This window comes from Perognathus longimembris, chromosome 7, assembly GCF_023159225.1.
Source record: "Perognathus longimembris pacificus isolate PPM17 chromosome 7, ASM2315922v1, whole genome shotgun sequence".
NCBI lineage: Eukaryota > Metazoa > Chordata > Mammalia > Rodentia > Heteromyidae > Perognathus > Perognathus longimembris.
Window position 1 is genome coordinate 30,777,533 of NC_063167.1, and position 140,354 is coordinate 30,917,886.

Genomic DNA, 140,354 nt, shown 5'->3' on the forward strand with positions numbered 1-140,354 from the left:
GAAGGAGAGAGAAGAGGAGAAGAAAGAGAAGGAGAGAGAAGAAGAGAAGAGAAGAAATTCATTGGCTGAGTTCCCAGGAAGGCAGGGGTGGGGACTTTTGGCCTCTGTAAGGCTCTGGCTGAAAGCAGGAGGTTAACAGGGATCTGTTTCTATTCGGCATCTGGAGGCTTTGGGTCCCAGGCAGTGAAGTGGAAAGGACACAGGCAGACCTCAGGGCACTGTGTGGCCTCCCATTGTCTACCACCCTGTTCCTGGGTGTTGGCCTCCTGTGACTGGGCTCGCTCCCCGCCCCCCCCCCCCCCCAGATCTCTAGTGTGTAGTAATGGAGCAGACAGCAGCACAGGTGAACAGCCCACCCCATCCTGAAACTCTGCTGGCCTTGCCTGTCCAATATGGGCTCTGGCTTGCCTCTCGCTTGCTGCTGCACTGAGCGAGCAGAGAAGCCTTAATAGAGAATCCGCCTCTGTGCCTCCGCTCCCGCCCGCCCGCCCGTCCCTATTATCAGGACCATCAACAGCAGCAAATGACACTCTCGGAATCTTGACTCCAATCTGATGCCTGGTCCCTGGGGCCACAGGGAGGCGCAGGCCAGCCAGGCTTGGGGCGGGAGGGGGGGGTAGCATGGGGAAGGGGATGTGCAGTAATAAGATGTGGCCGTGGATGGTCTATTAGCAGCAGCAGCAAATGCTGATGAGTCCCCCCCCCCCCAATGCCCCTTGGCAGCCTTGTCCTCACTCAGCCAGGCACAGCAAGAGGACTAGGAGGGGGGCAGCCTTGGGGAAGGGAGAGCTAGTGTAGTGTAAGCCCACCTTTTAATTCAGACACTAGGCTCCCTTGGGGAGGGCAGGAGGGAAGATGGGGGGAAGAGGGTACTCAGACCCTGTGTTCTAACCGTGTATCTGGAAGGAGCAAGGGAGCAAGGGTTCTGTCTGAGGGGGGTGGTTTTCCTTGCTCCTACCTCAGAGCATCCTGGGGCTCCAGATCTGGACGGAACTTCAAAGAATACCCTGTCCACTCTTATGTTCCATCCAGCCTACTCCTTTCAGTATCTTGAAGCACAGGAAGGATTCTTTCCAGACCGCTTGTCTCATCACTATGCACTTCCTCTTCTAAAGTTCTGATTGGCCTTTCTTGGTACCAGTGTCCTGAGATCTCTTAAGATCACTTGCAACTAAGGCAGCCTCACAGTTTTGGAGACAGAAAGGAAGTCTTAAGTTGACTTTCTTGGGCTTTTGTTACTTCTGATAGCCACAGGTCTTTAGGCTTATTGTTAGGTGGACAGATATGTTCTAAGAGTCTGGGGGTAAATGGCTGGATCTTCCACAGGGTACTGAAGAGGGAGGGGAAAGGGCAGGCAGAGAGTTCAAAGCCAGCTTATCTGCTGGCTCAACAAGGTGAGCTACATACATACTGTTCATTGTAGCCTGCCTCTCCTTGTCCTGACACCTCACCAAAGGAGAAAAGTGGATGATAGAGCTCTCAGAGCACTGGACAGGTCAGTTCTTTGGGAAAGCATGCATTTGGGACTGGATCATCTATCATATGATCCAATTAATATTCCTTCCAGCAATGCAGACCCAGCACTAAGAAGATGGAGGAAAATGAAGCTAAGAGTGGAATGTGAGCTTGCACCTGACACCCTAAGGAAGGGGTGGAGGGAAGAGCTCAGCCTGGCAGGTTAGAAACCTACAATCTTGGGCCAGTTGGGCTCTCTCTTGGGCTTTGCAAAAGGAGAGAGGAGTTGAGCCTGTTTAAGTCAGGATCCCTGGATCCCTGGGTCAGACAAGAGTGGGAGGGAGAGGAGACAGTGCCTAGCTTACCCCTTCCCACAGGTCTGGGCCTCTAACTATGGTACTGAACTCAATCTGTTCTGCCTACTGCCTCTACCATGCCTCATAGTCCAGAGACCACAGACATTCGAGCTGTGTGCCTCTGCTGAGTGGCTGCCCTCAGTGTCCCCAGCAGGGGCCTGGCCATCAGTCACAGGGCTGGCAGTCCTCAGGGCTGGACATATAGCCTCTTGGGCAAGGCTAGATGTGGGTTAGCAGATGGCAGGCAGCAGGGGGAATCATTTGGTTGTCTGGTTTTCCCTCTGTATCTTCTCTGAACCCTTTTGCTGTCCTTAAGTTCATCTGTGTTCTTACCTGTACTCTCTGTCCTTTCCCCCATCACTTTTGTTTACCTTATGTGTCCCGTTCATCGTGCCCTCCTTCCCTGAGCACCTTTGATCAAACTCTTCTCCCTTCCTTCATCAGAGCCCTCTCCTCTGCTTCTTTTTCCCCAGTCTCTAGGTCATGTTGGCCTAGGCTCACTTTTACCTTCCATATTTTAGGGGCTGGAAAGTTCAGATTCAGTCGGTAAAACTCCGACTGTTTCTATTTCAACCTGGACGCCTGCTTTCCTGTCAGTTGCAATGGGAAATTGGATCTCTACATAGGACAGATTCATTGTCTTGTTTTTCAGTGCTGTAATGAACTCAGAGCCTCACACATGTGAAGGAAGCACTCTACCACTTGCCTTTGGTTTTTGTTTTGTTTTTGACATAGAGTCTTGCTAACTTGGCCTGGGCTGGCATGGAACTTATGATTCTCTGGCCTCTGCCTACAGAGTAGCTGGGATTGCAGGTATAACACCATAATGCTTGGCTCAGGAAAGCTGGGGGCGGGGTGTGCACATGCACATGCGCGCATTAGTCCTGGGGCTTAAACTCAGGGTCTGAGTGCTGTCCCTGAGCTTTTTGTTCAAGGCTGTCACTCTACCATTTGGGCCACAACCCCATATCCAGCTTTGGGTGGTTAATTGGAGATAGAATGTCATGAGTCAGGTGCCAGTGGCTCATGCCTGTAATCCTAGCTACTGAAGAGGCTGAGATCTGAGGATCAAAGCCAGCCCTGGCAGGAAAGTCCATGAGACTCTTATTTCCAATTAACCACCAGAAAACCAGAAGTGGTGCTGTGGCTCAAAGTGGTAGAGCACTGTCCTTGAGTGGAAAGAGCTCAGGGACAGCACCCAGACACTGAGTTCAAGCCCCACGGCCGACAAAAAAAGAATGTCATGGATTTTCCTGCCTGGGCTAGCTTTGAGTCACAATCCTCAGATCTCAGCTTCCTGAGTAGCTTAAAGGCATGAGACCAACTAAGAAAGCTTTTTTTGATCCAAGGGTCACTGTGGGTGAAAGGAGAAGAGCCTGGTTAGGGTACACTGGAGAGTGAAGTTCTGAAAGTCTAACAGCAGGGGGCGCCCAATCCTTGACGACGTCTGGTTCACCTCTGTTCACAGATTCCACAATTGAAATTATCCAAAAAGGTCAGTGTTGAGTGTGCTGTAGGAACCTAGAGAGTTTTTAACAGGAACGAACTTCCTCCCAGCCTGATGTTGCCCCTGTATTATCAGCTTAAAACAAACTTGTGTTTCCCAAAATAACCTTTTTTTTTTTTCAGGACTGGGGTTGAACTCAGGGTTTTGAACCTGCTAGGCAGATGCTCTACCACTTGAGTCATACTGGTTATTTTTGAGCGGTCTTGATTGTGGCCCAAGCTAGCTTCGCTATGATCCTATTTATGCTTCCCATGGTAGCTGGGATGATGAAAGATAAGTGAGCTGGGGGCTCTAGAATCTTGAGGGGAGAGAAAGAAGAAGAACTGGAGTTATTCAGAGAAGATCATCTCTACTGTCCTCAGCCTTCAGGGAGACTGGCCATTTTGGGGGAGATAAGGAGTGAAAATCTTTCCACCCTAAGTGGATAGAGCTTACCAGTTCCCTTGCAGGCAGTGTTCTCCACCCGGAGAAGTCTGACACCCATACTAGTTTAAGGAAGAAGCAAGCCCAAGATGAGCCACATCTATGGAAACCCCTGAAGATCTGCTGTCAAACTCTGAATGGCACAGGGGAGAGGACAAGAGCTGGGAGGGGTGAGTGTTCTCTGTGTAACAACATGACAGTGAGTGATTTGTAAGTAGCATGTGTGCCCATAGAGATACAAGTATGTGTATGGGAGGTATTACATTCCCAGTCAGGCTGGGCACCAGTTGCTCACACCTGTAATCCTAGCTACTCAGTGGGCTAAGATCTGAGGACTGTGGTTTGAAGCCAGCCTGGGCAGGATAGTCCACAAGACTTTTATCTCCAATTAATTACTAGAAAACCAGAAATGGCACTGTGGCTCAAAGTGGTAGAATGCTAGCCTTGAGCAAAAAAGAGCTCAGGGACAGTGCCCAGGCCCTGAGTTCAAGCAGCATGACTGACAAAAAGAAAAAAAAAAAAGAATAATTCCCAGTGGGTGCTACAGTGCCCTTCCCCCACTTCTGGAAGGGGCAGATACTGGGGTAAAGTCAAAGCAACCACGTATGAAGGAACTCCAATGAGGGGGAGACCTCAGGCCTCCTAACTCCTTTTGGTCCTCAGGAGATGAAGACTCACCATTACAGTTTTGGTCCTCAGGAAATAAGGCACTGCCCTAACGTTTAACTGTATCACCATTCTCATAGCTCTGTGATGAGACCACAGCATAGGGGCCTAATAAAGGACCACGAGAGGACTCAGAAATCTGGAGACCGAGAGTGGCAGGAAGACTTCCTGAAGAGGGCTATGTTGATGGGGAGGGGGTCTTCAGATAGCCTTATGACTTAGGGCAGGCAGGAGAGATGGCAGGAACAGCATGTCAACACCTTCCTAGGCCTCCCAGGATGCTGGGAACTGGAACTGAGATCCTCATCCCAATATGCCCCGGCCCCCCATCCCCCAGCCGCCCATGGGAGGTTGGTAAATATCGTAATCAGATTAGTGCAGTGGAGACCACAGAGGCGATGGTGGGAAAATGCTCTGTGCTGGCCTGGCCCCCACTCCTCTCTTGGGAATCCAACCTTCTTCCCCTGCCCAGTCCTTCCTCCGTGGACCTCAGAGCCACCCTGACTCCTCAGGAGCCTATGTGGGACTCTGCTGGTGGCCCAAGTGACCTTGCTACCTTGCCATTGTCTGGGTCTGGTAGAAATTTCTGCATCCTGGCTTTCCTCAGTTTAGGGGAGATGAGGCTACAGAAAGCCCAGCCCTGTTGACGCCCCTTTCCCAGAAAGCTAACCCTCTGGGCTGTTTTCCTTATACCACTTAGCCCTGTAGGAACCCCAGCCTCCTTCTCTGGCCATGGGACTGTCTACCTGGGAGACTGATAGTGGGGTGAGTATCTGGTGGAAGCCTGGGTTTACTCAGCACTGACTCAGTTTCCCTCCTCAGCTCTTTCCATGGCAGAGCAAATACAGAGGTAAGTACATGTGGCACAGGGAAGCCTGGTCAGATGGAATGGTGTGGGGCAGAGTGAGCCAGTCATGCTCATGCTCTATAGAACACACGGGGCCATCAGGCCAGCCCAGGAAAGGAAGAGCTAGAACAGGGCTGGCCTTCTGGAAGGTGGATGGGAGGGGGGGGCCGGGGCTGAGGCATTGAGGGACTGGGGGTGACCAATGAAGGTCAAATGATGGGAGGCTAAAGACTTTGGGTCTCAGGTACTGAGTACTGGGATGAAACTTGGTTGGGAGTGGGGGTGGGGAGAGGGTGCTGAAAATTTAGGATACTGGAAATTTAGGGGCTGAGAGTTCCGAACTAGAGTGATGAGGGACCAGAAGAGTTTGAGGTGTTGGGGGCTATGGGTCTAGGGGCCCAGGGAAGCCAAACAGGGAGACAAAAAGGGAGAAATGAAGTAGAAAAAGTCCTTCTGGACAGAAAGGGGTGTCCAGGAGTGGACAGAAGGGAATACAGGGCAGTCTCAGGCCAGGCCTCCCTCAACCCCTGTGTCCAAGCTGGGGCCATTGGGGGCAGCCAGCGAGCCCTCTCCTTGTGGGGCTGTCAGAGCCAGTTAGGCTCGGGGGAATTGGTTCTCTGGATCATCTCCTGGGAGCCAGCCCCTCCTGGCAGCTTTGTTTGGTGAAAGCGCTCAGGGATTAGCAGGGCTGCCCCCACACCACCTCCCCAGCCCGCCAGCTCCTGGCGCTTTCATCCCTGAAGGTCGTTAAAGCCTCAGTGCTTTGAGATTAGGCCCCACAAAGGGCCCCCTTGTGTTCCAGCCAAGCCTTGGGGGCAGGGAGGAGGGGGTCCCAAGAACTCACTGCAGGCCAAGCCCCTGAGACAAATCTTTCTCTCCCTCCCTGGCACATCCCTGAATGGTCCCCAGGCCAGGGGCAGAAGACCTCTCTCCTCCTGCTGTCCCTAGCTCCAAGGAGCATTCTAGGCCTACTCTCCCTCCCCAGAATATCAGCAGCCTCCTGTGGTCATCTCCTGTGGTCAGCCCAGGGCAGAGATAGATGGGGAGTAGGCACAAAGGACTGGGAGGGAGGGATGCCCAGGGTAGAGGTGGGAACAGGTCTAGATCACAGATGAAGAAAGAACATGGGTCCAGATACTCCTTGGTCTCTAGGGAGACTATCCAGGGCTTGGTAAGCGGAAGGGGTTTGTGGTCCTAGCAGAACTGAGGCAGGAATGTGGTGAACTTCCTTTCCATCAGGTGTCTGAGCCCAGGCTGGATGGAGGTCAGCAGGGGCTCGGGGCTTCCTGAATAGAAGAGAGTGGTTGGATTTCATAGACTAACGAAGAAATGTTTTAAATGTGGGCTCTGGCATGAAGCTGCTAGCTATTAATTTTTGCCATATAAGGGCATAAAGGGAGAACTACCAATTGCTGTCAGTATCGTTTCATGAAAGAAAGGATATTTGGGCATTAAAAAAGTAGGAAAGATAAAATTCCAGAATAGAGAGAGACGGTAGAACTCCAAGTTGAATAAACGTAGCTTTTCTTTTTTTTGGCCAGTCCTGGGGCTTGAACTCTGGGCCTGGGTACTGTCCCTGAGCTTTTGTGCTCAAGGCTAGCACTCTACCATTTGAGCCACAGCTCCACTTTGGGGTGTGTGTGTGTGTGTGTGTGTGTGTGTGTGTGTGTGTGTGTGTGTGTGTGATTAATTGAAGATACGAGCCTCCTGGACGATCCCCCTCCCTCCCTCCAGCTTCAAACTTAGATCCTCAGCTCTCAGCCTCCTGAGTAGCTAGGTTACAGGCTTGAGCCACCGGCTCCCAACTTTAGATGTAGCTTTATTTTTTAAAAAATTATATCAAAACCTTTCCTATTATTGGTGTTTGGGTGAAATGTCTTGGGATTCCTAGGCCAGGTAATCTTGAAGGAAGTGCCGTCCCCAAGGGAATAATTGATCCTAGGTCATGTAGGCTCAGGTCTCCTGGACCGAAGCTCTGTGCTACCCCTCCCTGCCGGGGGGTACATGATGGGAATAGTTATTTGAGATGTAGAACTAGAAAGGCTGGGAGAAGGGGTCTTGAGTCTGAGCTGCTGATCAGAGCTTTGCTCAGAGTGTGGTCTCCATTGCCAAAGAGATGGGAGAGGAGGGGGAGGGAACAGACCTGACCTCGGTCGGTCGATAGAGGGAAATTTCTTCCTGTCCTCTTGCTCATAAAATGTTTGTGGCCAACATATTGCACAACATTCCCAGAGAGACCACAAAAGAAAGAGCTGGGCTGGCGGGGTCAAATGGAGCTCATGGAGGCTGGCCCTCTAATCAGACCCCAGCTGGGTCACCCCTGGGGTAGGTAATAGGGAGAGGGCCAAGGTGGTTGAGATAGTGGTAGTAGATATATGGGATTAGCATGAACACCCAAGGTGCTTGGTAAATCCCTTGTGAGAAAGTGTGGACAGGAGAGGGGGCTAAGAATGAGAGGTAAAAACTGACAGTTAACTGATTTTTTTTTTTTTTTTTAATTTTAGTCCTGGGACTTGAACTCAGGGCCTGGGTGTTTTCCCTTAGATTTTTCACTCAAGGCTCGCACTCTACCACTTGAGCCATACTTCCACTTCCAGCATTTGGTTTGTTAATAAGATATAAGAGCCATAATCCTTAGATCACAGCCTTCTGAGCAGCTAGGATTTCAGGTCTGAGTCACCAGTGCTTTATGGCCCTTGAAGGCCTTGAACTTGCAATCTTCCTGCTTCAGCCTCTCAAGTGCTGGGATCACAGGTGTGTGCCACCACTCCTAGATCGAATTAGCTGGTTCTTCTGTGTCCTTTACTGTATACCAGACACTATGCTGAATTTTAACTCATTTAATTTTTATAAAAACCTGGATTTGAACCCAGGCAGCTGGCTCTAGTGCTCATATATTTACTTACCATGAAAATGATATTGCTATACTCTCACCATAAGCCAAGATTCTGGCTTCCCACTGCTATATGGCCATGCTCTCCCTATTGTAGGAGAGCTCCAGAGTTTACCTGGTCTCTGGAGCCATCAAGAGGTACTTAGGTGGCTCACATAATGTAATCATAGTTACTTAGGAGGCTGAGATATGAGAATTGTGGCTCAAAGGCAGACTGGCTAGAAAAATCCATTTCTGATTAACCAGCAGAAAAGCTGGACTGAAGGTGTGGCTCAAGTAATAGAACACCAGCTGTGAGTGAAAAAGCCCAGGGAGAGCACAAGGGCCTGAGTTCAAGCCCCCCATATTGGCAAAAATGAAAAATAAATAAATAAACAGGAACTTTATCATCTTGTTGACACTGGGTAGAATCGAAGTATGCCCTTGCCTAGGAAAAAATATGCCCATAAAGTCTCTAATGCATCTTATTTTGAGAGGTGAAGTTTAATTCTCTTCTTCCCAAGTAGGGGCTAGGCTTAGTGACTTGCTTATTTGGAATAGAATATGGGGAGAAAAATGAGATGTCACTTTTGGTTATAGGTTATAAAAGATCACAGCTTCTATAATCCCTTCTTTCTCTTTCTCTTTGGCTTTCTCCTCCCTTTCTTGCAGATCTCAGTCACTATCAAATCCAGGAGCCCAGTGCTGGTGGCTCACGCCTGTAATCTTTACTCAGGAGGCTAAGGTCTGAGAATCATGGCTCAGAGTCAACCCAAGAAGGAAAGTCCATGAGACTCTTATTTCCAATTAGCCAGCAAAAGGGCAGAAGTGGAGCTGTAGTTCAAGTGGTAGAGGGCTAGCCAGACTTGAGCACAAAAGCTCAGAGACAGCACTCAGGTCCTGAGTTCAAGCCCCAGGATACTCTCTCTTTCTCTCTCTCCCCCCTCCAGGTTATTATTTTTATTTATTTATTTTTGCCAGTCCTGGGGGCTTGGACTCAGGGCCTGAGCACTGTCCCTGGCTTCCTTTTTGCTCAAGGCTAGCACTCTACCACTTGAGCCACAGTTCCACTTCCGGCCTTTTTTGTTTATGTGGTGCTGAGGAATCAAACCCAGGGCTTCATGCGTGCAAGGCAAGCACTCTACCACTAAGCCATATTCCAGCCCAGTTATCTTGCTGAAGAGATCTCATGGAAGAGAACTGAGACAACTTAACTGAAAGTCAGTGACAGCAGTGACAGCAAGCCTCTCTGGAAAGGGGACTCTCCTGTTCCAATCAAGGTTTGAGATTATTTAGACTTGGGCAACAGCCTGGATGCAACTTCATGGGCTAGAACCATCCAACTAAGCTCCTTCTAGATTCCTGACCATCAGAAACTGGGATACAATGCATATTGTAGGCCTTTAATTTCTGCAGCAATGGATATCTGTTACCCTTAGCAAATCTAATTGTACAGTATCTCACCATTACAGTTTCACCCTATGGGTGGGATCAATCATTCTCCCCCACCCATGATTCTTCCCAACCTTGAGATGAATACCTATGGGTCTAATGCTGATTTGTTGGATCAGATATGGCTAGATGACTCCTCCTACCTGGTTAAGTGATCCTTTCTGAGAACGATGGGTTGCCACTTGGTCATTCTCAATCCACTCAGAGCAGGCCAAGGTTAATCACCAGGGGACAGTTTTGATAAAGTCACACTAGTTAGAACATCTCAGCATCTCTAAAGGGCTGCTTTACTTTTCTCTATTGTCCCCCCAAAATCTACTCTTTGCTTTTGTTGACAGCAGGGGTCAGGGCTTCATGGAAATGAGGGATGAAGGATTGAGGAGAGTGGGATTCTGGTTGAAGTAGGGCCCAGACCCCATGAAGCCTTATCTTTGGGTTCTAATATTCCCTTGCTTCATTCCAGTTCTATAATGGTCATGGGTGCATTTGTGGGATCCCTCAGAATCTTCCAAAGTCCTTTTCAGAGGCCTCTCTCTTGGCCAGCCACTGACTCAGGATCAAAAGTTGGCATAATGTGACTGTATACATGTCAGGGTGGAGGACAAGCCGGAGGCGGTCTGTGTGTCATGTGTTCTGGAAGTCTTCATGTAGCATGCATTTGATTTATGGGTTCTGGATGGGAAGGAGTATCTGCACAGTTCTATTTCTTCGGCACTGGCTGAGTGTATACATGTGTGTGAACATAGTTATCTGCATGATAGCTTTATTGGGGGGTGGGCATGTGTATGTAGTCCAGATGTCTGTTTGCTGCTTTTGGGATGTGTGTCTGTCTATGTGTTTGGGTTTCCCTGGGCAGGCACCAGCTTCAGAAATGTATGAGCTGTGGTTCTCAAAGGGTTAAGGGAAACCGGCACTGCCATAACTCTTAATCATAGCTTTGCAAGCTTAGCCAGTGCCCCTGTTGAAAAATGTTTCAAAAAGCAAAATAAATGATCTTTTAGTTACAGAAGTATTGATTTTGCCCACATCTAGTAATAAAGAGCAAGTCACCTGTAGCTAAAACTCTTGTAAAATATATTTTATACTCTAATAGTCTGCAGATAGAGTCACCCGCTGAGCACAGATGACAAATCTCCCCAGCGCGGCTGCGCCCCCCATATTTCACGTCAGGGACATGGTGGTGGCGCAGCCAGCGACAGAGCTGGGCCTCCCTGCGGGTAAAGATGTGGCCTGGTTGGTTGGCTGGAGGAAAAAAAAAAAAAGGAAAAAGAAAAATCTAGATTCATGGCACATGATCTGTCCCTTTGCCCCCACCCTGTGCCCTCACCACCAACCTGGATTCTAGTGGAGGCTTAAAAGCCGCCCACTCTGCAGACAGAACACCCCTCTTCCGCCCGGAGCCCTTGGAAGGCCATCCCCCAGGCTCTTTGAACAAGGTGACATTTCTCCCCACCACTTGGCTTCTGAGGAGAGATAGAACGGAAGAGTGAACAAGAAGGTCAGGGTCTCTTTCTAGGCTTGATGGCCATTATTCTAATGATGTTCACACATGCTTCCGTGGACTGGCCTCTCCCAGGCCTCTATGTGTACACTCAGGGCCTGATGCACACATACATGGGGTATGTACACATTCAGAAGGACAGGCTTGATACTGCTCCCTGGGGACTGTGCATACATGTACCATACTTGGCTTCATGCTTACCTTCAGACACACACGCATGAGATTACCTAGTGCATATTCAGTCCCTCCACACAGGTCAGACCAGATCCACTCTGCCCGGAGAATTTCCTAGAGACCTAGACTTCTATCTCAAATGGCATAGTCACTTTGGTTTGAGTTCTGGAATGTGTACCCCACTCTTCTCTCCTGATAGATCCAGCTGAACAAGCCCATCCTACATTTACCTCACCTACCTAGCCACCACTGCTGGAAGCAGTGAGTTGCTTAGTGAAAGTTCCCTGGCTTCTTGGCCTCCTTTAATTTCTTCATGGGTACGGTCAAAGATGAAGCCCACATACCTGGTGCCCATTTCTCCTTTGCCCTGACCTGATGTATGGACCAGAGTAAGTCCCTGGGGTTGGGGGTGGGGGTGGGGGTGGGGAGGCAGAAGACTAGGGAAGAGAAGGGAAGGACAGGAAAGGCAAGGCAAATCATCAAGTTCACCATGGCTCTGGCCAGGAAAGTCTTGGAGAAGCCAGAGTGTCCTATATTCTTCCTCTCTGTACCTTCCTTCGCCTGCCTTCCAGAAACTATTGAGAAGGGTCTCCTCCCCAGCCCCCAGCGCGCATTGGGTGAGTGCAATTGAAAGACACCCCACCCCTTCCCATAGCAAGGTGATTTGGGGGTAAAGTGGTCAGAAGAAACTTGGTTTGCTCAAAGGTATAACCAGAGGACCACCCCCCTCTCCCCAAGCTGGGAGCAAATAAAGGTTTCTAATCTATGGTGAGAGAAGGGATGGAGAAGAAAGGGTGAGAGTTGGAGTAGAACTAGGGAAAATGGCTGGGAGTAAGAACTTCCAGAGGAGGTGAGGAGACAGTATTGAGGGGAGGGTTGAAAAGTGGAGGGGTGTGTGTGGGGGGACTCAGGGAGAGTTGGGGTGTTTGTGGAAGAGGTAGCAGCTTAAACGGAGGTAGGAAGGAATGTGCCATCTAACCGGGTGTGTTGTGGCCTGGCTCTGGTGGGGGTTGGGGGGATGGAGTGTATTTTGGGGTGGTTCATGGAGTCAGATCTACCGGGTAGTCTACTGGAGGGAGGGGGAAGGCAGGTAGCCACCCTGCACTGGGATTGGGAGTGGGGGGCGAGGGGGCGGGGAGGGCTCTTTAAGCGGCGGCTGCGCTAATAACCTGTCCAGGAGATGGCTCGTGGCAAATTGCTTTGTTAGTCTTGTCAGCGCGGCCAGGGCCGCCGTCAGCGCGCGCCATGGATCAAGATGATGAATCGCCCTGGACGGCGCAGATGCGGGCGGCCTGAGGCCCGGCCCGGGGCTGGGGGTGGGCGGTGGAGGGGGCCGCAGGGGGCCTCGGCCACCGCTATTAACTCGAGAATTAGCTCTAAGCCGTCCACCACCCAGCCAAGGCTCTGTGGTGTGCTCAAGCTGGGGGTGGGGGGTGAGGGGGAGAAGACAGGGGCCCGATCTGAACCTAGCTAGACCCTGGCCCTGAAAATCTGAGCTCCTTTGCGCACGGAACACGGAGTCCCACCTGCAAAGGATGCAGGAAGGACATATGTACGGTCTCCCCCGCGCCGGAGAATACTGGCTGTTCGCCTGTGGTCAGCCTGGTGTTCTGGCTTTTTGAGGGCTCTTTGGTCATAAGGGCAAGTGAGAGGTGCAACCTGGAGGCACCCCATTCAGTTGGCTAACCCATGTCCCAATCCAGGCATAGGGAGGGAAAGCTGGAATTCTGAGTGTATACGTATGTGCCAAAGGGGTGAGTGGGTAGAGGGTTTGGGTTTGGTGCTGCTGCCCTAAAACTAAGGGAAGGGAGATGAGATGGCAGGGCTGGGGCTTCCCCGGGAGACTTTAGGTGGATTAAGACCCTCATTTTCCAGATCTTTCGGCAAAGACAGCTGGGACTCAACGTTCTTGGAGTTGCCAAGCCAAATGGAAACCTGTGAACATCTGGTTTCCCCAAGTTTCTAGATTAGCTAGCCCATCTTTGGTCACTCTTCCTTGGTCCAGTTTAGAGCCCCTCCCCCAATGCCCCCACACACATACATGCACACCTAGGAATTTATCAATGCAATCCACGTAAGCACAGTCAGCATTCACATATGTGCTTATTTACATGTGAGTCTACATCATAGTACACGCAAGTATAGGAGTATATGTGTATATATTCGCAAATATATGACATAGGATAATGATTTTCAGACAGAAGCACATTCAGAAGTATACCTCCCGCTGGGCTGGGATGATCTGCCCCCCAGTGGCCCGGGAGAGTCTATTTGGGGTGGGGTCCCAGTTCCTCTCCGGATACCCTTTTAAGGAATCCCTATAGCCTGGGGCAGGGGGGTGAGAAGCTTCTTGAAGCAGTTTTGGGAGGAAGATGCTGAACCATTTCCACTTCTTAGCCCTGTCTAGACAGCGGCAGTTTTGAAGTGTCTTTTTTTGGGGGGGGGGAGGGGTGCCCATCTTAGGGCTTGAACTCAGGGCCTGGACACTGTCCCTGAGCTTTTTTGCTCAGTACTAGTGCTCTGCCTCTCAAGACAGGCTACACGTCTGGCTTTTTGGTGGTTAATTGGAGTTAGGAGTCTTATGAACTTTCCTGACCAGGCTGGCTTCAAACTGTGATCCTTGGATCTCAGCCTTCTGAGTAGCTAGGATGACAAGCATGACAAGCCACTGGGGCCCAAAGTGGTTTTGTTAGCTTGTAAAACCTACCCACATTGTGGCATGCTAGGCTTCCTACCACTTTCCACGCATTCCTAAAGGACATGTTCCCTTTCCCTGTCCCCCTCTTTTCCTCCTCTACTTCCATTCCAGCAATTGAGTTTGTCAAGGATTTTGCGCTCCCTCCCACCCCAGGAATCCACAATCTACCCTGGGTGGCTGTCAGTGGAAGCCAGGGAGGTGGTAATGTGACTTAGTGACATCAGTTCCTGAGGTCTATGGTGTTCTCATATATAAAAACCTGTATGTCTCTTTGAAGGTAGGTAGTATGGGCTCCTCCAGGTGTTGGGAAATCTCTTAGGATGCCTCCACCTCTAGTCCTGGGTCAGCAGGTACTGATGGGGAACTTGGCAGCCTGGGATCAGAGGCAAACAAGGGGTTCCTAGCTGGACTCACTGTCTACATCACAGACATGTTTCTTTCATGAGCACGTGCCTGTTGGAATCTGTGCCCACTACCTACAGTCCTCCATAGTCCTTTGCCAGCCAACAGAACCTGTACTATCTTCAACTATCCGGGTGCCCAGTCTTTGAAGAACTAGTCCACTCAGGTCCAGGGGCTACCACCCTTTGGCCTGTCCAGCTGCCCTTGTCCTGCTTGAAATGGGGAACAAGGGAAGAATGAGTGGACTTGGGTCTCTTGGCAAAGAAAGATAATACTTGCTTCTACTGGAGGTGAAGCCCCAGTTGGAGCCCAATTCTTGTTGGGGGGCACATTTAGGCAAACCTTCCTGGTACTACCACAGTAGTAATAGCTAGAAGAAAGGAGAGACTTATAACTGTATTGCAAGAGAAAGGATTTTAGAGCTCCCCTTCCCTATTTGCATCTGTATCTAGATGAGACCTCTCTCACTGTGTACCGGGACCCTTGTCTCTGTGTGTAAATGAATGACTATATATGTGTTTACAGGGCTACAATTTTCTCCAGAAGAAATGGCCCGCTGGATGGAGGTGCAATGTCCTTCCCACCATTTCCTCTGCTTGTGTGGAGCTCCAGCATCAGTCTTGATTATCTAAGCCAAGGAGGCAGACTTCACTCCCCTCCCTCCTCTCCCCTCCTACACCAGGCCTGGATCCCTAAAGAGAAATTAAAAGGTTATTTAAAGCCCCCGCCTCCGCCTTTCTTGTCCCTTTAAATCGAGCCTAAACGGTTTTGCTTTGGCAGAAGAAATCTTTTCTGGAGTGTTGTGGTGGGGGTGGGGGATCCTGGTGGGAGAGAAGGGTCTAAGCAGCCTAATCCTCTTATGCCCCCCTCCTCCACCCACCCTCCTCTTCTTTCTGAGCCCCCCCCCAGGCTATTTCCCCTCCCCAGGTGTCCAGCCCCTAAATGACTGAAGATCCATCCACCTGCCCCTCAAATCTGCTTGCTGGTTGCTCCTTCTACCCTGCCAGGGCCAAATTTCCTGACCCCCTTGGCCCAGCCTGGGTCTGAAAAATCCACTGGCAGTATGGCCAGCCAACTCTCCTTTCTTCCCCATATTTTAGCCACCAGGAAACAGTGTAGTTCCTGTGAGCTAGACCCGGAGCTCCACTGATAGATCAGTGAATCGTCAGAACCAGGGGTCCAGAGTCTCTAGTCACAGGTGTATGACTTGGTGCCCAGTCTGTGTGGAGTCACCTGGATTACAATTATACTTGAGCCTGAAAGTGTGCCAGGATTCATCATCACAAACACACAAAGGAAACCCCACAATTACACACAGCCTGGCGATCACCAGAACACCACCAGTCACAAAGACACCCTCCACATTTTCTCAGTCACAGCCACTGAGGCCAAAGGCAGGATGCACCGTCTCAGACACACAGGGACCCCCAAACCTCCCCCATTTGGCAAGAGCCTCTCCCTACCACACCCACAGACCCTCCCAGTGCCTCCACATACTAAGTAGCCACCCCGCACCTGCCAGCAGTGTAGGGCTCACCTGCCCCCCACCCCCTTGGCACACACCTTTGGAAAGGCCAGGCCTCGCTTGCCCCAGAACGTCCTCTTCCTGGGAACCAGTTGCGCCTTAGCAGGACGCTGACAAGACGGGCCTCGGAAACCCCCAGCTCCGAATCTTCTCCACGTGAGCCAGCCCTGCCTCAGTCCCCTTTCTCCTTGCGACAGGTGTGTGGAAAGCCTCGAGTCCCCCGCCCTCGGCCTCCCAGCCTCTCTAAGGAGCATCCTGCTGCCAGACAGGTGAGCGGCTTGCTAGGAGCATCACCAAGCGTGGGCTGAGTGCGGATTGTGGGGTGTAGTGGTGCCAGAGGTGACAGTGCAGCTGTCCGGTCGAATGTGTGTTTGTGTGCTCGCGCAGCTCAGAGCCAACCTTGCAGTGGCACCGCCACAAAGCCCAGGGGTCAAGCTGTGGGGGAGGCATGGGAATGGGGTGTTTCTTAGCACCTTCCAACATCCTAGGAGTCTGCTTGTGTCTTCTGCGGGTCTCAGGAAACCAGAGATCCCGGGAACGGGAACTCGTAATGATGGACGGAAGTGCGGGACAGAGGTGCTGGGCGCAGGCTGGGCCCACAGCTCTACGGACTGACTGACCGTCGGATCCCTTTGGCCTAGGAGGAGAGCTGCGCAGTGGCTCTGGCGGGGCTAGGCGGGGGCGGGGGCGGAGGCGGGGGCGGCGGCGGCGCGTGATTGGCAGCCACAGGGGCCATTAGGGAGCGCGCGGGCCCGAGCCGGGCGCCCGGGAAACGAGGTTTAAAACTCCAGCCCCGGCTGCGGCGCGCGTAGATGGCAGCGGCGGCGGCGGCGCGGGCCCGGCAGACCAGGTGCGAGAGGGGCGGGGCTGGCGGAACGGAGCCGGGAGGGGCGCGGGGACCGCCGGGGCGGGGAGGACGTGCGGGCCCGGAGCTCCGGGGACCGCCTCCCCTCTCGCTGGCCGGTAGTCGGGCACCCACTGCGAAGATCGGAAAGTTTGCCGGGGAAGTGGGGTGGGGGGTGTGGGTGGGGGGTGTCGGGACGCAGAGACTTGGAGAGCGCGACAGACAGCGCCGGGGCCGAGGAAGCCGGGAAGATGTGGGGGGGACGGAGGGGGCGACCCCCGGGGCGAGAGACACCCGGCTAGACGGAAAGAGGCAGAACTGGAAACCCTGAGGCCGAGAGCGGAGAGCGAGTGGTGGGCAGAGCAGCGGCGAGGCGGAGACGGAAGCCTCGGCCCCGAGGAGACGCAGGCACCCGCAGAGAACGCTTCGGATCCGTCACGGTTTTGCCTCATTTGGAAGATATTACTTCGCCCTTGAAAAAAAAATAAATACAAAAAAGGTTTGGATATTAAGCGGAGACAAATCCTTCTCAGTTTGGAAGGGGGTGGTGGGTGCGGAGCGTGTGGGGGGGGGGAGGAGGTGGCCCGGGTAATGCAGAGCAGATGCCGCCCCAGGCGTCGTGGAGCCCGCGGCTGGGGCTGGGACTGGGACTGGGGCTGGGGCTGGGGCTGGGGAGGGGGCGCGGCCGGGGACCCCGGTCCTGGCTACCGGGGCAGCCCACGCCTCTCCCAGCTTCCCGGTCCTCCCGGACCCTGCGACGCCCGGGGCTTCGCTGGAAATCCAGCTGCGGTCTCGGTCGCACGGATCCCGTTCAAACTCTGCTACCACCGAGGGCGCCTGGTCTCTGGGGATGGCGATTGCACGAATTTTCCGGTCGTGGGGTGGTGGTGGGCCAGCCGTTCTTTAGCCTCTGCCCTCATACACGCAGCCTCGGGGTGGTGGTGGTGGGGGTGAGTAGGGTCCTCCAGGTAGGTGTTGGGGGGCGCCGCGGCCGTAGGCGCCTGGGATTTGTTTTCCCTCTCCCGACCTCAGCTGGCGTGGGTCGGGTGAACTCTGGCGGGGAACGAAGTCTGGGGCCAGCCCAAGAGCTGCGCCCGTGGAGGTTGGGGACAGGAAGCCACGGGTTGAGGGGCATTGCCGTGGTCGCCCCTCTCTGGGCCTCCCACCGCGTTGGCCCTAACCCAGTTCTGGAAGGCAACCGGCTAAGGGCCCTGGCGGGCCATTCGGGGTGCAGGGCAAGCGGACTGAATTTTGGAGTCTCAAGTTCCGAGACTACGCAGCCCACCCCCGCCCCCCGCAATGTTCCTGACAGTGCGTTTAGATGGCTTGCAGAAAACCTCCTTCCCTCCCCACCCCAAATTCTCACGGAATCTGGGGCCCCGTCTTTTTCTGCATTCCGACGGAACTCCCCTGGGATTTGTCGAAGAAGGGAATCCTGGATTAAGCGGATGATAACTAGGTCCGTGGCCTTTTTGCCGGTCCTGAGTTTGGAGTCCCTCAAAGCTGGGAATCCGTGGGGCCTCCCGCATAGCTTTAGTGGGGTTTACGAGGCGGTGGGGCGAGTGTGGAAGGTTTTTTGTTTTGTGTTTTTGTTTTTCGTTTTAGGAAAAACCCTTGGGGTCCTGGAGCAGGCTGGGATTGTAACTGGTTTTCTGATTACGGTTCGGGTTTGGGGTCGGAAGAGCGGAGGGCCTTACTGACTGGATGGGCCTTGGGGGAAAAGAGGCCGTTGGAACTGCTGAGGTTGTGGGAGCCACAACCGCGGAAATTGTGCAAGTTTCCAGTTCGCCCTGGTGAGAGTGGAGAAGGGGAGAGGAATGGCCTGTCCCTTCCCCCAAGCTTGCATGGCTCGCGCCTGTGCGCTGCAGGCGGGTTTGGCCCCGCCTGACATCCTATTTGCAAGTTGTGTGTGTGGCCTGGTCGTTTTAGGTGGCGTTGGAGCGAGGGTTTTCAGTTTTGCACGATTTGCGCTTCTCTCTTCACCCTCAGTTCTGAGAAGGGGAAAGACCCGAGGATGGGTGAATTTAGTTATACTTTTCTCCCCAAACCAACTGTGTGATGCGCATAAGCGGTGTGGGGAGGGATCGAATTTTTTGCCTAGTGAGTGCAAATTATCCGGATAATTGGCGCAAATTTCTCTCCTCAATGGCTGGGGTAGACATAGCCTTTGGATGAGACGTCATTACTCCGGGCTTGGGGGTGAATGCTTTACCCCACTGGCTCAGTTCTTAGGGGTGCTGGCTCTTGCACCGTCGCAGGAACCTGGTTGCGGTCTCAGAGACTCGGAATCCCACGCCAAACAGAAGGGCAAAGGTGCCGAGGCGAGGAAACCCGCCCCGGGCGAAGGCCACAGCGAAAGCCAGCAATCTCGGTCTCTTGATGGGCTCTTGCAGATGGCGGGCTCCAGGGTCAGCTTCAAGGGCCGTGGGTGAGTCTTTGGGGGAACCTTCCCCTCCTTAGCTCTACCTCATAGCAGGATCCCCTGTGGTCCGAAGTTGGAGCCATTTATCCGGTAGAAATAAATACATAACTTGCTTTAGCAACCTGGTCTGCAACCTCACCGCGGGCATACACAGATCTTGAGCTGGAAACGAAGTTTCCACCTTGCGGTTGGCCTGAAATGCTGGCTGGAACTCTGAGTGAGAATCCATCAGGACTCTTGCTGTCAGCTTTCTGGAGGACAGGGGTTGTAGTGAATAAGGGAGAAAGAAACAGACCTAGACCAGCCCGTGGGTTTTGGGTGCAAGGAAGGAGAACCAGACCCAGAGACACAGCACCAACTCTCCGAACTAGGGCAGGACTGCCTTCCTCTGTACCCAGGTTGACAGCTCCGCTCACAGTCTGCTTAGGCTCACCTGGGTAACACAACCAGACCCACTCAGATGAGAAGTCCGATCTCCTGGATACACACACAGAACCTCTTGGCTAGACGCCGTTACACACGATTTCAACACACACAGACACTTTGCTCACCACACGCAGATACGGCGTGCAAAGCTCGGAAGGTGAAGACGGACAGTCTAGCTTGGCGCATTTGCCCCAGGAAGCGCCAAGCCCAATGGCCAACTCTCTGGCCCAACCTCTGAGCACCCCATCCGCGCCTCTTTCTGGGGTCTCCCTTTCTGGGCCTCATCTCCCGTCCTCACCCGAGCACTCTACCTCCCCCGCGTTCCCTACCCCCCCATCCCCTTCCCCACGGTCCCGCTCGGCCGCCCCGCGGTGCCCATGTAAATGACAGCAATAAATATCTAATCAAGGCCTCGGGCGACGCCGCCACCGCCCGCCAAAGCCCATTACAAAGCGGGGCATGCCGGCGAGGAAGGGAGGGGGTGGTGCGGGGTGGTGAGCTTCGGGTGGGGCTCAGTTCGGTCCCGTACGTTCATCCTGCACCGCTCATCCCTGACCTTGAGCGGGTCTCAGTTTCCCCTTCTGTAAGAAGGGCACGGAACTGGGCGCTCCGATACCCTGTCGGGGCCTCCGCCGTCCAGCGGCCGCCCTTGGGGTTTGGCCGCCCGTTGGCTCTTCGGACAACGTGTCTGATTCAGCTTGAGGGGCTCACAGACAACCCCCCCTCGCCCTCCCAGCCCACATTTAGTAGTTCTGGCTCCGACTGTTGTTTGGACTTTAGCTCGGTTTCATCCAGCGAGGGGAGAGGTGTCCCCTGGATCCTGGATCACCAGACCTAAGCGCCTTTCCTGGACGCCGTCACTGCTTGCGGCCCATCTACCAACGCTGCGCCCCGCTTCAGTGCGCCCCAAGGTCACCGGGACCCGCCTGGTCCCGTGGCCCCTCTGGGGCCGCTCTGGGCTCGCGTGGGCCGGTCCATGCATCCTAGGTCTGTGCGTGCCATGCGGGGATGCGTGCTCGGAACCCGCGCCACAGCCCCTCTCTGGAGATGCTCTAGCTGCCCGGAGGCCCTGACTTGCACCGGACCTCCGTGTCCACAGAGGACTCCACAGTCCCTGTGTCCAGGGCGGACACCTTCCAGGTCTGGACGACCCCAGGGCAGCCCAGCTCTTCTCGGCAGGTCTCCGGCCAGGGTGAAGCGGCCGGGCGGCCGGATCCAACCTGTCCCTGGCTCCATCCGAGAGACTCCCAAGTCTCCACTCCCTCCGCCGGCAGCGCGTTCTAGCCGCCTCTGCCGCACAGGAAGCGGGGAATCAAGCCATCTCCCCAAATCTCAGGGTCTGTGGTCAGATCCCTCGGTCTCTCCCTGCCCCGCCTTGAGCCCACACACCAGAATCGAACGGCTTCGGGAAAGAACAAACAAAATCTGGGTTCGCTCATCTTCTTTTCCTCTTCATGCCACACTTCGCTGCTTTATTCTTATTATTTTTAAATTTCCTCCAGCCAGCCGCCTGGTTTCTCTGCAGCTCCAATAATTCCAGACCTCGGAAAACCGAGGACTGTAGGCGAAAGGACCTTCCTCAGTCTCGGCCCATTAGCCTGCAGGGGGCTAATTACCCCAATTAGCGGCTGATTTATAATTAATGGCTCGGACCGAGGGATAATTGGATGTTAATGGATAACAGTTTGTGTAGAGAACTAAGCGGGTGGGCCCCTGAAGGGGGCGGCAGGCTGGGGGGTCTGTCCTGAGATCCACCGGGGACCCTGGAGGGCTCCCTGCCGGTGGTGCCTTTCCCCTCTATCCCCAAGCAAAGACAGGAGGGCCCCTTGGAGGAATTTATGGCCGCTGGGTACCTGCTGAGCAGTCCGGGCATCTCAACTGACCTGACCCTGGTGAAGTCAGACTCTTCAAGCACACCTGCAGTGGTCCTTGCTTTTAACTCCAGGATCCCTTTGGAGGCTCTCACCCCAGTAGGCCATTGTCTCCCTGGTTGGGTTAGGCAGTGGGGAGGTAATAGTGGCAATGTGCCTACATCAGATGTGGACATTCATGCAATGAGTTAGCAGTGTTCATGACTCAGCATGAGGACCCCAGCATGTCCCCATGGATAGGATTCAGTGTGTGGGGAGATCGGGCTCACAGCGATGGCCAGAAGGTGGCTTAGCTTTTGTTACAGACCTAGGTTTTTCCCTGCTCAGGTAGGGCAAGGCAGGCAGGGTGGGCAGGAGACCAGCCTTTAACTTATTCCATCCTGGGCTTTGCTCCTAGGGCTGCTCTTTACCCACCCAGGGGATCTGACTATCTGTAATTTCCCTGTAGTCTGAGCCCCTAGAGCTGGAACTTATTACACAAGCCCAGAGCCCATTGTGTGTGATAAGCAGTGGCTCCATCTTTTTGGAATCAACATCAGAGGTTCCTTAGGATGGATATAGGGTGCTGAGTATGGGCTGGGGGTCTCTAGAGGGATCCCAGATTGTTGAAGTTAAGAGCTGTAGTGGACACTGAGTTCACACTTTGGAGTTAGACTTTGGATTCCATCCTAGCTAAGCTGCTTAACTGTGTGGTTTGGGATAAATGACTTTACTTTCTTTTGTGTCTTAGCTTCCTTATCAGTCAGTGGGACTTAGGATGTTGTGAGGATTAATGAGATAGTACTGCCTGTCAGGTCTCTTTGAGAATGACTGGGGAAAATGGTTATTGTTTTATCTCTGAAAGAGGCCAGGCAAATGGACAACTAGAAGTTAATGAGGTAGTGTTATAGCAGGAAATGAAAGAAATCACCAGTGCCAGCCAGGAGTATGGAGAAGCATTATGGAGAAGGGGGTGCCTGATCCTGGTGTGAGGAATCAGGAGCTGTCCAGGTGATGCTGACGGAGGGGGACAATATTCCCAGAGGATGAGCTATGCCCATTTGTATGTGAGAGGGTGATGATACAGTGAGTTGGAAAGGACCAGTAGAGGAAGTGATGAATTTGGATATACCTTTTCAGAACATTTTGGTATTGATGATATCAGAGCTAACTGAAAAGTAGTTTGTTTCAAATGGGGGTGGGGGTAAGAAAACGGTCAAACTGCACTGATAGGGGAATGGTAACAAAGGTTGGCAACCCCAACCTCTCAACTCAGAGGGATGGGGATCTATGACAAGTGGAGGTACCTCAAATCCTCTAGCTCTTATCCAGGGCAGATGATGTCACATTGCTGATCATTAGCTATTACATCTGTCTCTCCTTAGAATGTCTCCTTCGGCATTTTGTGTGGTCTTGGCTATATTGAATACTAAAGTGTTAATGCCCACCCCCAGTGAGGTGGCACAACTGTGGCTTGGGAGAATCTGGCCACTGGCAAGAGGAAAAGAGGCTGGTCCTTGGGCTTTCTGCATCGTTCATTGAATGTCTGATACAGACTAGAAATTTAGGGCACTTGGAAATTTCAGCAGTAACCCAAGAATGAATCTGGAACTCATTGGACCTCTATACAAGAGATGGCACCTGACAAGTAACAAGGGTGTCTTCATGAGAACTCTGTACCCAGATGATGTGCCTGAGGGTTTGTGGGCAGGGCAGGCAGGATGGACAGGCCAGGGGCTCCACATCTCCTGGCAGCATATATTCATTACTGACTCCTTGCAACTCAGAACTAAGGATAGATGTGGGAATGAGGTACTTACTGAGATCAGGCTCAGCTTTTCCAGTTTTCAAGCACTGCATTTAAATGGACTCGCCTTTACCAGATCTCAATTCTTCATTTGTAAAGTGGAAGACTGAAAGTGCTACCTTAGTTGCACCAGGGAAAGAGAGAAATGTGGTTCCTGAAGTAAATGGCACATTCCAGGTAGAGTGTCTTTGAAGCTACATTTCAGGGTGTGTGTGTGTGTGTGTGTGTGTGTGTGTGTGTGTGTGTGTGTGTGTGTGCGTGCATATATGAGCACACACATATGTGCATACTCCCCCATCCCCCAGGAATCCCTCTTTGGCCTTCTATGTGGCTAGTCAGTCCTGGGTTACACACACTTTTCATTTTTTCTCTTCTGATGATACAGCAATCGGAACTCAGGACCTTGCTCTTGCTAGACAGGTAGTCTGCCCCTCTTGCTTTAGTTATTTTTCAAATAGGATTCCACTTTTTGTATATACTGGCCAGGACTGTTCCTCCTATTTATACTTCCTGAATAGTAGATTGGCATGTACCATACACCTAGCTTTTTAATTTTTGAGCTAGGTCTTGAGAATGTTTTGCTTGGGTTGGACTTGAAATGAGATCCTCCTGCTCTCAGCCTCCTGAGTAGCTAGGATCACAGGTATAAGCCACTGTACTAGTTTGCTCTTTGAGTGAGACAGGATGTCAATATGTAGTTCAGGCTGGACCCAAGCTCAAAATCTTCCTGCCTCAAAATCCCAAGTGCTGAGATTATAGGTGTGTGCAACTATGCCCACTTAGCCACACACACACATTTTTCATGATGGAAGTTTCTTTCGTGGGCTGCCCAATGAGTCACTGTCATATCAGAAGAGCTCATGGAAGACAGGAGCCAAGCAAAGGTCATTGAGTGGCCTTAGAGTTGGGGCAGAAGACCTTCTCTGTCATTCCTGAGTTCATATATTTATCTTCTTTTATCTACCTGAGTAAAAGTTCTTTTGAAATCAAACTACTAGGTAGAAAGGACAGCTACAGAGCTTTCTCAAGAGGATCCCCCAAGTCACCTCCAGCAGTACAAGGGCAGCAGCATTTCTCATGGAAAGATATCTGTGACAACAGGCTACTTTCCATTGCTCTCTCTGCCACTGACACCTGGGACTAGGTATCATTGAGGCCTATCTCTTGGCCACACTCTGGATATGAATATCAGATAGATCTTCAGAGACCCAGGCTCTTGTCTTGCTTTTGCCCTGAACTTGGGCTGAGGACTATCTCCCTGAGTCTCAGTTTTCTCCCAGATGTAAATTAGGTAGAGAATATTATGTATCTAATAGGGTTGTTTTGGAGCTTAGTAGACAAGATGCCTAGGATGGGTAGAACAGGACTTGGCTCGTGGCAAATGTTCAGTGAAGGGTAACCCTCATTGTTCATGAGGTACAGTGTCGCACCAGGCTTGGAATGAGCCAATGAGAGATCTCAGAGGAGGTTGGATTCCTCCCTTGTTCATTTCTTTTCTTTAAACAAAGTTGTACTGTCTTGTTCCCCATTGTGTGGGGGAGAATGAGAAGATACCAAGGAACTTTGAAAGTTCTGAGATGAAGGACAAAGAGCCATGATGGGGTTGGCTTGTGGGGCTGGCTGAGTAGGGTGTGACCAAAGGAAGGTTCCACTTTCCTTTTAATCAAAGACGCCTTGCATGTGGTTTCCTTGCAGTACTGCTGTTAATTTATAAAAAATGCCCCCTAATAAAATTCTGCTTGATTCTTCGATTGGCTGGGCATTAGGCCGCAGCCAGCAGCGACGCAAGGACATAACGGATGCATTTGCAGATTTGGAAAATTAAAGCCATCTATATGGCGCCTGTGGCGGGAGATCCGCCGATCTGCTTGCTTAATGAAATATAAAGATTCTTTTAACCAATGTAAGCACAATTCGACAGCTTGTGAAACGCAGCCGTGCCATGATGGATGGCTCTCCTGGCTCGCCAGGAATTGCAGGGCGGCACCTTTTAAATATATAATTGATTCTGTTTGAAGTGTGCAGTGGGTTGAGCCTATGCCGGGTCTGCTCTGAGGCCGGGAGTGCAGGGCCCCCATTTAGAGATCCCCGCAGGCCCTGCAGGGCTCCTGTCTGGGCAGCCTTCTGTAGGGTCTAACAGCACCAAAGGCTCTGGATGTAGGTGGGTTCCCACTGCTGGGCCTACTGAAAACTCCAGGGAATAAATGCAGGCTGACCCTATTTCTAGGGAAGGACCCATTGGGCAAGGAACCTCACCCAGGCTTGAAGTCCCGAGGACAAAAGGAGGTGGTAAGGAGAGTCCTGTGGACTCTCCTAAGCTGTGGTGGCCATACCCTCCCTCACCATCTCTTGATTTGAAATTTTTTTCTCATGCATATAATATTTATTATTTACCAAGCATCGAATGTCTACCAACACTCCGCTAGGTGTTGCAGAAACAACAACAACAAAAAAGGGTATTTATTTTCTCTGAGTTGATCCTGGCTTAAAATTTTTTTTCTTCAAATTTCCCATTTCATCTTCTCTCTCATACTTTGTTCAGCAGTGGAAGAGCCACAATACATTGGTCCAGCTGCAGGAAATTTCTGTGATTTCCTAAGGTACTATTTATTGTATATCTCTTCTCTCTCTCTCTCTCTCTCTCTCTCTCTCTCTCTCTCTCCTCTCTCATACACACATTCACAGACATACTCACAAATGGAGACATATAAAGTAGCATAAACAACAGACAGTACTGTGGTCAATCCCAGTAGGGCTGTGTCTGCACATGGTCACATGTGGGCACCGGGATGAGTTGCAAATATGTGACTGTGTGGCATCCTATGTGTGCAATTCAGATGGGAATTAGCACTTCTAGGAAAGAATCCCTGTATGGACTGACAGGAGACCCAAGACTCCGATGTCCACTGCAGCAAGGAGGAGGATGTAAGGTTGCAGAGACTGGAGCTCAGCAGGGCAGACCTGGGTCCATGCACAGCTCCTCTCATGGCAGGCACAGGAGTGTATGTGTCAAGCAGAATGAGCTTTCCCTCTGATTAAGTGATAGAGATGGTAGAAATCAGGGGGAGGGAATATACTGGAGTGAGATCCTTCATGCTGGGGTTGGGGAACAATGGCTGGTGTGAAGAACTTCACCTGTGGAAACTGTGCCACCACTTCCTGATTTGAGGACTCCCAAATGAAGCATTCTTACTTCCCATTTCCATGTTTATCGGATGGGGGTAGTAGCAATCTCTACCTCCTATGTGTTGGAAGGATTGATGAGGATGTCTGATATATCAGAGGTGCTGAATAAATAGCTGTTATTATTAACTAGTTCATCAGATCCTCATCTCCTTAGGCTTGCCAGACTCCAAGGTCTGAGCTGGAAATGCATGAGGTATGGCTGTTATTAATTTTCTTTCTCTCTCAAAGAGCTCTCTAGTGGGCGAGCCAGAAGTATCTTCACAGTTCTTTGATCCAGGTCCCAGAATTTGGGAAATCCATGTGGGCTGAGGCTATGGCTCGATAGTAGAGGCCCTGGGTTCACTCCTGAGTAATCACACCCATCCCCTAACACAAACACACAGCGACGTGAATAAATCTATACAAGTTACTTAGTGTATTGTTTGGCAACAAAAGTATGTTCAATAGATCATAGCTATTGTTATCATTGCCATAATCATTTCTATGACCCAAGTGTACTTTTAGGCACCTGAGGAGGGGAGAGATGCTTTGTCAGAGGCTGTGGAGGCAGGCCCCTTTTCTGAGGAGGTGTCCTTGAGCTTGGCCTTTTGTAGAGGAGGGAGTTCCTCAGGTAGGAAGGGGTAGACTGTTTCAAGTAGATGGCCCAGCAGGGTGAGGCATGGAGATGACAAGAAGAAGTGGCAGAAGCCCAGTATTGCTGGGCGCTGTGTTGGACAGGGCATCAGGCTAGATGGAGAAATAGCAAGGAAATTAACTGGGAAGGTCTTAGAGACCTGTAGGGTCTATATGGAACGCAGTGAGGTATCTCTCTGGCTTCACTTATTTTGTGCATTAAAAACTGTGAGATCATCCAGGTATAGTGGCTCACACATGTAATCCTAGCTACTCAGGAGGCTGAGATCTGAGGATTGTGGTTGAAAGCCAGTTTGGGCAGGAAAGTCTGTGAGGCTCTTTTCACCAATTAACTACCAAAAAGCTGTAAATGGAGCTGTGGCTGAAAGTGATAGAGCATTAGCCTTGAGCATAAAAACTCAGGGACAGTGCTCAGGCCATGAGTTCAAACCCCAGGGCTGACAAGAGAGCATGCATGCACACACACACACACACACACACACACACACACACACACACCATCTAAGAAACTGTGAGCTCAGCCAAACACCACAGGCTCATGTCTGTAACCCTAATCTACTCAGGAGGCTAAGATCTGAGTATCACAGTTCAAAGCTAACCTGGGCAGAACAGTCTGTGCCACTCTGACCTCTAATTGACCAGCAAAAAGCCAGAAGTGGAGCTGTAACTCAAGTGGTAGAGCACTAGCCTTGAGTAAAAAAAAAATTCAAGTGAGAGTGTGAGGCCAAGTTCAAGCCCAGGACTAGCACAAAACAAATAAACTAAAAACCAACCAGCCAAATAACAACAAAAAAACCCCCAACATAATGATGATATCAGCAGTTATTAAGTGGACTAAATGAACAGCATTGTGCTTTAGAGCAAAACAACCTTGAGTTTGGTGTGTGTGGGGAGATTGCATCCACAGGGAAAAGGGAAGGGATGAAGGAAACAACTTCCATATTCTGTTTCCCCTTTCTCCCCTGGGACTTGTGACACCTTTAGGAGCCTGGCTCCATCCACTGACACATATGAGTAAACCTCCACTTGAATTTCTCTTCCCTGAAAAAAGAAAGAACCGGGTGCCCAGAGCTCACACCTGTAATCCTAGATAATCAGGAGGCTGAGATCTGAGGATGACCATTCAAAGCCAGTTCATGTAGAAAGTCCTTGAGATGTGCATGTCCAATTAACCACCAAAAAGTTAGAAGCGGAGCTGTGGCTCAAGTGGCAGAGCACTAGCCATGAGCAAAAGAAGCTCAGGGACAGTGTCTAGGCCCTGAGTTCAAGCCCCAGGACCAGCACCAAAAATAAAAACCTAAGAAAACAGAAATGTGCAAATCACCTATAATCCTGGCAGCTACCTCCCAGAGTAACCTCTGTTAACATTTCAGGATATAAACTGTCTAGACTTTTTTCCCTATGCATATTTATTCATACATTACAAAAATGGGATTGCATCATGCATACTGTTTTGTTACCTATTTCTTCCATTCCACGATATATTGTGCACATCAGCATATACAGACACACATCATTGTTTTAAATGGTGGCATTGTATTGTGTTGTGGGTACTCTGTCCCCTCATTTACTGAATTAATCCTCTTTCGATGGACAGTTAGGTTTCCAATTGTTTGCCATCATAAGCAGTGATGTGATGAATATTCCTCTTTGTAGCGCTCTGTATACTGGAGGGATACATTTCTACAAATGGAACTGTAAGTCAAAGATGACACACTTCGTAAAGGCTTTTGATGCAGGGCATAAAGAGCTCTTTCATCAGCAAGGTAGGAGAAAGGCCAATTCCCAATCCCCTGTTTAACCCTGAGTAATCATTGTTCTTCATATGGTGAGAGAGCTCACTGCTTCTATTTTCTTTCTTTGGTTATAAGCCAGGTTCATATTGGTTATTGGTACTTCTTCCTTAATGACCTGTCATTTCCTTAACTCATATTTTCTTAAGATGGCCATCTTTTAATTTTTGTGTTAGAAATCTTTACATATTAGAAACATTCTTTACATTTTTGTGCTACTTATTTTTTAAAGTCTTAGATATAGAGATCTGTGTGTGTGTGTGTGTGTGTGTGTGTGTGTGTGTGTGTGTGAGAGAGAGAAAGAGAGAGAGAGAGAGAGAGAGAGAATCAGTCCTAGGGCTTGAACTCAAGGCCTAGACACTGTCCCTGAGCTTTTGTGTGTAGAGCTAGCACTCTATCATTTAATTCCAGATTTTTGATGCTTAATCGGAGATAAGAATCTCATGGGCTTTTCTACCCAGGCTGACTTTGAACCATGATCCTCAGATCTCAGCCTCTTGAGTAACTAGGATTACAGGCGTGAGCCACCAGTGCCTGACTAGAAAATGCTTTTTTTTTTTTTTTGGCCAGTCCTGGGCCTTGGACTCAGGGCCTGAGCACTGTCCCTGGCTTCCTTTTTTGCTCAAGGCTAGCACTCTGCCACTTGAGCCACAGCGCCACTTCTGGCCGTTTTCTGTATATGTGGTGCTGGGGAATTGAACCCAGGGCCTCATGTATACGAGGCAAGCTCTCTCGCCACTAGGCCATATCCCCAGCCCCTAGAAAATGCTTTTTCAGCTTTGCTGTTTGTCTTTTATGCTTGTTTGTAGTATATCCTATTCGCCTACATTTGAATACCTTACACCTACAAATGTCTATCACACTTTTCTCTTAGATTTCTGTCCATGGTTCATGATTAGGGTGTGGAGAGGGCTTCTGTAAGGGAATGTTGGAGGTGTCAGTGCTGACTCAGAAATCTGAAAATCTGTCATACTCCATTGTCCTATATCCATCTCTCTCTCTCTCTGTGTGTATGTGTGTGTGTGTGCATGCGCTCACATATGCACCAGCACTGGGGCTTGAACTCAGGACTTAGTCTCTTAGCTTTTTTTGCTCAAGAAGATAAGATTCTCATGGAGTTTCCTGCCTGGGCTGGCTTTGAACCACTGTCTTTATATCTAAGCCCCCTGAGAGGCTAGGATTACAGGCATGAGATGCCAGTGTCTGATTCTGCAGAATGCATTAGTTTTCTTGCTGTCTTACATGTTGAATCTTTTGTTTTCTTGTTATAATTTACCAGGTTGATGTGTGAAGAGGATGGAGCGAAAATGTGTTTAATATTAAAGTGATAAGAACAGATACTAGTCAGGTACCAGTGGCTCACACCTGTAATCCTAGCTACTGAGGAGGCTGAGATATGAGGACTGAGGTTTGAAGCAAGCTAAGGCAAGAAAGTCTGTGAGACACTTACTTCCAATTAACCATCTAAAAGCCAGAAGTGGAGCTGTGGCTCAAGTGGCAGAACACTATGAGCCTTGAGCAGAAAAGCTCAGGGGCAGTGCCCAGACCCTGAGTTCAAGAGCCAGGGCCAGCACAGAAAACAACAATAGAACCAAAACAAACAACAACAACCCTTCCTCCCCCAGATACTACATTCCATTTTAGCCAAAAGGCAGAGAAGTAATTCCACACTCAATTATGTTTATGTTTTGGCCTTCCTTCTGCTGAATCTTTTCCCTCAGAGCCTCACCATGACTGGCTTCAAGTTTCTGTTCAAATATCAGAGCCACATGGTCTGAAATGAACATCCTTTTTCCTCTTGCCATTCTCCTCCCCTGCCATTTTTGCTTCAGAGCATTTATTATGTATATTTTTTATTATTGTTGTCACATCTTCCTTATCCCTTGGAATGTAACTTCCATGAAGTTAGAGACTTGTTGGTGAGTGGGTGCTTAATAAATATCTCTTGGATGAGTCTATGTGATATAGGAATGTGTGTGCTGTGTGTGGCTATATCTCTTGCATGGTAATGTCTATGTTGACCTATGGGATGATGGCATTGAACTGTGTAAGTAGGAGGTCTTCTGTGATTGCCTTGCCCACAATGTCTGAGCATGTGTGATTGAGCAGGAAATGTGCGTGTGCCTCTCTGTGGCAGTGTGGGTCTTTGTGCCTGCTGTGAATGTTTGTTTATGTATATCCGTGTCTATTTTAGTGAAGGCAGATTGTTGAGACACCTTTTATGCATGGGTCTTCCCCTTCTACTTCCCACACACTGAAAGTAGCAATACTTTTGAACCTTTGGGTGACTGCAGATGTGAGATCACATTTTAAGAGTGACACGGCTGATGTAGGGTGGATGCTCAGAGGAAAACTGCAAGGGGACTGGGGTGTGGGGATGCACAGCGAAGACACAGGGCCTCGGCCTCTTGATGGTCTGATACATCTCAGAAGGAGGAATTGTTCTTTGATGAGTGGTTGATTTTCTTAGAGCTATTAGTCATGATGAGGCTCCTGCAATGTATGGTGGGACAGGCCTTGACTGTCACTGTTCTTTCTGAAAGCCTCAGTAGATTCATTTTCAAATGGAGTGTGTTGTTCTTGGCTTGCTTGCTCTTTTTTTTTTTGGCCAGTCCTGGGGCTTGGATTCAGGGCCTGAGCACTGTCCCTGGCTTCTTTTTGCTCAAGGCTAGCACTCTGCCACTTGAGCCACAGCGCCACTTCTGGCCATTTTCTATGTATGTGGTGCTGGGGAATCAAACCCAGGGCTTCATGTATACAAGGCAAGCACTCTTGCCACTAGGCCATATCCTCAGCCCCATGCTTGCTTGCTCTTTGGAGATAGGTAATGACAGTGTAAAAGGTAATGGCAGTGAGCTTCCAACAAGTCTAGCAATCCCAGTCTTAATGATTATATAGCACATTGGGACTTAATCCAGTATTTTGTCAGAGTGAGTGCCTCAGTGGGGAGTCCAGCTCTGGACTTGACTCCAGGAGGCCTCAATGAATGTTGACTGAATAAATTTGAGTAAATCAAAGTTTGTACGTGTAAGCTCATGGCAGACTGAATGAAGAGATGGTTATGAAAGGATGGACCAGGCCATCATCAGAAGTAGTTTATTTTTGAGACAGGATCTTGGGTACACTTCAGACTGGTATTAGACTTGCAATCCTCCTTCTTCAACTTTCCCCAGTGCTGAGATTACAAGTGTGTATCACCACACCTAAATAACCTAAGTAACATTTTTGAACATGCAATATAACCAAGCCCTATTGAAAAAACTTTTACAATGCTTACAGCAATCCCAGGAGATTGGTAGCTTTATTTTTATTTTTATTTTTTTTGGTACCAGGGTTTGACCTCAGACTTTACCTTGCTCAGCTTATTTACTCACTTGTTTGACATTCTGTCACTTGAACCATATGTCCAGCCCAACTTCTTGCTGGATATTCTGAAGACAGAATCTCATGGATTTTTCTGCCTGGGCAGGCCTGACATGTTACACTTAAGATCTCAGCCTCCTCTTTTGCACCTAGAGAGACTGAGGGTCAGAGAAGTCAAGTGACTTGCCTAGAGCTATGCTCGTAAATGGCCTGTGGCCTTGTCACTCTTCTTTCTCTAAGCCTCAATAGCTCATCTGCAAGTAGAGCTGTTCTTGACCTGCATGTCTTTTGATTTACTGAGAATAAAAATTCACCAGGTGAGTAGGTGAAGGAAAGAGTAAGTTCAGGAACCCTCTGAAGGCAAAACTGGCCACTTTCTGATGGGAAGGCAGCAGTTTTTAGGGTCAAGGTGGCCATTTAGCCTCTGCACTGGGAGCAAAAGGTCTCCAAGGATAAACTGCAACAACCTTGCCTCATGCTCTACATCATACTCCTCTCTCTTTTCCCTGTCTGCAGGCGGATGCCGCCATGCAGCACTACGGGGTAAATGGCTACTCACTGCACGCCATGAACTCGCTCAGCGCCATGTATAACCTGCACCAGCAGGCAGCCCAGCAGGCCCAGCACGCCCCCGACTACCGGCCTTCCGTGCATGCGCTTACACTGGCTGAACGCCTGGCTGGTAAGAGCCCTGGGGACCAGACCACAGGGACAGGACTCTGGGGCCGGGGGAAAGAAGCGCTAGACAGACAGCAAAGAGAGGAGCATCTTAGAGAGCTCCGGGACACAGAACAACAGAGGGAACCACAATCCAAAAGTCTGTGCATTGCACTTGCTCTGGCCACACTTGTGCACAATATCTGTGGGAGCACATTTGAGGCATTTGCTGTGTCCTGACATTGCTCCATGCCTTCAACTTTCTACAACAATTCTTCAGGGGAAGCATCCATTAGTCCTATTTTACAAATGAAGAGACTGAAGCAGAAGGATGATGGACTAGCCCAGAGGATGTAGCTAGCTAGGAAGTAGCTGAAGAGAGCTGAAGAGCCTCCCAGGGAGCAAACGGAAGACACAGCACCCCAGAAGTAATAATGCTTCTTGTGGTGTGAATACTAGAGTGTGCCAGGCCCATATGAGACTCTCTCTCTCTCTCTCTCTCTCTCTCTCTCTCTCTCTCTCTCTCTCCCTCTCTGAACCAAGCCACTTAATCTTCATGAAGAGGTTATTATCTCCATTTTATAAACCTGTCCCAGGTCGCACCCATCTTGTCCCGTTTGGACCTGTGCTTGCTCCAGGTAGTCCTCAAGGACTTCAGAGAGGGGTTAGAGGTGTGGTTCAGGTCATAGAGCACCAGCCAATGAGAGAAAGCAAGCCTCAGATACCAAGTTCAAGTCCTGGTCTAGGAGAAAGGAAGAAGAAAAAGTACTGTAGGGGACTCTAAGGAAGACCAGGTGCCCATAGAGTTATGAGAAAGCTTGTCAGAAGAAGTATGGCCAGGGTCAGCGGTGGGGCAGCTTGGAGCAGCAGGATTGGCTTGGACAGTTAGGGACGGCTTTCAGCTCACCATGGGGACAGGATCTTGGCCTTTAAAAGTCCATTGAGGCAGAAGGGCTAACAGGAGGCAAGGCACTGAAATGGGATGATGTCTGAGGACCCTGTTGGTCATGGAGGATGTGCTGACTAGTCCCACTCTTTTTTTTTTTTTTTTTTTTTTTGCCAGTTCTTGGGCTTGAACTCAGGGCCTGAGCACTGTCCCTGGCTTCTGTTTTCTCGAGGCTAGCACTCTACCACTTGAGCCACAGTGCCACCTCCAGCCTTTTCTGTATATGTGGTGCTGAGGAATCGAACCTAGGGCTTCATGCATACTAGGCAAGCACTCTACCGCTAGGCCATATTCCCAGCCCCTAGTCCCACTCTTTTAGACCCTGTCAGATCTCTGAGCAGGACTTCAGTAGACTAAATTCCCTTTTAAGGAAGGAATGAGTCCCTGTTGGACATTTGCATGCAGGCTTCATCTTTCCTGGGAAGTTCTGCCCATGGCACAGAGCCTCGTCTCCTGTGACCACCCCGTCTTTTGTAGTCCTGGAGCCAGCAGGAAGATGCTGAGCTCTTGTTTCCCAACCTGAATGAAGCTGAGTAAATCATTCGCTGCTTGTTCCCTTGCCCTAGTGTAACACTCATGACTTTACTATGAGGATTAGGACTAGTTAGAAGAGTTTCAGAGCATCTCCTTCAAACTTAAGAAGAAGCATCCCAAAGTCTGGGGCTTTCTGTATGCTTACTTACCTCTTTCTTCCCATTTAGGGTGTTGTGGATGACTTCCCAACCCCTAAAGTACAAACAGAGGACTCTGTGGATTGTGCAGAGGCTGAGACAACTTGAGTTCCTTCAGAATGGACACAAGTTGATTCAATTTCTTGTGTGTGGTGGGAGGCAGGAAGAGGCAGGTGACAGTCCTGTTCCAGTCAGGCAGAAGAGTTGGATACCCAACACTAGCTCTAGGTATTATGTTACTAGGCATGCAGCAAGACTGGAATTGGTCCATCAGCCCTGTCCCTTTTCTAAGCTTTCAGTGTTGAGACCTGGTCTCTTTGTTCTTCTGTCCTTGGGGAGTCAGCCAGAAGGGTCAAGATTGGGTCCAACAGCCTTTGCCTGTGCTGAAGGCCTTGCCTGCACCAAGCTTTTTGCTTAGGAAACACGAAAGTGGTAGCGTCAGGTTCTACTATTAGAGATTTACTTATTCATTCATCATTCCTTGACAGGTGATCTAGCACTTGAGCCACACTCCTAGCCTGTTTGTTTTAGTTTTTAGAATAGAGTGTTTGTTTGTTTTGCCGGTCCTGGGGCTTGAACTCAGGGCCTGAGCACTGTCCCTGGCTTCTTTTTGCTCAAGGCTAACTCTACCACTTGAGCCATAGCACCACTTATGGCTTTTTCTGTTTATGTAGTACTGAGGAATGGAATCCAAGATGTCATGCATGCTAAGCAAGCACTCTACCACTAAGCCACATTCCCAGCCCCGAGTGTAGTGTTTTGTCTGGTCTGGCTTAGACTACAATCCTCCTGTTTACATTTCTTTTATAGTTGGGATGACAGGTGCATGCTACCATGCCCAATTTATTGGCTGAGTTAGGGTCTCACTTTTGCTCAGGCTGGCCTTGAATTATGATCCTCTTGTTCTCTGGGATTACAGGTATAGACCACCAGGCTCAGCTACAGAGGAATGAAATTTAATGCAGAGAACAGAAAATTAAATTAATTTCATCTGCCCAATCAGACCTCCCCTAATGAGGAGGCCTTGAGATAAGTGCCAGCCCACACCCTGGATTCTCATGGAGAGGAACTAGTGATCTGATGCTAAGAAAACCTTAAGTAGCTAGAATCTAAGGACATAGGGTAGTAGAACCATTGCAATGTGGATTTTCGGATTTAGCATCATGTAAGCTCAGAATATTATAATAGTGTCTTTTCTTTCTTCCTTTCTTAAGACAAGTCTCATTGTATAGCATGGGCTGGCCTGGGATTAACAATGTAGCCCAGGGTGGCCTCATAATCTTATATAGCTTGCTATATACGCTTGCTATATATACATACAAGTATGTTCCACCATGTCTGGCCCAGTATCTTCTCTTTGGTGGTATTGGGGATTGAACTCAGAGCCATACACTTGCTAGGCAAGGACTCTACCATTTGTATCCTATACCAGTCATTTTACTTTTTGTTTGTTTTTCCAATAGGGTCTTGTGCTTTTGCACTGGTGGGCCGTGAACCATTATTTTCTTACCTCAACTTCCCTAGTAGTTGGGGTTGTGGGCATGGACTATCATACCCAGCATGGTTTAGTAGTATGAGACTTAAGGAATTTAGAGCACTTGCCTACACCCAGTTTTCCTAAAACACGCACCTCCCCCTCATTCTCAAAGCCAAGTTAGCTCTCTGTGGTTCTGAGGATGGATAACATGGTGAAGAGATTATCAAAGTTGGGTGATTTCCAATGCCAGCGGGTCAGGGATCAGTTCTTGGGGAGCTGCCTCTGTGTCCAGAGTGGGCCAGAGCAGGTTAAGGTTCAAGACTCATTTCCCATAATTAAATGGGCCCCCTCTCCTTGCCTTCCAACGGCTGTACATTTCAAGACATCATCTTGGAGGCCCGCTATGGCTCTCAGCATCGCAAACAACGCCGAAGCCGCACAGCGTTCACAGCCCAGCAGCTCGAGGCCCTGGAAAAGACTTTCCAGAAGACTCACTATCCAGATGTGGTGATGCGTGAGAGGTTGGCCATGTGCACCAACCTGCCTGAGGCCCGGGTACAGGTAAGGCCCAACTTTCATAACTACACCCTGTAGGAGGTGCAGCTCCTCTTCCTCCCGCTGGGGAGGAGACAGCATTTGCCCAGTGCTGAGCTGCCCCCTACCTCCATCCTCCATGCCTCCATAGACAGGAGGGGCCATTTGGAAAGAATGGAAAGGATAGGTTTTCTAGAGGGCTGTGGGGCAGCATTATTATTTACACCCCCTCCCCCCCACCCCCAGAGTACCCTGCTCCACCACAAGCCCCTTTCTTCCCTCCCTATCTTGGACTGCACCTTTCTCTGGCTCCAGGTGTGGTTCAAGAACCGCAGGGCCAAGTTCCGGAAGAAGCAGCGTAGCCTGCAGAAAGAACAGCTCCAGAAGCAGAAGGAGGCCGAGGGCTCGCATGGGGAAGGCAAAACGGAGGCCCCAGCCCCAGACACCCAGCTGGAGATGGACCAGCCCCCCAATCTTACCAGCAGTGACCCCCCTGCTGAGCTTCACCTGAGCCTGTCAGAGCAGTCAGCCAGTGAATCCGCCCCTGAGGATCAGCCGGATCGTGATGAGGACCCCCGGGCTGGAGCTGAGGACCCCAAAGCTGAGAAGAGTCCTGGGGCTGACAGCAAGGGTCTGGGCTGTAAGAGGGGCAGCCCCAAGGCAGGTGAGCCTTGGGAGGGGCTGTGGGTGGTCTGGGGCCCCATCTCAGGGGGTGCAGGTGGTTCTAGCCTGACAGGAACCTGGGTATGTGATGTGGGCAGAATATGAACTAGTCAACAACTGGTTGACTCTTCCCAGGCATGATCAGTTAGAAAGGACTGGCCAAGTGGAGCCTGTGTCAGGTCTGTACCCTTTAGTTGCGGAGTTATGGGGAGATCTAGGAGGAGGGCTAGGAAGCAGAGAGGGGTACCCTGGAGTGCCCTCTTCCTCAGAGTCCCAGGCCTAGGTGAAACCCACACAGTCTGCATGGCTTGTTTAGACCTATGGAGGCCAAATGAGGAGGTGAGAGGACACCTAGGTCCCCTCCACCATTTATCAACTATTTAAAGTATTCCAATACTTTAATACCCCTTGTGGGCATACCAGTGCTGAGGGAATGCCATTACCATGTAGCAGGCTTCCAGGCATTCCTCCTCTTCCTCTCCTTAGGTCTTAGTTCTTTCCTTTTCTTTCTTTTTTTTTTTTTTTTTTAAGTTTTGGGGATTGAATTTAGGGCCTGAGCACTGTCCCTGAACTCTTTAGTTCAAGGCTAGTGCTCTACCACTTTGAGCCACAGTGCCATTTCTGGTTTTCTGGCGGTTGATTGGAGAAGAGAGTCTCACGGACTTTCCTGCCAAGGCTGGCTTCAAACTGTGATCCTCAGATCTCAGCCTCTTGAGTAGCTAGGATTGCAGGTATGAGCCACTGGCACCCAGCTCTTAGTTCTTTTTTTGACTCAGAGGTCTGGTTTCTTTTTTTTTTTTTGGCCAGTCCTGGGCCTTGGACTCAGGGCCTGAGCACTGTCCCTGGCTTCTTCCCACTCAAGGCTAGCACTCTGCCACTTGAGCCACAGCGCCGCTTCTGGCCGTTTTCTGTATATGTGGTGCTGGGGAATCGAACCTAGGGCCTCGTGTATCCGAGGCAGGCACTCTTGCCACTAGGCTATATCCCCAGCCCTCAGAGGTCTGGTTTCTTAGGAGCCCTTGTGGAAGGGGCACTTGCTAGGGCTTAGGAAATAGATCAGGACACCTCTCCATCTCTTTGCCACAGAGCTGCCCTGCACTGGAGCCCCAGACCCCTGGCTGTGTTCATGAAAGAACACAGCTCAGGCACGAGCTATATGTCAGACATAAATCCCAAATGCAGACATGGAGAAGATAGGGACGCTGAGCTGAGTGCTAGAATATCCTGGAAATGATCTAAGGATTTCCCAATGGCTGGGGATTCTAGAAACTTCCATATGTCCCCTTCCTCCTGGGATTCTGAGCCACACTTGAGATTATGACCTGACTGATATGAGCTGAAAGTAGGTTCAGCCAAGGCCTGTCTGCGGGGAAAGTCAGAGTGGATCAAATGGGAGTGAGAGGCTGAGGGAATCCCTCCTGGCAGGTCAGTACCCTGTCTTGAGCACTTGGTTCTTGTTCTCTGCTTGCAGATTCCCCAGGCAGCTTGGCCCTGACTCCTGCAGCCCCTGGGGGCAGCCTGCTGGGCCCTTCCCACTCGTACTCCTCATCCCCACTGAGCCTCTTCCGTCTGCAGGAGCAGTTTCGCCAGCACATGGCGGCCACTAATAACCTGGTGCACTATTCCTCCTTTGAAGTGGGGGGACCAGCCCCTGCTGCTGCCGCCGCTGCAGCTGCTGCTGTGCCCTACCTGGGTGTCAACATGGCCCCCCTGGGCTCACTGCACTGCCAGTCCTATTACCAGTCTCTGTCAGCAGCTGCTGCTGCCCACCAGGGTGTATGGGGGTCCCCACTGCTGCCTGCACCGCCCGCGGGCCTGGCACCATCCTCAGCGGCCCTGAACAGTAAAACCACAAGCATTGAGAACCTAAGGCTCCGGGCCAAGCAGCATGCAGCTTCCTTGGGACTTGATACACTGCCCAACTGACTGACAGGCCTCCAACCCAGCCAGGGGTCTTGGTTGCCCGCCCCCCCCCCCGCAAGTCCCCATGGTTGTTCCCCAGAAGGCTCCCAAGGAGATAAGTTTGAGAGCCCAGGGACCCTCAAGCCTGGAGTCCTCTCTTTGTCACCCTTCCTCAGAGCCCTAGCCCCGGGTGAAATCCCCCTACCCCACTGCATGGCCCTGCTTGGAACCCATGGAGGCCTCATGGGGAGGAGGCGAGAGGCCACCTATGTCCCTCTCCTCAGCCTCGCCTCCCCCCGCCCCCTTCTCAGCATCGCCTCCCCCTCCCCCTTCTGTCCCTTAGTCAGTTGAGTTGTGGAATGTGAGATATAAATATAAATATATAAAGCTATATTTTCAGGCACTGCCTGCCCCAGGCCCCAGGCCACTCACCCTGCTCCCATCTCTTCTCCACTACCACCATTACCTCCATCTCCACCTGTGGCTTCCAGAGCTTACTCTATCTAGACTCAGATACTCCCTTTCTCTTTCTCTGTTTCCTCTCTCTATCCTCCATTCCCTGCCTTTGTGCTGGTCCCTATCCTTTGTCTCTCTACCCTGATCTTTCTCCATGTCTCTGCTCCTAGCTTTTTCCTTTGTTGCTGGCTATATTGGTGTGTCATTGATTTCTCAGCTGTGTTTTGTTTGGGGTTGTGGTTTTAGTCATTTTGCTTTTTCCTACTTCTGTCCACTTTTCTTTCCTTCCTTCTTCCCTGTCTGCCTGTGTCCTCCCTCCCTCCATTTGCACCCTCTCTAGGCAGCTATTCCATTCTGGGTTCTCCCCCCCTCCCCCTGCCAAAGCAACTAGGTCCTAGGTAGGGACCCTAGAGTGGCAGGCAGGAGGCAGCTCTGGTCCCAGTACCCATCCTCACCCCCCAGGCCTAACATCTAGGAGGGGGTCACAAGTCACTTTCTTTTGTTCGTTCTTTCTTTCTTTTCCCCTCAGCTTAGAAGTTCCAGCTCTCCTGGTTGAGGAGAGGGAGCAGAGGCAGTAGTCAGGCTGGGTGAGCAGTAGAATGGCCAGGGTCCCTGTCTGAGGCCTAGTGTTAGCATTTACCCAGGACTGGCCAGAAGTCCAGATTACAGTGAGTGCAAACCACATGGCCACACAGGGTCTCAAGCTTCTGCTGGCTTCCTGTTCCAGAGCCAGCTGTGGGAGTAGGGGCTTCTGTCCAGCTAGTTATTGGCAGGGAGAGGTGTGTTCTTGTTATGGCCAGGCATTCCTGCTTAACGATGCCCTTGCATAATCTTGTGACCTTGGGCATGTCTGGAACTTCTCTAGGACTACTTGCCTATTTAAATTAGATGGTCTATAAGATCCCTTTTAGCTCCAACATTCTGTGTTCTGTGTCTACAACCTTGAAAGATAGACATTTTTTGTTAAGTTTAACAATAATAACTACAGCAGCAGCAACAACAACTAAAAGCTCCCAGAAGCCCAGTGTATGAATTAGACCATCACTATTGCCTTGTTGTGGAGCAATGAGGCTCATGTGCATAAGTCTTTCTGTGGACACTGCCTTAGTTTCTCAGTAAGTGTAAGAGTTTCCTTCTGGGTCAAGCTAGATTCAGTCCTCATTTTCTTGAATTCCAGTGCCAGCCTGGGGGTGGGCCACCCCATTTCCATGCCCATGGATAGAGAGAGGGGGATGGCTTAGACATATTCTTGCTCATGACTCCCTGTTCTTTGTGGCTTACCACTGAACCCTCCACCCCTGCTGAGAGAAGTTGAAAGCCAGAGCCAAGGTTCCTAAACTTTCCCATTGGGTGCTGTGCTAAAACTGGCCTGCATAGGGGTCAATGCCCGTCATCCTTGGGAAGTCATCTTGGACTGGGCAGACTGGCAAGGAAAACTGAGCAGAGGGCAGTTAGGACCAAGAAAATCATTACAGAAAGCAGAGGAGCTGGAACCCAGGCTAAGGACCCCACCCCCATGTAGCAAACACTGAGGCAGGCAGCTGAAAGGTTCTTGAGCAGGGGTTGGTGTCTTGCTGGGATGCATTTGGAAGGTGAGTGTAAGGTCATGGGAGCACCAGGAGAGGAGAGACTTGGCAGAGAAATGGCAAAGACTGTGAAAAACAGACAGGATGTTTGTTTGGTTGGGAGGAGTTTCTGTGGCCTATGACATATGGACTGTCCTCTGTGGTCAGCTACAGGAGCTTCTGTTCTCATCTGGACCAGGCATGGGGGCTGAAGCTTTTTGCCTGTCCCTGGATGCAAATGACCATCACTGGGCCTTAGAATCCCATGTGCCTAGAGTCACCAGCTCCTCCAGGAAGCCTCCAAAGCCTCCGAGGTCTGTCACGGCAGGAGCTAGGCCCTTAGGCTCATCCAGGCTCCCTCAGATCTTTATCAACACTTCTCCCATTTGGTTGGCCCAAACCCACAAGCCCAGAAAATTCAGGGAAGGAACATGTAGTCCCTGCCCTTTAGGGGATTTTGAGCTGGTTAGAGTACCAGCTGCAGGTTCTGAAAGCAGCAGGAGAGCGGACCTTCTGGGAGGTAACTATGAATATAACCTTGGAGAATTAGAGGACATGAGCTGGGGTGGCCCCATGCACTGACACTGACACTAACATTGACACTGGAGATTTCCCCACACCTGCTGGACAACCCTGAGGGCCAAGAGCCAGAGGCTTAAGCTATGACTGTCCCCTTCCAGGAAAGCCTTATGCCTCTCTGTACCCTCCTATTTGAGGTCTCCCTTTTCCTGCTTCCTCACCTCCCCAGAGCCTGGTCTAGGGGCCTGGGTCCACCTCCACTCTGGGGCTGGTGGGCCATATAGACTACTTTGCAAACCAGCTGTTTTGTGATCACTTGTGCTTAGAGGTCGTGCCAGCCCGTGGCAAAACACTGTGTACTGTATTTATTTATTCTGTTAGTTGAAGAAACAAGACTCAAACCACCTCCTTCCCCGTTCTCCTTGCCCCCTGCATAGTGCAGCATGACACTCTGTCCAGTGTGTATGTCTACCTGTCTGTTGGTCTTACTTCCTGTGATGTTGTGACCTGTTCTTTGTCCTACTTGGCTAATAAAAGAGAACATGGCAGCACAGCCTTTGGTCCACGTTCATTCCCAGGGATACCTGTTGAACAACAAAGTTGTCTCAAGGTCTATTCTATGTCCCTCCACCACCACTCAGGCCCGTGGAGTGTGAGGTCACCCTGCCTGTGACCCTCGGTCACTCCTAGGCTGACCTTGCAGTTCTTGCCAATGGCTTTCACCACTCTGTAGCTGGTGTGCCACTCCAGAGAGGTCAAGATAGCCTGGTGGGGTACTGGTGGCTCATGTCTGTAATCCTTGCTACTCAGGAGGCTGAGTGAGATCTTAGGATCATGGTTCAAAGCCAGCCCAGGCAGAGAAGTCCATGAGACTCTTCTCTCCAATGATCCACCAAAAAACTAGAAATGGATCTGTGGCTCAAAGTGATATATTGCTAGCCCTGAGCAAAAAACAAAACAAAACAAAACAGCTGAGGGACAGTGCCCAGGCCCAGAGTTCAAGCCCTATAACTGATTGAAAAAGAACAGCACAGATACCTGAGGATATTCAGGGTAGTCTACGGGATGGTTCTGCAGGGTGGAGAGAGTCAGCGAATTCTATGGGGACCACAAGCAAGCCATAGCCAAAGAGGAGTGATAGGAAGAAGGCACATTGGATTCAAAGCTAGAGCCATCCCCCAGTGCAAGGGCAGCCTGCTAAAGAGAGTGAGCTCTTGGTCTTAAGAGGTGAGCAAGCAGAGGTTGGAGAAGGAGTTGTTGCTGTGGTGAGGTGCATGTGTTGCTGAGAGCCCAAATACCTGCTAGTATGTGTGTATGTGTATGCTTGCTAAGTGAGCCGAAAAGAGTTGAAGACTGAGAAATCGTGTATACAGGCAATAATCACAGGAAAAAAAAAGTATCACTCAGAAATTCTTGTTATAAAACATTGGATCTTTCTATTGCATTTCAAGGAAAAGAGGACCAGAGACTTCCACTGGGCTCTCATCGTCCTGGCCACACCTCCTTCCCTGAGTCTCAGTGTCTACTCAGGGCCTCTTGCCAGAGGGGTGGTGCTGCCAGGGCTAGAGCTTGACAGCCCTCTCTGTCTGAGGACTTCCTGGTAGGAGAACCCCCGTGGCTCTGAATAGAATGCAGGGGGCTGTCTACTGGGCTCCCCAGGGGCAGGCCCTGACCTACCCACTTCCCAGGTGGCTGTGACCCCAGGAGCCACATTCTTCTCTCCAGTGGGGCTGAGATTAGGGTGGGGAGCATTCCCTTCTCTCTGTGGGCAGGGCTGAGAGATCAAATGTCCACCCCACATCTCCTGCTGTCCCCTCCCCCACCTCAGCCACCCAGTGCCTCCCACATACCTCAAGCATTGAGGGACACACCTTCCCTGGCATAAAGGCAACCCTGGGAAAGCTAGGATTCAACTCATTCATTCAACATTAACTGAGCACCTGCTGTATGCTTGGGCCTGCCGCTGGGCACTGGGCCCAAGGGTGCTCCCAGGTTTCTGGCTAGGCTAGAAGGTAAATGAGATTTTTATTCTACTTGGGCTGGGATAAATAAATCCCTTTCCATCTGCATCCACTGGCATCATCCCCACAGTTGTAGAACCTGCCCAGATAGAAGCCTTGCTCTGCTCTTCTAGGGCTCAGTGGGGCACCTTAGATGGGGTGTGTCTCTTCCAGGACACCACCCCACCTTCCCTCGTAGTGAATATGAGACCAAAAGGCCCCGGTATGGTCTCCTCAGACTGATCTAGAGACATTCTTCTGTGCTCCCACACTTCTTGTTAGGGAAATGCTTCTGAGGTCATGGCAAAGCTTGTTTGCTAAGTGTGAGGAGGCTCTGATTTATTCAAGAGATGTTTGGTCTGTCTCTGATACTGACATCTGTTTGACACCTGGCACAGTTCTCTGTGCTTGGCACCTTCTAAGTCATGTGATCCCCATGAAATTCTATGAGGTATATACTATTATCATCCTCAGATGGAGAAATTGAGGCACAGTGTGGTTGAAAAGCTTGCCCAGGATCACATGCTAATAATGGGCCCCACTAACCTTGCAATCCATGCTCTTAACCAAGGTGGATGTCAACAAGGAGATGGCAAAATCAGAGCCATGCCACTGAATGCGAAGCCAGAGAAGCCAGAGGTCCCAACCTCTAGGAAATGCTGCCTGTGAGGCCAAGAGGATCGTCCTGATAAAGTCAGGACAAGCCAAGTCCAACTTGCTGTTAACTGTGAGCCACATTCTAGTTCTCTTCCATTGAAGGCAACCATTATCCATGTCTAGCCTACTTCCTGGGAAGCTCAGATGAGAGAAAGAGAAGGCATGGGGGTGGGGAGGGGGAGCCAGAGAAGCTAAGGCAGTAGGTGCTCAGGTAGCCCCTGGGGTGAATTGAAAAAGGCAGAAGGGCTCCCCAAACTTCTCCCCGCATTCTTCCTTTTCTTAGGCTTGGCCCATGTGCTTTCAGCTCAGAGATCAGGGCTCATAGAGGTCCTTGTGGAAGGACACCTGCTCAGAGGGTCTGGGGATGGACCCCTTGGGGCTAGGCACCTCCTCCTCCCCATCTCTTTCCCACAGAGCTGCCCTGGGCTGGAGCCCCTCACCCCTAATCTCTCATTCTCCTTTTGCTTCTGGGAAAGCCGATTAGGAGGTGGCCTCCTGCCCGCCCCCCTGACAAGTTTGTCTGAACTTCCAACAAAGGCCCTCAGAGGGCTGCTGAGGGAGGGCTCTGGGCCCCGGGAACCTGACACCAGTGGCCCAGCCTCACCCCCACAGCCTAGGGGAGGCTGCTGTGTGGCTCTGCCCACCCTATGTCGGGCAGGAATGTGCCTCCAAAGAGACCTGGCTCCACAAAGGCCTGGGGGCTGGGCTGGGGCCCACTTAGGGCCCCTTTACCTGGGAGCCCCTTTCAAAAGGAAGGTGGCTGGGGGCCGGTGCCTCCGACAGCAGGTGGGAATGAACATATGTTCACACAAACATAACATACACAAACACACTCCAATCACACACACACACACACACACACACACACACACACACACACACCAACCACAGTATCTACTGACTTCTTCACTGGACCACAAATCCCAGGGTGTCTATCTCCCTGTCCGTCACAGTCTCGTACCAAACTGTCAGACATGCACCCGGCACCTGGGATGCGCCACATGAACCTGCTCACCCTAGAAATGAACTTTTGATGGCTCACGCACCCTCAGACCGCCTACACTCCTTTCTAGACTGTTCTAGAATCAGGCCAGCTTGGGTCTGCAGATACGCAGACACTGCTGTCCGTTGCTTGTGAAGACACTGCCCCAATGCCTCTGTGAGGGTCTAACATTGGCCTTGCTCCCGGTTGAACACCACAGCCACTACCACAAAACCATCCCAATGGGCTATCCTGAATCCACCGCTCACACACAGAACTTTCCCTCCCAGGGCCACTTTCACAGCCCCCCACGGACTCAACAGGCCCGCCAGTGTTCTGCTGTGGCCATCTTGGAAATTCTTCTATTGTAACCAGGGGCCTGGCATCTCCAGTCAGTGCTGCCTGCCCCCATCTCCCTCAGCCAATCATGAGCCATGCCCTCTGGGGCTTCCCAGAGCCTCCATTTCCTCTACTTCCACCCCTCACCAGACAGTTGAGTGTGATGGGGAAGGGAAGAGCCTACCATCCACCTGCCAGAGTCACCTTGGGGCCCAGTGTCCTCATCCGTGAAATGGGGCTCATGTTACTGCTTAGTAAGGGTTCATTAAGTGAATAACTTACACAAATGCTTAGCACAAGTTTGGCATTCAGCAAACTCTCAGTGAATGTTTCTTATTCCTATTATTGTACTCATAAGCACAAACAAACACAAATAGACTCAGCCCTGCATTTAGTCTAGGGAGTAAAATAGAATCATCAACCACCTGGACACAGATACAAAGTAGCAGGTGAATGCAAAACACAGATGCCTCTGCTGGCACAGGAGGCAACCTAAGGCTAGAATCTGAGATCCGTCTAGGGCAAGTCACAGCTACATTAGAAGTCAGAGAGAGTTGGGGTTGAGAATAATAAGGCCAGGAGAATACTCAGTTTGAAACAGGTCTGACATCTGTCATGCCATGCCATTTTTGTATCTAGCACTGACTTCCTCTGGGCCTTCTTTTTCCTTCCTTCCTTCCTTCCTTCCTTCCTTCCTTCCTTCCTTCCTTCCTTCCTTCCTTCTTTCCTTCCTTCCTCCCTCCTTCCCTCCCTCCCTCCCCCCCTCTCTCTCCCTTTCTTCCTTCCTTTCCTTCTTTCTTTTTGACAGTACAAGAGTTGAGCTTGCTTGCACTTGCTAGGCAGGCATTCTACCACTTTTTGTGTTGGCTATTTTCCAAGATTGAGTCTGCTTTATGCCCTGGATTGCCATCCTTCTGCTGGTGTTTCCCTGCATGGCTGCGATGACAGCCACCATGCCCAGCCACTGTGCCTCTCCTGTAGCTGAGATGACAGGCACGCCATCATGTGCATCTAGCAATTGTCTCCCTCTGTTCCACTCTGTAGCAGGGATGACAAGCATGAACCACTGTGCTCAGCCATTAGTTGAGATGGAATATTTATTTATTTATTTTTCCTGGACTGGCCTGTTGAGATCTCTGGATTTCTATCTCCCAGGTAACTAAGCTCATAGGCTTGAGCCACTTGGTTCACAGTGGATCATTAACTAAGCTGCCAGGTTTCTGTGACCTTCCATTCCATCATCTGTAAAATGGGGAGATCTGAACTGACCCCCTGGCTTGTGGGAATCTGAGAGTGCTAATAATGGAAAGGAAGGATTAAGTGGCAGCTGCTGCCTCTAATGACTCTAAGCCAGGCCCCCAGGGTTTCCTCCCCTTCCAAGCCCAGGAGCTATGCAGCTCTGGTCCTGAGCTCCAGTTTGGGGTGCGGGGGTGGGGGTGGGGGAGAAGAAGGGGAGGATTGCCACCTCAGTTGTGGATACTTTCCAGGAAGAGTCTGGAGATTTTGCAAAGCCCTTTGAAGAACAAAGGTTACAGGAGCAGTATTTCCTCCTGGAGGTTGACCGCCCAGTGCCTCCTTTATCTTGGCAAGTAGCTGGAAGAGCTGTTCTTGGAAAGAGCTCCTGTGGGGCGTGTGTGTGTGTGTGTGTGTGTGTGTGTGTGTGTGTGTGTGTACAAAGCTGCTCATTGTTTTGTTGTCCTACCTAAGCAGGCTGATAGACCTGTATACTTGGGTCCTTCACAGATCACCTCATCCATCCCGGGACCTCCACACAGAATGTGCTAAGCAGACAGGAGAGAGGAAAAGCATGTACTATTTCCATAAGGTTCTCCTGGAGGACAAACCTCTCGAACACAGGAGCCACAGTCCTTCAGGAAGAATCTAGGTCTGCTAAGGTGAATAGATGACAATGTGGAGAAGAGTAAGGGATTTCATTCTTTTAGAAGGGGCAGGCCAGGCCTCAGCCCTAAGTGCACAGGAAGGGCCTTTAGTCTGCCCTTGATAAAGCCATCTAGGGAGAGCCTAGAGAGCTAGGAAGCCCAGCCTGGCTCTTGGACTGTGGGCTTCTAGGAAAGTCCCTTTCTGGGCCTCATGCTTATCATGAGTCAGCTTCAGACTGACTTCAGTCCTGGAAGGGTTAGGTGGAGATATCCAGGTAGGGCCTCAGGTGGCTAGAACTTTACAGTAGCTTTTCTGCCTGCCACTTCACTTCTCTTCCCCGCCCTCCCAAATGCCCAGGGGAATGGACAAGGTGGGGCTAGGATTGCTATGGGCTAGGTCTGTTGACAGGCTGGGGATTCCTGTGTCAGGTTCTCAGAATAGACATCCCAGAGGATATCTATCCAGGGCAATTTAGCCTCAGTCCCCATCCATGGCACAAGTCACTGGCCCACCAAATCTGAAGGAGCAAGGAGCTGACTACCTGCCAGGGTGACCTGCTCCATGCCTCAATGTTGAGGGAATTCTTCCTCAAGAGCTGAAACCTGCCACTCTGGAGCCTCCTTAGCAGACCTGACCTGGCTTTGCCTGGGGACTACTCAAATCATGTCTGTGCACAGGGCTCTAGGCCATGTTAACCAGACTAACCTAGGAGTGACCTAGGAGTTAACTGTGCTCTTTCCCACCTGACTTGGCTCTTGCTTTGCCTTTCTGATGCAGAAAGCTTATTCATTCTTCAGACCCCGCCCCCCCCCCCCCCACATGCCATCTCCTCTAGGACACTTGATCTAGCTACCTGGGTGAGTAGGGAGGGAGTTTTCCTCAACTGTTCCACGCAGGACCTGTTCCCTGCTGGGTTCTCCATGAAGTGGGTACAAATTGGACTTAGAGGAACTCACATGAAAAAGTGAGGGATAACAGGGTGATACTCAAGGTGATTGAGCCTTTCTGTCCATGCAGACCTCTCCCTTTTTCTGGCCTGTCTCCCTCATGGCAGTCTTAAAAAGATGAGGCTGGGCCTCAGGCAGAGGGACCATACCACAGGCCTTGGTCTCTTTCTGAGGGCATGGCACTGTCCTGGCACAGGCTTCAGCTTTCATCTTTCAATCCTGAGCAGGAGGCCCAGAGTTTAGGCACCACACCGCAGTCTTTGTAAGATGGATGTGAGGTAGCTCAGTAAAGATGCAGCCCAGGCACTAAGAACCAGTGCTGGGTAGGATAAAGTCCCTGCTTCTAATGTTATATGTCAACAAGGAGACAGACAATAAATGGATAAGCATATACATACATACACACACATATATATACATATGTATATGTATATATATATATATGTATACTTTTGGGATGTTGATTAACATTTGAGAGGCTGAGGCAGGAGGATGGCAAGTTTAAAGATAGCTTGAGCTACATAGAGAGATCTCCATCTCAAAAGAAAAAAATAAAAAGGCTACAAAGAAACTGAAACAGAGCATGAGGTCAGGTCTCAGACAGACGGAATGACAAGACTGAGTAAAGCCTGAAATGACCAGACATACCCATCCAGGTAGACAGTGGATGAGGAAAGAGGCGGTCCCAGCCCGGAGGCTCAAGGGGGAGAAGGATGGGGTGGGGGTGGGGGGTCAGGATCTATTAAGCTGATGACTCCAGGCCCTAATCCCATGCCAGGCCCAGGCTGGTAGTGTATGTAGGGGGAGGGGAGCACCCCCTGCTGGGGTGTAATTTCACGCTGAAGGGCCTGATGGGGCATCCCAGGGACTGATCCTTTCTGGATCAGAAAACCCACTTCCCTTTGTCACAAGCAGGGCGATTAGTGTCTTAACCCTTTGTGGGCTGGCTCAGAGCCAGCCCCGCCCTTTCTCCCCCTCCTTCTCCCTGCCACCCCCAACTCCAGGGGACCTAGCCTAGGGCTGTTCAGTTTAGCCACTGACTGTGGGACCTGGACTTGTATGCAAGGAGGGAAAAATGGTGATTGTGAAAATCCAGGGGTGGGATTCTAAAACAGCTTCTGTCCATGTGTCTACTTCGTGGGACTCAGTTCCCCTGGCCTCTCTGTCCCCAGAAAAGTGAGCTGGCCACCTTCATCTGCAGACTCCTCAAGTTCAGTCTCTTTCAGGAAGCTTGCAGTCTGGTCTCACCCATGGCCTTCCTTAAAGTCTGCTGACTTCACATCACATTCTTCCCACATATCTTGCCATGGAGGGCTCATGATCTCCCCATGTAGTAAAGCCAGAATCCTCTCCTCCTACTGCACTCATGGGGACTGAAGACCGACCCTCCAGAGCCCAGTCCAAGAACACTCACAAGCCATAGCTTACAACATCACAGAGGCATTCCAGGACTGCACAGTTAGCTTCCCACATGGATGTCCCTCTTTTGCTCCTATCCTCCTTTCTGTGCATTGTCACTGTTCAAAGACCCACCAGGAAGTCAGCTCACCTTTGTCTCCACGTGTTCTAGCCTGCCCTTGGGAAGACGGTTGGGTTGTCCCCAGGTTAACTTCACTGCTTCTAGGGGCTGCTCCAGAAAGTTTCCCAGAGCTCCCCAAGGGTCCTTGAGAAGGGCCAAGACCAGGCTGGTCTTCCTCTAAGCTCCCTGGGTCTGTAAAACCCCAGCCCCATTAAAAGAAAGCCCCTAAATGTTATTTACACTTCGGAGTCTTAAAAACCATTAACAAAAGCCACTTAATTCAATTATCTTCCCGGCTGGCTTGGTTCTCAGCTCTGAGCACTGGCCTCCCCTTGCCAGCCCCTCCTTCTGCCCCCCCCCCCACTGTCATTGTGTCAGGCTAATGAGGTAAACTGAAGCGAGCCCTGTCCCCCCTGACAGGTTTATGAGAATTTAATAAAGCGTGGCCGGGACCAAATGAGTTGCCTCAGCCTCCGAGAGCTCATTGTCTTCAGCGTCAGCGTTTTTTGACTCTTGCCTTGTCCCCTCCCCCTGCCCCAGCTCCAGCCTGGCTCCCGCCCCCCCTCCCCCCGCCCCAGCACTTCCCTAGGTGAGCCCAGGAGCCCGGTGGACCCGGCAGAGGCCAGCGTGACTCCACGGGGCAGAGCACCCAGACTGACCCCTCAGGAGGTCAGAAATTGAATCAGCTAGTGTCATGAGGCACTGTGGACGGACCGCCATGCCTCACACAGCGGATCTCACCAACATACAGAGACCGTGGCTGTTTTCCCATGCTGCCTTGTGCTCAGGTGTCACAGCCCCTGACAACCTCAGGCTACTTTTGGGCAAGATTCACTTTTTCTTGACCAGCCAAAATGAGCTGTCCCTGTAAAGGGGCTTCCCTTCCTGTCAGGACACAGGGTGGGGCATGGAGCTTCTGTCATAGGCTGGTCTCACTCTTTACCTGGAGTGTCATTGCTCTTTACATTTCTCCTAAAAGGGGACCAGGGGTGGAACACAGCCCAGCCGGCAGAAGGGACTTCCTTGCCCAAATGTTCTGTTCCGGGGGAGTTGGGGTTCAGATGGAATCAGTTCCCAGGCAGAGTTCCCTAGCTGGCAGAGAGAAAGGCTTCACTGCTGGAGCTCCCGGAATACCCGGAGAAGCGAGGCTGCCCTAGGTCTGGCCTTTGCTGCCTCTCTGGCTTACAAAGTCCAGGAGTTTCTAGATCATTCTAAGACCTAGAAATCCTTCTGTTTCTTGCAAAAGTGTTTTTGAGGAGTCATTTTCTTTTGTGGCTGAAGTTTGACGTAACAGGAGACTTATCTAGGCCATGAAGTTGATGAGAGTGTTCCAAGTGACTATGTTAAAAGTTCAGTTTTTGTCAGGTGTCAGAATTCAGGCTCAGACTACATTCAGGGTACCATAGCAGGGTCAGGTTTGTGTTATTACAAAATCAAGACTCAGTGTATGGAAAAGGGTCAAGGATGTTTGTTCCCAGGGCCAGAGGTCACATTATGATGAGACTAGGAGCTATCATGTGTCCATGATCAAGACTCAGTCTAAGTCCAGGTCAGAGTTCCATACTTAGTCAAAAGCCAGGGTTATCCAATGGACAGAGACAGAATAGTCTAATAAAGAATAGGTTCAAAGTTAGGTGCCAGTGGCTCATGCCTGTAATTCTAGTTACTCACAAGGCTGAGATCTGAGGATGGTGGTTCAAAGCCAGCTTGTGCGGGAAAGTCTGAGAGACTTATCTCCAGTTAACTACCAGAAAACCAGAAGTAGAGATGTAGCTCAAAGTAGTAGAGCACTAGCCTTAAGTGAAAAAGCTCAGAAACAGGGCCCAGGCCCTGAGTTCAAGCCCCACACAACCAACAAAAAAACAGAACAGAACAAAACAAATAAACACCACAACAGGTTCAGTATATGCACTAGGTAGGATCAGGATTCAAGAGTGTGACCGGGATCAAATTCAATCTATTACTGAGGTCAGGACTCTATATGGGCAGATTAAGGAGGGATTAATCTAAGATCAGTGTCAAAGTTCAGTCAGCAAAGGTTTTCTCTGTGATGGCAGGTTCCAGGAGTGGTTGATTTACTTAGTAAATCAGAATGGCTTAGCACCACTACCTCCTCTTCATTCACCATTCTAGTTGTCCATCCCCTCCCATTCCTCAGAGCCTTGGGTCTCAGAAGAGAAAAATGCAAAGTTGTGTGGTTGGTTAGTGCTGGGCTGAGCCACCACTATCCCTTGTCATGTGCTCAGGGTGCCCTCTGGTGGAAATCCACAGTAGTGTCAAGTTCCTCAGGATTGGTTCACTTGCCTAGCCATCTCCTCCAACTTTGGGGCGCCTAGCCCTCAAGGTGGACTCACTCACTGATACCTATCTTTCATCACCCTGCCTCCCACATAGGGATTAGCATACTTCCTGCCTAGTCAGACATCTTTGTTGTTTCGAATGTGATTTCATATGTATTTTTATTTATTTATTTATTTTCTGGTACAGGGGCTTGAACTTGGGAACTCATGCTATTCAGCTTGCTTGTTCATGTCGGTGCTCTATCATCTGAGCTATGCCTCTAGTCTGGCTTTTTGGTGGTTGATGAGAGATGGAGTCTCCTGGAAATTTTTCTCCCCAGGCTTGCTTTGAACTGCAGTCCTTCAGATCTCAGCCTCCTGAGTAGCTAAGAATATAGGCATGAGCCACCCTGACCCAGGGTGACTCTCTGTAAGTCACTATTACCTAGGCCTTCAATCATGGGCTGAGATAGATACCTTATATTCACTCATCCATTCTACAGGTTTTACTGAGCACTACCCATCTGCCAGATAAGTATTGAAGGCATAGCCCCAACCTCTTGGAGCTCACATTCCACTTACCTCTCCCCAGTCTCCAACTCCCAATCCACACTTTTCCTTAGAAAGACACTGACATCAGTAGAAGATTAAGCAAGACTTGGAACTGGACAACTAGTGTCCTGGGGCCCCCACAGAAATTACACTGTCTTAGGTTAAGGATTCTCTTTTTTCATGTCTTCACTCAGCTCTTCTGGACTCATGGTTTAGCCACCACAAAATATGACTGAGGCTCCTAAGTCTGCATCCTAGAGCCCTCTTCTCTCTGTTTCCCCCCAAACCAAATCTGCTACCATACACCCAGGTGCTCAAGTCAAAATTCTCACCTTCTCCCAGATCCTTTTCTTTCCTGCCTCCAGGAAATCCAACAGGGTGACCTTGTTCCATTTGTCTCCGACACGGATGATGGTTCTGTCTGGCCCATGGTGACCGTTGCGGTTCCACGCCGCCCCCCCCCCCCCCCAGCGCAGCTCTTTGCAGCTCCCTCCTAACCCACCCCTTGCCCTGCAACACTCTATTTTCCACACAGCAGGCAGAGCCATCTTTACAATCATAAATCAGATCATGCCATTTCCTTGCTTAAAACCCTCCAGTGGCTCCCATTTTTACTGAAAATAAAATCCCAACTCTTTGCCCTGCTTACGAAGCTTGCGGTGAGTGGAGCTGTATCCTTCTCCCCACCTCTCCAATTTCATCCCCACCCTCATCTCTGTAGCCATTTATTTTTCTTGTTTTGACTCACAGAGACCAAGTTCGTGTTTCCTTGGGGGCATTTGTAGTGGTCATTTCCTGAGTTTGTAATGTCGTTTTTCTAGACTTTTGCAAGGCTGACTCTTGTCACTTGGAGCTTAGCTTAAGTGTCACCTCTTAGCAAAGATGTCTCCAACTATGTAACTCCCCCCACACCTTTTTGAGGTTCTTTTTGCACATTAACTAATGTCTTTTGGTCTTGTTCGCTTACTTTACTGTCTCCCTCAAGTAGAATTTGATGTTCACCACAGCTTGTTCATACTATATTCCCAGTGTCAGGCACATAGTAACAGCTGGTTTGAAGCAGCTGTCCTCATTTCCTCCAGTGAGAAGAGAAAGAAAGGACCCCAGGTCCTGAACCACTTAACCGACTCCCTTATCCACGCCAACAGCAGCTCCCTGTAGGAGGCAGGGCTCCCTGTACCACACCAGTGCTCTCTAGGCCCTGAAGGATACCTGTCCTTTCATAAGCTCTGAGTTCTCAGCTGAAGCCCTGGAACTCTGAAGACAGGTCTGGATACCCCTGTTCTCAGACTCCAATGATGGGGGGCAGGAGTGTAAGATTTAGCCTTCACCCAAGGGCTCCTGTAGCATCCTTGCAAGACTCATCAGGCTCTGCCTGAATTCCCAAGGCTAGGGAGCTTGCTGCCCCTGTGCTGTCAGAACAATGTCCTCACCTTCCAATGAAACAGCCTTTGCAGTGGTTCCCCTCGGGGGGGGGGGGGCTGCCATGCATGGGCTAGCAGGGTTGTGTGGGTAGAGGACATCCTTCAACTCCATTCTCCCCCACAGTGGGGTCAGACTTCCCTTAAAGAACTTGTCCCTTAGCTCTCATCTAGGGAAGCATCTCAAGGGGACCAGTCCTTGGTGTGTCAGACCTAGAGAGCTTGGAGTGGGGGGGAGCTCTCTGCTGGGGTTGAGTGCATGGTGAGAATCCTTCCTGATGTGCCTGAGGAGGAGGGGATGCAGAGGAAATAAATGATGATCATCAGCTGGAGCAGTCAGGAAGGGGCTCCAGAGAGCCACTGCCTCTGGCTTCCACCCTATTCTTGCCTCTGTCCTCCTCACAATGATGATCTCCGATCTATTGATTCAGTGGTTTATGGACTTCCTAGAATCCTTATGTGACATTTACTCTTCCCCAGCAGCTAGGTCCAGAGGAAGACCTGGAGATCTTGGGAGGAAGAATGAGGAAGGAGCCCCAAGAGTATAATTCTGAGAATCCAACAGTAGGTGGGAGTGGGTTTGGGCCTGGACTCAGTATGGAATCTGAGGTGTCTCTTCCGGAGATGGTGGGAGAGGGCAGTCCAGACCACATTGCAAGCAAGCAGCATCAGCAATGGCTTCTCTCACCTTTGATCAAGGCAACAGGTGGCATCTGGGGGCTACCAATGACCCAAAAGAGAGAGGATGAGCCTGGGAAGTGGCTCTACACACACATTTTCACACACACACACACACACACACATATTTTCACCTCTCACACACACACCTGGACCATGGCAGAAGAGCAGCAGATGCCTTCTTAGAAAGAGGAAGTGAGGCTGATGAAGTCATGTTGGGTGAATAGGGTGTCATGGCCCCCAAGGGTGGTGGGCCAATGTGTGCCACCATCACTGCTTGCTTGGATCCCTGCAGGGAGAGGAGGGGCTGACTCAGAGCAGCTGGATCTTCCTCCAGCCCCCATTCCTCAATCAGCATCCCTCATCCACCTGGGCAGATCACAGACTGAGATCACAGGCTGGGCCCACATTCTCAGAGTCCAGAAAGGTCTGAGTTTTACCCTGGCCCCAGAGCCCTTCTCCCCTTGCCATCCCTATGGGGCGGCCATGCCTCTAGACTTCCACCCCCTCCCACTCCCCCACACAAGTGTGATGTTGACAGTTACCCAAACACTGTCATCCTTCATCTCTCACAGAAGCCAAGCAATTGCACCCACAGTGGCACTCCTACGTGCATCCAGCCTCCCTCATCTGACACACCTGTTCCCGCTGACATTACCAGGCCTGTACCATCTCAGTCTTTTCTCCAGCCATGCACTCCACTCCCCGGGGAGTCCCTTTCTTTTCAAGGAGGGCTTGTGCTAGGATGCTGAAAGCCCTTGGCCACAGGCTGAGCCCAGCTGATCAGCCAGAGGCTCCACAGTCAGCTTCTCCTTTTGGCCTGCTCACCACAGAGGACGGAGTCTAAAGATGCTTTATTCAGGAGTGAGGCACAGCAGGAATGGCATGGCGTGGGCTGTGGGCGTTGTTGGCGGTGAAGATCACATAGCAGTCTCCATGGCTGAAGAAATCCCTCAACTACTCAGGTCCTAGTTTTAACTCCCCTGCCTCTAGTCAGGTAGGAAGGGGGGGGGGGTGTTCATTCAGCTCTATCCTAGGAGCCATCCTGGCTGGTCAGAATTCTTCCTCCCAAATGAATCCTAAAGGTCATTTTGGGGTAGAGACAAGGGAGAGAGGGTAGGGACAGAAGGAGGGTTAGAGGCCTTTTACATGGCATAAGGAACAACATAGGGCCTGACCTTCTCCCCCTCTCCTCTTCCTCCTGACTCCAGGGGCCTCCCTGAGTGTCAGCTCCTAACTCCACAGTTCCCGGATGTGAGGGAGGAGGGGCTGGGCACCAAGGTTCCAAGTTTCATTGAGGCAGGGCTGAGGGTGAGGTGTTGAATCCAGAGACCCTGCTTCAGAAGCCCAAGGCTGATCCCTACTTTGAGGTGTGAGGTGCCCACACTATCACCACATTCAGCCTCCAGAGTTCTGGAGATGGGGGCAGATGAGGCCTCCCGTGCCCACCCACCACTGGGTCTTCTCAAATTCTCTCTCCCCACCCTCATTCTCTCTCTCCCGGCCCTCTCTCTCTCTCCCATTTCTCTCTCCCTCCCTTGCTCTAATTTTTGCTTAGATGCCATTGGACAGAGAGAACCCAGAAAGGTGAGTCAGGCAAGAACCTGGCCTGCTAGGAGGCAGCCTGCTCCCGGGGTATGTTGAGCTGGTTCCCTTCTGGGCGTGGCACATAGACGGTTGCTGGGGCCGGTGCGTCCAGGGCGAAGAGGCTGGGGCCTGGGCTGGAGCGTCCGGAGGACGCGGCCGAGGCAGCGGGGCTGAGCTGCACGGCCGTGGTGTCCTGCGCTGTGCGCTCGCTGCTCTCCATCTCCAGTGCTACCGGCCCCGCGCGCCCGGCGCCTGGATCCCGGCCAGCAGTCGCCAAGGAGCGCGCGTGGGGTGCAGGGCCCCGGCTGCTGCACACACAGCAGGCCGTGAAGAAGCCCAGCGCTAGCACTAGCAGCGCCGGCCCCACGATCAGGGGCGCGTTGTGCCCTGGCAGGAAGGAGGCAAAAGCGCCCACCAGTGTCACGTTCACACCCGCCAGCAGCACGCATAGACCGCAGGCACAGCACAGTGCAGGCGACGGTAGGCCGGGTAGCCGGCCCTGGGCACGGCCCTTGGGCGCCTGGGCCCCCTGGATCTTCTTCTTTGAGGGCGGCATCGTCCTGCACAGGCAGGGTACACCTCAAGCTCCCACCCGTTGCTGGTCCGGAACAGCCCACATGTCAGGGATGAGATCACCGTGGTCCTGTGGGCACACAGCAAGAGGTGCAGCTCAGCCTCCCATCTGGGCTCAGTTCTGTGGGTACACTCAGGACTTCGTAGCATAGGGTCATCTTGGTGGCCCACTGCCTCTACCTCTGGGTTATAACCCACCCCGTGTTCTGTGAGTCTGCCTGTTATTTCCTCGCTTGGTCCCTCAGTGTCCCTAACCCTGAATCTCACCATCCACTAATCTTGTCCTTTGCCTTCCACCGCCTTCCTTCCCTTCAGGAGGGGAGAACCTTCCTGGGCTACTTATGAGAGCAAATAGCTGTAAAGTGCTCATCTGGGAGCATTCTCAGTAGTCCTCCAAGGCAGGTAGGTGATCTAAGAAGCTCTTGGGTTTTAGACAACTCCCCAAGTGGAAGAAGCCTGAGGATTATCTGGACTAGCTCCCCCTTGCTGAAATGGAGATACTGAAGCTCCAGAGAGGCCTAGCTTTTTATCCAAGATCCAGGACCAGGAACTATCAAATGTGGGGGATCTGGATATTTCTGATATCCAGAGAGAGGGGCCCATACTCACGTGAACTGGGCCTTGAGGCTCTTTCCAAATGGTATATTCTCTTATTTCCCAGCCTGCCGCTATCCCATCAACCCAGGATTCTACTGTTGGACCTGGGTCCAAAAGCCTGATAATGGAGGAAAGAATTCCTTTCTAAGTGTACAGAGGTTCTGAGAACTACCACTGGATATCAGAATTCTGGAAATGCATGCAAAATCAAGAGTAATGTAATTAGAGTCAAGAGATTTATGACTTCTATTTGCAGATTCTGCCTTATCACATGAAAGCATTGGTAGTAGGTCCTCAAAGGATGAGACCACAGCTTGTGAGCTGTGTTAGAATTATGAAACAATGGCAGGAAACAGTCCTGCATGGATAGAAGAGATAGATAGCAGATGGTAGTGCAGCTAGGTGGGAGCAGTGGGGAACAAGGAGGGTGACCTGGACTTGTGTCCTGACACACCCTGTGCTCAGTGTCATTACCTGCCAAGTGGGGCTAATGATAAGACCAGCCTCATATGATGTAGTGATAATGAATGTCTTAAGCTAAATAAATGAAGTGTTGAGATCAGTACGTATTTAACAAACATTAAACCACATCTTTTGTTGTGGTTGACAAATACGGAGGCTTTTTTTTTGGCCAGTCCTGGGGCTTGGACTCAGGGCCTGAGCACTGTCCCTGGCTTCTTTTTGCTCAAGGCTAGCACTCTGCCACTTGAGCCACAGCGCCACTTCTGGCCATTTTCTGTATATGTGGTGCTGGGGAATTGAACCCAGGGCCTCATGAATACGAGGCAGGCATTCTAGCCTGCTAGGCCATATCCCCAGCCCCAAATACGGAGGCTTTTGAAGTCTTAGATCTGAGAAGCAGGCTATGTCTGATTTGGAAATGGGATCGTTAGTCTGCTGCCCATGTAGAAGTACATTCCTGAACACAGAAGGACTAAAGAAAACTTGCTGACTTAGGTGAGTGAGAACAAAGGCTAGTGTCAGGGAAGGGCAGCTCACATCCTTTACTCTGGACATAGGTTGGGTTGAACTTGTCCCAAGCAGGTCAGAGGGTCTCCTATCCAGATCTGATGGTGCAGGACTCCTCCATATTAAGAGGTGGCAGTTCTGCTGGGAATAGCCAGAATCACCTGCTACCACACCAAGCTGGTAGGAAGACAACCATGTGCTTTCTTCAAGTGCATGTTGATCCTTAAGAGGCCATCAACAAACTCCATACTGCATTTGCCGGTTCTACCCAGCAACTACTAAAGGGGCGCAGCATCCCACAGTCTGCAAAGCACATTTACCCCCATGGTCTCACTGAATACCTACAAGTGTTTATCAATAGCCACATTTTATAGCTGAGGAAACTGAGGCTCAGAGAGGACTGTATTGGGGAAGTGGTGGCTGGACTGAAAGAAGAAAAGGCCTGAGACTGAAGTCAGAGAATAGATGATTTGGTTCACACTGTGTAAAAGTTTTGCTTCGTTTTAAAGAGAAGGGTTTAGTCCTTAGGAGGGATAAGATTCCCAGGTCTTCTTTCAAATTGTCTCCCTGTCCCTCATCCTATCTGACATTTGGCAAAGATGGGGTTCTTCTTCCTGCAGCCTCAGCCTGGGGGGGGGCGCTGAGAGGGCGAGGCTGGTGGAAGGGATAGAACCTGGCTCTTCATCTCACCTCATACCATACTTAAAAGCTGACCAGAGAAGTCCTGGGCAGCTGAGGGTCCAAGAATCGCACTTCTTTTTAGTTCTAGAATTTCACTATAATTCTTTTTCTTTTATTTTCTTTTGTCAGTTGTGGGGCTCGAACTCAGGGTCTGGGTGATGTCCCTGAGCTCTTTTGGTCCAGGCTAGTGCTCTGCCACTTTGAGCCATGGTGCCACTTCTGGTTTTCTAGTGGTTAATTGGAGATAAGAGTTTCGTGGACTTTCCTGTCTGGGCTGGCTTAGAACTGTAATCCTCAGATCTCAGCCGCCTAGGTAGCTAGGATTGTAGGCATGAGCTACCAGCACCCAGCTACAATTCTTCTTCATAGATTCCAGTTTTCTATTGAAGGATTCCCTACTGTTAACTGTTTATTCTAAAACATTTCATCCTTTAAGCGCTATGCCTACAATTTCCATTATTTAGCTCTCCAGTGAGTTTGTTTCTAGAGACTATTTTATTGCTCCTGGCTGTTGGTCATGTGGTCGTATCTCCTTGAATGGCAGATATTTTTAAGGGCGATGGTGGTGCTGGGGATTGAATCTAGGGCCTTGTGTATGCCAGCAAATGTTCTATCGTTGAGCAGTTAGCCACATTAGCCCTTAGATAATAGTAGAGACAGCATGTATCCTCCAGAGATAATTTACTTATTGTTCACTCAGGTATTTAAAGAAGGGGATGAGGGTACTTTAACCCAGTCTGGGATAGATCTGATGAGAAACTCTGTTCCAGGCTTCTTGAATCTTTGTCTGTACCTGTCTAATCATTGTAGTCCTTTGGGCTAGTCAACTACAAGCTGGAGGAAGGTTGGGGTTTAACTCAGTGATAGAGCATGTGGGTTTGATTCCCAGTAGTGGGGGGAGGGTGGGAAGGAAAATAAGATAAAAGCCGGTGGCGTTTAACTGGACCTCTCCCTTTTGTAAGCCATGAGTTTTAGTTCTGATTCCCCTACCCCACTGCCTCCTGCAAAGTGCAAAATACCTTAAAGGAATGACTGAAACCAAATATTACTTCTTTTCTCCCCACCATATTGGCCCCTTAAATTCTTTATTGTCTATAAACAGCTTTTGTTTATTTTAATTTTTTTAGTACTAGAGATTGAAATCAAGCCATAGTTCTTGTAAAGCAGGCATAGGAGAGGCTGTGTGATGCTTCTAGTCCCTTTTTGCCTTGGTTATTTTTCAGGGGGAGTCTTGCTTTATGCCTGGGCCAGCATGCATTGCAATCCTACTTGTTCTGCCCAGTATCACTGGGGATGACAGTCATGTGCCACTCTGCCCAACTATTGTGCTTCCTCTGTAGCTAGGGTAACACTACTCTCAACCATTGAATGAGATGGAGTCTCAAGAACTTTTATAGCCTTGAGTCATGATCCTCTAACCTCTACCTCCTGAGTAGCTGGGATTATAGACTTGAGTCAGCAAGACTGGTTTACAAAGAAATCTCTTAAAGCCGGGTGCTGGTGGCTCATACCCATAAGCCTAAGTACCCAGGAGGCTAAGATCTGAGGATTGAGGTTCAAAGCCAGCCTGGATAAGAAAGTCTGTTAAAAGTTAAGAGACTCTTAACTCCATTTAACCACCAGAAAACTGGAAGTGGAGTTGTGGCTCAAAAGTGGCAGAATGCTAGCCTTAAGCCAAAAAGATCAAGGACAGTGCCCAACCACTGAGTTCAAACCCCAAGATTGACAAAACAAACAAATATAAAAAAAGATATCTCTCAAATATTCAATCCAACTTTTACAGTTCTTCTCAACAGTAAGTTGATTTGATACAAGTGAGTATACATTAGCTAGAAACAGAAGTCTAGATAGGAATCTTGCATTTGCATTTTCAGACTAATAATTAATATTTGTGCTGTATAGAATGCTTCATAATAATATTTACTTTACTTTTATAATCTAAGATTGAGTGTCACTATTCTATCCTCATTTGACAGATGAAGGCATTGAAACAGATTCAGTAAAGTCACTCAAGACCATTCAATGGCAGTGATGATACAAAAGATGAGAATTTGGTGTTTTGGTGCCCCCAAACCTGAGCTCTCAAGATAGCGGAGTACTAGATTAACAGTTAGCAAAGGCAGCACGACAGAAGCACCAGGCCCAGCTCTTCTCCAGGTCCTGTAGGTGAGCTGCTGTAATTAGCACTTACACTATTCACATGTCAACAGTGGAGCAGCACAGGAAATGCTTTCTCTACTGCAAGGAAAGGTAAACTCAGCTCATCCTGGGATTTAGTACACTTGCTTCAACAGATTGCAAATTCCTGCACAGGGACCCAGCTTCCAAGGGCTAATTGCCAATGAGTGGTTCTTATCTGGGAGGGAGAGCTGGCAAGGAAAGCTGACTTAGGAACCAAAACAACTCCCAGAAGAATCTCTACCCAAGGCACCAAAAGTTGTAATGAATTTTGGGTGTTGGGTTTATTCCTGAAGTTTCCTCTATTGTGGTGAACTGGGATTTGGACATGTGCAGGGGTGCGGTGTTGAGGTCATTCCACTTGCACTGTGGCCCTGGATACCCTTGGGGCAGTGCTGGTCTCATTTTGCTGTGGGAGCTTTGGCTAGCATTGCTATAGGACTATCCTTGGTGCTATTCGTGACATCTTTCTGGTCTTTCCCTCTTCTAAGCACATTAAGGCAGCATCTCTTGCCTGATTTGAGCTCTGGCAAATGAATTCTAGGCTATTAAGGAAGCAGAGCCCCCTGAGCTGATGCTAGTGCTATCTCAAATCTTCCCAGCCCTATTTGATTACAAGCCCAGCGCCTGAGCACAAAGAAGGTCACTGCTTTGAATCATGAGTTGCTAGGATTGGAGAACCTTTGCTTTAGCGAGTCCTCCAAGCTACTGAATATGGAGAGATCACCTGGACCAAATGCTCCTGCTTAAAATTTTATTATAAAAATTATTACTGTGATCAAGATGGCTATTATTATTTGCAGTGTTAAGGACTGAATCCAGACCCCACTTATGCTAGATAAGTGCTTTACCATGGAACTGTATCCTTTGTCTTATAACAAATGTATTTATTTTGAGACAGGGTCTTGCTAAGTCCCCTAGGGTTGGCCTCAAATTTGAGATTCTCCTACCTCAGCCCCCAGAGTAGCTGGGATTACAGGCATACATCACCAACCACAACTCAAAACCAAGCCTTCCATCTACAGATGGGAGAAATTGAGGCTTGGCATGAGCAAGATCGTGGAGAGAGTCTATGCCAAACCAGAACAGAACCAGCCTTTTTCCAATCCAATTAGAACACTGATATCAGTTGCCAAGCATTCTGCTTAAGGAGTTCTTCAGCCACCCCATCTTTGGCTAAGAAGACTTTGGTGCTCTATTCGAGAGTCCAGTCTAGAAGCAGCGTGGGGCAGGGGCAGGCACTGGGGATTTTGAATTGGTTTGGACACCTTGGAAGAACTGGCACTCCTTTTCAGGTAATTGTAAAAAGAAAAAAAAAGGAAAAAAGGAAAGAAAGAAAAAGTTAAATGAAGTGTGTAGCCAGTTAGCAGAGGTTTATAAAGGTGGAAATGGGGACCTAGTTTTACTTGGCTGGGAGTTGAACTACTATGAGACTGAGAAGTCCATGTTTTTCCCGCACCAGAATTATTGCTTGCTGGAAGGTATGGAGATTTCTTTTGGAGTCAGTTGTGGGGCTTGAACTCAGGGTTTAGGTGCTATCCCTGAGCCTCTTTGTGCTCAAGACTAGTGCTCTACCACTTGAGCTACAGCACCACTTCCATTTTTTGAGTGGTTCATTGGAGATAAGAGTCTCATGGGGACTTTTCTGCCTGGGCTGGCTTTGAACCATGATTTTTAGATCTCTGCCTCCTGAGTAGCTAGGGTTACAGGCTTGATCCACTGGTGCTCAGCTTAGAGATGTTTAAAGAGTATAGTTATTGATTATAACTAACCAGGTAATCATCAACAAGCTAGGAGTGGTTCTTGAGAGAGGCAAGAGTTCTTAGAGAGAGGGTTTCTGGCTGAAGCACCTGTAGGCCAGTCCATAGTTCTAAGAGTTTGTGTTGCACGAGAACAGCTGCTTTTCCAGGGGCAATTGCCCAGGCTTGCAGTCTCAGATTTCTACTCAAAGGCCCCAAGAACCTCTGGATGAAACACCTGAGCTTTGTTGGAGAGCCTCCACTGGCTCCAGCCCCCCTGTCCACCATATGAGACCCTGCCCCTCATTTGCTCAACTGGAACCCTTTGCTCTTCACTAGGAAATCTCCTGACGTCTGGGCAGCCTCTTTGTCTGGTGCTTCAGCCCCCTGCTCTACCCCCAGCTCTGTCCCCTTCCTCAGGGAACCTCCCATATTGCCATTAGTCATTGCTGGCTGGGGGGTTATTCACTACCCTGCAAGCTCTCAGCTTCTGCTAACTGAATTTTGTCTCCCCAGAGCCCAGAGAGTCCCCATCACCCCCACTCCACCCAATCTACCGGCCTTTGTCCACTCTAGGCACTCGGATGAGTAATCCCCTCCCCCACATACTCCAACCTACAAACAAGGCTGGAGGATGAGGGGGTGTGTATGCATGCACACACCCACACCCATGTGCACACTCAAAGGCTAGACACAATGGCCAGCGTGTTTGCAGCTGTCTGCCACACAGAGCTGTAGACAGGGTGATACACAACCAGGTAGACACATTCCCAGTTGCCTCTGTGATGGAGTAGACTGCAGCCCAGCAGATCTACCTTTGAAGACGCCCTTCCTGGAGAGTGGAGGCAGAGGCAGGCGCCTGAGAGAAGTGGTCCCTTGGGAGAGGTGATGGGAGCAGCTCTGATTCAGTCACTCTGATGGAACCCTCACATTTACAGTGGGTCTTCATGCCTCTACCCAGCAAACCCCTTACATCCTTGCAGGCTCTGTCCTCTAGCAAAGCAAAGGGCCCTAGTATTCTGCAGCCTTTTTTTCTTTTTTTTTTCAGGAATCACAGACCTGTATATGTTAGATCAACCCATGCACCCATCTGGGAAAGTTGTCGTCTCTTCTGCCTTGGGTCTTCTGATTCCTCCTAGTCCTTCCTCATGCTCTCAGCCCTGTTCCCAGCCAGAGCAGATTGGAATCTTTGGCCTTAGCTTGGGCCTTTGCCTCCTTCTTGCCACTCAGCTTCCTAGAGCAGCTGGAGGAGATCTCAGACTGCTAGGGTGGGAACACTCTTCTTTCTGAGGCTTTGAGACTGGCTATGCCTTCCCTTCCAGTCTGCCCTACCTCCTCAAGGTACTGCAGCATTTTGTGTAGCCCTCCCCACTTAGTTCTTTGACTCCTTATCTCCATTGCCTAGTTCCTTCCTCCTCCCTTAGCTACCTACCCCTCTTGTGACTTTCAAGATCTTCTTACTTGTGGCATCACTTTGACCCAGTATACCTCTGAGAAAGCCTGCTCTTACTCATATTTCTATGCACCTACTATGTGCCCAACACTGTTCTAAGCTGCTATGGGATTGAGTACAGTTTGTCCCCTCTACAGCATAGGTTTCCATTGCGATGGTGTTGGGAGGGAAAGCCTATAAGAGGTGTCTGGGTCATGAAGAGGGATTAATGCCTTTCCCACTGGACTGGGTTAGTTCTATCTCTTTGGGGAGTGGGTTAGTCACTGCAAAAGCAGGTTAGAAAATGTTTTTGTCTGTTCTGCTCTTCTGCTTTTTGCCACAAGTTGAAATAGACCCCAAACTACAGCTAGAGTGTCCTGCTCCTAGGCTTTCCATCCCTGTTTAATGAATCACATGCCCAAGGTCACAAATGTGGTACTAATGCATGCCAGAGCCAGGATCATCTCCCAAGTCTATGCTGTCTTTGAAACCTGTGTGTATCAGAACCCTGTCAAGGTTCTGGGCTGCACACTGCCCATTGCTGTCACGGTTCTTTAATCACATACCATCCCCCCAAACCAACATTTTCCACCATGGTCCTCCTGTACCTGCCACTCTATGCATTCGACCTAGATCCCACACTGGCTGATTTCAGCTCCTCTCATATCTTTTTATTTTCTTTGTCAGTTGTGGAGCTTGAACTCAGGGCCTGGGTGCTGTCCCTGAGTTTTTTTTTTTTTTTTTTTTTTTTTGTTAAAAGCTAGCGTTCTACTACTTTGAGACACAGCTCCACTTCCGTGTGTGTGTGTGTGTGTGTGTGTGTGTGTGTGTGTGTGTGTGTGTGTGTGTTTGGTTAATTGGAGTCTCGTGGCCTTTCCTGCCTAGGCTGGCTTTGAACCACAATTCTCAGATCTCAGCCTCCTGAGTAGTAAGGATTACAGGTGTGAGCCACCAGCACCTAGCTTCCTCTGGTATATCTGAACATGTCCCTTTGTCCTTTTACCAATTCCTCCCAGCAAAGCCTCAACTTTGCCTCAGTCCAGCTTGCTACCTCCCCAAGTGTTTGCCTACACAGCTAAGCCTAGGATAGAGAAGAAACCATGTTGGGGAGTGTGGGCCACCTGCACATCCATACTTCTGTCTTTACTGGGGCCCTTGAACTACTAGGGAACCACCCCCTTCCTAATCTAAGCTCAACAACTCCCCATCCCCCACCAGACTGTGCTGAAAACAAAAACTACCTCCCACCCCACATCAGTCTTCAGCTAATAAATACTCCCTCCCTCTGGTGAGAGTGCTGCCTACAGTCTGTACTTTACCTCCTTCCTAAGTGTCATCCACCCTACTCTGGCTTCTGCTCATCAAGGCTGCCAGCTGACTTCTTGTCACAGAGTTCAATAGATTCTGCTTAGCTCTTCCCTCTACCAGCTTTGGTCTGCTGAGCCCTGCCTCTAGGCTACATGTTTTTCCCCCAACTCTTACATAGTCCACAGCCTCAGCTACAACACCAGACTTTGCCCTAGCCCCTCCTCCTGCTGCGGGCCTCCTCCACACACTTCCAACCCATCTTAGGGCCCTGCCATCCATGGCTTCCTCTCTGTTCTCACTGCTGCTCCTGCTTGTCCCCCTTTTCCCCTCCACTGTTCATGCCCGCCTGGGGCCCCACTGTAGCTGTCACAGCCCAAATTCCCCAAGGTGGCCCTGATTCCCCCCGCCCCCCCCCACCTCCCAGCCCTAGGTGGTACTGGGGTTTGAACTCAGGATCTTCCATTTGAGAGAAAAGAAATGCTAGGTAGGTGCTCTACCAATGGCCAAACCTCCAGGCTGGGTATGGTGAGCTGAACTGCCCAGGTCTGGAGATCTGGAACCAGCGGATGTGCTGAGTCTGGTTTTCCTTCGGCCATCTGCCCCATCTATATCTTCTAGTGCAGCTACGATGACCCCTGCCCCCCTCTCTGTCCCTCCTTCCCTCCCTGTCATGGGCTCCCCAACTTCAGACCCCTTTCCAGCACCAGTTCTGCATGCCCCCAAGTGGCTTGAACCCCAGGATTAGCCCACCTTGCTTGCTGCAGTGCTTCTATTGCCCAGGGAATATACATGGCCAAGGGAGGCATTGGTCAGAGACTACCTAGGTTTGTCTTCTGCCTGGCTGGCTTCACTTGTCCTTTGGATTGGTAGTTGCTGGACGTCCGCTTGTGGTCTGCTTCCTCCTCACTTCAGGCTCGAGGAGGAGGGAGGGGAGAGGGTGTGTGTGGGGGGAAGATCCTACTAAGTTGAGGAGGCCAGAAGTAGCCTCTGCAGCCGCCTTCTCCCGCGTGCCTCTTTGTCTCACATCTTTTCTCATGACTGCAAGTCCCCACGTCCCCGTCTCCTTGTCTGGGGACACGTCCCCCCTCCTTAGACTTTAGAGCTGGGCAGATTCTAGATTCTCCTCGGCCCTCGCCCACCCTCCAGCCTCCCCCAACTCGCCTGCGCGCGGGTTCGTGGACTCGTCCCTCTCCTGCCGTCTGTCCGGGTGGGCTGGCGATCGCTGAGTGCCAGGGGCCCGGAGAGCCCGCCGCGGGCCGACTTCGAGGCTGGACGCGCGACGACGGGGTGGCCCCGGGGCAGCGGCGCCGCGAGGGTCCGGCGCAGCCGACGCTGGGAAGGGGCTCCGGGAGGGTGGGCGCCCCGCGCCCCGCGCCCGGCGGCGCAGGACCAACGCGCACGGCCGCGCTCCGTTCGCCTCCCTCGGAGCGGCTCCCGGGGCGGAGCCGGGCCTCCTCCCCAGGTCTCCAGCCCCTCTCCCGGCGTAGGCGGCTGACCGCGGCCCCGGGAGCCCCCGGCGAGCTACGTCCCGCCTACCGCCTCGCGTCCTCCTCCCCTCCGCGCCTCCAGCTTCATGCTTCTCAGGCACCCCAGCAAAGAACGCCCGGCCGCCCGGCCCACGCCCGCCGTCTCGTCCGCCCGCACCTGCCCCGAGTGGGCCGGGCGTGCACGGGGCACAGCTGCCTGCTGGGCGGCCCTGGCTGCAGCCCGAGATGATTCCTCGCCCGCCCCCCCCCTCCACTCCAGGGGGTGGGGTGGGGGTTCTGGCGCTGGGTGGGGAGGGGGCAGTACAGAGAGAGCTTTCCAGAGCTTGGGCTCAGCACCCCTTCCCTGACCAACCTCCACGTGCACCCTAGCAAGGGCAGCTAGCCCAGGACTTTATCTCCTGGTAGGGTGATGGGGTTCGTTCCAGCACCAGCAAGCGGTAGGGCAGGTGGCGGTAGGGCAGATCCTACTGGGTAGAGGGGCTAGGGGAGGGGGTTCCAGGTTGCGCTGTGTGGCAGCAAGGCCAGGGTGGGAAGCCATTGTGTTGACTTTCCAGATCTGCAATAGTCCAGCTGGGAAGGCATCTCTGCCCATCTCTCCCTTCATTCATTAATATGTGGCCATTCACAAATCCCACCTGACATGGCCACGATGAAGAGTTTCTAAAGCCATCCCCCATCTGCAGATTTGGAAGCCCAGGCCCTTCATCCCTCCCATTCCCCCCACTCCAGCTTCTTGCCTTAGCCCCTCCTGGCCAGCATCAGGATGTGTCATTTCCACTTCCCAGCCAGAGCACTGGTCCTTCGGGTCTGCAGGGTGTGCCTTCAAGGGGCGGCCTGCACTCAGCACTCTTCACCTCTGGCCCACTGCTGTGTTCTCAGCACCCAGCCCAGCCCAGCCAAAGCCCACAGGTCATATGTGGGATATTGAAAAGCAGGGATGCCTTTATTGGAAAGACAGCTGAAAGAGCTGGGGCCCTGTCCACCCCCACCTCCATGCCTGTTGGGGATTCAGCTTTGGCCTTGAGGGGGGAAGGGCAAGGAGAGCTATCCCGAGACACTGCCCTTCCCCCAGCGCTGGGGCAGTGTGGAAGCAAGCCACACCTCTCTGGGTCCGGAACCAGAAGGGGTAGCTTTGTGACCAGCCCCCCTCCCCCCAACTTCTCACCAGCTAGCACATGTGCTCCTCTTTTCGCGGGCTTTGCCCAGGGGGTGGTACTATGGGAGTGACGTTAGCCCATGAAGGGGTTCTAGGACAAGCTCACCAGCCTATCGCCAGCTTCTGGTTTATCACCCCTTTTCTCCTCAGCATTACTATATTAACTGTTAGCCACTCCCCTATTAAACCAGATTGCTCTTGAAGCTTTCTCTGAGACTCCGTGTGCACCTGGCTTCCTTGGTTGGTAAGGAGGGAGGAAAGGGGATCTCGTTTGGCCACGTGCACCTGAGGCCTACCCTAGCTCCCCCACTCCACCTTGGCCTGCCTGCAGGTCGGGCAGCCAGGGGAGAGGGTGAGAAAGGGAGCGCAGATAAGAGAGTAAGCTTAGCATCCCCGCGCCAGGGGAGGTAAACCTAGCCCAGCACATGCCCAAACGTTTGAGGGTTCTGTTGTTGCTCAGAGGCAAGGGGTCACTCTTCCAAACACTACTTACTTATTGTTCTGCCCTGCCAGCTTGGCTGGGACCTGGGAGGGTGGTGGTACACCTGAGGAGGTTGCAAATGACCCCGACCCCCATAGAAGGCTTCCGGAAGTCCAGATTGGGGAAAAAGGGGAACCAGAGACCCAGGCCTCAAGAGCTCCAAGGATCCTCTGAACCTTCACTCAGATCTTCTCCAAAAGGCATGGCTGTTTGCCATCTGTGTTCACTCCTTCATTTAGTGCATTCGGATCCCTAGCACCTCTCTGTGTCTGGCCCTGCTAGGCATTAGGGGGTGCCATAGGCCTGCTTTGGGGAGGTCACGCCTGGGAGTGCCTGCCCCTCCTAGCTCAGGCCCCACATTCCCAGTCTCTACCTTCCAACATTGGACATCTTTTGGGGGAACAGGGATGAGGATTGAACATAGGAGGAAGGGTTTTGTCATTGATTAAAGAGGAGCCTGAATGGTTGTTGATCATGGTGATGTTGAGAGAAAGGAAGAAGGGGAGGAGAGGGCCAGGGGACAGGCAGAGGGAGGTAGAGAGGAGGGAAATTCAAGGAGCAAAGTTGACTTCCTTTGGGCTGGAGGAATGGTCTCCTCTACTGGCCAGTATTTGTGGAGTTCATTCCCTCCATGGAGATCATCCCACTATGGCCTGCCTGTGCCTGTGCAGAGGACCAAGCCTTGGGTACAGAGACATGGGGAGAGACCTTGATGTAAAGCCTGGTTCCATAACCTTCTCTGAGATGTCCCATAAGACTTCAGCTTTCCTATCTATACAATGAGATGGATTTTTTTCTACTATGATTACTGGCTCCCACATCCATGGAGTGCTTTTTTTGTATACTCCATCCCTCTATTCTCAAGAGGGAGAAACAGACCAGAGTTACTCAAAGCAGTGGGCTGGATGATGCCTTGGGGCTGTGGGATGAAAGCCTAGTCAGGGAAAGGTTCCGAGAAGACAAAGATCATGGAAGAATGAGATGATTCCCAGCTTCTCTTCTTCTCAAACCAGGATGTGGAGCAGGTGTCTTAGATGTCAGACAATTCTGCAGTGCCTGGAGGTACAGGTGTGCTGAGAGGAACTTCTGCCTGGGCACCTGCATTTCCCCACCTCTAACCCCACTGTAGATGAGACACTTGGTGTGGTTCCCTAGGAATGCCTATGGAGTTGTTTGCACACTAAATCTAAGCCTTTAATTTTCATTGAATAGGTACTGTGCACTGCTTGGTACTAGGGGCTAGAAGAGGAGCAACATTCAGTTGATTAAAGGAGGCTTAATAATTGTTCTTGTGACAAAAACTATTTCAGGAAAGAGGAGGGAAACACAGGCTGCTGGCAGAGAATGAGGACAGCATGAGGTTAGGGTGTTCTCTGAGATGAGCTTTTAAAGAGGGAAGTTATCATGGGCAGAGGGAGCAGGGAGGCCTTCAGAATACAAAGCCAGGCTTAGAGGCAGACACATGTTAGCTTGCCCTTGGAGGAGAGAAATGATGGGGTGAGGAGACTAGAGCTCAACTAGGATTCAGGGTCTGCCTAAGAGTTTAACATTCTGAAAGGATCTGGTTCTAGCTTTCCCTTCCTCCTGGTGACCTCTAGAATCCCAGGGCCAGGCTGCAGGATCTAAGGACCAGCTGGGGCTGAGGTTGAATCAGTGGCTCCCATGGCCAGGATGGGACAGGTTGGGGTAGTGGTGGTGATTGTTGTTGTAAGCTCTTGGACCTCAGATTCCAGAGACATCACTCAGTAGATCAAAGCTTAGCTGTATTCCAGAAAGAAAAGCCAGATGAAGAGACAAGGCATGTGAGCCATGAGGCTGGCAGCCACCCCAGGAGGAGCCTCCGCCAGAGGCAAATACAGGCCTGCTGTCTTCAGGGCTTAGTCAGTCTTCTGGTTTGGGTCTTCTAGCTTGGACTCCGGAGGGCTATGAGATAGGGGTGTCAAGCAGGAAGGGCGGGGGCAGGCCGGGGAAGCGCTTCATCCCTCCTCAGCCCCACGGCCTCCAGGCTTCAGCTTCTCCAGGGTCCTGCTTACAGTGGACAGGCTGCTGCGGGCCCCTGGAGGAGAGATCCGGATGGAGCTGCCTAAGTACAGATTGCCATGGAGTTGCAGGTCAGGGGAGTCTCAAAAGGACCCAGGATAGGAGTGCCCGGGAACCCTAGGGCAGAGCGTGGATAGAGAGAGGGGCCTTCCAGAGGGATAGCTCCATCCCAGTGAGGACAGGATAGCCCATCAAGAAGAAGCAGGACAGGGGCTGGGGATATAGCCTAGTGGCAAGAGTGCCTGCCTCGGATACACGAGGTTCGATTCCCCAGCACCACATATACAGAAAACGGCCAGAAGCGGCGCTGTGGCTCAAGTGGCAGAGTGCTAGCCTTGAGTGGGAAGAAGCCAGGGACAGTGCTCAGGCCCTGAGTCCAAGGCCCAGGACTGGCCAAAAAAAAAAAAAAAGAAGAAGCAGGACAGTGTGGAAGAGGGGTAGCATGATGGGGCTGCTGATGGCCCCCATGACTGGCTCCCCCACTTCCTAATAGTGTGATCTTGGGTGTGTTACTTAATCTCCCTGTGCTTCAGTTGCTCCATATATAATGAAGTGATTCTTGGCCCCTCCTTCACATGGCTGTTATGAGAATGAAGTGAGTTAATAGAGAGGAAGTGCTGGAGATAGCATCTGGAACAGGGCCTCTGCTGAGTGGGTCCTAAGCCTCCTGCCCTTGGTGGCAGAGGCTATGAGCTGGGCTCCCTTGGAGACACTCCTGCCCTGGGATTTTCCAGTAGTGTCAGGTGTCAGTTCTGAGAGTTGGATTTCACCATGGAGAACAGACCAGGGAAATAAACTAGGGCAGGGGTAACGTGCTACCCCCAGCTGTGTCCATGCTGGGCAAGACAGGGCACCCCTGAGGACGAACAAGAGAGGAGGTCAGCTCCAAGCAAGAAGGGTTTAGACAAGGGGAAGAAGTACTCAAACTATCCCGCTCTTCTGGGTTAGGAACACCTCCTGCATTTCTCTTGGGCCCACAGGGTGCCCAGCCAGAGGGAGATGAAAGATGCATTCTAGGATTTCAAGAATTTACCTTCCTTATTGCCATTGGTGCTGGATTGTCCCTCCTCATGATCTGGCCCTGGGTTGGGGTGGACTCTCAGGTTTCCTGTGGGGTGAGAGCATCCAAACCATTGGTCACTGAGGCCCTCCCAAGCCAGGTCCAGCTTGGGATGGGAAAGTTCTTCCTGCTATCAGACCCCCATCCTTGCGCCACTGAATTCCTTAAGGTATCCCATATAACCCGGGCTAAATTGGGAAGGAGGCATAAAAAAATGAGTCTTTGGAGGAGAGGGCAGGTTTTTAGAGGAGGTAGGGGTCCAAGTGAGAATTAGGGGTGTGTATGTAAAGCCCTATAGGATAGAGGGAGGAGGGAGGTGCTCTGTGGGTTGCTGAGATGAGTAGGGAGCTGTTCAGAGGTCCTGGGGCCTGAGGGGTGATGGAGAGTCATTATGGGATTTAGGGGAGAGAGAAGATTATCTGGCTTGATTATCTGACCTTGGCTTTGAGGTGATGGAAAGTCTCTCATGGGAGGACTCCCTAGGTTCAGCCGCCTTTGCTCAGGCAACAGGCTGGATTCTGCTACGCTGTAGCCATGGCGACTGCTGCACAACACACAGAGATAGCAACTCCAACCCACAGCCAGGAGTCGTCTCACACATAGACTCACACAGACTGCACCATTGGTCACAGGCTTCTACATCAAGGGCCTTGAGCAGTCGGGGGCAGAGGGTCCCCTGGGGGGAAAGGAGGAAGGGGGCTCACCTAGTGCAGGCAGGATGTGGTCCAGGTTGAACCGAGCCTTCAGGAAGGGGTAGGCAAAGATGAGGAGCCCTGAGAAGAGAGACAGAGAGGAGTTCTGTGATGGGAGAACGGGATCAGGGTGAGATGCAGGGCTGTGGGTGGGCTGTGAAGCCGAGGGCTGGCTTATAAGGGTGCTAGGCATGTGCCGGACTGGGGCTGTTGGCATGTAAATGGAGGCAGCCCATCGAGGTTGGGAGGACTGTGACTATCTGGGGAAAGGGTTAGAAACTGCCAAGGCCATTAGCTCTTGGCTCTACTGTGCCCAGGCAAAGAGCAGGTTGGCTACCTTCCTTCTTACTTGGCTAGAATTGGGCTCCATTGACACCACTCTCCCCTTCCCTAGGGCTCTCAGTGCTGGATGAGGTGTAAGGGCCTCCTGGGCATTCTTGAAGAGAAAGAGCAACACAGCAGGTCCCTACCCCCTCCCATTACCTCCTTAAACCAAGTGCCTAGCAGACTTCGGATACTCATGCTCAGAGGCACTGGCTTGGAGCTTAAGGTTCTAATTTTACTTAAGATGGTGGGAATGGGGTATGAGGTGGCCCTCAGCATAATTGTGGGGATATCAGTACACCTGGCCTGATGGACAGATAGGAGTCGGAGAGCGGAAGAAAAGGAACTCCTTTGGAGCGGTACTGTTTTGCTGGCCCCATCAACCTGTTCTAAACACTCCGCTGAATCCTGCCCCAAATAAAAGAGCCCTCTGGGCCTGAAAAACAGCGTTGAAGGAGGAAAATAGCTCCCCTCTGCTTCACACTGCCTCTTCCCTGCCAGGGGCAGCCCACCCCAAACCCTAAGGCTGCCTCACTCCCACCTCTAATGTCCATTCCCCAACCAGTATCTATGGATCCAGTCTTCCCCTCCATTTCTCCCTCACCTTGCCAGGTTCCTGCTCCCCACAGGAAAGTCTCCCCTTTCCCCCCCGGCCCAGCGCCTACTCACCCAGCCCAGCAGCACCAAGGAAGATACCGCCCACCGCAGCTGCAGCCTTGGATACAGAGACACCGATGATGATGCTGCCCGCCACGAGGCCGAGGGCCACGCAGGCCAGCTGCAGGCAGCGGAAGTCTTTGCTGCTGATAGGGATGTCCATGCAGGCCTATCCAGGTACCTGCTCCAGCTTCCAGGAGCTCCTCTGTCCTCTTGAATATCCCTTTCTTACAGCCGATTACTTCTGGGCATTAAGCATCTAAGCTGGTAACTCTTGGGTTTATGGGCAATCCTATCTGACAGTTCTTGTAAGGGTCCCCAGGCCCCACCTTGCCCTGGGCACTCCAGCTTACTCTTCTTCCCCTAAAGACCCTGGGTGCTGGGGGCCACGCGTGGGAGTCCTGTCCAGCTGCATTTCTGCATTGGCTGCTTGGGTTCTCGGATCTTCTTCTGCCAGTCTCCACCCAGCCCCTGGAAGAGCTTGGTCCAATCTCTCCCACCTAGGACATCCTGCCCTAGCTCCCTGTGGCCTGCTACCCAGCCTGGATCTATTAAAGTTTAAAGCAATGAGAGGCAGGGGTGGGGCATTGGTCTGGGATATGCAGGTTCCTCCGAGATACAGGTACCAGGGAGGTGCTGAGTTATTCATGAAGTTGCAATGTGAGCCATGCCTGGGTCCTGAGAGCCCATTGGGCAGTCAGCCCAAGTTCTACTTTTGGTTTTCAGGCGGGAAGAAAGAGCTTGTGGCTGTACATGAAGTTCAGAAGCCAGGGATGTTGAGGGGACTTCCTGGCCACATGTTCAAAGCTCAGTCTTGTTCTTTGGCTTAGAGACATTCTTGTGGCCTGCACTTGGAGACCTAGAGACAGAGACATGGAAGGAAATCTGAACAAAGCTCAAGGGACAGGAACTGTGAGAGGGACAAGAAGAGTCCACTCTTTTTTTTTTTTTGGCCAGTACTGGGGCTTGAACTCAGGGCCTGCATGCTGTCCCTTAGCTTTCGCTCTCTCCCCCCGCCCCCCCGAAACCTGGTGCTCTACAACTTGAGCCACAGCTCCATTTCCAGCTTTTTGATGATTAATTGGAGATAAAGGTCTCAAAGAGGGGCTGGGAATATGGCTTAGTGGTAGAGCGTTTGACTTGCATACATGAAGCCCTGGGTTCGATTCCTCGGTACCACATATATAGAAAAAGCTGGAAGTGGCGCTGTGGCTCAAGAAGTAAAGTGCTAGCCTTGAGCAAAAAGAAGCCAGGGACAGGGCTCAGGTCCCAAGGGAAAAAAAAGTCTCATAGACTTTCAGCCTGGGGTGGCTTTGAACCACAATTCTCAGATCTCATTCCTGAGTCACTGCTATCTGGCTTCAAGTTCACTCTTAAGGCTATCCCTCCTCCCCTGTCCTAGGCCTAACTAGGAGGGGGTGTCTTAGTTTGAAGCTTGATCTTAGAGGACTCTTCTTTTCCTAAGGTAGGCTTGGCAATCTTTACTCTTCCAGTTGCCAGTGGGATAAGAGGACGAGCCCTTCCCATTGTCCTGGGAACCCCTGACAGCGGCTGGCAGTAATGGCAGGTAGGATTGGGAAGAGGATCTGGGAGGCTGGAGTCAGAAGGCTTCGAACAGGTAGCTGGCATATGGCTCATACTTTTTTTTTCCTCAAATTTTTATTACCAAACTGATGTACAGAGAGGTTACAGTATCATACGTTGGGCATTGGATACATTTCTTGTACTGTTTGTTGCCTTGTCCCTCATGCCCCCCTCCCTCCCCCCTTTCCCTCCCCCCCCAGGTGTTCAGTTCACTTACACCAAACAGTTTTGCAAGTATAGCTTTTGTAGTTATTTCTCTTTTTTTACCCTGTGTCTCTCAAATTTGGTATTCCCTTTGAATTTCCTACTTCCAATACCAGTAAACACGGTTTCCAATATACTCAGATAAGATTACAGAGATAGTGTAGGTACAACCATAGGAAGGTGATACAAGAACATCATCAATAATAGAAACTACACATACACATAGGACGTTGAAAGTAGTTACAACTGTGATATATCAATTGTTTCCATAACATGGAGTTCATTTCACTTAGCATCATCTTATGTGTTCCTAAGGGTATAGCTATTGGGCCTTGTGATGCTCTGCTATGGCTTGCCTAAACCTGTACTAATTATTCCCAATAAGGGAGGCCATAGAGTCCATGTTTCTTTGGGTCTGGCTCACTTCACTTAGTATAACTTTTTCCAAGTCCTTCCATTTCCTTACAAATGGAACAATGTCATTCTTTCTGATAGAGGCATAAAATTCCATTGTGTATATGTACCACATTTTCCTGATCCATTCGTCTACTGAGGGGCATCTGGGTTGGTTCCAGATTCTCGCTATGACAAATTGTGCTGCGATGAACATTGTTGTGCTGGTGGCATTACTGTGATTTTGTTTGTGGGCTTTTGGATAGATACCCAACAGTGGGGCTGCTGGGTCATAGGGGAGTTCTTGGCTCATACTTTTTGACCTTCTAGACTGCACACCTCCACTCTGCCTGGCTGACCTACTCTGGGCAGTGGTAACCTAACCCAGCCCAGCCTTGATCCCTGAACCCTGTCTCCAGATCCTAGTTCCAGCCTTCATCATTAATTGCATTCTCTGGCACTGGATCAGGGCCTTCTCAGTCTTAGAACATGGCCTGGCCTCAGTCCTCAACTGACACAATTTCCAGTGTCCCATCACCCTGCTCAGAATCCTGTCACTGATCTCACAAACCTCTTTTTGGTTGGTCCTTCTCTCACCATTGCAACTGCAGTCTCATCCAAGCTCCAGATATCCTGCTGGCACAGCTGTCACTTCCTCCCTCATCCTCCCTGCAGGATGTCCACCAGGTCCCTCCTATTTCAAAGCCCCTTCTTTGTCCAGCAGGGGACACACGGCCAGCTGTCTCTGAGCAGCCTTCCCGATCATGCCTGAGCTCCCCATTGCGGCTCTGTGGTTTCACATGCAGGGTTTATTCTCAATTCTTGTTCAGTAGACAGGGGCAGGCTGGGAGAGTGGACTCCACAGAATACTCTGGCTGGAGGGACCTGGGCAGATCATCTGGACAGAGGATGGGATTTAGAGAGGGCTTGGACCTGCATGACCACCTGGGATTGATAAAGAGGAGGGGTTGTGGGCATGAAAAAAATCCTCTGTCTCTATCAACAGTCTCCCACCAGGCACTGGTGGCTCATGCCTGTAATCTTAGTTACTCAGGAGGCTAAGATCAGAGGATCATGGTTCAAAGCCAGCCAGAGCAGGAAAGTCTGTGAGATTCTTACCTCCAATTAACCACCAGAAAACCAGAAGTGGAGCTGTGGCTCAGAGTGCTAGCCTTGAGCCAAAAGAGCTCAGGGACAGTGCCCAGGCTCTGAGTTCAAGCCCCATGACCAACAAAAAACAAACAATCTTCTGTTGATGTGGAGAAGGGTGCTAAGAAAGCTCGGGGTCACCTGAAGGGAGCTTTAGCCAGGAAATCAGAGAGAGCTTGGATGAGCACTCAGGGCCTCCTAAAGAGGAAGCCCTTGGAATTAGCATCCCATAGGCACAGCTGACCCACCACCATCCCTTGCAACTCCTGCCACGGTGAGGTCTGAGTTTTCCTCTAGGCATCAGGTTATAGCCTACATCTCTGTCACAGTAACCAATCAAGCACTGACTAGTTTTAGAAGGGGTTGCTGAAGTAAGTGTCCACGAAAATGTTCTCCTGAGAGGTGGCAGTTTGGGAATCTGGACACCCTCTTTGATGCTCTGCCTCCTACTCTTCCTGAAGTGTTGGCATCATTCCAGGTCAGGCAGGATCTGTGTCAGTTTGTCAGCCACACAAGACTGAGGGTGGCTCTCCCACACTGTCATCCAGACAGAACTTCCTGGGCCATGCTGCCATCATGCACTGTGCCTGCGCCACTTGCTGTGTTCTAGGGGCAGAGGGTGGAGGCATGCATCTCTGAGATCTGTGAATTCCAGATTCTGCGAGACTCTGACCTCCAAAATTTGGGGTCCAAATTTAAACTTGTGGGTTTTCTTTGTCACTGTAAATCCCTCAAGGCACAGAAACAATCTAGGAGAAGAGAGACACAAAAAGCCATTCTCAGTTACGTGATTATTGAACCATAAAGCCAGAGGTGTTAACCCTGAATCCTCAGTAGAATTCCTATGTGCCTAGGTTCCTACTCAGTTGGGAAGTTCTCTAGCATAGCTTTCCTATGCATTTCTTCATTATCTTATTTGAAGTTGAAGGAACTGGCAATTGTACTGTATTTAACATTTTTTTCCCCATTATAAGGCTTAAACTCAGGTTCCTGGGCACTTTCTCTGAACTTTTTTTTTGCTCAAAGCTAGCTAGCACTCTACCACTTTGAGCCACAGCTCTACCTCTGGTTTTCTGGTGGTCAACTGGAGATAAGAGTCTCACTGACTTTCTTGCCCTGGCTGGCTTTGAACCATGATCCTCAGATCTCAGCCTCTTGAGTAGGGATTACAGGCATAATCAGTGCCTGTCTTAATCCATTTTTCTATTGCTATGACAGAATATGTGAGGCTGGAATACTTTACAAGAGAGGCTTATATAGCTCACAGTTGGGAGGTTCAAGTCCAAGGTTAGGTGACCTTACCTACTGGCCTCTGGTGAAGGCCTCATAGGGGATGGATCATGGTGGACAGCATGCCAAGGGCAAGAGCACACATGAGAACAAGAGGTCACATGACAAGACAGAATGCTAGACAGTGGGGACAAAGAGATCTATCTTGCTTTTTTTTTTTTTTTAAACAACCAAGCCTCGTAAGAACTCATATCAACTAAACAGCATCAATCCCTTCTAAAGACAATGCTCCTTCCCAGTGCCCCAATTATTATGCACTGGGCCATACCTCTTATAGGTCCCTCCCAACATGGCTAGTGTTCCAACACATGAGCCCTTGGGAGACACACTCAAACTGTACTGAAATCATAGCATCTACTGGTAGCATTGACAGGTGAACACCATTGAAAGTGCCTGAGCTGGTGGTAATGACTGCTGCTCCACTGATTAACTGATGTTGGGAGAGATGTTTCCATGTTCCCCCTGAAGAAGAAAACATATGTTGGTCTCTGGTTCTCACAGTAAAGGTGAGGGAGTTCAAGGAAGCTCTGTCTGTGGGCAGTTCTGAGGTAGTGGTCCCAAAGCCCTGGGGGCCCCATGGGTTCCCAAGCACAGAGCCCTCCTCTCAGGAGCCTGGGTCCTCCTGGAGCCACAGGACAGAGGGTGAAGCTAGGCCCTAGGCATCTGTAAGATTCCACCACAGCATATCCTGTCTTCTCTACGGCATGGGCTGAAGGATGTCTACCTGTGTACCTTGTGTCCAAATGCGCTGTGAGGGTGGGAGGAGTAGGCAACCAGATCTCAGCTAGGTTTGGTTCTGTTTATTTTCCTTCAGGGGTGAGAACCCTGGAACAGAGTATGATTAATTTAACATTTCCCCCCAGGGGTGGGGGGGGGGGATAGGCAGCCTTCCTAGATGGTTCAGACGCTGAAGTCAGAGAAATGGCTTCCAAGGCAACTGTTACCATAGCAACCAGAGTGTTAGCCTTGGGGGGAGGACCTTGCTTACTAGGCCCCCTCCAGACTTGAAGCAGCTGGAGCAGTTGGCATGGGATCAAGGCCTTGCTGTTTGTGAAGATGGCTCTAGTGAGAGGCAGTGGGCCACAAGAGAAAGAGGTCCTCCTCTTTGCCCTCCCCTCATGCTCAGGTGTTGGGGATTATTATGGCCTGGGAAAGGCTGCCCTTCCACCAGCCTTGGGACAATGGAAGTCCCTCCCACCTTCTGGCCTCCACCCCTTGGGAGGTGAACAAGTGCGTGCCACCATGATGGGGTTGTCCCGCCCACAAAGGAAGTTTCGTGATGTCACTTGATGGACATGCTCCCTAGCCTATGACTGGCCCTTTGGCCAGCCCCCTTTCTTTCCCGCCATTACTTCTATATAAGTGCCCTTCCATATTAAAGTCTTTGAGACGCTTCCCACCACCGCAGCGTGTCCCTGATGCCTTCCTTTTCGCCTCCGCCCTTGGTAACATGTGGGGGGACTGGGGGGATGGGAAGCATCAGCAACCCTTCCTCAACTTAGCGCTTGCCCATGTGAGCACGCCTTTGGCCTTCCGCTGGCAGAGGGCCAGGCTGAGTGCTCTTTCAAGAGTTTGTGGTTACCATTCTCTCCGTGGGGGGGGGAAGAAAGGGATCGTCCAGATCCCAACACTCAGGCAGGTAGACATGAAAAGGCACAAAGTCTTGGTCATCTCTGTGACCAGAAGTACATGGACAGGAGTTCTCAAGGTCTAATTGAACCAGGACTGGAGCTGTGGCCAAGGCCTGCTAGCTGGATTGGAGTTACCAAGTCTGAGGTCTCTGAGCTATTCCAGCTGGCTGGAAGCCTCTCTCTTCTTTGAAGGTCCAGCCAGGTGGGAACCCTGGAGCTGCTGGACTGGCTTCCACCATTTCAAGTCCTGTGCTCGAATCCAGGGCTTCCCTCAGCAAATCTGCCATGTCTGCCTCTTCCTAGCAGAGCCCTGAAGACTAGAACCCAGGGCTTCTGGTCCCCAATAACAAGCGCTTCCTCTGGGGCAGAGGACTCCCGGAGCAGAAGGAAGGGGAAGCTCATTTCCATCTCTGGGACTGGGGCTTGAATCGTTCAGTTCCAGAAGATAATAGGTGGAACTGAAACCATCATGACTAACACTGTAGAACACCTACTGTGTGTACCGGACCCACAGTTAGCACTTCATACTTACTGCTTTGCAACGTTCACAGCAACACCATGAGCTAAGCACCACTATCCACCCTTTTTGATAGCTGAACAAACTGAGACTCAGAGATGAACTAACTTGTCTAAGGTCAAGAGCTAGGAAGAAACTGAGCTGGATTTGAAACTGGGGAATCAAGGCCCAGGGTCTTAAGAATATCTGAAAAGAATTTGACTTCTAACATTCATTTCTAGCTGTATATCCCCAAGCAAACTGTGTTTCTTTTCTTTTCATGTTAAGTGTATGTGTGTGTGTGTGTGTGTGTGTGCGCGTGTGTGTGTTGGAGGGGACTGTGTGTGTCAAATAATAGTATCTACCTTACAGAACTGTTGGGAAAATTAAACACCACACAGAAACTTCTTAGAATGCACTGTTATTTAGTAAGTGCACAGGGCTAGCCAAACCATAGGAGTCACAACAGCATTTAAGCAAGGAGGTGGCCTTGCTGCGTGGACCAGGGAGGGAAGGTAAGTGGGTGGGCACAGCACAGGAGAGCCCTGTGTGGGGGGGGCGGGGGGCTGTGAGGGTGTGGGTTTGGCTATGGTAGAGTACTTGACCGACCCAGGTGACCACTTTAAGTCACATTCCTTTTGTGCTAACCTGGGGAACTGACCAGGCTTGTTCTAGGTCCCCAAGGGCTGCAAGTCTTTGGGTTAAAAGACTCGGCTTCTGCAGGTCTACTTTTCTACCTGACCTCACTTCAGAAGGATGAAGACTTAGGCATGCCAGGCTGTGGTGAAGAGAAGACAATCAACAATATCTTCACACATGTGCAGGCATCTGGAGGGACCTCAGACCTGAGCCCATAGTGCAGTGCCTCAGAACTTCCTTGCCACACCTCCCTGGGGACTTATAAAGGTCCTCCCCACCCTAGCTTTCTCATCTGGCTCTGAGGTTATTGCATGGAACCGTGTGGATACAAGTCCATTCGCCTGATGTACATGAAGGCTGTGGGAAGGAGGTACGGTTATCTTTGTTGCCAACTCTTTTAACAGGAAAATGGTAGTCCTGGACACAACAGCTCCTCAATCAAAGCTTAGTCATACTTTAGACAGAGGAGACATTTGTTCCTGCATGGGGTGGGTAGAGGGGACATTGAAGTCTGCTGTGTGATGGTTGCTGACAGCTCATCCCCCTCTTGATGAAGAATCTTAAAAAGCAAAGGCTGCTTCTTTCTCATTTCTAGGTCTGATACATGCCTGATAAATGTTCTTTCCTCATGTACAACCAGAAAAGTAAATATTTCCTTTACCATGTTGTTTCCTTTTTTTTTTTTTTTTTTTTGCTGGCACTGGGGTTTGAATTCAGAGCCTCTTCGTTTGCTCAGTTTGCTTGCTTCATGACTGGGACTTAGGTCATGCTTCCAACCCAGCTTTTTGCTGGATAGAAAGTCTTGTGGAGTTGTCTGTTCAGACAACTCCCCTCCCAGCCCCCATTGATGGACAGTTGATTCTTCAGCCAGAAAATAAGGAAAACCTGAAGAGGGGGAATAGCTCAGAGACCTGTTTCTCTCCTAAGAGATGGGGTCCTTTTAAGACTAAGGGAAAAAGAGAAATTTTAACTAATGAGTGGGATTCATAATTTTCTTTCTGGAAAGGAGTAAACAGCCAGTCCACATGGCATCCTTTATGGCTAAAATGTATGTTGCCAAGTCTCATTCTGCCTCATAGCAGCAACTGAGGCCCCGGGTGTCTGTGTGGCTGCCTAGGTGAGGATCTTGTCTGAAACAGATCACTGGCTAGCATAGGGTTGATTCCCAGGGATTGAGGAATCAGCTCCCTATAACACCATCGTGCTACTTCAGCCTAGCTTTCAAGTTCCTCCACAGCCCAGTGCTACCTGGAGAGCATGGCCAGCCAGAGTCTGGGTGCTTCACTTTTTTTTGCCCTCCCTAGTCCCAGGACTTGACCTCAGGGTCTGGGCACTGTCCCTAAGCTTCTTTTGCTCAAGGCCAGTACTCTACCACTCAAGTCACAGTGCCATTCCTGGCTTTTTCTGTTTACTTGGTACTGTGGACTTGAACCCGGGGCTTCATACATGGGAGGTAAGCACTGTACTGCTAAGCCACGTTCCCAGCCCAGTCTGGGTGCTTCAGTCCCACCCACATTGGTTTTCATTTTTCATACCAGGTCCTTGTCCCTTCTTCTCTGATGCCTCCTCAGATGATGATTCAGTGCTCAGAGGATTGTAGACCCAACCTTGACCTACAGTGATGCCAACTTCAGAATGATTTCAGATGGTTGTCACTTCTCGACAAAGGGAAATCAGTGTTCTCTCGGTACCAGGCATGGGTAAGTTTCCTGCTCAAAAAAGAACTCAGAACTTGCTAGGTGTGTTTAATCCCACATGTGGAGGGAAGATGAAGTCCAGGTGGTTAAGTGATCCCTGAGCCCATAATCCCATGGCCTCTTAATGCTTTACTGTCAAGTTCCAGCCCAAGCTAGTTTTGAAACAAAAATCCTCCAGTTCTCGGCCTCCACAGTAGCTAGGATTACAGGCATGAACCACTGGCACCCAGCCTTAATATTATTTTGTGGATCGGATGTAGTAGTTACACACAGCACTTATATGTGGGGGAGAGGTCCTTACAAGAGATCTTTCGCCCTACCCTGCCAGGTTGAGGCTTAGTCTTCAGGTTTGTAGGTAAAGAAAAGACCACCAAGTAGCCATGGCTATAATTTAAGAATTTAAAATAGCTTTATTAAAATAAGCACAATGTAGTGGCTGTGGATGTGTTGTTTTTTTCTTTATGTAACTCAACAGCTTGTCTGATAGAGGCCACACTTTCTTTATCCGGGGCAGCAAGCAATGCTGCCCCCAACACTGTCTCCAAGGGGTTCATCATAGTAACAGCTTAAAACCAGTTCAGATTATTTGGGGGCGGGGGGGGTGGGGGAGGAGCTGCTTAAAATGCAAGCGTGCTCTGTTAAATCCATGGGCTTGCAGTCAGAGTTAAAATGCCCCTGTTTGCTGGAAGAACATGGTTAAAAGAACAAATACTTAAAAAAAAACCAAAAAAGAATATGACTTTAGCAGCAGTCCCAAACAAGGAAGAGAATGATAAATGAGGAACACATTTCGGTCACGGCAAAGAAAGATTATGTGTTTCTCCGTGCTACAGACTGGAAGACTGATCTGCCCTCTGAGGAGCAAGGGGGGGCTCCCTGCCCTTCCTGAATTGAGGGGATGGCTCCGCTTGGCCATGGGAAAGGACAGGCAGAGAGGACACCAGGTGGACAGAGGAAGGGGAAGGGCCACGGGGAGAGTGAAGGCCTAGAGGAGCCCTGGCGTCCGGCAGCCCCTGTCAGCTTCCTGAAGCTGGCTCCCTGGAGGCTGCTGCAGCCCCAGCAGCCCAGACAGACACAGCCCCTGCGCAGGCTGGATGGGATCTGTGAGCCAGTGAGCAGGTGGAGCCCAGCAGAGATGTCCCCGCTGTAGGCGATTATGCAAAGTGACAAGTGATTGCTTTCCTTTTCAAAGACAACCCCTTTGGAAAAAGCTTTTTCCTCCAAGCACCCAGGGGAGATGGGGGTTGGGTGGGAACCCCAGGGCCTTTGTGGATAGGAAAAGCCTGGCTGGAGACTCAGAGCAGCCCCTTGGCTGGCTCACAGACGCTGGCCTCACAGGTTCCCAGAGTGCAAGGCCGGCACAGGTCTGGGTCTAGGCGGTGTGACTGGTGTGGTTGAGGCCTGTAGGTGTTGGGCGGGGTTCAGTGTCTCCACTGTGGCCTGCTTGGGTTAGGGCCCGCCGGCGGGCCAGGCGAGACTTGGAGGGAGGGGAGAGCTTCATGGAGCAGAACCCCTGAATCAGGGCCTCCCGCTCCTCAGCCAGTTCGTTCTCCTCATGCTGAGACAGCTGGCGGTTAAGGGCGATGGCTTCAGCTGCAAAGAGTGTCAGGTCCACGGTGCTGCTGTTTCTGCAGGGACCAGAAAAGGCACAGAGAAGAGGGAGGTGGAACCTGGGGTCTGCCAGGCCAGCTCTGGGGTGTGCCCACTCACTGCTGGGTTCTATTCGCCCAGGAAGATTTTCCTGACCCACCAGCTACTCTTTCCAGGGGTTGGAATCTCATTTGACTGAAACTAGCATGGTCTGTGAGCTTCAAAAACCACACTGGCTGGGCTGGACAGGCAGGGCTAACAGCCCCTTCTGCCCAGAACACCCTCCTCTAGGTCCCACCGCTCTGCACACAACTCTTCCTGAGACAGCCATGGCACTAAACTCACTGTTTCCCTCTCCCCCAGCAGGGCAGAGTGCTATGGAGCAGGGGCTGTGTATCGATGTCAGTGTCCTCGGAACCCAGGGCATGACAAGCATATGACAAGCACTTGGGTCTGCCTAATCAGTCACCTGAGGGGGATCTGAGACTTGGCATTTGAAGGCATAGGAGCAGCTGGGAGTCTGGTGGGAGCCCTGGCTGGGCAGCAGGAGCAAATAAACGAAGACTGCAACCTAAAACTTCCCTATATAACTCCTAAGAGCCGGTCAAGAGGCTGGATCCCCAAGAGGTTTCCCATAAGGCTTAGCCCCCACCACAAAGCATGGTCTCAGGGGTTACATCTTCCAGGGCTGGCATAGTTGTCTTGGTTTGTGTTAAGTACTCTATGATGTTTGTACATGATAAAATTGTCCCTCCACCTCCACCGCCTAGACACCCCTGGCGAATAACCACAGGGAAGGTCTGTTGTACTACGAATAGCACCTAGAAGTTAAGATTCCAGGGGGCACACAAAATAAGTCTTTGTCCTGAAAATACTGCAAGTCCTTAAAAGTGCCAGCAAAAAACAAAACAAAACAAAACAAATTTAGGTGGAGAAAACCGAGGGAGAGATCTACCTGGAGGGAAGAGAGAGAGAACAGGGGGTAGAGAAGAAGGGGTCAGGGGAACTCTCCGGAAAAGGGCACTTGAGCCCAAAGGGGGGCTCCCTGTCCCCCACCTCCAATGTGACATGGCTAAGGGCTTGAGGGAAAGTGAAGGCCAAGGAGCAAGGGTGCTGGTGCGATGGGAGCATTTACCTCTGGAGGACTTGCGGCGTGGGGAGTCCCCTTTCTGGAGCTTGCTAGAATGGGAAGGACAGATTGTGGGTAAGTGGTGCTCTTTCCTTCCAAGGGCTACCCCCACTCAGGCCAGCACAGAGTGGACAAATGACTACACTTCAGGCATCGGCCCAGTGCAGGAACTTGGCCATACGTGTCTGCAGGGTTAGAGCTTCCGAGGAGAGAAAAAGAAAGGCACACTCTGCAGTCACAGCCACTTCTGAGTGGGCAAACTTCTCCTCTTGCCTGGCAAAGTCCCAACTACTCTCCAAGGTCCAGCTCAAGGCTCACTTCCTCTTGGGAAGAAGTTCCCTTCCCTGTCAAAGCCCAAGCAGAGGTCGGAGCTTGGCCCTTTGAGCTCCTAGAGCTTTCTTCACCTATCTGCCACATTGATTCACAATTGTCTATCTGCCCACTGGAGTGTGACTATGGACCGGATCTTGATTGTCTCTGCAGCTCATCTTTGACATACAGTGAATGCTCGCTCTTGGTGTCTGGGGATTAGCCACCGAGCCATTCTGGTGCCTCACTTGTGACAATTTTGTATTAGAGGATGGAATCACAAGGCCCTGGTGACACTATGACGCTGCTTCCTAGGGTGGACATGTCTGCCAGTGCTGAGACGCGTCAAATCCCTTGGAGGGCTCCATTGGAGTTTGGTTTATGGCCAAGGTTCAAGCCAAGTATTTGGAAGCAAGGGCTCTGCTTGGGGAAGAGTTGGTTCCCTGTGTGCGCAGCTCCCTCACTGCTGTCTCACCTCCCTCAAGCTGGGGGCAGCCATCCAGGCTGGTGATTGGCTCTTGTTGGGATGAGCATTTCCTCATGGCCACACCACAAGCCTGTACAGGTGGCATGCACTCCTTCTGGGACTCACTCACCCCTTGCACCCATGGGTGCTGCAGAACTTGAGCAGCACTGAGTCTTTGCTTTGCATCTCGAACCAGGAGCTTGGAGATGAGGTCCTTGGCTTCACTGGAGATGTGAGCCCAGTCCTTGTCAGGAAACTCATACTTGCCTTCCTGGATGCTCTCAAACAGCTTGTTCTGGGGAAAGAAGATTCCTCATGAGTCACACTGGCTGGGGGCTGGATGTACCTGCCATTGAGTTGAGCATTCCAGTTCCAACTAACCTCATTTGTAGCTGTTGCTCATGGCTGGAATACTACATGGGGACCCCATTCTCCCCTAAGTCATCAAACAATATAGAATGTCTTTGGCAGGCCAGGGTGGCTATGCTATTTGGAAGGCTGTTAAGAGAATAATGTCAAGAACAAAACCTTTCTTCAGCCCTAAAGAGAGGTCTTGCTTCAAATAGGCTCCGGGCAACTTCCTAGGCTTTCACCCTAACCACTGTCAAACTGTTTCTTCTTCCCTGTATACATGCAGCCATTTCACACCTCCATGTTTGCCCATGCCATTCCTACTTCTCTTCTTAAAATTTTTTTGTTATTATAAAGGTGATGTACAGAGAGAGGGGTTACAGTTAAATAAGTCAGGTGAAGAGTAGATTTATTTTTATTTTTTGTCAGTCATGGAGTTTGAACTCAGGGGTCTGGTTGCTGTCTTTTAGTTCTTTTGCTCAACCACTTTAAGTCACAGTGCCACTTCCAGTTTACTGGCAGTTAATTGGAAGTAAGAGTCTCACAGACTTTCCTGCCCAGGCTGGCTTCCAACAGATCTCTTGAGTAGCTAGGATTACAGGTGTGAGCCACCAGCACTGGCCAAGAGTAAACTTGTTTTTGGACAATGTCACCCCTTCCCTTGCTATCTCCCAGTTTTTTCCTCCCATCCCCACCCTTAAGTTGTATAGTGTACTTTCAACAGTGTCCAGTGAGCACTGTTGTTGCATTTGTTAATGCTTTGTCCCTCCATTTCTGTGTCATTTCTACTTCCCTTTCTTATTCCTCTTCCCCTGGGCAAGACATCTCTTTCAAAGTCTGCTCAGCCATGCTCTTCTCCAGTATTCCTCCCTAAACTACTAGTGGGGCTGAGTGTCGATCTGTTTTGCCTGTGGCTGCCCTGACAGAAGAGGCAGGAGCTCTGGAAACCTCTTCCAGATCAGGAACCATCTCCTAGTGCAGTCCTACTGGGTACCCCACAGCCACCCTGACCCCTTAGGCCTTCCACAGTGGGTCCTAGGCTACACTCACCTGGCACACTGTGCACACCTCTCCTCGGTCCCAGCCACAGTCAGCCCCGCAGTGTCCCACAAAGGGAGGGTAGCCACTCAGCATGATGTAGAGCACCACACCCAGGCTCCACAGGTCACAGCGCTTGTCATAGAAAGTGGCCTCATCTCTGAAGACCTCTACCACCTCAGGGGCCATGTACTCTGCAGAGCCACACTGTGGGCCAGGGTTCAGGGAAAGACAGATGGCAGAGAAGAAAGGATGAGTCCAAGAAAGGGGAGGGATCATCAGGACAACCAATGGACTCGCCTCATCAAGAGGCTTAAACTGAGCCCATGGGGCCCCATGGTGCACCTGGCTGGTTCCAAGTCACCTTCTAGACTTTTAAGATACTTCTCCGATGGAAGACTCCCAGGCCTAGAAGCCCAGGAGCCCTTTCTTGCCTCGGCTCTCCATAATGAATCCTGCATGTGTTCTGGGGGAGATGCCCAAAGAAATCCAACTCTTTCCAGCAAAGACTTGTTGAAGTGGCTTCGGCCCAGGCTTCCTGCTAGCTTGGGAGCAAGGAAGCATGGGATTTAGAATTAAGAGACCATCAAAGCTAGAAGAGCTCTGATGACTATGCCAGGGCGGCCATCCCTCCCATCCACAGGGAGAAAGGCAAGGCCCAGGCTGGGGCGTGAGGCACAGTAGCAGCAGACCCAGGTCAGGATGCAAAACTCCCCTCCTGTCCTTGCCCAGAAAACCCTCGAGAGGAATGAATCACATTCCTTTTTGTTACCCTCTTCATTATTTCAGGCTCATGGAGAAGTAGCTCCGCACTCCCACCCCACAAAAGGAATTACTGGAAGGTGGTGAATGCTCTCCAGAAAGAATATTTTCTTTGTTATTGGCAATTAGAGCTAATGACTGAGAACAAGGTACCCCAGTGTATTAGAAGCTAATACAGAAGCATTCCTAACAATGTTGCTTAGAGTACGATGCAAAAGAGCATATTTAAAGGCATATCTTTAACAAAGGCCATTAGGAAGAAAAATCACCTATGAAGCATGCCAATCTCAAAAGAATCATCCTAATTATAGTGTATCAAGTACGTACAGGACAGGTGTTAGGAAGAAGTAGCTTCCAGCAGTACCATCTGGGTGTGAAATATGAATCCTATGAATTCAGCAATCCTATATGGATGTAACTACCACAGAGAGACTATTGGCTTGTCTCTAGGGGGAGGACAGACAGCTCTCATACAGAGAGACTATTGGCTTGTCTCTAGGGGGAGGACAGACAGCTCTCATACAGAGAGACTATTGGCTTGTCTCTAGGGGGAGGACAGACAGCTCTCATCCTCTGCCACCAGGGGAGATGCCACTATATCAGAAGGAACGGAACTCCCTTATCCATGTGTCATATGCTGTGCAACCAGGCTGGAGGAAGTCTGTTTTCACCTGGGACAGGAGAAAATCAACTTCAAGTCTAAGCTCCAGTGTCACTTGGGGTGGGTTTGGGAGCTACTGGTACAGAGCCCTGTACAGGACAACTCAGGGGCCTGGGATACTCTTGGTTTTCCTTCTTCAGCCTTTTGTTATGGATGCCACAGCTTTGGCTGGGCATGCCACATGTCCAGCAGCCTAGCAGGAAGAGCCTGGAGGAAGTGAGTGGCAAACACATACCGGAGTGGTCAGCTCTGGTGTGGTTATAGGCGTGCAGGAGTTGTTCAGCTTTACTCCACTACCCAAGTCAAAGTCACAGATTTTTACCAGAGATACCTGCACAGAGAAACAGAAACGAGAGGCCACAGATTAAGTGGGCACTGGTGGCTCACACCTGTAATCCTAGCTACTCAGGAGGCTGAGATCTGAGGATCACAGTTCAAACCCAGCCCAAGCAGGAAAGGCTGTGAGATACTTATCTTCAATCAACCACCTAAAAACTGGAAGTTGAGCTGTGGCATGAAGTGGTAAAGTATCAGCCTTGAGCAAAAAAGTTCAGGGATGGTGCCAAAGCCCTGAGTTCAAGCCCCATGACCACCACCACCAACAATAAAAGCTGAGGGCATGAGGAGACTGGTACACCTAATGGGGGTTGCGTGGTCATAAGGTCATCATGCCAGAATGTTCCATCCACTAGGCCTTCTTTTCTCTTCTTTCACTAACTAGGAACCAGCAGATGCTTGTTCTTCCTCATGTACTCTTCTTGGAGAAAAATCAATGAACTCGATGTGAATGTTTGAGAATTTCTGGGTTAGGCAATATTTCCATGTTTAGCCTTTTGAGGAACTGTCAAACTGTTTGATTTGCATTCCAATTCCTCTACAATCTCACCAACCATCACTAATGCACATTATTAAAAAACAACAACAAACTATTGCTGGGCACTGCTGGCTCACACCTGTAATCCTAGCTACTCAGGAGGCTGAGATCTGAGAATCGCAGTTCAAAGACAGCCCAGGTAGGAATGTCCATGAGACTCTTATCTCTAATTAACCACCAGAAAACTGGAAGTGGTGCTGTGGCTCATAATGGTAGAGTACTAGCCTTGAGCTGAAGTGCTCAGGGATATAGTGCCTAGGCCCAGAGTTCAGGCCCCATGACCGACAAAAAAAAAAAAAAAATATTGCCATTCTAGTAGTTATGTAGTATGGCTCACTATGGTGGTATGTGTGTATGTATACATATATATATATATACACATATACATGTAGATATAGATATAGATATATACTAAGTTCACAGAATCTAACACTAGCATCTAGTTCACCAGTTTTTCTAGTCCTGAGGCTTTGAACTCAGGGCTTGAGTTTTTTTTTGTTCAAGGCTACTCTACCACTTTACTTCTGGCTTTTTTTTTTTTTTTTTTTGCCTGTTAACTGGAGATAGGAGTCTCATTGATTTTCCTGTCTGGGATCACTGCCCCCCCCCCCCCCCCGGCCCAGTCCTGGGGCTCGGACTCAGGGCCTGAGCACTGTCCCTGGCTTCCTTTTGCTCAAGGCTAGCACTCTACCACTTGAGCCACAGCTCCATTTCTGGCCTTTTCTGTTTATGTGGTGCTGAGGAATCGAACCCAGGGCTTCATGCATGCAAGGCAAGCACTCTACCGCTAAGCCATATTCCCAACCCCTGGGCTCACTTTTAGCTGTAATCTTTACATCTCAGCCTCCTGACTAGCTAGGATTATAGGCTTGAGCCACTAGCCCTGTCTTACTGTGATTTGCAAATTTCCTGACGACTACAGGCATTGAGTATTTTTTCCTGTACTTGTAGCCATCTTTAGGAAACATCTATTAGGTGCTACTAGAGTTTAAGATTAGGGTTTTGCACTTGCAAGGCAGGTGCTTTACCACTTGAGCCACACATCCAGGCCTAGGTCATCTTTTTGTTATTGAATATTAAGAAGTCTTTTTTTTTGAGCATTAAACCCTCATCACATATATGCTTTGCAAATATTCTCTCCTATTCTTTAAGTTATCTTTGCAGTTTATTGGTAAGGTTCTTTGATGAGTAGCCTTTCTAAATTTTAAGTTTTTCTAGCCACAGAAAAGGAAGCAATAATGGCTATCGTGAAGAATAGATGCCACAAAGGACCTGAAAGTACCTGTAAGCCAGTGGTGAAAGCAGTAAGTTTAGAGCACCTACAGAGTTTGGAGGTCAGCCTCCAGAGTTTTAGCGCTGGTTCTTCTGCCTTTCAGCTGAGTGACTTTATGTAAGTTTCTTAACCTCTCTGAGCTTTATTTTCCTCATCTCTAAGAGGAAGATAATAATAGTATCTACCTCAAGGTGTTTTGTAAATACTAAAGAAGCATAAGTGCCTGGCACAGTATGAACACTCAAGGAATGCTAGCTATAATTATTCATCCTGCTAACAATGAATTGTAAAGTATGATGCCGGAAACACTGACAACAACTCACAAGATCTTATTCAAGCTAAGCCATCATCAACCGCTGTGAAGAGCTGTACCTAGCAGGCCGACTCACGCATTCACTCATAGCTGTCTTGACCAGTGATCCAGGGCTTTGTTTATACCCCAGGACAAGCTGCTCTTGTCTATACAAATATATGTGGGATTCTACCAGGGTCTAAATCTCTTCTAACCGACACAGAAGTTCTTAAATTCATGTACTCTTATGGAAATGCAAACACTTCCATTTACCAGCAGGTTGAATTAAGGCAATGTTTACAACAGACTGCATTTATTTACTACCAAGCATAAATGTTTTCTTCTTAATGAGCTCCTTCAAAAAATAGAAATGGAAACAGAAACTCTTTTTGAGAACTTGCTGCCTGGTTATTGCTTCAATGGTGGACATCATCTGGCATCCACACCATAAGCATCATTCCTGAGAAATTGAGTTGTTCTGCCTCCCACCAGTTGTCTGAAAGGTACATGGGACAAGAAAATTACTAATTGTGCAGGTTTTTAATAGTTAACAGCCTGTATGCTTAAGCAAATTATATAGATTGGCTTTATAGAGCAAAGAAGAGACAAGGACAAACTACTTGAAATGTTGAATCATCTCATTTTAGGCACAATCATCTCATGTGTCCACAGTAGTCAGCTTCAGTTGATACCTGAGGTGGAAAAAACTACTACTAATCTCTACCGGAAGCAGGTTGGCACTCCTGATCACTATGAACTGTAAAATCCCAATTGGCACCCAAGTACCTTTTCTGGAGATTCACATAATATATTTTCTGGCTTTAGGTCGCGGTGAGCAATGCCTGAAATGACAAACAGCAAAGAAATGGTTAACATATGCACACAATTATCAAACATTCCACACACAATTAATTTTTTCCAAATGCTGTTGTTCGCAGATTAATTCCCAATTATGGTACATTAAAAAATCAACGAGCTGCAGGAGGCAGAAGTAACCAGAGACACAAACCGAAAAGCACAGTTGATTCTGCAAGTTCTTTTGAAGCACAGGCTTTAGAAGTCTGGCAGGGATAAGAAGGGCTAAATGAATCCCAGCCAGCCTGCTTTCAGCACTGCAGATACAACCAAGAATTCTTATTGTGCTGCGTGACACAGAGCAGAGCACAGAGCTCTGCAAACACCAAGGCCTGGAACAGCAATGCAGAAATAATTAGTGCCTCGTTTAAGAGCATCTCAAGGGGCTTAGACTCTCTACTTCATTTCTTCTTGTATAGCTGATCCAGAAAAACAAACCAAAAAAAAAGATTTCTCCAGTGTGACCAAACATTCAGAGGCTCAAGTATTAGTTAGCAAATCTCACAAGGCTTGTCCGATTCCTCTCCCCTGCCTGGTGAAGTCGGCCCTGCCCACAGCAGGGCAAGGACAGTTTTGGCCCAAGGATACTGTCTAACCTTCAAAGCATTTTGGCTGGACCTTCCAGGAAGGACTGCAAACAGTGGCTGACCCAAGGAGGGGTTAAAAGCTGCTAACCAGGCCAAGAAGGTACCTAAGGGGGAAGTCATGGTCTCATCACAGAAACAAAGGGCTAAGAAACAGGATCATGGTGTTCTGACAAAGAACAAGAAACCTCTCTTTCCTCCTCCCTTCCACAGGATGGTTACAGGAGGCTGGGAAGGCTGAGCGAAAGTCAAAGGCCTGGAAGGCAGCAGAGGATTCTTGGGTGACAAGGACAGCAGACTCTGCTTTCCTCCAAGTCCCTGGACCATCAACTCCTTGGGTCACCTCCACTTCTCTACTAGCAGGCAAAGGCCCATCCCACCTGAGGCACTTAACTAGAGAGGAAAAAGCCAAGCTCCAGCATGCTAAGTAATGCCATCAGTCACCTAATTGAATGAGAACCCAGAGCAACTCAACCCGGCCTGCACAAATTGAGTCGGGCTACTGCTCACCGCACTAAAAGTGAAGGATATTTTCCATTACAGCAAGTGCTCCCACAGAAGGATCATGAGCCGCACATGGAGCCTTACCCTCCAAATAGGTGCCCGTGGCCCACTCGTCCCCTCAGCCAGAGGACTCCGGGAGCCAGCAGGTAATAATGGGCCTGCCTGCGTGAGCGCGCCAGCCATCCGGCAGCTCCGGTTCATTTCCCAGAGGTTAAGCTGCAGTGTGTCCAGTATTTAAAAGTAAGGAACTTGTTTCAGGGCTGACCCATTCTCGCCAATTCATCTTCCCAGCGTGAAGTTATTTAGAAAACAGCCAAGTTCAGCTGGAAATCGTTTTTCATGCCCTCCAACTTCTCACATGGGCAACTGGCCAGCTAGACATTAACAAGCACTTCAGAGCTCCTAAGACACCACCAGCCTCTGTTCCCTTTGGTGCATTCTTTGGTGCATTCTTGTAAATAAATAAATAAATACTCCCCCCCCCCTTACCCCTCCTCCAAGGTATGGCTCTTGTAAAAAGCGTGACCCAGTTTTGCAATCTACAGAGGCAGCTTGGGGAACAGTTGTAAATCTTTGTCAGGCAGGTGTTACCTACATGCATCCCAGCTTTCAGAAACACAACTGCTGCTATTCATCACGCCGCAGAGGGTACAGATATCCCCTTCCAGGAATTTCCAACCCTAACATGGCCACTGTCAGTTTCGGAGGAAACCAGACAGATTCCTGCAACCCGAACCTCCAGCACACCTGCCCTGCCGCAGCAGGCGGCACTCTACTCTGGGCACAAAGTGAGATGCATGCATAGTATATCCACAGCTGGTCCTAAGCGCTTCAAACCAGTGTGGCTGGCCACAGTCCATCGTGAAAGGAGTACTCCCAAGTTACTCACTCCATCCCTGTCCCCAGGCAGAAAGCTTTAGCTTACAGGGAATGAAATGAAAAAATAGAAGAATTTTCTGCTTGGCAGTGGATGAGGGTAGAAGAAATAATGTTTAATGAAGAACTACTATGTGCCAGGAACTATGTTTCAACCAACCCCCCTCCCCCCCCACAGATCCACCTATTGCCATAGATAACAGAAGATGCACACATCTAGATAAATGTCTTAGAAGAGTACTTAGCACACAGCAAGTGCTATGTAGGTGTTAACTTTGTGGATGACGCTATCATCTTTCCTAATCCTCACCATAATGCTCTGGGACTGGGGTTACTGCCGAATAGCAGAAAGCACACATAGCAGAAAGCAATGTGAAGCCAGAATTCATTTTTCACCCCCATGACACTGCTGTTTGACAACTTTTAAAAAATGTATGTGTAATACAACAGACTGATGGAAATGTAAAAATGGTGATTTTTTCAAATTAATTTTCAGAAGATGTAATTCTGGGAAAGGGCCTATAAACTGAAGATGTAATTCAAACAGAAGCATCCTGCTTGGTACCATGGTGGTGTTCAACAGATACTCTGACTTACATACAAATAAAAATACATTTTAAAGCTGGGTGAGGTTGCCCGTCTCTATAATCCCAGTACCGTGGAGGTTGAGAGAGTGAGGCAGGAAGATCCAAAGTCCATGGGAGGCCAATTGGATCCAGGGGCTCATGCCTGTAACTCTAGCTACTCAGGAGACAGACATAAGGAAGATCAAGGGGGCCAGCCTGGGCCAAAGGAATATGTAAGGCTCCATCTCAATCAATAGAAAGCTGGGTGTGCTGGTGGCTCACACCTGTAATCCTAGCTATTCAAGAGGTTGAGAACTGAGGATTGCGGTTTGATGCCAGCCTGGGCAGAAAAGTCGCTGTGAGACTCTCATCTCCAATAAACCACTCAAAAACTGGAAGTGGCGCTGTGGCTAAAGTGGTAGAGTGCTAACCTTGAGCACAAAGTGGCTCAGGGACAACACACAGGTCCTGAGTTCAAGTCCCACAAGAGACAAAAACAAAATCTGGGTGCAGTTCTGTACACCTGATTAAAAATAATAATAATGACAATGATAACAATAACAGCACTTTTTCTTTCACTATAAGCAAGATTCATAAGATAACTATACATATCCAATCTTGTCAATTTTGAAGAGATATAGGTAATGTACTTCAAAAGGTTAAAATGAATGACACTAAAATATTTACACTAGAATGATCATGTCATGCATGCGTTTCATGTTCTCCGTCAGGAAAAGGAGCATCCTCTACTCAGAAGTGCAGTATATATATGTGCACATGATCTGTTCAATTTGAAATTCATTTACTTCCTCCTCTCTTCTCCTGTTTCCTTATCTACTACCGATACCACAGCTCTACTATCTTTCCATCACTCACAGCAGAAGCCAAGGAGTCAAGCTAGACTGCCCCCACCTTCTCTTTCTGTGTGGGCAGCTGCTTGATAGTTGCACCAGCTCCAACGCAAGCCCCCCTGCCAAGCCTGTTCTCTCTCCCTTTGCACCCAGAAGCTGTCCAGCCCAGCCTGTCTGCCCAAGGTGGAGGCTTGGATCACCTTTGGTATGTAGGAAGTCAAGGGCAGCAGCAACATCCCGAACCACTCGGCTTGCTTCTAACTCATTGAAGTGCTTCCGCTTCTGGATGTGGGCTAGGATGGAGCCTGAGGAGCAGAGGGAATATGGAAGAATGAATCTGAAAGGTCTAGTGAGCACAGGAGAGGTATTGCTTTTTGTTTATTTGTTTTTTTTACAAGTTTGGGGTAGGGATATAAGCCTACTGAATGCCAAATGTCTAGCATTAAGTATGGTTCCTTTTACAGAGGAGGGACTAGCATGTATCTGCTGAACAAAACTAGACTTCAACATTCTGTGCCTGTCTATGAACTCAGAAGCTGCAGAGAACAAGTATATATGGAAAAATAATATTAATAATAACAATAATGCCAACTGGGAATGATGCAGCTTCTGATAGCAAAAGAATTAGAAAAATGTACTCTTTACCTGGCTTATGTAACTGCAATCCCTCTGTACATCACCTTTATAACAATAAAAAAGTAAAAAACCTAGAAGGGAATGCACATAGAGTTGAGGGACCTTAAGAGTATTTCTTCCACAGCCTCTGAGGTCAAACCTAGGTAAGGGTTCATACTTTCCAATGGGAGATATGTAAAGGTCTGGAAACTGGGGACAAACTGTTTTTTTCTCTTGAACTTTATCCTATGTTACTATCATTATTTTGTTAGGAAGGGATAACATTTATTGAGCAGTTACTATGTGCCAGGCACTACACAATTCTCTTTAAATAAACTCTCAATTATAATTGTAAAAAAAAATGGGCAGGACATCTATCCCCATTTCAGAATGGTTAAGTAACTAATCCAAGATCACATACCTGGCAGTGGCAGAGGCTGGACTTGGGGCCGGTAAGCGGACTTGCATCAGTAGGAATGTGGCAGACCTCTGAATGGACTGCCTGAGCCTGTACACTGTTTACCCACTGGGTCTGGAGGGTAGCTCACTTAGAGCTATACTCCTAAGTGATATGGCTAGAGGACTGGTGCTGCACCCAGCATTCCAAACATGTAATTCACAACTGGATGGGGCATCGAGTGGCATGGGCGGGGTGGGGCAGACCACAGGCATGATCATATAGCTTGGCTTCATGTGGGCCATACTTATTACTGAAACCCCGTGGTGCTGGACTGAAGGTGTCATTTCTGCTCTAGAGGGTGTTTTGGTTTGGTTTTGTACAGGAAGGGGATGAAAGAAGAAGGGGGAAGCTGTCAAAGGTCATCTAACTTGTCAGGTTAAACAGTCAAAAAAGCCCACCATGCGAGGAAACATGATCAGAAAACCAGATCCTGGCTAGGCTCTGCCTTGTTTTGTTGTAGTGAGCCTCTTTTTAAATTTGTTAAAAGTGAAGGCAGAGAGTACTATTCTACATGTTTCTAAGGCAGTCCCCAGCCTACCTAGTTGTTTTAATGATACAAACAACTAACATTTCTGGAACCCTTATTTGCCCACCAGGTACAGTATTCACATGGACTGTCTCCTATAGGTTTCACAGCAACCCCAGGAGGCAAGTGTTACCAACAGACAACAATGCTGTTTGGGAAAGGTTAAGGGACTTGCTCACAGGGCAAGGTCACACAGTTGGTAAGTGACAGAGCTAGGTATGCTTAGCTTTGTTGGTTTCTACAGTGTCTCCCTGACCACCAATCCCTCTGTATAGCCCTCCACTGAGCTCCACACATCCCCTAGCCTCCAACTTGCAAATGTGTCCTATGGTTAGGTGAGGAATGGGAGGGGAAAGCATTTCTCTAAATCCTTCAGAAAGGCAACTTCAATTCACACGTGTGGGAGGTGACAGCAGTGTGGTGGTGGGCAAAAGTGGCCTCCGTTTGTCTGACGGGTGGCATGTTCCTGGCCTCCCCTCTATCCTGGGTCTGTGTCTCAAACAATGGGACTCTCCTCTCCTCTGTTCAGCCTATATAGACTTCACAATGTAAGCTGAGCTTCCACCCCATAATTAATTTAGTTAAATAGTGAATGTGTCAAAACACGGGAAGGATAAATTGATCACTAGATGTATCTATATATATGACTCCTATTATAATGAAAAGGCACTTACAGAAAGCCCACACAGGTGACATTCTAAGCTCTGTAAAATGGTAATTATCATTCTTCCCTCCGGCTTCTCCCAAATCAAGGGCAGTTTTTAAGTCCTTCATCCTTTGTATTAGCTACAAATCTCTGGGATTCATGATGGATGATCACCACCCTGGGTCTTAATCCAAAGTCCAAACACATACTCAACAAGAAGTACCTCCTTGTAATTTCTCAAAGACCAAGTAAAACCTGGTATCATCTTCAAAGAACTCAATCAGCTCCAAAATGTTCCTTAAATAGGGAAAAATAGGAGGAGAGGGAAGAGGAAGGGGGATGGTATTATATGTTAAAGTCCACTTACAAATACAAAATAAAAAAAAATACAACACCCTGTAGCAGAGCAGAAATCAACTTGAAATCAGAATGCTTATTAGAGACCCATGTTTGAGAAGCAGCCAATGGTGTTAGCAAGATCCAGGTCACCTTATCTTTCCATAATGTTTAGTCTCTGGTGTTTTCACCAAGTCTGCGCTGTCAAATCCCAACCCTAAAACCCACTAGGTAGAGTTATAAAAAAAAAGTCCCGGTCACATTAAACTGAATAAAATCTGCAGCCGACTGGAAGCAATTGCGCCTAATAACACTGAATAGTAGGTGTGTGTCCTGGAGGCAAGCAGCAAATAATTACTTGCCCTCCCTCTTGCCCATAAATCACGGGGCAGTATTTACATTGCCTGGAGAAAATGGAAACATCTGTCAAATAGACTTGGGGCCTAACGTGGGCACCGCTAGACCTAACTGCTAAGCGCTGTTTAATGAAACGGCCGTGCTCCTGGCCACCATAGCACTTGTGGCCTTCCCCGGTGAGCACTCGCTGTCTGCCCAAGTATTGCAGTGCTCGGCCAACAAGGTCGTCTTGTAGCTCAGTAGGGAAGCTACTGGCCTGGATATCGGAGGTGTTGGGGGCTTTTTTTTTCTTTGAAAGAATGAAATAAACCAAGTAGAGTCTCTAATGCTGAACTAAGAAGCTGCAGGGCTGAAAATAAAAATCTGTACCTCATAAAAAAAAATGCTGACCACTTGGGGAGGCACCAGGCTTTTTACTAGTGTGAAGGCGTCCAAATAAGATGGTCAAAACAGCCTAATTTGAAAGGAGATTGTAGAGGCAGTGCCTGGAGTTAAATCAACAGCAGCCCCCATCCTCCAGGCTTAATGACAAAGCCATCAATACCAGGCCACTGGCTCCCTGCTGACCCTGCCATGGAGGAAGGGTGGGAGAAGCAAGTCTTGGAGGTGACCCTGATTTAAAGCCACATGGGGAGGCCCCTCATTTGGAACAGCCTAATGCAGGGCTAGAGGTGACTGTGGCCAGATATCAAGCAAGGAGTACTGGCCCTGGCTTCAGGGTAACATCCGTGCATATGTAGGAATTCTTTTCAAACTCATCTTGGTATTAATGAAGCTCCAGCTGGGCACTGGTGGCTCATGCCTGTAATCCTAGGTCCTCAGGAGGCTGAGATCTAAGAATCGCGGTTCAAAGCCAGACTGGGTGGAAATGTCCCTGTGAGATCCTTACTCCAATAAACCACTCAAAAAAAAAAAAATGCAAGTGGCCCTGTGGCTCAAGCACAAAGAGGCTCAGGGACAGCGCCCAGGCCCCGAGTTCAAGGTCCACAACTGACAAAAAAAAAAAAAAAAAAAGAAGCCCCAAAGACTTCTATCAGGCTACACTCAGCCAGCCCAGCTTCCACAAGTACCAGAAGGAAATGAAACATCTCTTTTTAACTCAGCCACCGACTGCAGTGCTCACCCTTCTACCTCACTGGACAGCTAACAACAGTGTTTCAGCCTAAAGAGAAAATGGCTTCTTAGGACTACTGCTGTTTATCCTCCCTCCCTCCCTTCTTCCTTTCTCTCCCAGTGGAAGATCGAATTGGGAGGAAGTGGTGATGGTGAAGCACTGTGGTCAAGGGCTAGTAGCCTTTGCTTTGGCCAAGTCTCCCCCAGAGAAGCAGCAAGCACACAGGTACTCACTTGTTTCCTTGACACTGGTAGAGTGTCTCCACCTCTCGGAATACTCGACTCCGACTGTGGCCTGCTTGTTTCTCGATGATCTGTGGGAAGAATAAGATCCATACACCATGGGACCTCACACCAGCCCCTTGACAGGAGCCCCTAGGAGAAGGCAAAGGTGAATGTAGTCCAAACCCCAGTTTTCAACAGGAGTCGGATCTTGGTGACACAGGCATGTAGCTTCGTCAGGGAAGCAGGAGACTCCCATGAGGAAATTCAGCCAGCTGCAGGCATACATGACACCAAGGACGCCTATGTGGCTGCTGCCTCTGGCTGTATATGGCAGAGAACAATTCTACTCAGCTCCTAGACCAAAAGGACAGCTCTCCCTGCCTTAGGAGTAACAACTGAGAGGCTCAATGGAAGGACCTTCTAGAGCTGGAGAAAGTTAAAGTAAGGGAGGAAGTGATAGGGAACAAAAGCCTCTAGGCCACTCTACAACTCCCCAGGCAGAAGTACTTCTTCTGAGAACCTAACTTTTCTGTACACAGGCTCCAGGCTACGTAATTTAGACAATATCAGTGGATCTTTACAACAGTGTCAAGAAGATAGGATGGTATAAAGCATTCTATTCACAGCCCAGAGCTGACTCCATGGGCCCTAGCTACTCTATACCAAAGAATGCCTGCCCTCACCTAGTGGCTTCATCTCTCCTCAGATACTGTGGGCTTCTCCCTCCACACTTTTGCCTGGCAGATACTTTACACATGTTGGCTGTAGGATGCATGAGTTCACAGAGGTTTCTGCAGGGATTTGCTGATTTGGAAAAGCTCTTTGGAGCCATCCAGAGTTCCAGACTTTTACAAACAGAGCCTATGGGCAAGTCTTCTTCAGGGCTGGCCCTGTCTCACAGCTCTGATGGGATCATGCAGTTCCTTCCCTCTAATACTGCTCAGGGCACTTCAAATATCACCAATATGCTATCGCACAAACATCCATAACCAACTATAACTTCCTAACTAGACCCACATTTGGTAGTAAAATACCATGGGTTCCTTTTCTGAGCTGTCTGTCAGGTACAGTTCTGGGGGAACAGAAGCAATTTTTTTTGTTTTTTTGCCAGTCCTGGGCCTTGGACTCAGGGCCTTGAGTACCTTCCCTGGCTTCTTCCCACTCAAGGCTAGCACTCTGCCACCTGAGCCACAGCGCCCCTTCTGGCCGTTTTCCATATATGTGGTGCTGGGGAATCAAACCAAGAGCTTCATGTGTAGGAGGCAAGCACTCTTGCCACTAGGCCATATTCCCAACCCCGAACAGAAGCCATTTGATGCTATGCTATTCAGTCTCACTCACCAAGCAGCTCAGGTCAAAGTCAGGGAGAACTTCCCAGTAAATACACTTCCCAATAACAAGTATCTGGAAGTAGTGGTGATATCTAGCAGGCTCTAGCCACCAGAGATGGGGAACAGAACATGGACAACTATTGGGGAGGCTCAAAAGAAATTCAGATCAGATTATCTAGCCATTCCTTCCTGGTCCTGAGGTTCGCCATTTGGATGGCTATAGGGAAGCAGTGATAAACCAAGTCTTGAGAAGCCATTCTGGGAGCAGTAGTCCATCTTGGGGAGCTTTCAGAAAGTAGAGGTGACACGAGACATGGGCAGAATTGCTGACACCACGGCTGGTGTTTGCCCAAAGCTGCCAGTGGAACATGCAGCAAAAGGCCACATTTTCCACTTGTGACTCAATTTGAAAGAAATAGATCTGTTATCCATACCATATCAAACCTTTGAAAATCAACTTATATTTGTGGCTTTTACCACACACACACTTATGCATACTTAAAAAAAAGTTACTTGTAGCCCAGTGTCAGTGACTCATGTCTGTAATTCTAGCTACTCAGGAAGCTGAGATTTAATCCTGAAGGATCAGGGTTCAAAGTCAGCTTTTAGAGAAAAGCATGTGAGACTTTATCTCTAACTAGAAAAATGCTAGAATGAAAGGCATAGTTTAAATGGTACAGCACCAGTTGTGAGCAAGAAAACTGAGTAAGAACATAGGCCCTGGTACCAGTGCCAAATAACAACCACCACCTAAATTACTTATAATTCTTGCTGATCTGTTTCCAAGAGGAATCAATTCTTTTGAAAACAGCTAAACTTTCCAGAAGGCAGTAGCACCTTAGACCTGCTGGCTCAGGTGGCTGATCTGCAATTAAGTTTGAAGTGCCCCCCTCAGATTTGGTAAGGCTTTCTCTAGCTTAATGGTTCTCAAACCCTGGTAGGTCTCAGACTTACCTGGTGAAAGCACAGGCCCAGGCTCTCTCCTATACAAGAAAGTTGGCTCTCTGTACACCTTGTCAACTGGTTGGGTGATCACCCCCATGTCCCTAACCCTGCAGCCAATCTTTCTCCACTGGAGTAAGGATCAGAATCACCTGAGTGGTTCTCAGACATTCATACTGCAAGGCCACCTCCAGGTCACCTTCTGAGTCAGAGGGTTTGGGGTGGGGCCAGATCATGTATCTTTCTCACAGGTTCCGAGGTGGTACTGAGGTCATGAAGGATTTCACTCTGAGACCCACAACTCTTCCTCCATCCCTCCTTCCACATGGGGCAGCCAAATGAGAGCCAAGTGGTGAAGTGAGCCATTCCAAGGCCAGGCAGCTAATTAGAGGCAGCACTGAGGATACAAGTCACACCTCCTGCCCCTGAAACTGAGTGTGTAGTCACTTGAGTTTTCAGTTCTCACGATTCTGCTACTGAACATCATTTGTATAATACTTTGTGGCTTGTAAAGTGTTACTACCACTACCAGTTGATTTTTATTTCCAAGTACATAACCACTTCATGAGATAGGAAGGGCAGGAATCATCCTCTGCACTCAGAGATGTGGAAAACAAGGCTTAAGGAGGTTCAATGACTTGGCCAAAGTCAAATAGTAATGATTTGTCAACATGGAGATTGCAGAAGGGCTTCTAGTTCCAAACCTGGCTTTCTACTTCCTGTTTGTTTCTTATCAGAATATTTCTCATCAGTTTATCAGAGTAATGAGAAATAGCCTGCTATGCTCCAGGCATTGTCTTAAGCACATTATATGTATTATTTAATCCTCACAATTCTATACAGGTTCTATTATTTCACTCATTTTACAGATGAGGAAAACTTAAGGATAGACTAGTTAAGCAACTTGTTTAAGCTTACAAAGCAATTAAGTAAAAAAGGTAAGATCTGAATCCAGTGAATATACATGGCTTTGGAGCCTTTCCTGTCTTCTTACTGAGCCACCATATTGCAGAATGTACCATTTCTTTGCTTTGGACAAGCTAAGAATGACTAGTTGCAAAGTAAACCTGGATTCTGGATGAGACACTCACTTTGACAGCATACTCTTTACCACTCTGCAGGCTCACAGCACCTTGAACTTTGGCATAGGCTCCCTCTCCCAGCAATTCAGAGGTCAACTTGTACATATCTAGAGGGAGAACAGGTGAGAAGAAAACAAGGTGAGTTCCTGGGTACCAGTGACTCAGGCCTGTAATCCTAGCTACTCAGAAGGCTATGATCTAAGGGATCATGGTTCAAAGTCAGCCTGGGCAGGAAACTCTGTGAGACTCTTATCTCCAAAAAACTACTTAAAAAGCCAGAAGTAGTGCTATGGCTCAAGTGGTAGAGCACTGGCCTTGAGCAAAAAGAAGCTCAGGGATAGCACCCAGGCCCAGAGTTCAAGCCCTAGGACTAGCAGTAAAAGAAAGAAGGAAGGAAGAAAGGAAGGAAGGAGAGAGAGAGAGAGAAAGAGAGAAAGAAAGAGAGAGAAAGAAAGAGAGAAAGAGAGAGAGAAAGAGAAAGAGAAAGAGAAAGAGAGAGAAAGAAGGAAGGAAGGAAGGAAGGAAATAAGGAGATGTGCCACGTAATTTTTCAAAGAGATCACACAGAATGCATCCTGTTCATCATATGAGATGAGGTCAGAGATAGGGTTTCACTTCAGTACCTATTTCCTAAGCACCTATTATTATGTGCTGGATAGCATAACAGGGACAGAGTGAGAAATAAGATGGTGTCCCTTTCCTCGCAGGCTCACACTCTAGTAGGAAGACAGACACATCCACAAAGGGCCTTGGAATAAACCAGGCACTAGGGAGTTCCATCTTAGAATGATAGCATAGTAAAGAAAAGAAACAAAAACAAAATAATAAAACAGAAGAGGCACAATTTAAAATGACATCATTTGTTCATTTACTTATTTGTTGAGAGCTTTTTTAATGTGCCAAGCTCTCTGCTAAGCACTGGTGATATGAAGATGAATACCATTCTATTTTATTCACACAACAGAGGCAGAGGTTTCTGAGAAGTTTCTTCAAGTTTGCCCACAGGAAATAAGAGATACAAGTAGGATGCAAGCAATGCCTTGAGGTTTTAGGTTGACTCAGAGACTCAGAATAACCCTGGGCTAAAAGAATATTCAGTGACCTGCTCAAGTTCACACACAGCCTGATCTCTCTGAGCCCTTTCTAAAGGAAGCCCTTGCTCAGCTGAGCTGACCTCATCCTCCCTTGTTCCACTCCTCAGTTTTTTTCCTCTTGAGGCAGCCTGACCTTTAAACCCACTGATTGAGCAGAAGACTTTAAATCATGACACAGACCTCATCGTTCTTAGTCATGAGAAGTCCTTGTCTGCACAAGTTATCCTTAAATAACAGGAAACTCATCTGTTCTCTGAAGGAGTGAAATGCCTGTTAGAATGGTTTGCAAACTGTTCTAAAATGCCGGAGACTTCTATCTCCACCCATTGTTGCCCTCCCCCCATGCACACATATACATACTCACAAACACATACACATGCGTACCATTTGAGTCAAGGGAGGACAAATACAACAAAAACAAAGTACTTTCTCGGTCCCATCACAGCCTGGAGATGCAGCTGTCCATATAAACAGACGGCCTACTGCTGTTTGTAAGTATTCGCCCACAGCACACACTTTGGCATTAGCCCTTTACACATGTCAGGATAATAGGGGGTAATATTTCTGACTCATAGAGTGCTTGTTATCAGAACAGTGCTTGTTCAAAACAATCAACTAACTGATGTATCTACAAGGCTGGGAAGAGGGCCCAGGAGGGAAAGAAAGGAAATGGCTGCTGGGAACAGGTGACTTCCAGGAGCAGCTATTGGTCCTTCTGGTCCTTAGCAGAGGCGCCCAGTGATTCCATCCTCCCGTCACAAGGCCAGCGAGGACTGAACCAGCATGGAGTCTAGCCTCTCACATAGAGTGTCCAAAATGACGACACACATCACGTTCCCTGAACACCATACACGCACTAAAGGGAAGTCAAACACTGCACATGTAGCTGCAATCTCTGGGAGTTCAATTCTCCACCAAGAGAAGATAGCAGTGTCATCAGCAGCCATCCTTGGTATTCTCGCTTCCTCTTGTGTGGTAGTTCTGCTTCTCTACATCCCTTCCAGGAACCATTGGGGAAGGAAGAGGAGCTGGGAGACACGGGGATCTCGACTGGCTTTTCTGCCTGCCACGGGGGTGCTTGAAACATTCAGAGGAGGCGAGTATACTGCCTGAGTTCTCAGCATCCCTGCTCACTGTGTCACTCCTTTGTGTAAACTCACTGGCTTCTGTCTTCTTCTATCATCTAGCTGACCACAGCTGGTTCTTACATGGGGCACCTTGTGACATGGACCATAAACACAGGATGATTCCTCCTCATGGGGGAACAACAGGTCCAAATCTAAGAGGCTCAAATCTAAGACCAACCTTCAAACTTTCCCGGCAAGGAGTCTGTGGCCCGGGCCTTCCGCTTCTTCTTTCTTCTCTTGTCACTGTCCACGATGGGAAGGGGCTCGCTGCTGCCCATCTCTGGAGACAACAGGAGACATAAGGGGAGTAGCAGTGTACTGATCGAACAGCAAGTTTGCCCAGAGGGAGAAAGGTGGAGACCCAGGAGCTTTACACTGATGTTTTTAAAATATCTGTGAGGACTATTGATCTGTTTTGAGACCCAGAAGGCAAAACTAAAGGCAAAACCATTACAGGAGATCATTAACTGTAGAAAGAAACTCAGACAAACAGGCTAGATTAGAAGCCTGCCTTCACCAAGCTCATTAGCACATGGATTTAGATCTGCCACCAGTCAAACCATATTCCCCAAATGGAACAAGGAATCCACAGCAGGGCCCAGTGACATCCTTCGGTCTCAGTGCCAGAAGGGCAGGACCCAGGGAGATGGGCCAGAGAGGGGTGGGAGTAGGGACTGTGGATAAAAGCAGAAGATGAGCACAGGGCTGCAACTGCCTCTAGGAAAGTAACAAGAGGGAAGGACTGGTGTTAAGAACAGCTCCAAATTCCTTCACATCTAGGAGCACAAACCAGAGTGCCCATGCAGCCCAACAGCATCCTCTCTCCTCCCCAGTGCCTTCCTGGGAGGGGGTGCAAGGAGGGCCACTCCGGAGCCTGCAGATGACAAGTCTATGCCAGGTGGCTGGATAAGGTCACTTATTACAGAAACCTCATTATCTTTTCCTGGCAGGCACCTGGCTCCCATGTCTTTAAAGGGAGGATTCGGGTAGCAGACACAGACCTGGGACAGACTGGGCAGGAAAGGGTCAGGACAGAAAGAAACAGCAGGAGACTGGGAAAGAGAAAAGGGGAAACAATGAGCCAGTGCCCAATCGCAGTTCTGTTTCTAGGACACTCTAGGAGGGGCCTTCCCCTGTTAAAGATAAATTACTTATAGAACATGTCATGCCCCTGATCCAGAGTGGAGCCTTAATACTCTTTGCCTGCAGTTAGAAATAATAAGATTTCTCCGAAGTCTCTGGGTCTAAATCCCCACCAGGGTGATTAAACCTCTACATCCTTCTAAAATAGAGGCACTTGAGTGCTGATGGGGCAGACCATGTGAAGGACTTTTACGCCAACCTTCAATAAACACAGGCTCTGGGTTGTTGGGTTTTTTGGTATTTTTTTTCTTTTCTTTTTTCTTTCTTCTCTGAGAGATTTTAAAATGGAAGCTGGCTTTCTGCCTACTGAGGGGAAAGACCCAGTCCCTTCTCTGAGGGTCTAGCTGAATGTGAGGGTAGGTTGATTAGAGCCAACGCAGTCTATCTGCTATTCCCAGAGGTGAGTACACAGCAGCCATTATGAGGAAGCACACGGAATGGCCCTTTCAACACTGTGATCCAGAAAGCCAGGTGTCTAACCGCTCTATTTAGGTGCATTCTTCCTTTCACTTTGGGGCTCGGATGACAGAAGATTTTCAATGAGAACAGATAACCAACCAGGCAAAAGGAATCCACAGAGGATCACCAACTACACTCCAGCTTCACACACAAGCTGTAAGCCAGGACAGCAATGCCCTATGAATTCAAAGAATTAAATGTAAACACTGGCATACTCACAGTAACCAAGTAAATGAGAAGGGGGAAAAAAAGCAGAAATGGTTGGGAAATAAGACACAGAGTCACTCACCTTTGAGAGCTTAAAGAGGGGTCACCAGGCCATCGTTACTCTAAACAGCCCAAAGGGACAGTGAAGCCCAGTGTCAATTCCTGTCCCATCAACACTGTAAGCCAAGTATGAAGTGGATAGATGGGGTACTTACTCCCCCATCCCTTCACCCTCCCTGTCCACACTCCAATGGTGAGCCTGCCGACAAATGCAACAGCCAACAGGCAGGTAGCATGGAGCAGCAGGAGAGCTGGCGGCATTGTAACTCACAGGGGAGGCTCAGCCACACTTATGGCTCTAGATGGAAAACCCTGTTAGCAGCAATTTATGCTTGCTCTTTACCACAGCAGGGCCCGCAGGGCCTCTTGTGGAAGCAGCATACCTCTGGGCAGTGCCACACACTCAATATTAGATTTTATGGCTTCACACACAAAGATAGAGTACCTGGTCTATTCTGCATGGAGCTCAATGGGAGAGGGTACGCCAGAAGGGACAAATGGTTAAGACTTTCCTTGTACAGAGAACTTGCTGAGGGAGAGTTGTTTTTGAAACTAGGAAGGAAAACAAACAAACAAACAACAACGAGGATGATGGTGATGTGAAAGAAATGTGTTAAATTCTCTGTTTTCACAGGGGGAGAGGGGAGGGGATTCAGACTCCCACCAAGAGGTTGCCCATTCTCTGTCTGGGGGTGGACTACACGCTCTTCAATCTCATCAGTCACAAGCGGTGCCCTAATTCAGCATGCACCAGTCACTGGACGAATGCTTCCTCAGGTGGAACCGTAATCAAGCTATTCTTGACCCACTTGATTTCCCCAGCCTTGGAATTCTTCCTGGCCATGCAACCCAGCTTAAAAACTCTGCAGCCCCCTAACAACTCTAGATAAGTTAGAATTTGTACCAACAACAACTTGGGGGCAAATCCCAGGTACTGGTGCTGCGCAGAGCTACCTGGTGCTCCATCCTCTGCCCTCTCACCTTGTGGGAGGAGCTCTGCTAAGCACTGCTTTTACTTTGCCTTGTGCATCCCCTGTGTTCCTAAAGGCCAAGACTGTCCCCTGTGCATGCTGTTTTGCCTATCGGTCATGGCATATCCTCCAATGGAAACTGTGCTGAAATGGAAATGCCATGGGACCACCCCTATACTAAGTGATATGGAAAGAGGTGTCACACGGGCACACCAGAAAGCCTAGTAATGGGTGACAGTGCACAGATCACTAGTGCATGCTCTGAAAGGAATGTGAGCTCACCTGGGCTCTCTAGACCACACAGTGGAAGGTTGTTGTGGCCCACAAATGCCCACATGGCCCTAGAGCACAAAGGGTCTTTAACTTGCTATCCAGAAGCCTGTCCTCGTTATTGGACTGGACAATGTATGTTACTGTACAGGAGGAGTAAGCATTTCTCTTTCATACAGACAGACCCCCAGCTGGTTTGGAGGCTCCAACCCTCCCGCTGCCTCCAGCCCTTCCCCCTCCTCTTGGATAGGCTCCAGGACCCGTATTTGTGGATATACTGGTACAGGCAAAGGTGGGTTTGGAGAGGAAGTATGCAATTGACAGGGAAAGCACAAAGGTTTGGTAACAGGAGGCCAAGGTAGAAATTCTAGTTCAGATATTTCCAGAGAGCATCCAGGCCAAGTAAATATGCTTCTTAAGAGTCTTAGCTTCTTCATCTATAAGATAGGTTTAAAAGTACACCTGCCTGTCCACTTCACAGGGTTAATGTCAGACCCAATGATACAGTTAACACAAATGTGCTTCGAAAACATGTGTACACATTAGCCTGCAAGCACACATATGAACACATAATAGAGTGGAAGATCTGACAAATACACAAAATTATCAGTATAACTACAAGGTTTTGTTTTGTTTGTGTAGGTATGAGGGCTTAAATTCTAGGACTCACTCCATTCATTCATTCATTCATTTATTTTGTACTAGTCCTGGGGCTTGAACTCAGGGCCTAGGTGTTGTCACTGAGCTTTCTTGCTTAAGGCTAATGCTCTACCATTCAAGCTACAGCTCTGCTTTTGGCTTTTTGATGGTCAATTGGAGATAATCATGGACTTTTCTGCCTGAACTGGCTTTGAACCTTGATCCTCAGATCTCAGCCTCCTGAGTAGCTAGGATTGCAGGCATGAGTCACAGGTGCCCAATGAAAACAAGCTATTTGTATTTTTTTCCTAAGTGAGTTTCTTTGCTGGGCACTGGTGGCTCATGTCTGTAGTCCTAGTTACTCAGGTAACTAGGCCGAGATCTGAGAATTGTAGTTCAAAGCTAGCCTGGGTAGAAAAGCCCATGAGACTCAAGGTGTGTTGTGAGGATCAAATAAAAAACTAAATTGGGTACCAATGGCTAATGCCTATGGTCTTAGCTGCTTGGTAAGTGAGACTGGAAGGAGTATGGTTCCTGGCAAGCCTTGTTGGGACAATGCCCCACTCATGGAAGAGCTGGGTGTGATGACACATGCCTATTATCCTAGCTACACATAGATGGAGCTTTCCAAGGGACTTGCCCAGGCATAAAGTGAGATCCTATTTCCAAAATGACAGTCAAAAATCAGAGCTGGATTAGAAAGAATAATATTATGTCATTTTCAGGAAAATGGATTGACCTAAGAACAAATCATGTTAAGTGAGGTAAGCCAAGCTCAGAGAGACAAATGGTGCAAGTTTTCTCTCTTATGCAGCAGCTAGAGCTAAAATACACGGGGACATGATAAATTATACAGGACTTCAGGCATTCACACACAGTGAGACCAAAAGAGGATACTCTCAGGAGAGGAATACAAAGGTGTAATACTTCTGTGAATCTGATCTCACAAAGTACTGTTTATTGAAATGAATCCTAGGAAATGGAAACAAGAGGTGTTTTTTTTTTCTTTGTTGCTCTTTTCATTTCCTTTTTGTCTTGTTTGTTCGTTTATATGTCTTAGGGAGTGTAAGGGGAGGCACAGGAATGGATGGACAAATGCAGCAGTGGTACTCACTAGACACTATGTGAACTCTCCCTCATAGGGAATAATTAGCACAGGTTTAGGCTAGTCACAGCAGAGGATCACAAGAGCCCAATCGCTATACCCTTATGAACACATAAGATGATGCTAAGTGAAATGAACTCCATGTTATATCACTGTTGTAATTACTTTCAACATGCGATGTGAAACCATGGCTTCTATTATTGATGATCCTCTTGTATCCCCTTCCTGTGGTTGTACCTGCACTATCTCTGTATCTTATCTGAGTACATTGGAAACTATGTATACTGGTATTAGAACTAGGAAACTGAAAGGGAATACCAAAATCGAGAGACACAGGATAAAAAGACAAACAACTACAAAAGCAATACTTGCAAAACTGTTTAGTGTAAATCAACTGAACAACACATGGGGGGAAAAGGAAAGGGGGAAGGGGGAGGGGGGAATAAGGGAGTAGGTAACAAACAATACAAGAAATGTATCCAACGACTAACGTATGAAACTGTAACCTCTCTGTACATAGTTTGACAATAAAAATTTAAAAAAATAAATAAAAATAAATAATAAAAAAAGAAAATGAACTATTCAACTTGTGAATGGGGATGGGAGGGAAAAACTGGGAGAGAACAAGCGAAGGGGTGACACTGTACACAAAGAAATGTACTTTACCTGACTTATGTAACTGTAACCCCTCTGTACATCACCTTTATAATAACAATTAAAAAAATAAAATCAGGGGTGGAGATGTGGATCTGTGGTAAGAACCCTACCTAGCAAGTATAAGCATCCAAGATCAACTTCCCAGTACTGTCAAAAAAAAAAAAAGTAGCTATGAAAGCAGCACTAACTCACTCATTTAACAAGTTCCCCCAATCTACTGGGTACCTACTCCAGTGAGAATCTTCCAGCTAAGCTGGCGCCTGAAGGCTGAGTGGCACTGCCAGGATGGAGGCCTGCAGAAGAGGGGGCCTGACTGCTTAGAGCCACTGCCTGCCACTCAAGTTGGCTGGAGCAGGAAATATGTGGAGGGAGCAACGACAGATGGAAAGCTATCTCATAATCATCAATAATAATCAATGTTTCCATTCCTAGGCATATGGTTATCTTACTTTCCATTAAAAATAGGAACACATGTTTTCACTTCCTTGTGAAATCTATTAACCAGCAGTGGAAGAGTACCAGGTGTTCAGGATACAGATCCAAGCCTTAGCCTGCCACCTGAACAGGTGAACTCACAGAGAACTCACAGGGCCATGGGAGGAGCTACGGAGTTCTGGAGGAATGAGGGTGCAGACCACAGGTACTGACCACTTCTCTCCCTGGCAGGTAACTTCATTTCTCTATAAAAGAAGATGAGACAGATATGCTGTCTTCCAAGCCACTAGCATTCCATACTTTGACAGAGTCTGTATAGAACTCATAGGCTGTTGCATGTGATGTGTGACTAACTCATATGTGAAAACAGCTCCCACTCTCCATCACTGACTTTGGATCTCTTTGAAGGCCACAACTGGTCTGCATTAAAATTTTTCTTCATTCACTAGGGCTTTCTAGAGAAGGAAGAGTAGAGAGAGCAGTCCAAAAGGCAAATCCACTGGACTCAGTTGCCTCCTCAGGCATACACCAGCTCTGAAGGTCCCAAGAAAACGGTGGACTGACAAGTGAGAGAAAATCAAGGAACTGGCAGGACTCCGGTGGCTCATGCCTGTAATTCTAGCTACTCAGAAGGCTGAGATCTGAGGATCTCGGTTCAAAGCCAAGCTGGGCAGTAAAGTCCATGAGACTCTTACCTTCAAGTAACCACAGAAAATTTAAAGTGGCTCAAAGTGGTAGAGCACTACCCTTGAGCTGAATTGCTCAAGGACAGTGCTCAGGCCCAGAGTTCAAGCCCCTACTGACAAAAAACCAAACCAAAACAACAACCAAGGAACTGGGAATTGTTCAGTCGCAGACCACACACCTACCAGGTCCCATCATGGCTGAAAGAGGAAACCACAGAGGCAGATGTGGAGATGGTGGAGGAATCAAAGGCTATGACACTCCATGAAGGAGGGGACAGTATCTAATTCCGCTGCATTCTGTGGCCTAGTATGGAGCCAGGCACAGTGGGGTCTCAACACAGGTATATGATTGTATGCTTTTAACCAAAGTAAGATACTATGAGAAGAGTAGTGCCATCAGAAAAGGGAAGAATTTGGGAAGAAGAGCTGCTCTGGGGATGGAGAGTAGAAGAGAAGGCAACAATGCCACTGGGACATTTCAGGTGAAGAAGGATGACACACAACAGCCAAGGACTAAAAACTCCAGGGTCAGGTTAAAATCATCTCACACAACCCTCAGGTGGCCCAAATGTACAAATGAGGCATGATTTATAATGTGCCAGACAGGATGAAACCTAGGTTAGAGTAGAACATTACGTGTGTCACACACAAGCAAAAACAAAAACACCCCAAACAGAATACATCCCAAATTACTTATGATGGTTCCTTGGGGAAAATGAGATTGTATAGACACAAGAATTTTACTCTTTTTTTTTTTTTTTCAGTTGTAGGTTTGAACTCGGGGCTTAGACACTGTTCCTGACCTTTTGTGCTCATGGCTACTACTCTAACACTTTAAGCCACAGCTCCACCTCTGGATTGGAGATGAGTCTCACGGACTTTCCTGCCTGGCCTGGGATCCTCAGATCTCAGCCTCCCAAGTACCTAGGATTACAGATGTGAGCCACCAGCACCTGGCAGAATTTTATTTTTTATACTTGTCGTATTTGATTTTGTTTTGTTATAATGTAGTTGTTTTTTTTTTTTTTTGGCCAGTCCTGGGCCTTGGACTCAGGGCCTGAGCACTGTCCCTGGCTTCTTCCCGCTCAAGGCTAGCACTCTGCCACTTGAGCCACAGCGCCGCTTCTGGCCGTTTTCTGTATATGTGGTGCTGGGGAATCGAACCTAGGGCCTCGTGTATCCGAGGCAGGCACTCTTGCCACTAGGCTATATCCCCAGCCCCATAATGTAGTTGTTTTAACTTGTGTAGTTAAGAGTAAATAACTATGCCTTGCTACATGGTTTTCCTTACAACACTGCCCTTTTATTCTGGAGGAAATGTGTTCCTGCTTACTAGTACCTGTTTCAGGCAGTTACTGAGACAGCTGAGCCAGGCTGTGCAGCTAAGCCCAGCTGCCCAACCAAATGCTGAAAACCACCAACTGACTAGATGACCTCAGACCCACCTTTTCCTTTGGAAATATCACATCATTTGAATTTGAAGTAAGGTAAGAGAACCAAACAACAGACTCAGTCTTACCGGTAGGTTATTTCCAGCTTCTGGGTAGTGATTCTCTGTGAATTTCAAATCAACAAGGAATCCAAACATTGGTGTCCTCCAACCACCTGGAGTGTTTCACTGGCCTCTGTGGAGCTGATGTCTTTCAGTTCTCCATCTGCCTCTGCTTCATCTTATCTGGCATGGCTATCCTCAAGCAGAAGGAGGAAAGCTATCAAAATGCTGACTTGTCTAAGAGGGCCAGAGAAAACAGCAATCAACCCAAGTGTCTCCAACTCCAAGTTACACCAGGAAGTAGATATGCATGCAAGAGCCACAGATGCCCCACCTTTTAAAATTACACGGGGGAGTAACTGAAAATATTAAGCATTGAAAGATTTAACAAGAGTCAGCATAAAAATGTTCACATTCTGTTTTCACTGTGGGATCTTAACTAGGCTAAGATGACAGGTATGAGCCCCTCTGTCCACTGACATCTCTCTGCTGACCACTCTAGAGACAATGAGCTTTGGCTCTGTCTCCTAGTGGCCAGGTACAAGTCTTACAAGAAAGAACAAACAGTGCCACAAGGATAAAGTCGATCCTAAGAGCAGTAAGTGGCACAGATGCACAGTTTTGTGCCAAATGCATAAATACTGCTAGCTTCCAAGGTGATGATTTCATTTTCTGTTAGCCCACTGCTATTTTTAATCCTGTGGCTCTTAGCTATCATGTGTCAAAGTGGCACGTTGCTTTGGCAACTTCTCTATGGAATAAATAGGCACTTGCCCTTCTTCCCAGGGGAAAAGCCCTGAAAATGCTTGAATCTGAATTCTGGGCCTTTGTGCCAGAGTTTCTAAGAAAGAATTCTAACTGAAAGCTGGATGTGTTTCAACATTAGCTCAAACCACATGTCTGCAACTGGACTTGTCCCTAACTCCTACCCCTGCTTTCTTCCTCTTAATTTCTTCTCTGATTACCTCATCTGACAAGTCACCTATTTCCAGTGTGTCTTTCTCCTCTATCTACATAAGCTTCAAATCTTCACACTGTCAGGCTTTCCCTTAGTTGGTATACAGCTTCTTGAAAAATAACTCCAGCTCATCCTTCAAGACCCATGGCAAATTACCTAACATAGTCCTGTAAATTTCAAAAGCACTCTTGATTTTTCTACTTCATTCAGCACTTCATTATAACAGCATTGCATATGTAATGCATAATGCATTCACACTTGCCTATGTGGCTCTCTCATCAGGCTATGATTTCCTCAGAGGCAGGACATATCTTTTCAGTCTAGATATTTCAACATCTTATATATAAGCTAGGCTTGGCTAGGCATTTGCTTTTCTCTCAAGTCTTCATGAATTTCCTGTGGCAAGGAGATGGAATTTTTTTTCTAGTGCTCAAATACAAGACTTGCTCTAGAATATTTAGAGGAAACAAACAAGCAAACAAACAAAATAACCCAAGCATATGAACAAGGGATCCATCATATTAGTTTCAAGACAGAAAACATCAGTGGAGCAGAGAAAAAGAAAAAAGCTTATGGTGTTTCCAGCCTTGGTCCAAAAAGTCAGTCCTGAACCTGTCACTGCTTTGTGCTAAAACTTTCAACAAGCGCCACTGAGTAGAATAGCAGAGGTCCTATGTAGTCACCAGGGCCAAGTGCCACTGGTGAATAGAATAGCGGAGCTCCTGTGTAGTCACCAGGGTGGGCCTCCCCTCCTACACTATGCTTATCCTTTCCTTCCAGAAGCTAGAAGCCAGTGGTTGCTTCTAGCTGATTGCCCTAAACAATTACCAGCCTCCCACATTAATACATGATTGAGTTCCATTTCTCCTTATGTTTTATGTTACTTCTCCTTCCACTGAACTAGGGGTAGGGTGGAGACTCACGTCTGAGTCAGCTCTGTCTCCCCCATACCCAGCAGGTATGACCCAGGGCAGATGCTTAATAAATGCTAATAAACGAATGAAACCTCTGAAGTTATTCGCCCCTTAAAATGTTTTAGTGGACTCTTATTAGCAGACTGAGAAGTCTGGGTCCCTGCCAGGAAGGAGAAAAACCGAAGAGAAAGAAAAGAAGCATAGCCAATGTGATCCAAGAAATGGAAAATAGGTTTTGGGTGAAGTGAAAGCAGCCCAGGCTGTTTTGCCTCGAGAAGAGAAGATGAGGCCTAAATGGATTCCGGCTTTAAGTACAGAAAAGGTTCTCATGAGAAAATCTTGATCTCATCCTCCCTTTATAATCAGAGGGAACTTCTCCATATTCATGGAAAATGGAACAATAAGAACTGGCTTAAGTGAAGGCTGGCAGGATTTAAGCTGAAGAGAAAGAAGAGCCAAACCAGGCACTTCTCCAGAGATACTGCACTGTTGTTTTTTGGGCAAATGAACTGGAGGGGTCTTGTTTAGCACTTCTGCTAAAGGCTGCACGGAAGGAAACAGATACACTGCACAGGCCTGTTCACTGTGGAGGGAGGTCAGGGAAGACACAAGTCAGATTTATCTATCAAGCCACTGACTTTTTGTAGACCTTTTTTCTGCGGTGTCATGCTTTGCAATCTTGTGATGAAGTAATCTAGCATTTTCAAGTTTCCTGCTGGGGCATGGTATGAGAAAAGACAACAAGGTCAGAGTAAGACAGTGGAAAAATGGCTCTAATGAATATACTTTCTATGAAAATTGTGCCAAATGGGGCATTCATGTCATTGCTAATACTGCTGCTATTAAAGCTACCATCCAACACCTACTACATGCCAGGCGCTGTGCTGTTTAATATGTTAACTCAGTTTCCTAACAACTTCATGAAGTAGGTAATATTCATATACCCATTTTAGAAATGATGGAACTGAGATGAGGCAACCAGTTAGCTAAAAGAAGGACAGTGGCAGGACTCTAACCTAGAGAGTCTAAGAGCTTATACCCTACCTACTGTCTCTCTAGAGAGGGAGAAGCTGCTGTCTGACTCCAACTGCATGTTCTCTGTCACTCCTTTAGACTATACAAACCAGAAAAAGTAAAGCAACACATGACAGGCAACCTCAGAAGTGAACCAAAACCCTGTTCCAGGGAAGGAAGTTGAGTCTGAGGGCCTCCTAGCTACTTAAGAGGTTGGGATTTAAGAATCAAAGTTCGAAGCCAGCCCAGTAGGAAAGTCTGTGAGACTCTTATGTCCAATTAAACACCAAAAAATCAGAGTTGTGGCTCAAGTGGTAGAATGCTGCCCTTGAGCAAAACAAAACAAACAAACAAAAACAACAACTCAGGGGCAGTGCCTAGTCCCCAAGTTCAAGCCCCAAAACAAAACTGGAAGTTGAGTGTGGTTCAAGTGGCAGAGCATCTGCTTTGAGTGAAAAAGCTAAAGGACAATGCCCAGCCCTGAGTTCAAGCCCCAACATACACACACACACACACACACACACACACACACACACACACACACACACACACAAATAGAGGTTATATAATTTGTATATTACAGAGACTGTTAGGATTAAGCAAATCATAGTGTGTCTATTGCAAATCACAAAGTATACATCTGATAAATGCTAGTGTTCTTTTCCACAATCTGGCATTTCAGCTTATTTTCCTTCCTACAAACTCTTCTTCCCTCCAGCAGCGCGCACACACACACACACACACACACACACACGCACGCACGCACGCGCACGTGCACGCATGCACCCTGCATTTCTGCCTCTAGACCAGGGCTCAAACTGCTACTTCTCCCAGGAATGAGCTCCCTCCAAAGGCCCAGCATAAATTCCCCACCATCAGGAGTTCTCTGGTCAGGCTGGGATTGATTTCTCCTTCTCCCAAACTCCCACTTTGTTTACATTCCTTCCTACATTTACCAGAGTCCGTCTGATTTCCGTTATTTATGTACTTATCTGTCTTCCCAACGACACTGGAGGGAGAAGGCTTGGAAGAAGACAATTACTTACAGGAGGGCAGGAAATGTGTTGCTGTCCTCTGTGTGTATTTCTCAGTAACAGAGGCCTGTACACAGCACAAGCTCAATAATGTGCTTATTGAATTGAATCTTTCTACCTTAGACTGGGAATTTTGATGGAGAGATCCAGGACTGAGTTTTTTCTAAAACTATGTATTTGCTGCCTGACAATAAATAGGCAATTTTTGTGGTGGTGCATGCTAGGTAAGTACTCTGCCACTAAACTCTAGCTCTAGCCCAGAAGGCACGTTAGGACGTATACTCATATTCCTAAACTAAGATCTACCAATACTCCATGCAGACCTGCTTCATTCCTTTTGTCCATTATTCCCACATGCTCTAGACTCCTCTTGGGATGTCTCTCCAGCATGCAGGATGGCTCTCAATGACAGAGGGTCTGGGAGCAAGCTCTTTGGAGAATGGTTCCACTCCACTGAGTAGGAGATGATGGCATTAAAGCCATACTAAAAAAATTGGATCTGTGAGATCTGAAAAGAGATTTTAATGATCTCTATTTGACCTAGTTTCTGAGTCTGTAAAATAGTTTTAAGTACTTAAAACAGTGTGTGGCACACACAAGCATTCACTAAATGTTAGATATTATATTAGCAATATACAACTGGACATAGAGGTGTGCATCTGTAGTCTCAGCTGCTTGGGAGGCTTAGATAAGAAGACTGCTTAAGCTCAGCATTTGGAGGCCAGACTGAACAACATAGAAAGACTCCACTTCAAAACATTTAAATAAAATTATATCTTAAAAACCCAAAGGTAGTAAACTGGGGAAACCAAAGTAAAATAAAATAACAACAACAACAATCAGAATTAGGACTCCCAGAGCTATCTCTACTCTGATTCCTCATATAATCTCTATCAAGTCCTTTCCCTCCTCTGGGTTGTTCCCCATCTGTCAAATGAAGGTAGGAGAACTAGATGGGAAACGAGCTCCTTCTGCCTTCAACAGAGTATATTTTTCTATTGATAAAGAACTTCCTCTTCCATGTGTTGGAGCTATTGGCAAGGAAAAAATTTGAATTTTTAGCTGCTGATCCAAATGGGAGGGACTACTGTTGGCCAAGGCCAAGGACGGTGTAACTGATTAGTCAGCCACCTGTGAGCTTTCTCTTGCATGAAGTATAACATAATCTGTGTAGATACCTGGACAGAGTGCAACTTCCCTCCCAACAAAACTCACAACCAAGGGAAGACAGGGCCTGAAAATGACAGCAGCAATGACAAATATTGGCTTGGGTAAAATTCCTATACTTGGATGTATGTCATTAGGTTATTAGCAGTCTAAATGAGAGCCTTCCTCAGCTACAAAGAGAAGAAACACCAAGTCCCCTTTTAAGACCTGACAGCTCATAAAACAAAACAAGTAAATAAAAAAAGTCATTGACTCATTTAACCACAAACATTGCAGAGGACTACTGTGTAGCTATGTGACATAAGCAAGAGGAATAAAAAAGACTCAGTCCCTTGCTACTAATGTAGTCAGTCCACATGGGGTGACATACCTAAGGCAGACCATGATGAGCGCTCTATTAGGGGTTTGGTCTCTGCTACAGAGAGGAAGAGGAGTAACTGATCCAGTAAGCATCTTACCAGGAGGATGAGAAGCCAAAGAGGCCTCATAAAAGATGAGGAAGCTAGGCACTAGTGGCTTAAGCCTATAATCCTTGCTACTTAGAACGCTGAGATCTGAGGATCGAGGTTCAGAGCCAGCCCAGGCAGACAAATCTGAGATACTTTAATCTCCAATTAATGAGCAAAGAGTTGGAAGTGCAGGGATAGTTTAAGTGATAGAGTAAGAGCATATGGCTCTGAATTCAAGCCCCAGTAGACTGACAGACAGACATGCAGACATGCAGACACACACACACACACACACACACACACACAGACACACATACACACAGACACAGATAAATACTAAATATAAGCAAAAGCTGGAACAGAAACATGCTGGGAGTGTCTGAGGAACAGAGACTAGTTTATTTTGACTGGGACAAGGGTTGAGGCTTGGGGAAACAAAAGGAAATGAGGGAAGAAAAAAGGTGGGGGATAGATTAGGAAAGGATTTGCTGATGAGGCTGAAGACCAAAATATACAGCAGGCAGTGAAGTCTGCATAGGCTTCTAAGCAGAGATCTAACACTATCAGAAGAGTCTCAAGAAGATCATTTGGGCACCCATGAAGAGGATGCCAAAGGAACAATATTATTGAATTACTATGGGACCACATAACAGGAGACCGTGCAATCCTAGCTAAGCACATACTGCAGTCTACCAGCTTCTGTCCACACAGCTTTGCTCCTCCATGGTTTGCACTCATGAAATCTGAGTTGCCAGACCCTCCAACTGTCAAAATCTGCTAAAGCTCTAGAGAAAGAGGATCACCAGACAAAGTCAAGACCCTCGTCAACTCTCTGGATTACAGAAAGAGAAAAGGCTGAGGTGGAAGCAGTAGGGGGAAGGGCATCCAACTCCCTCCTTGGCTCAATTCCATATAAAAACCCAACCCTGGATCTCATCTTCATAGCACTCCTAGCCTGGCCCCCTGTAGAATGGCCCATGCTAAGGATGGTAGGCTACAAGCAGCTGGCCAATGACTGAGGATCCAGTGATATTCTATGTACCAACCACTCAGCTGGTGCTTGACAGATGGGCAACAGTCAATAGCTTTAGTTTTCTCCACCATCCTGCAAGATCAGTTGCATCTGTAAGTCTCACAGAAATGTCAAGGCCAGGTCTCATACTCTTTTCCCCATGATATCTCAAAAGTGCCCCAAACTGGACTGTCCTAGTTCATAGAAGCCACAGCAATCGCGTACCATTACACCATAGGTGCTAATCCCAGTGACTTACTATAACCCTATTCTGCCTTCACAATGTCCCTATCATATCTGGTTCTACAGACAGAGGGGAAATCACTTGCAAGAGGGCACACAGCAGAGGTGAAATGCGAGCCCGGGGCTGTCTGACCCCAGAGTCAAACATTTCCAACTACATGGTCTGCTCTGGCGTCAGGGATCTTCCACAGACAGCCTGAGGCTCTCTAAGGAGTGAAACAGCACAGACACTCCTAACTCTCCCCCACTGGACGGTAGCGGCAATCTGGCAGGAACTTTCATTACGCCTACTTTTTCACAACACATTTCATAAACCACTTATACAAAACACTGTCCACGACACTGGGCTGTCTGAGCCTTGAGCTCTGCCATAGCCTTGCACTATTCCATGGGCAGGTCTGAGGCTCAAACCTGGCACAGGCTGAGCACCGACCACGGGCACCAACCCGGTGTTGGCCCGTCAGAGCCCATGCCCCGACCCTAGGCACAGGGGGAGACCCAGAAAGGCCTCTCCTTGCGCCCTGGGTCTTGGCACAGACGGAGGCCCAACAGGTCACAGGCAAAACCCTGAGGACAGTCCTAGGAACCCGTCCCCTTCGGCTGTCCCTCCGCCGTAGAATCGGGTCGTGACCTGCAGTCGCTCTGAAGGCCCCTAACTACCTCCTCCCGGGCTCACGACCCACCCCCGCCCCCTGTTTCTCGGGCCGGGGGCGGCGGAGGGGCGGGGGAAGACACCTTGCTGTCTGGCTTTACCTGGGCTGACCACCGGGAGCGGCCGCGCGCACCCCCACCGGCAGGTCTCGACGCCGTGAACGCGGAAGAGGCAGTGCCAAGGCAGGGGGCGGGCCCGAGAGGATAGAGGCGGGCGGGGGCGGGGCCGCGCCTGCGCCCTGGAACCACACGTGGAGGACCGGCTGAGCGAGCTGCGCAGGCGTAGCAGGAGGGGGCGGGGATTGCTGGCTAGGGGGCGGGGCCTACCGCCCACCCACTTTTCCTAAGTAGAGCTGGAGACTCGCAGGTGTATTATTTACTAAGCGCTTCTGCAGGCTAGTAAGGACGTGTTAAGTGCTACTCTGTTCTTCTAAAATGGAGAATAGCTAAGAGCCGGTGGCTCACGCCTGTCATCGTAGCTACTCAGGAGGGCTGAGATATTAGGATCGCGGTTCGAAGCCAGTCTGGGCAGGAAAGTCTGTGAGACTCTTACCTCCAATAAACTACTCCGAAAAAGCTGGAAGTGGCGCTGTGACTCAGAATGGTAGGGCGCTAGCCTTGAGCCCAAAGAGGCTCAGGGACAGCACCCAGGCCCTGAGTTCAAGCCCCAGAACAGGACAAAATAAAATAAAAGTAATAAAATAAAATGGAGGATAATTCTGTTTTAAATTCCCTCCCATCCCTCAATCCCTCTCTTTCCCCCTCCTTCCTTCCTGACAAGTATCTCACTATGGTAACTCAAACTGGCTTCAAACTCAGAATCATCCTGACTTGGCCTCCCAGGTGCTCGGATTACAGGCATTCACCACCATACCCAGTTCTGTAAGTTTTCTTTAAATTTTTGGAGGCACTGAGTTGGTTCAATAAAAAAACAAGGGGGGAAAAATCAAACTTTAAGAAGCTCATTTCTTGGAGGAAAAACAATGATTAAATAGCCTGCAGGTCCTACTTCCTTAGGCTGCAGGTGTCACTAGAGGGAAGGACAAATACTGACTTGGCTTTAATTCAGATTCTGATGGCTGGGTGTGTTTCCTTCTTTTTGACATGGAAGCAAACATCCCTCTCATGCCTGACTCATGATTGTTGTCAAGGCCTGTGAACATGGCTAACTAGAGAGCTGTGTACAGTTCCCATAACCCCCCTAACAGAGGTTTATTTCCATTCCCCTTCTGGGCTGTCTTCTCACCTATATGAGATGGTAGGAGGTGTGGGAACATTAGGGATAGTTTAGGACTTTGCTAGATTTCCCAACCTTGATAAAAGCCAGGCAGGAGTTTCTCCAACAAGCTTCTTTGTTCCACCCTTTCTAGAATTCTTGAGTCCAACCTGAAGTCTGTATGTCCCTACCTATGACCACCTGCTACCTCCTAGGCCCACAAAGCTTCAATTGCACACAGGTCTTGCAGGTCTCATCTCCAAATATCTCAACAGCCAGCAGGTCCTGAGCCATTCAGGCTTGTGTTCTAATCCAGATTCTCCAAAGCTGCTTATTCACTCACACATGGAAAGCAAGGTTAGTTAACACTGGAGGAAGACTTTGGGGTGCTCAGGGGGAGAAGAACTGCTACAAAGCAGGTAAAATTCCAGACATGCTTATGGCTTATCTCACTACACAGTCCATACATAGCTCCTTGTACTGAGTGGTAGCAGGGAACCTCCAAGAGGGTGCATCAGTCATGGAAGCCCAAGGTAGTCAGACATCCTTTATTCAGCAGAGAAATGCACTGCCCCTGGGTAGGAAGGATGGCTTTTCCCCCGTGTCTCTTGCTCCAAAGATCACTAAGGATCTTGAGCCAATAGGAAAACAAAGCACAATCTGGCTTCCCAGCTGCCACTGTACAATAATTGATCCCTCACCTATTGTGGGAAATACATTCCAGAGAGCCCCAGGATAGGTGGAAATCTGCAAAGTTACAGCATTACATAGTTGTCCCTGGCTATATCGAGGTTCAATAGTGAGGGGCGGCTGTACTTCCAGGGCCTTGTCTCTCTTGATAGGTTTTGCCCTGGGTGGGGAAGGGGCTCTTTGCACTCATTGTTGAGGCCCCGATTCTCTCTTCTCTTTCTCTCAAAGCAATTTTTGTGCATGTATGTCAGCTTTCTAATGTGTTTAAGACATTCTTGTGTATGGGGCAAATGTTGGCCACACACACACACACACACACACACACACACACACACACACACACACACGAAATCTCACTTCCATGGTGTATTTCAAAATGACCATGATCCCAAAGCTTTAACTTTCCAACAATATGAGTTGTGTAATGACAGCAGTGAGTGGCCTTTTACAATGCTGAGCTTCATAGTGAGCAAGAAAAAGGAGCAGCAGAATGAGAGTCATTCCAGACATTCAAGTGCTGAAAGAAAGGAATGGAATCGGGTAGAAAAAGGATCCTGGCTAAAAACAAACTTGATTTCACAAGCTATTACATGGCAACCACTTAACAACTGTACCGGAGACACAGTGAGCATTAACTGTTATTATTATTGATACTGAATAATAAAGAAGCTCAGAGATCAATTAGTCCTTCATTCCTACTTCTGCTTATGAAATAGATGGTCATTCAAGGTCTAGATAGGGAATGGACTTGCCATGGAACTTTGGGGGCAGGGGCTGAGACTGGAGCTCAAGCTTCCATCTCCCAAGGGAGCCCCTGCACAAAGCCAGGCTAGCTCCTTTGCAGATAGAAGAGATCTCCAAATGTGCCTTTGCTGATTCTTTTTTTTTGTTTGTTTGTTTGTTTTTGCCAGTCCTTTGCCTTGGACTCAGGGCCTGAGCACTGTCCCTGGCTTCCTTTTGCTCAAGGCTAGCACTCTGCCACTTGAGCCACAGCGCCACTTTCTGGCCATTTTCTGTATATGTGGTGCTGGGGAATCGAACCCAAGGCTTCATGTATACGAGGCAAGCTCTCTTGCCACTAGGCCATATCCCCAGCCCCCAAGTACCAGATTGCTTTTACTTTCTATTTGTGTCGTTTGTGGGCTAGAGGCAGTGGAATGACAAGAAGATCTGAGTCAAGAGTTTCAGGTGTCTCATGAAGACTAAGCTCTGAAGTGAGCCCTATGTCCTAACATCTTTCCCCTTTTCAGGTTTCAGCTAGCAACAAAATCTAAGAATGGCTTCCTCTTCTGTAATTAGGGTTGGGCTATTTTGTTTTGTTTTTGTTTTGGGACTTAAACTGTGGACCACTATCCCTCAGCTCTTTTGCTCAAGGCTTGTGCTCTAACACTTGGAGCTAAGCCATAGCTCCACTTCCAGTTTTTGAGTGGTTAATTGGTGATAAGAGTCTCATGGGGACTTTCTTGCCCAGACTGGCTTCAAACCGCAAACCTCAGATCTCAACCTCCTGAGTAGCTAGGATTACAGGCCTGAGCCACCAACGCTCAGCTTGGAATGTATTGTTACTGTCCCTCTACCCATTAGTCCCCCCAAACCACCCAATTGAAGCCAATGCCAGGTAGCCTGATCTAAAATAAGGAAACTCTCTACCAGATTGAGTTCCCAAAACACAAGGGAAAGGCCTCTTCCCCCCAAGTATCCTAGCTTAGCCCCATGTAGACTCCTCATGCCCATGGGAGAACCTTAGTATCCCCACCCTTGTGAGCTAGGTCAGACACATGGGCCAGGATCACAGGGTAAAAAGCCCTCTGGGCCGCATGTGGCCCAGCTCCTCCCACAGTCCACCAAGAACCGTATGGCACCCAGACCACAACTTCCCTCCCATGGTTGCTTCAGTTTGCCTCTTTTATTTTACCAAAAATAACAACAATAAAGTTTTCCTTATGTTTCACAAAAATAGACTTCCCCTCCCCATCCCTCCCCACAATCAGTCCTTGCCACAGCCTAGAATTCATCTGTGTAAGCTGCAGCCTACTCTGGGGACAGCTTCCACTCCCCCCAGTGCAGCAAGTTTCCCTTGTGAACTTCTCTGGAAGCAGCAGAAGCAGAAGGCCCAGGCCCAGATGGCAGGCCTAAGAGGCCCATCTGTTTTCCCAGAGGGCAGGCGGTTTTAGGCCATTAAGCGGGGCATGATTTTGGAAGCTTGGCTCAGAAGCCAACCCCAGCCAACCCAAGGGTGGTGGGGCTTTCTGGCATCAGGCTAGAAAATATTCATAGCAGGAACAGTTGTGTCCTGGAAAAGGTCTGTCAGACTCTCCATATGCATCTCTGTATAGCAAGAAATGGGTCTTGACTTGGGAGTCAAGACCTCTTATTTTTTTAATCCAGCTCCAGGAAACTCTCACTTGAGCATTGGCCAGTTTTTTTCTTCTTCTGGCTTCAATTTCCTCCTTTGCACACTAAGAGAACAAGACTGGAAGAGTCTTAGATCCTCCTGGTTCTCTACTCTGGCTTCCTAAGATAGAATCTGGGGGAGCAGAAGCACTTTCTTGCCTCAGTTTCCCTATCTGTGGGTCTAGGCACAGGGCTGGGCCTGGAGGTACTAAGTCCTGGGATGCTAAATGAACATCTCAGACTCTTTATATAGCTATGCCTGGAAATTCAGCTAGCTGGAATGTCTCAGGGTTGGCTGGGAACAAGGTAGGTTCTTTTAGGATGGGGGCTTTCCAACCAGCAACATGATCCCATCCATATCCTGAGAAACAAATGAGAAACAAAACTCCAAAATTTCTAATCCAAGTCCCACTATGTCCTGAGGCTGGACGATTGTTTTATGCAGGGCTTCAGATCCTGGACGTAAAGGTCTATAGATTCTAGATTGGAATACACAAGTCACAGTTGAAAAACCAGGGGACCTTTGTGGACATATGGGATCACCACCAGATCCCAGGAGTCTATTACCAGGCCCCCCTGGAAGAACAGAGATGAGTGAAATGACAACTCGGTGGCATGTCCAGCTTAGCAAATAAGAACCACAAGTGTGGTAGGTCAAGAGTTCAAGAAATTCTGGGTAAGAGTCCCCCTTCCAACCTCTACCCAGCTCCCTAGGACTCATGCTAATGAAAGATGATAGAATGGAAGGTTCAAATATGGTCTTACATCTATGACCACATTTTGTGCACTTATACACATGGTCAGACATCCTGAGTGGTGACACACAGGTGTCAGTACTCCTACAGTGGTCATGGCCTGATGGTCCCTATTTATCCATCCACCCACCCATCCATACATACATACATACATACATGCATACATACATCCATACATACATACATCAACTGTAGAGTCTACTATGTGTCAGGGATGTGCTTTCTAAACACAACACACAGTCAAAATTGCTTATACACACACTTTCTCACACTGGGATCTCTCACACTGGGATCTCTCCATACATGCATATACACACTCACACTAGCACACATTGCACTCACTTTCCTACATCTTTCTTGCCATTACCTCAGCTACTATCCATATTTCCCAAATAGACTGGGAATCACCATGGAAGGGTCAAGTATCAGAGAAGCAACCTGGTAACTACCCTACTCCCAGACTTCACGCCAGGGATTTAACATGCCCCCTCCCCCTTTCTTTTGGTTGCCCCTTTGAAGCCCTCTCTTTTCCATGTACTCAGGAAGACACATGGGCAAACTTCTGAAAACCAGAAGTTCAGAGACATTTGGTATGTGGAGGGTCCTGTGAGCCTTCAGATTTCTCTACCGCTGGACTCCAGAGGTTTCCCTCCTTCAGCCATGCTCTGTTCAGATATCCATGTGATGGGCAGCAACATCCAGGCCAGCGCTCAGTGACAGATACGCTCTGTCATCTCCTTCTGTAGAGAGATAAGGTAGGGAGGGATCCATTAGAGCTGAGTCTGCCAGGCAGCCCCTTCCCAAACCACAGGGTGGACAGCCTGGTCATTGTTTCCCTCCCTCAGCCCCAACTCTAGGCTGCAGATCTGCGTTGGTAAACTGACACTTGAATGCACTCTCAAAGTACAGAATCCATTGTCCAACGAATTAATTGCCTCCCCCAATTTATCCACTTGGGTATGAAGAGTTTCTAGCAGCAGGTGACCTTTAGATGTGAAACCTCTCAAGAGGATAAACTTGCAGGGGAGGGGCGTGAGGGACTGGCCTCACCAATGGCTCTAGCTCCCGCTGGTCCACCAGGCTAAACTCTTGGATGAAGTAGTAGAAGTGCTTGTAGCAGGTGTTGACGTGCGCCTCTGCCCCCATGCTGAGGATGCTGTCAAAGTGGTGGATGTAGACATGGACAAAGACTCGGAAGAGGCGGGTCAGGATCTTGGTGCAGACCTGCTGGAAGTTCTTAGGGAAGGGAACTCCTAGGTGGTGGAGAGGGACAGGGCGGGGATCAACATCCTGAAGACACAACATCCTGAAGACAAAAATCTCGCCCGCCCAATTCTGTCCTTTCCTGCACAGGTAGGCTTCTTCCCTCGGGTGCCCACTCAGCACACTTTGTACTCATAACCCAACTTACGCAACTGTAACCTCTTTGTACAACTACTTAATGATAACAACAACAACAAAAAAAACCACACAAATGCGAACTGGCCCTAACATCCCAGCATAACTCTAGGTTAGGTCTTTCATGTTGTGATCTTGACCTTCCTCTCTGGCCTCACCCTAAGGTCCTCCTCTTTACACCCCCACCCCCACCTCCTGCCATGCTGAAATAATTTTTTTCTTCAAGAGCTCCTTCAGTTGTCATTCTTTCAAATAATAACACAAATTACCTTCCATTTGGGAGCCCAGCCCTGAGCTGAGCCCTTTGTACCTCTGGCCTCTTTAACCCTTACAGTTCTGCAGCTACATCTGATAGTCATGCTAGATATGTAAATGTAAGCCACTTGCCCAAAGCCACATTATTATTAATTAGTATAGACTGAAAGCAGGCTTCAAACACTCTTTGATCTGCACTGCAGCACCCTGAGAGGTAAATGGTAAAGACTCTGCTCCAAGAAGCCCAGATTTTCTGAGGAACCACCCAGTCAGCTAATTAAAGCTATGGATAGCTGGGCTCACAAACTCAGGGATAAAGACTCAAAGAGAGTAAGAGCCCAGGATGAGATCCCTGCCTGGTCCACCAAGCTCCATAGCCTCCCTCTCTCCTCCCTGCTCTCAGGTGGGAGCGCTGCCTCCGTGGGTATTCTTCCAGGCCTAGCCTCAGTCCTACACTCTCATCCTGCCCATCTAGATGTTGAGTGCTAGGTACCCTAAGACATAAGCTGTCTCTGTGGCCTGTTTCCTCTTATATAAAATGTTTGTTGGGAATGAAAGTTCAGACAGCTACCACTGGGGAGGAGCCATGGGCATTGAATTGTGACTCAGTGCCCTGTTTCCCTCTGCTTTCAGACTTCTCCCCCTGGGCTTTGCCATCTGCTCCACCCACTCTGAGTTCTATAACCTGGGTGGGGAGGTGGGACTAAGGTACAGGTGGGGCTGCTCTGATGAGCACAGTGTCCTGCCTGCTCTGTTCCTGGGTGGGAAAGCAGGGTCAGAGTGACATCATTCATCTCTCCTCCCCAACCTCCACTACCCAGCTGAGATAAGAAAAGGCCCTATGGCCTGGGCCTGTTCTCTGAGCCCTAGACTGAAGAAAAGATATCTTTTGGGCCCACCCAACCCTTAGCTCCTTTCTTTCCTGGGGCCAGGACCCAGAGACAACTCCCAAGAGGAGTAAGAGCAGCCTTGAGGCACCTGTTCTGGAAGGTTCCAAGAATCACAGCAGTTTTTGGTCCTATTGGAGGGGGACATTCATGCTTCAGACAAGAAGAGCTCCAAGTAGGAGTCAGGCAGTTAGAGTTAAGTGTTTAACCTGAAAAAAGATACTTTAACCAGCTTGAACCCATTTCTACTTCTCCTAAATGAGGATGAAAATCCTCTATTGCCCAGAGGGCCTTCGATTAGACTAAATGCCCTTTCTGTGGATTGGGTTCCTGGTGGCTCCCACCGTCTCTGGCCAGGCTGACCTGGCTAGCCAGGTAGTGCTTACCAACACGTGTGGGAAAGACATCCTCATCATTGATGAGGCCCTCAATCCAGTCCATGAGCAATGCCATATAGTGTGGTGCAGAGAGCTTGGCAGGCCTCCGGTACTGGCGCTCATCCTGCCAGCGGTACTCGTAGCGGGGCCCGCCAGCCATGACTGGGCAGCTGATCTCATTGCAGTGCTCAGCCATGGTCCCATAGATGAGGTTGATGCGGTTGAAGAAGTCCACCACATGTACAGCAATCCAGTCATCAATGTTCTCCCCAGGGGGCAGCCTCACCACACTGCGCAGGTCCAGTCCAGACTTGAGTGATGCTTGGGCCTTCTTATACAGTTCAAAGCGTTGTGTGCCTGGCTCAAAGCGCTTCCTTGGCCGGAATGTCTTGTCCTTAGCAAACACCTGCTTTAGGCACAGTGCCATGGCCAGTGCCTGGCTGAGATGAGTATCCAGGAGCAGGGACCTGAAGACACCCTACTAAGGATAAGAGCAGGGTACAGCAGGTGGTCAGAACCTTATCAAGTATAACTTTGATTTCCCAATACCTCATTTCCCTCCCATCTGTGAGCCTTGAGGCAACTTCTGCATCTTTTACTGGAATCCAAATCTTCACCCCTTAGGTCCAGTGCCTCACCCTCTTTCCAGGCTATTGTTTCTCTTGTGCTGCATCCCCACAAGCCCCATTTTCATTACAGAGCATCTTACAGAGAGGTGGGGGGTGGGCTTCACACAGGTGCTTGTTGGACTAGCTGTTGATGATGGCGGAGATGGCAGAGGCTTCTACAGACCCACCGGGAGACAGGGGCCTGCATAAGAGGACCTCAGGGAGCCCCACAGGCCAGCTGTGCAACGTGGGAGAGCTTGGCTTCATTGTGCCAGGGAAGGGGGAGGGCCTTGGCCTTTAGCTTCCTCTGGGATATCCCAACGTCCATCCGGCCACCGGGGATTCCCAGGGAGCAAGAGGGAGTTTTCTACTAAACATGTCCTTTCCTTTTACTTTGCCCTGAAAGAGGAAAAGGCCCTTACTTGGCCAGCTGGGTGGCCACCGAGTGTGGCTGTAGGCGCTGGGGGAGGGTGCAAGCCCTCAAGAGTGCTACTTCCTCTGACAAAGGCTGGAGATCCCTTTTCAGTGCTGGCCTCCTCCAGCCACTGGCTCTCTTCCTGCACCTGACACTACATAGATTCCTAGCACACCTACTATGGGCCCGGCATTGGGATGTGAGTGTAGCCAGACCCCCCAGATAGGTCCATCTAGAGTTAAGAGATGTCTACTTTGCCTCTTAGAACTGAAAGAATCCTAGCTACTACTCAGGAGGATGACTTCTGAGGATTGCAGTTTGAAGTCATCAGCGGAAGGAAAGCCCAAGAGACTCTTACCTCCCATTAACTACAAAATAACATAAAATAAAAACCCAGAAGTGGAATTGTGGCTCAAGTGGTAGAGTGCTAGCCTTCAGCAAAAAAAAAGCTCAGAGACAGCACCCAGGCCCCGAATTCAAACCCCAGGATTGGTTCAAAAAAATAAAAAAAAACCTGAAAGATCCCAGCTCAGACAGACTTGTTGGTGGGGGGTGAGGGAGGGCAATAGTCAAAATCCCAGACAAAGAAGCAGTTGTCTTGGGTTCTTGTCTCTGCTCTATCACTGGCTTGCTGGCTTATCCTTGTAGCACCATGGATTTGGCTCATGCAAACACTGGGTCACTCTGACACAGCCAGGTTTGTAAGCATCTCACCTTTCCAGTGAGCCTGTGAGATACTGGGAAATGCAGACTCATCTACTGAGACTGGAATTGAGCCACACACTGAGCAGTGACCTTGACCCCAGAATGAGCACTGAGGCTGAGTATAATCTAAGCACTGAAAGTAGGTTTAAGGCTAAACTCTGACTTGGCCTTGATCCTGGTCATTCTGAGCCCTGACTCTAGCCCTACACACTGAGGCTTGAAGACATTCACAGAGGTGGCCAGTAAGGTAATTTCCTTTCTCATCGCTCTGATAACACTGGGACAAGATTGGTGAGGATGGGAACAAGGTGGCAATTGGTTGTAAGTAAAAGAATAGCATATGTGGGGAGTGATGTTACTCTGGTAACAAATGAAACTATTAGAGGAGATGTTTGGACAAAGATCCTTTCTTGTATGCACAACAGGCAGGCCAGATGAGGACAACAAGGAAGAGCCAGGGAATTGGGAGAGAAGAAAGAGGTCTCCCAGCAGGACCTTGTCCTCTTAAAGGAACTTGAGGACATGAAAGGTCCTGTCATCTATCCCTGCCCCTCATCCTCTTCCCAAGGAAGTGCCACAGTACAACCTGAACTTTCTTCAAGAAGAGATCTCTGTACATCACTTGCTCTCTCCATTTTGAACCTGCGTGGGCCAGGTGCTTCCCAAATCATTTCCACTTCAATCCTGTGGGGTTCCACGGACACCTTTGCATGGCCCTTTACTGACATTTGTCCAGTCCCTCATTCTACCTTTCAACTCTATGCCCTACCTTTCTAGCCCTCTTCTCACCTTCCCATCACCAACCAAGCTGTCCTGGGCTTCTTCTTGATCCCTGAAAACACCCAAACTCTCCTGCCTGTGTGTTTTCTTCAGTGGGCCCCTACCAGCTGCTTTCCACACTCCATCCGGATCCTCCCATGGTCTCTCCTATTGAGTCCAGCTCTCCCCTTGATTCACAGAGGCTGCTCCTTGGCCACTGCTGTCCCCACCGCGCTGCCAGCACAGGTCAAGACCTGACACAATGCTAGTGGCTGAGCTTTATGAGAAACTTAAGACTCAAGAGTCTCATGTTTGGAATAGCCCTGAGAAACCAACGGACCCAGCCCACTTGTACTGATGGTGAAATTGAGGCCCAGAGAGAAGACTTGAAGAGGTGGGCATTCACAGAGCAAGTTACAGACAGAAGCAGGGACTGGGATAAGGAGGAGCTTAACGCATGACCAGGAGCAAAGGATTGTTTTCCTGCACGGGCTGGTCCCGGGCCTGGCGGAGATAGGAGGAGAGGAAGGGGAGAGGGAGGCACAGCATCTTCTCCACCAATCAGACCAAGCTGCTCCCTGCTGCCACACCACTGACCCCTCCCCTCAGTGATCTGGGTGTCCCGAGCATGGAGCTGGAGTTGGCTTTCTAGTCATAAAACTTCCAGGTCTGGGGCAGTTCCCAGCTTGAAGGTGGGAACCGGGTCTCCCGTCTCTCCTCACTGCCGACCCTCCTGCCCCTCCTGTGAGGGTCTCTCGCAGCTCGGGGCCACTGCCCTTCTTCTGTCCAAGGCCGGGTGAGCGGCCAGTGGCTTGCTCGCTGTCTGGCTGGATAGCAGAGCTTCCCAAACGAAGCCCACAGGCCCGCTGTCTGCCTGTAACCTCCCCCCACCCCCCGGGGCCATCATCGGCACCACGGACCCTCGGCTACAGCGGGCCCCGGCTTCAACCCGGGATCCAGCCGGAGACAAGATCCCAGCGCGCGGGGGAGACCCCGCGTTCCACGCCGCGCATCTCCACCCGCCCCCCCCCCCGGGACCCTCCTCCTCCCGCCCGCCAGCTGTCAGGGCCTGACGTTTCCGCTCCCGAGGACATGCCCTCCACCCCCCCCCACTCCCCCACCCCGCGGCCGCCACCCGGGTCCCGGATGGCTGTCCCCGCCCCGGAGCCGGGGACCCTCGGCTAAGTGAGCTTAGGTTGCGGGCGGCCGGCCGGCCGGCCTGCGGGTCGGACCGCGGAGGAAATGGAAGTGGACGCGAGGCCTGGCTGTGCCCCGCGCGGGGGACCGCGGTCGCTCACTCACCCGGTGCTCTGGGGCGGAGAGTTCGAGTCCTCCGCGGGCCGCGGTCACAGCCCAGCGCGCGCCCGTCGCCCTCCGGCCCGTCCCGGGGCCGGCTGTCCCGTCCTCCGCCGGGCCACCGCCGCCCTCCAACCCTCCTACCCGCCGCCGCCGGGCGACGCCGGCTCCGCCCCGGGCCCCGCCACCCCGCGGCCACGGGGGCCGGGAGGGGCGGGGAGAGGGCGGGGACCGGGGCGGGGGCGGGGGCGAGGGGCGGGGCCCCCCACGTTCCGGGAAGTCCGGGTCGGGCTCCCTTCCTCTGGTTCTGCAGAGGACCGAGTCCCCGCTCTCGGGTGTCTCCGTGGACCTTTCTTTCCCGGGCCCAGGAGTGGGGGCGGGGGGTCGCCTCAGGTTCCTAGGCTATAAAATGGGGCCAAGCCAGCTTCTGTTAGGAGCAGGAACGAAAGAGCTGCTCGGTAAACCGCGGTCCGCTGCCCTCCTGGAATCACCTGCGCCTCACCTGTCCCGGCCCGCCTATCCTCACCTGTATCCTCAGCTTAGGCGTGTACACACCAGGCACTCAACACCCTCTAAGATGAATGAGTGAATGAAGAAATGAATGCCGGGGGGCGGGTCTTGAAGTGAATCTCCTCACTCTGATCACCCCACGAATGCTCCAATCACAGACCTCCCACTGGGGCCGCTGTGTTGATTCTTCTAGCTCCAATCAAATTCACCCTTTCCCCCACCCCCCACCCCCAAAGGTCTGAGCTATTCCTCTTTAGAATATCTTCCTCCCCTACCCCCCAATCCATCCTTCCAGCCCAATCCAAGCCCTTCCCCACCTGGTCTGCTCTGCCTAGCTTTCCACCTGGTTTCCCCCCAGCCCCCCCCCCCAACATATTCCCTGTGCTCCAGCCCTGGAATCAGCCGAAGAAGGGCTTTGTCTCAACAGGAGGGAAAATTAGGGGCCTAGAGACTGGAAAGGAACAGGTAGGCCTAGGAGAGAGCTGTGACCACAGGTGACTCCAAGGCACAGATAACCCTGGACAGCTATCTCTGGATCTTGTCCTGCTTGCTCAATGGCATGTGAACACTAGTTCCTTAAGAATTGCAGCTCACTGGACATGGATGAAAGTGAACTAAGCAACTCAAGGGCGATGATGGGAGGGAGGGAATAAGAGAGAAAGGGAACAGCTGATAATAAGCAAAAGAAAAGTCCATATCCCCCCCCCCATATATGTAAAGGTAAGTCCACTGTATATCACCTCTAAAACAACAATAAAAATGTTTTTCTAAAAAAAAATTGCAGCTCATAGAGCTGTGTGGGGGTAGCTCAAGCTTATAATCCTAGCTACTTGGGAGGCAGAAATCAGGAGATCTAGGCTAGAACTCAATTAGGAAAAACAAAATTATTTGTGAGACTCCATCTTGACCAATGGTGGGACCGGGAGCCAGCTGGGGGGGGGAGGGCGGCGGGGAAGCACAGTGGCTAGGCTTGATGATGCACATGTGTCATCCTAGCAACTTGGGGAAGCACAAATAGGAGGACCCAGGTCCAGGTCAGCCTGGACATAAAAACCATACCCTGAGCTCACACTTCAATACTGACAGAAAGGAGGAAAAAAAACCCAAAAGCCCAGCTCAGAACTGGGCACCTGTTCTTTTTTGCTTCAGCTTAAATTTCTTTGTGCTTTTATGTCTGAATCTTAACCTCACTAGAATCCCCTGTAGACATACCATTTACATATGGAGGGAATGCACATCCACATTTAATTTGCTATCCTAATCAGTACCTTTTACTGAAGGGTTTAGGAGATGAACCAGTGACAGACCTCAGGCCAGCAATGCTTTCCCCCATCCCACGGGGCCAGGCAGAAGGGAGAACACTGTTATACACTGGAAGGGGGGAGGTAGTCTTCAGGACACATGGAAAGCCCTGAGTATTTGAGAAGTTTAATAAAGACACTCCTTTTTTTTTTTTTAAAGGGTTGGTATTTCTTTTCCTTTTAATGTCCAAGACTGGGACTTGAACTCAGGAAGTGGCACTTTTGCTCATTGGATGGTGCTCTACCAACTGAGCTGTGCCTCCCACAACAAGGCACACTGTAGATATAATCAAGGTGGAGAGAAATCATGCAGAGAGTGTATTACCAAAGGACTGATATGGGCAGTGGGTTGCTGTCAACCCTAGGCTAGGAGGGAGTGCTAGGGGTGAGAGTTACGAGGAGGGGACTATGACTGGCACTAGGCCTAGTGTGCCCAGCTTGAGGGGAAGCACAATGGCACATACAGCATACAGCAATCATCTGGGAAGGCTGAGAAGGGTAAATAAAGGCCTTGCTTCCCCACACCCTTCCTCTCATCTCTGGCTAGATTTCTACACTAGCTGAATCCTACCAGAAGCTGAGAGTCCAAAGAGGTCAGCCCCCTGTGGCAGAGCTGGGTGGAGGGTTGGAGCGTCATCTAAAGGAACAACAGAGGAAATGACTTAGAAAACGGCTTGTGCTTTCCTTATCATTCAGTTCTAACTAGTTGACAAATGTCATTGTGATTTCCTCTGTCACTCTTGGATGACTTCGAAGTCTGTTTTTAGTTTCTCAACCTATGGGAGGTTTTCTGTGCACTGTTGACTTCTTACATTGCATTGTGGTTGGAGATCATGGTCAGTGAAATGCTTTGGAATTTGATGTGACTTCCTCTGTGGCTTTGTACATGGTCATTTTCTGTGCCTCTGAGATGGGTTTCCTAGACTAGTTTGGTAAACAGTGAAAAGCTCAGAATCTTACAATGGGGAAATCAATGTAGGTGATCCATTCTGAAGGAATTACAGCAGTTCCCAGCTTATCTGCAGAATCTTAGATACTCATGGGGTAGGAAAGGTTAGGGGAAAGCCAGAAATAGCCCTGTTCCCTTAAGCACCTGAATCTGCTTCTCTCTATCTGGGCTAGGAGGCCCTATTGGAGCTGAGAACAAGGTCCCAGGCCCCTGCTTTATTGTATCTTTTCTGTATGAACTTAGGCTAGTCCTGTCTTGTGTGGTGGCATACTATTACTCTACAGCAGGGCACAGGACAGGCACTGTTCTCTGCCACTGTGTCTACTGTGTCCATTCTGCCACTCCCTGTGCTAAGTGGCTTTAGAGGGCTCAAAGAAGGTTCCCGTCTGCAGTTTGATGGGAGCTCATGAGGACCTAGGTGAATATGTGCCTTCTTCCACGGCACTGCTGGGTTCAGGCTTCTTCCATGGGAGCTTCCAGTGACAATACTGGTGTGTCCAGGACCAGGAGACCCACTGCCCTGGCTCTGCCATTGCTGGAGGTGGTGGTGATGGTAGTGTCTGGGAAAGTCCCAGCCTCTCTCTGAACTGCTATTTCCTCACTTGCATCACGGAAGCATTTGATAGTCATGCCAAGGGCCACTCTAAGTGCCTTATCAGAACTAGCTTCCGACGCCTTTCCCCTCTGAGCTGTTATCGAGAGACTCCATAATACACAGTGGCTTCTCTCTTGGGACTCTCCATCTCCTCCCTTGTTGAGAGGTCCCCACTGCCCCCATACCGCACCTGGAATGATCTGCTGCATCCCCAGTATATTTTACCAGGCTTCTGGCAGCTATTACAGCCTTTTAGGGCCTCCTGATTCACCCAAGAATGTTCCTGTGTCAGTTTCTGCCTTTCCCTACTCAGGAGCCAGGATCTTTCAGCCTGGCCGGTTGAAGACAAAGTGTGGCAACAAGAGGAAATGAGGTGAGACTTCCTTTAGCCTGAAAAAACCCAAGTTCAAGGGAATATGACAGGAGAAGACAACAAGGTTGACAAGGATGTACATTAAGATTTAGTATGACCTTGGAACAAAATAGTCATTCTCTCTGAGCCAATTTCCCCTTTTTTCTCCTTTGGAGGAGCAGGGACAATCCGCTGGCTACAGAAGCCGATGGCTGGTCTGCTTCAGGAGTGCTGTCTTCAAGTACCCAAGCAGGCATTTATGTAGAAGAGGGATTGAGATTATTCTGGGGTCGTGGTGGGCAGTGGCAGGGACCCAAGTCAGTATGGGGAGAGAACGGAAGCTGTAGCAAGGGGCTCAGGTTTAGTCTCGCTAAGTGTAGAAGGGACCCATTGCCTCTGAGAATCTTGACTCTCATGTTCTTGGCTCCTAAATCTTCCTGCTTCCCTTTGATTTGGAGACATTGCCCTCAGTGTTCTAGGTTCAGGGTCTTCCATCTTGGGGAAGAGACTGAAATCCTGATTCTCAATATGTCCTGTCAAATAACTTGCGTTAGTTCCCAGCTCAGAAGCACCCAAGGAGTGGAGATGGTAGTTGGGAAGTGAGTCTCAACACAGTCTTGTGAGCAGCTTTCTAAGGGACCTACCATGAAGACTGGCACAGAATGTTCTATTCAATCCTACTCTCTACTCTGACACAATTTCAACGTTTGGAACCACCTGCCTGGTTCAAAGCCCTTCTCTTTCAGGAGGCTTTCTCTGACTGCACCAGACCTCATCCCTGTGGCATTTTTTTTTTTCTCTTCTGTGGCTTCTTTCTTCCAAGTGTATCAATTGCCTCAGAGTTGACCATGGGGATAGTGGATAGAGAACAAATCCACAGGTCCATGTCCAGCTTCTTTTCGTAGTTAACTGGAGATAAGAGTCTTATGGACTTTCCTGCCTGGGCTGGCTCACAACCACAATCCTCAGATCTCAGCCTTCCAAGTAGCTAGGATTAAAAAGTCAATAATGCAGGCATTTGTGCCTGGATCCATGTTAAATCAATTAACACCACTAGACTAGGGACATTGGCCATCCTCAAACCGCACAGAGCTGGGTAATATCTTCCAGTATTAAGACTAGGAAATTAGTACAGTTGTAACATCTTGGACAGCATGGAGAAGTACAAACTATGTATCTATGTTTCATTTGCTCATTCATTCATTCATTCATTCACTCACTCACTTGATAAATATTAGTAGGTGTTGGATGCTATATTTAGGCCAGGAGCACACTTTGCCCTAGCTTTGTGGGGAATGACAAAGGCTTCAGTCTTCCATTGGTCCACGTGTCCCATTTCCTAGCTCAGAAGACTGAGGCAGTGGAAAAGCATTAGAGAGTAACAGGTCAGGGAGAGGGAAGGCTTAGATATCACTTAGTCTATCTAAGTCCTGGGAAAACAGGCACAGGGAGACAGGGATTAGCCCAATGCTAAATCATAACAAAAACCATTCAGTGAAACTTCTGTATACCTGCAACCAAGATGTACATTCAAATTTCTTCTTATCAGCAACCCTTGAGAGGTCTGTATTCCACAACTTTAAAGTTGTCTTCCCTTTAGGGTAATGTTCTGAGCGCCATAGAAGCAAATTCATTTGATACAGGATAGGACAAATTTGTTCACTTCTCATGTTTCTCATGTCAGCCTGTATTGGTAATTTTGTATGGCTTGTAATGATATTATATGTTTCCAAAGGACCCTTGGTAGAAAAAGGGTTCCTCAAATCAGGCACTGGTGGCTCATGCCTGTAATCCTAGCTACTCAGGAGCCTGAGATCTGAGCATCGCAGTTCAAAGCCAACCCAGGCAGGAAAGTCTGTGAGACTCTTATCTCCAGTTGACCACCAGAAAACCAGAAGTGGTGCTGTGGCTCAAGTGGCAGAGTGCTAGCTTTGAGCTGAAGAGCTCAGGGACAGCGCCCAGGCCCAGAGTTCAAGACCCATGACTGACCAAAAAAAAAAAAAATTGGGGAGCAAGGACTAGACATTTTAGGATCAAACTCCTGTTTGCTCTGGGTCCCATCCAGCCTTCACTTCTGAGGCATGGGAAAATTGTGCTGGTGGTGGCTGACAGGCAGGGCAGCAAGCAAGCAGTTCAGGCGGTGGGTGGGGTTCAGTTCTTAGAGGAGACTGTCTGTGACCAAAGGAGTCTGGATCCCACACAAGCACAGCCCGTGACTTCCCACAATTGTTATCTGGCTTTGTCTGCAGGCTGCATCAGAGGCTTTTCCAAGAAGCAGCTGGGGAAGCTCCACTTTCCCCAAAGCGGAGTGGCCCAAGGGTGTGTTCTTCTCTTCCAGTCTCCCTGACCAATCCCAGCTGCCTGGAACCAGTCTCCTAAGGGAAGCCCATGGCACAAGAAGTTCTCAGTGCTTTGCAGATGTGTTCTTTGGTAAAGTTCATGGAGACTTTGTCTTTCCCTCTGGACTGGGAGTCCTTAAAAATGGGACTTAAACATTTTTTCCTCCTCCCACGAAGCCCTGTAGCAACAACTGACAGTTGTAAGGATCTTTCTGGCTTATGGAGTGCAGTTACTTTTCTGGTCACATTTGACCAGAAACCTGGGGAGGTAAATTTTGACTCCGAAAGGTGTGATGTCTTAACTACAAAAGCACATCCTGAAATGGAAAAATGGGTACCTAAACCCAGGTCTCCTAACTCTAGTCATAGGGCCTGCCCTTCTACCCTACACCCACTTGAGTACTTAGCAAATATGGTTTGAGATTATCTTATATGATACTGCAGTGAATTAGAGAACGAATCCATTGGAAAGGGAGCTAGACAGTTTTCTAAAAATGTTCTAAGTAATTAACAGCATCAAGCACACTGTTCTTTGTAACCATGACACCACACAGATTCCTTACTCATTTGATAAAATCTGCCAGGGCAGGTCATATTTCACACATTCCAGAGATAGCACTCGGGGGAGGGTTAGAGTGAGCCTCCAGGAGAAGGGAGATCGAGATAGGAAGGAGGCCAAGTACAGACAAGAGACCAAGATTTAGGAAAACAGAGTTATGTGAAGGCCACTTGCTTGCTATAGTGAAGGAGTGCTTGGTCCTTGAAAGAAGAACCAGCCAGGTGCTGGTGGCTTACTCCTATAATCCTAGGTACTCAGAAGGCTGAGATCTGAGGATCCTGGTTTGAAGTCAGTCTGGGCAGGAAGGCCCACGGGACCCTTTTCTCCATTTAACCACCAAAAAGCTAGAAGTGGAGCTGTGAGAAGTTCCAGCCAATCAATCCCAGCTCCAATGAGGTGTGAGTCTCCCAGTGAGTTCTTAGCTGAGTTCCCATCAATCCCTCCACTACTCTCTCTGTTGCCTGTCTGGCTCTCCATATATCACCGGGTTCTGCTTGCTCACCACAGGCAAGAATACACACACACAGGATGGATGGAGAAATGCAGCCTGCACAGGAAACCCACAATTCTCCATCTAGCTGCAGAGGTCAGTCCCAGATAATCCAGGGCAGCAGCTAATCTAGCATTTGGCTCCAGGTCTTATGTACCTGGGAAAGTCTTGGCTCTCAAAATCAAACCAAAAGAGTATCTATACCACAACAA

The 140,354-nt window shown here is 49.3% G+C and overlaps 5 protein-coding genes across 14 annotated transcripts; 1 reads left to right on the forward strand and 4 right to left on the reverse strand.

The window, feature by feature from the left end:
* The first annotated feature begins 32,721 nt into the window (after nt 1–32,721).
* Dmbx1 (diencephalon/mesencephalon homeobox 1) lies at nt 32,722–39,076 on the forward strand. Of its 2 annotated transcripts, none has more exons than XM_048349896.1 (4): nt 32,722–32,884; nt 36,336–36,514; nt 36,803–37,151; nt 38,622–39,076. In XM_048349896.1, the coding sequence occupies exons 1-4, from the start codon at nt 32,731–32,733 to the stop codon at nt 39,074–39,076; spliced, it is 1,137 nt and encodes a 378-aa protein (XP_048205853.1). In that variant the 5' UTR covers nt 32,722–32,730. The 2 variants fall into 2 exon arrangements, with proteins under 2 accessions (XP_048205853.1, XP_048205852.1); XM_048349895.1 differs by having other exon boundaries at nt 32,731–32,882; nt 36,319–36,514.
* Nucleotides 39,077–56,459: 17,383 nt separating this feature from the next.
* Nucleotides 56,460–56,990, reverse strand: Tmem275 (transmembrane protein 275). The gene has a single exon (XM_048349976.1). It carries the CDS (start codon nt 56,988–56,990, stop codon nt 56,460–56,462), a length of 531 nt encoding a protein of 176 aa, XP_048205933.1.
* Nucleotides 56,991–71,011: 14,021 nt separating this feature from the next.
* Kncn (kinocilin) lies at nt 71,012–73,971 on the reverse strand. Of its 2 annotated transcripts, none has more exons than XM_048349899.1 (4): nt 73,821–73,971; nt 72,840–72,908; nt 72,109–72,183; nt 71,012–71,091 (listed from the first exon to the last, which is right to left on the reverse strand). In XM_048349899.1, exons 1-4 carry the CDS (start codon nt 73,969–73,971, stop codon nt 71,012–71,014), a joined length of 375 nt encoding a protein of 124 aa, XP_048205856.1. The 2 variants fall into 2 exon arrangements, with proteins under 2 accessions (XP_048205856.1, XP_048205855.1); XM_048349898.1 differs by having other exon boundaries at nt 72,109–72,215; nt 72,836–72,908.
* A 9,520-nt stretch (nt 73,972–83,491) lies between these two features.
* On the reverse strand, nt 83,492–121,465 carry Mknk1 (MAPK interacting serine/threonine kinase 1). 7 transcript variants are annotated; one of them, XM_048351229.1, is made up of 14 exons: nt 121,395–121,434; nt 116,361–116,437; nt 113,878–114,042; nt 105,905–106,006; nt 103,515–103,612; nt 100,160–100,239; nt 98,343–98,416; nt 96,073–96,177; nt 92,423–92,478; nt 89,433–89,528; nt 87,787–87,981; nt 86,516–86,680; nt 85,617–85,660; nt 83,492–84,519 (listed from the first exon to the last, which is right to left on the reverse strand). In XM_048351229.1, the coding sequence occupies exons 4-14, from the start codon at nt 106,002–106,004 to the stop codon at nt 84,264–84,266; spliced, it is 1,269 nt and encodes a 422-aa protein (XP_048207186.1). In that variant the 5' UTR covers nt 106,005–106,006; nt 113,878–114,042; nt 116,361–116,437; nt 121,395–121,434; the 3' UTR covers nt 83,492–84,263. The 7 variants fall into 7 exon arrangements, with proteins under 7 accessions (XP_048207186.1, XP_048207187.1, XP_048207183.1 ...); XM_048351230.1 differs by having other exon boundaries at nt 113,878–114,047; nt 121,395–121,421; XM_048351226.1 differs by lacking the exon at nt 116,361–116,437 and having other exon boundaries at nt 121,395–121,465.
* Nucleotides 121,466–125,089: 3,624 nt separating this feature from the next.
* Mob3c (MOB kinase activator 3C) lies at nt 125,090–133,189 on the reverse strand. 2 transcript variants are annotated; one of them, XM_048351235.1, is made up of 4 exons: nt 133,054–133,189; nt 129,274–129,742; nt 127,398–127,600; nt 125,090–127,087 (listed from the first exon to the last, which is right to left on the reverse strand). In XM_048351235.1, exons 2-4 carry the CDS (start codon nt 129,689–129,691, stop codon nt 127,058–127,060), a joined length of 651 nt encoding a protein of 216 aa, XP_048207192.1. In that variant the 5' UTR covers nt 129,692–129,742; nt 133,054–133,189; the 3' UTR covers nt 125,090–127,057. The 2 variants fall into 2 exon arrangements, with proteins under 2 accessions (XP_048207192.1, XP_048207191.1); XM_048351234.1 differs by having other exon boundaries at nt 129,274–129,745; nt 133,054–133,170.
* Between the last annotated feature and the right edge of the window lie 7,165 nt (nt 133,190–140,354).

What these genes read in the sequence shown, in the direction of transcription:
- Kncn (XM_048349898.1), bottom strand. Translation starts at nt 73,971, where the DNA reads ATGGACATCCCTATCAGCAGCAAAGACTTCCGCTGCCTGCAGCTGGCC. An exon ending in CCTTGGTGCTGCTGGGCTGG is followed by an intron (nt 72,909 to 73,820) that starts GTGAGTAGGCGC and finishes CTCTCTTCTCAG; the next exon opens with GGCTCCTCATCTTTGCCTAC. An exon ending in ATCCTGCCTGCACTAGGTGA is followed by an intron (nt 72,216 to 72,835) that starts GCCCCCTTCCTC and finishes GGAGGGCCTCAG; the next exon opens with TGACCAATGGTTTGGATGCT.
- Mknk1 (XM_048351226.1), bottom strand. Translation starts at nt 106,004, where the DNA reads ATGGGCAGCAGCGAGCCCCTTCCCATCGTGGACAGTGACAAGAGAAGA. An exon ending in GTAAAGAGTATGCTGTCAAA is followed by an intron (nt 100,240 to 103,514) that starts GTGAGTGTCTCA and finishes TTCTTCCCACAG; the next exon opens with ATCATCGAGAAACAAGCAGG. An exon ending in AGGTGTGCACAGTGTGCCAG is followed by an intron (nt 86,681 to 87,786) that starts GTGAGTGTAGCC and finishes TTCTTTCCCCAG; the next exon opens with AACAAGCTGTTTGAGAGCAT.
- Mob3c (XM_048351235.1), bottom strand. Translation starts at nt 129,691, where the DNA reads ATGGCACTGTGCCTAAAGCAGGTGTTTGCTAAGGACAAGACATTCCGG. An exon ending in TGTCTTTCCCACACGTGTTG is followed by an intron (nt 127,601 to 129,273) that starts GTAAGCACTACC and finishes TCCACCACCTAG; the next exon opens with GAGTTCCCTTCCCTAAGAAC. An exon ending in AGCGGGAGCTAGAGCCATTG is followed by an intron (nt 127,088 to 127,397) that starts GTGAGGCCAGTC and finishes ATCTCTCTACAG; the next exon opens with AAGGAGATGACAGAGCGTAT.
- Tmem275 (XM_048349976.1), bottom strand. Translation starts at nt 56,990, where the DNA reads ATGCCGCCCTCAAAGAAGAAGATCCAGGGGGCCCAGGCGCCCAAGGGC.
- Dmbx1 (XM_048349895.1), top strand. Translation starts at nt 32,731, where the DNA reads ATGCAGCACTACGGGGTAAATGGCTACTCACTGCACGCCATGAACTCG. An exon ending in TGCCTGAGGCCCGGGTACAG is followed by an intron (nt 36,515 to 36,802) that starts GTAAGGCCCAAC and finishes CTCTGGCTCCAG; the next exon opens with GTGTGGTTCAAGAACCGCAG. An exon ending in GAGGGGCAGCCCCAAGGCAG is followed by an intron (nt 37,152 to 38,621) that starts GTGAGCCTTGGG and finishes CTCTGCTTGCAG; the next exon opens with ATTCCCCAGGCAGCTTGGCC.